Source organism: Dermacentor silvarum, chromosome 3, assembly GCF_013339745.2.
Source record: "Dermacentor silvarum isolate Dsil-2018 chromosome 3, BIME_Dsil_1.4, whole genome shotgun sequence".
Classification (NCBI taxonomy): Eukaryota; Metazoa; Arthropoda; class Arachnida; order Ixodida; family Ixodidae; genus Dermacentor; species Dermacentor silvarum.
The window spans coordinates 77,148,292-77,270,187 of record NC_051156.1 but is presented as its reverse complement, the minus strand read 5'-3'; the positions used below and the strand labels follow the sequence as shown (position 1 = coordinate 77,270,187).

At 47.5% G+C, this 121,896-nt stretch overlaps 1 protein-coding gene across 1 annotated transcript; it reads left to right on the top strand.

The window, feature by feature from the left end:
• Positions 1-23,231: 23,231 nt before the first annotated feature.
• LOC125943827 (uncharacterized) lies at positions 23,232-58,197 on the top strand. Its single transcript, XM_049663357.1, has 2 exons — positions 23,232-23,646; positions 56,968-58,197. Exons 1-2 carry the CDS (start codon positions 23,368-23,370, stop codon positions 57,247-57,249), a joined length of 561 nt encoding a protein of 186 aa, XP_049519314.1. The 5' UTR covers positions 23,232-23,367; the 3' UTR covers positions 57,250-58,197.
• The last annotated feature ends 63,699 nt before the right edge of the window (positions 58,198-121,896 follow it).

The following is a 121,896-nucleotide window of genomic DNA, read 5'->3' as shown; positions in this document are numbered from 1 at the left end:
TTCTTTAACGTGTACCTAAATCTAAATACACGGGTGTTCTCGCATTTCGCCCCCATCGAAATGCGGCCGCCGTGGCCGGTAACGCTGCTGCCGGGGTTCGTCATCGAGCCAGCGTTATGAGACGCCTGCAAACTGCCGGGCCTGTTCGTGATGCGCAGCAGCAGTTATCTCGCGGGTTGTGCCGCACCATGGAGCCTGCGCGTGCTGTCGGGACACCATGCGAGCTCGATCGCAACGCCAAACACTGCGAACGCTTTCAGTGCTCTGTCGTCTGGCGAAACTTCCAATTTTTTCTACAACCGAGTACATTACATGTCTTCTTAGCAATTATCATTAGAATATATGGGGCGGCCTTTGCAAAAGTAACCGCCGTTTTTCTGGAAACTCCAAAAACATGGCATGCACTGGTGTTCCGTCTATCATGCACCGAATTCAAAAAAGCGAATCCTTCTACGTGGATCACACCAAGTGCATCTTGTTCAGAGTTTACAAATCGCCAAGAATTATTACTCCCTCACATGCACTTATTTAAATAAACAAAATTAGTGACCGTTTCAATTGTAGTTCTATATGTCAAGGTCTCCATTAGGTGGTAGTATATACTAATAAGACACTCCAAAATGAGGGGATTACATCAAAGTACACATCGCGTGTTCACTTTTTTTTCACAAATAGAGAAACCCCACGAAATCCCCGCAGGGGCGTCTGCGTAAGCAGGCGTTTGGTGTGTTGCGACTTCACGTACCTGAGCACATGCGCATTGGACCTTCCCGCGTGTAACCGTGCGCGGCTTAGCCGTGTCTGGGGAAAGGGGTATCCTGGGGGTTGAGCCGATACCGGGTGTTTGGACCTTTAAGGCCCCCCGGCGGACACAACACACCTCTTTGGCCTCTGCTTCACATAGACAGCACCTACAGACTTTCCCACCTGGAGGAAATCGGCAGTCGCCTTTTCCTGGCCACCTCTTCCTCTCTCGCCTTTCCATCTCTCCTATCTTCTATTCCCTTCTCGTTCCAGAATTTCCTGGTGGCAAGGGTGAACCTTGTGTGGATAGCCAACCTTGAGAATACCATATTTGGTTATAGTAGTGGCGTACAGCTTGCATTTGCAGGATCGGTCCTTTCCAGGTCCTGCAACGTCCCCTTCTTGGGCTCCATGTTGTTTGGCTGGCATTTCTGCCGAACAATTCACCTTTACATATTGTAAGTTCATTCCCCCCGCTCCCTGATCGCCCTCAGAAACGAGAGTGCACCGAAGTTTTCAAGTTTTTTGGCAGAAATACCAACAGTTTTCCTCGATTTCATTTGATCCACTGTGAAAAAAAAAGGTACCGAGAATGACCTTACCTTTTCTGGTTGCGAAAACACTGACTGAAGCTTTTGGCCCAGGTTATAAAGCTTCCAGGCTGCCAAGCGGTTATCTCCTTCTGGAACTCCGCGATAAGAAACTACACAAAAAACTGCCAAATCTAGTGTAATTCGGGGATCTCCCAGTCACAGTCACACCGCATCGCACTATGAACACCACCCGTGGAATAGTTTCTGATGCTGATCTTATGAAATTGACTTTAGCTGAACTACTAGATGGCTGAAGTGATCAAAATGTGATCAATGTCAAGGGAATTACGATGAAGCCCGATGGCAAAGAGATCGAAACAGAACACCTAATTTTAACTGTAGAAACAAGTACGCTGCCCGAGACCGTTGAGGCTGGGTGCATAAAAATCAGTGTCTAACTATACATCGCAAATCCTCTCTGATGCTTTAATTGCAAAAGATTTAGCCACAGTTCACAGAACTGCCGTGGCCACAAGAATTGCGCTAAATGTAGGTGCCCAAAACACCCATGTGATAATTGTGAGGAATGCTCTACACTGCGTGAGCTGTGATGGAGAGCACGCCGCATACTCGCGGTCCTGCTCATCCTGGAAAAAAGAAAAAGACATCGTGACAATCAAAGTGAAGCTAAACATAGAGTTCAAAGAGGCACGCAGGCGGGTAGTGTACCTGCCTTTGCTGAAGTGGCGCGTCAGGGGGCAGCGCCACAACGGCCTCCGGCGACTGTTTGGTCCACACACAGTGAGCCGGCGGTGACGCCATTCGCCCCCCCCCCCCCCTCCTCCCGGCGGCTGCGGCGAGCACTGCTCCGCCGCCACAGCAGAAGGGGCCATCAACCTGTCGGCTAGGTCTCCTCAAGGGTCTCGTCCATCGAGACGAGGCCTTCACGTCAAACCTTCACGTCAAACGTTCTCTCTGGCTCTCATTTTCTGTTTCTCTCTCCCAAGCATAGCGCGCGCCGCGCGCATGCTCTCCTTCCCTCTCCTTAGCGTCCCATGCCGGGGTCCCATGTCAAGGCAGCATGTGCAAGGCACAGAGAGGAGGTGAAGCACACGCCGCGCCGCAAGGCGATTGCTAAGCAACTCGTGGTGACGTCATTGCCAGGAGTACTTTTTGTTCGTGCTACGTGGCGCAACCAAGAGCCTAAACAGCTCCGCTGTTAAAAAATTGCGAGCTCTGCAGCTTGTCCTGGTCCAACTGCATAAAGAATTGGGCCCGCACCAACATCATTGGCTCTAATATGCAATCAAGTGAGTCTAAATAGCTGCAAGATATCTTCATCACAATCAGTTAAGCACTTCAACTGTGCGGGAGGCTTTCACCTGCTGCCTTCGAAGCCTTGCAATCGTCTTCTGACACTTGGAAATTTTCCCTTGAATATGTATGATGTCCTTTGGCTGTGGAGTGTATTTTGAGGAAGGAGTAGTGGAGATTCCAGAAATGCGCAGAATGACAGAAACAGTAGGTAAGCAATACTGGAGCCTTGAAACCATTCGAATGCAGGTGCTTTTTCGTGTAACGATAGTTTTATGATCTACTGTCTGTAGGAGAACGCATCTACTGTCTCCGGAGAGACGTGCACCACAGACGCTCGCCGAACATTTTCTACACGTGCAGACAGGCAGGAATTCGGCTCTTTTACATCAAACCCTGGGTACCAAAAGGCTCCGTTCTGGCACCGTTAATATATGATATTGCCTTCGTGCCTCTAACGTATAAACTACATGACGTTGATAATATAAGCTTTCTCATTTATGCCGACGGCTTCACACTGTGGCTAACTCACAGAGACATTGAGATACAATGTAAGTAGCAGAAAGGTCTTGATGTGCTTACACGAATACGTGCAGTCTGCTGGACTACAGATATCGACACAGAAATCTCGCTACGTACACGTTGCCATCAAACCGCGCAGAAATTCAGTTTGCGATAGCCACTTCCATCTCAAGATTGGCTCATCGCTAATACCTGAGACTGAAGAGCGGCGGGTTCCTGGCGTGGAAGTTCAACAGTCGGGGTCTAGCAGTGAAGTAAAGCAAGATTGCCGTGTGACTGGCCACTCGATCGAGGCACTAGCGTGTATTTGCGGGCTTCTTTCACGCTCGGAAAAACACATTTATCTAGCATGTATTGAGCAACCGAAAGCTGTATCGGGAGTTTTTGATGTTGGTCTACAATTTTGTCATTGACACTTTTCATATATTGGTAATATTAGAAATGTTGATTAATAAGTTAAGACTAATTATGTATTTAGGCAGAATGCTAAAATAATCTGTAGTTCTAGCCGATGCTGCTCGCACTCCTTGAGTTATTTCTATCCGTATGTGTCTTCGCACATGATGCCACCCGTGCTCACTTAGCCAGATTGTGTTCACTGCAATTCATAATGACACTGACGCTACGAGGCTTACTTCGCGCAATAGTTTACCATGTTGCGATCATATTCATTGTTTCGCCCTATGGAAAAATAGTGATTTCTTAAATAAATAAATCAGTAAAATTGTCCAACTTCGGATTCGAACAGAGGACCTCTAACACAGAAGCTCTAGACTGTAAACATTATGCCACGGACGCTTTTTTCCCTCACGGTGTACCTCACAATCAGATCGTTTAATGTTTATTCCCAGGAATTATTTAAAAACTTGGAGTACTCTTAAGCTTCTCCTTTAAGAATGGAAATCGATAGCGTTATTGGACGCCGTTGACGCCGACACCGACACCGTATTTTCTGCGACATGGGGCCTGATCAAAATTTAGAAAGGCTCAGTTTTCAAGACTGCCCTTAATGTTGCCTAGAATCAAAGTTCAGCGAAACACCATCACAATTGGAGGATGCTCAAGCTTCGCCTTTGGAAATGGAACGCGATATCATTCAAAGATCCCTGGCTCCTTATCAGGCTTTTTTTCTCGTATATTCAAATTACAGTCCGACGCTATGACTCCTGTAGGTTGTGGTCGTACTTTACGATTTTTCTGACAAATGTTACTTTGACAAATTCAATTTTTTTTCACTTACGCCTAGCGCCATGCGAGGGGCCCGCCGGTCGTGGTAGTTCGGGATGATGCGGTTCGGCATGATTATTTCCGCCAGACGCCGATGCTTACGCCGACGCCGGATTTTCTCTGACACTGGGACCCTTAACGCTGTGGCGTTAAAATTAATTAACACATCAGCTTACGTCAAAATCTGAGCCGATATCGTGTATATTGCAATAAAAAATGCATTTTGACGCCCTTCCTTCTGCCCTCACGCGAGGAGTGACGCATAAAGTGCGGTGCGCAGTGACCCCGCCCCTATCTCACCCACAACTCACTCAGGAAGACTTTGTCTTTTATCGACTTCAACTGGAGGTTCCATTGCTTTCCAAGATTTTGAATACATATCGCGATTTGTCGCCGAAGGGGTGCATGGTAAAAAACGAGGGTACCTGCTGGTGACAACCGACCCTAACAGTGCCAGGTGGTGCCGGAGTGGAGTGCGACACATGAATTTTAGCCAAATTCTTAATCATCATATAAAACAAGAAAAGTTAAGTTTGGCTGCCTGATTAACACAGCTAAAAACGCGGAAAAAGGAAAGTTCTGCAAGAGTACGAGAACCATGACAAAAACGAAACGACCTTTATGACAACGCAACAGTATACAAAAAGAATCTGCGAATGAGCTGTCAGGTATAATAAAAAGGTGCTCTGATTTATTTAATGCTGTCTAGTAGCTAGACAAAAGAAACGTCGGGAAATTCGGTTGTCCCGACTGGGTGAATTCGTGGCACGGGACATTTACTGAAATATCGGGACTGTCCCGCTAAATTCGGGATGGTTGCCAACCCTAATTAAGCTGAAGATCATCGATTCACCGAGCCTCAGTCACAATCAAGGGCTACGCTTCGTGGAGGTAGATGACCCAGGCGCGAGCATCGCCGCATTGAGTAACCGCAAACTTCTCCGCAAAGCGTTCTCACGTTATTAGGTTACAACACCGCACGAACACAAGCAAAGATGACCGACAAAGACTTTGAAAAGCAATTGTTTTTTAAGATAAACAACGTGTGAAGGGCGGCAGAGGATCCCCACTGAAAAAGCATGTCAGCTCGTTCGTTCTATTTACTGTATCTGTGCAATGTTAATAAAAAGAAAGTAATCTGGAAATAGTCAAATACTAGTTAGTAATTCCTCACCCAACAAAAAGACTTCCTTACTTTCTTTAGAACTCTTACCAACTTTCTATCAACTTTAGTAACACTCTATGTACTTTTACTTTCTATTAACACATCTTACAAGAAAGTTGGTAGAATCTGTCTTCGGTTTGAAGGAAGTTTGCTTAAAGAAAGTTTAAAGAAAATTGTTAGGCTCTGCTTTTACTTCGGTTGAAAGAAAGTTTCTTTAAAGAAAGTTTTAAAAAAGTTGGTAGGCTGTGTTTAACTTTTGTTTGTACGAAGTTTGTTCAAAGAAAGCTTAAAAAAGTTAGTAGGCTCTGTTTTATTTTCGTTTGAAGAAAGCTTGTTTAAAGCACCATTAAAGAAAGCTGATAGGATCCGTTCTTGTTTTCGCTTGAAGCAAGTTCGTTTGAAGAAAGTTTAAAGAAAGTTTAAGGAAAGTTGGTAGGCTCTGTCTTTACTTTTGTGTAAAGAAAATTATAACAATTGTATTTGTTTCATTCATTTGCTCATTTAACACTGCAATAAAGAAGCATAACATGCAATATCGGTAATACAATAATTAGTACGAATAAACTAAGTGTCATACTGATAATTGCTTCCTGCAGTTTAAGAGAAAGCGAGGAGACAGAATAATTTTTGTTATTAAGCGTGCATATATAATTAGCAGTAGCTAAGGTAAAATATCTTAGCCTGCCCCAGTGAACTTGTATAAAACGTTTTCCTACTTCAAAAAAAAAAGGTAGTTGTGTACCGACTGGTACTCGACCCCGGGACTTCTCCGTGTGAGGCAGAGACGCTACCACTACTCCACGTACTATAGTAGCACCAGCAGTAACTATACAATGCCTAGACTTTCTGACATGTCGTAAGGCCATTTATTTGTTTTCACGACGCTTACCTTTTCTCGGAATTCGGCTTCTTAAGAAACCTTTCCTTTACGATTTTATGCAAACTATACACAAAACTTTCGCAAATGCAGTACCTGCGGTCACTGTTAAAAGAGCCTTTTTCAAAACTGCGGGTGATTGTTGTGTTGATATATTGGCGGGATTCGTACGGCAGCAAGGATTCCGTAAATGCTTGCTTGGGCACACAAGTGAATAATTTACGATTGTCAGTGTACTGAGTAGTCAGTTGTGTACCTGGCATGGCCGTATCTGTTTGCGCTTGCGTGCAAGCAGTACGCCTGTTGCACTTCAGCCGAGGCTTCAGCTGCTGTAGCACGCCAGCCATCGCCACGTTTTGTTACCTTTATTCCTGACGCTAAGAGGAAATATCGTCTCATCAATTCAAGATGAAGGCACATATTCTCGAAAACACTACACTTGACGCCATAATTAACGTGTATATGGGCGGTGACCACGAATATCTGCTCGGTAAGTGTCATATTAGCCCGTAGACCGTCCGTCATTTCAAGCAGACGGAGCCGAACGGGCAGGCGCGTGGATTGGCTCATGCTTCAGCTACGACTTCCCTTGAGTGACAAATGCGAATCTCGAAGGCTATGCTCCTGAAGCGATGCGAATCGGGGAGGCAGGTTCCTTTTAGTTAACCGCAGTGTGACGCTGCTGCAGTGTTTTGTTGTCAATTAATCCAATCCAATCCAAGTTGCTGTAGTGCATGGACCACGTTGGCTGTGCGCGAGTGCTCGTAGCAGTGAGGTGGTAGTTGAATTTTATATTAGAAGTGCCTAGGCAAAATGTGCTTCTTATCGTGTGCATTAACCATCGCACAACCTCTGGACTCGTGAAATGCCATGTGTTAGCCGTGGGTTTCGTGCGATACGCCAGTGTCAACAGTCTTACTGCGCCCGTCCAGCTGCTTTTGTTCCCGCCTGACTGCGCTCTCTCGTGAAAAGCCTGGTACTGGGGCTTCATCTCAGTGTATGGAAGCATTTGTTGTAGGTTGTGCATTCGTGGTGCTGTAGTTCATCGGCAGCTCTACAGTGTTTGAGCCCGAAAGAGAGTTGGTGCCACGGTACCCGTGAGACGAAAGAACGTTTGTTGACTACGTCTTCAAAGGTAAGCAAGTTTGGCGCTATTGTGCGCGTTGTTGTAGCTTATGGTTGATGTAATGAGCTTTGTGTAACAAGAGCAGAGCGAATTCTGAGCGTAAGTTGTCCATGTTTCTGGTGCACATATAGTATGCAATTTTACGAAAGTTTCTGTTGATGTTATCGCGTACTTGAATTTTCCTGTGAAGTAAGCTATGTGAAGGAAGCAATCAGACGGGGGTCTGATTGCTCTGACTGAATGGGAACAGAACTTTTGGAAACACTGCAAGTTACTGCTTGTTATGTAGTTTCCCGGCAGAAAATTATTCCGTATTTAAGCATTTCCGCGAGTACACTGCAGTTGTGTATACGTCGATGTGTCATGGGCTTCACGCGTTGGCACAGGATAGCTATGTTTGACGCTTGCGCACATATTAGCTTGTATGAAGACTTTTTTGTATACAGTTCACTTTCAAAGCCCGCATCGCGAGAACCTGTCTGTATTCTATTTTGAACTATAGAACCTGTTGTGTTCTATATTGCAAGGCAGATGTACGCAGATATTGCAATGACGAGGTTTCTTTTTAATCGAGACATCCCAATCAGACGCTGGCTTTTACTATATATACATATTCATCTAAAGAACAGTATGCCAGCTCTTCCAGTCATAGGTAATGACTGTGCCTTGTAGTAATAAAGCAAGGGGTGCGATTTCGTGACGCTACTTTGCGCTCTATCCTACGTCACTCTTACCACCCACCGTGAACGGCCGGCTATTCCAGTTCACATCACGGGCGGCGCGTCGGTCAAACCACTGACGAAGAGCAAGAAGGAATACCATCGCTATACAAACACGGCCTAGGGTTCAAAAGACTTTTTATGTGCTCAATATTTTTTTTCATAATCCAATGCTCTTTTCCTTTATTACATATTTGAGTTTCGGTGATTTTCCTGGTAGTCTTACGTTTGCTGCATTCCCGCATGGAATCTCACTTGTTACAGCATAACCGTGTAACCTCCTGAGATATAACGGAAAGATTCGTACGAGACGCGCATTAATGTAGCTGCTAGTGTGAGGCTCTTTGCAATTCAGTATTACACTGATATGACAGGTTTCTAGATTCACATTGCAATAAATTATTCATTTCTTGCAGTTGAAGGCTATGCGGATTCTGGAGGCATCCCACAGGAACCTACAGCACTGCTACAAGCTGGAGAGCACTACCACCGTACTTCATCTCCTAAAATTAGCATACAAACAGCAAGATTTTCGTCTTTATTAGGTAGCTGCTGAATCCCTAGCCACAGTATGAGAAGGTAATTCCTCAAGCATATAACTAACCTTTTAATGTGACAAGTTCAATATGCACCCGAAGTGCAGGTTGGCTTCAAGCAGGAAGCTGGTCTTCTTTGTATTTTAGAGAAATTTGAGGTGGTAACGCAAACTGCTAAATCACAACAATCCGCACAGCGCAGTAGTTGCAAGCCACCACGACAGTGCAGCTGAATGCTGAGTGTTCGCCGTTACATTGGCACTTTTTTTCTGCGGGCAGTAGCAAGCCACGACAGTGCAGGCTGAACACTGAGCGTTCGCCTTTACATTGGCATTTTTTTCAGCGTGTCTCTGCCCTTCTCCAGTTGACATTGGATAAAGCTTGTTCTTTGCTGTCACTTATCTGAAATGCAAACAATCATTTTTACCTGTTCTTTCATATTACTTGTCAGCTGCCTAATACACAAGCTTAAGTGACATGGTAACAGTGCTGACTACTGCCCAGAACATGTGTGCATCTGTGGTTTGTGGTACCACATGCTCATTACCTCGGATTTACTGAGATGTCACAAGGAAGCTTGCTTCATGCTCAAGCTGCCCTGCACTTGGTGGAAATATTGAAGTAATCACATTTTATTATAATAATTTGTTGTGGTTTTAGCAAATTGAGTTTTCAAACTGTGAATAATGCGCACTAGAGGGTCTATAAAAATGTTTCTACCACCTAAAGACATGGTTTAGGGCAAAAAGTGCTTTACGCATGTCATCGCATTTATTGAGTTTGGCATATCTCGCTGAAGCCATTCTAAAAACTTTGAGTAACTTTACTGCAACTGATTTACAGCTACTTTATACAAGTGTACGATTCCTACATGTAACACATGCATATTATGTGCAGCAGTTTTGCTTCAGCAATGCTTCAGTCACTTTTTGGGTGGCGTTCCAATACCCACAAGGACGTCGCCCAAAAACAAGCTTTGCACCCCAGAGGTGTGAATGCCATTGTAAGTATGTTTGGCAAGGCAGTCAGTTTAAATCTTCGTTTTGATTGTGGGTCATTCGAAGTCAAATTCTTGTGGATCACTGCATCATGCTATCTCATCTAGATACAATTCATAAGGCTAACTATTATTGCATTTTTCCTCCTTTAGGCTTGCAGCAGAGGGATATCAAGAACACGGGAGATATCCAGACCACATTATAGTCACTGCTTGCTTGTGGCTTCTTAGGGCATGTATGAAAGGGTTGGAAAATAAACATCAGTGTTTGAAAAGATTGGTGTGTTTCGCTAACAGGTACATACTTTTATATGTTCAAGGTTGTATCAGAGCACTACCAGACAATTTTTAAAAAGTGCTGGAAATAGTCGATAAATGTCACCAGGATGTTTCTAGGGCGAGCAACAGAAAGTTGGAAAAAAGTTACAAGAATATTTCTAGAGCAAGCAACAGAAAGTTGAAAGAAAGTTATAAGGATGTTTCTAGGGTAGACAGCAAAAAGTAGGAAAAAAGTTACTAGGATGTTTCTAGGTCAAGCAACAGAAAGTTGGAAAAAAGTTACAAGGATGTTTCTAGGGTGAACGGCAAACAGTAGGAAAAATGTTGCTAGGATGTTTCTAAGAAGTAAAAAGCTGCCCTGCTTTTGAAGTTTGAAGGATGTTCATTCATCGTTACAAGAGAGTTTGTAAATGAAGTTTTAATTGAATATCGGTGGCCAATAGTCGACAGGATGTTGGTATGAAGTATTTAGGAAGTTTTAAAAGGGTTTGAGAACTTTCAGTAGACCGCTCGTAGGTTTTAGTAACATTTGTCTAAAAAATCTAATTGAAAGTTAGTAGAATTTTTTGTAAGGGCTGCAGTTACTTTAGTGGAACAGTAATTGCGATCTCTAACCAATTACATTTTCTTGAAGATTTTAATCGGTCACAAGTCTGCTTCCAACTGATTTTATTATTGGTTATTTATTGATTTTATTATTGGATAGTACGATAAAAGCACCCAAAAGGAAACTTACAAGGACAACGTTTTTCCATGCCTGGTCACGTTGCATGAAACCGCTGTTTTTTGTGTCACGTTAAAGGCACCTACGATTTTCAAAGAACCTAACCCTTAATCGATGAGGACAATCGTTGCAGATAGTGCCACGTGAAGCCATCTCAGCTGCCCCAATTATTTCGCTTTTTGACCTTTCACCATTCCTGCCTTCAATAACGCAGGCTTCAAAATTTCGACTGCAGCCGTGTCTGCAACGGTGTTTTACATTCCTCTTCTTTCCTGGCTTGCCCTGAAATATAAGTCCTGCGTAAAAAGTACTTTTATCCCGCATATCGTGAACACATCTCTCTTCACCCAGCGATTTTTATTAGCCATGAGCCCCTTCTGGTTTTAATACAGTCTGAAAGTTTTTAGCAGACGTAAACAATTTACAAATCACCTGGCCAGGGTATCTGTAACACAGCCTCGTCTTGGAGGTTGCAGCTGCAGTAGAAAAAGTGTTCACAACACGTGCCTCATAGCCCTTGTTTTCAAGGAACCTCTTGAGGCACTAGTGCGATTGTATAAGTTTTACTATATTATTAATTCGTAACGAAACTTTTATAGTCATAAGTCTAATCATTAGGCATTGTCATTAATTTAATACTAATATGTTCTACGCAATTTACAGCGACTTGCTTTTAGGCCTTTTTACAGCCATGTTACATCAACTATTTTTAACTCATAGTCCACACTATTTAAAATACATCGAAAAACCATCACCATATGTCATGGCGCTCTTTGGCCATATCCTTGCGCCAATAAAACCACATATTATTAGTGTTCTTTCCTGGCTATGAGTCCCTACAAATTTTCCCGGCTTTCTGTCGTTATATGCCCGTGATTTGATCTTCGATGCTTTCGGGTAGTCGCAGCTCGCCGGCCTTCGGTTCTGTACGTCGTACTAGAAGACGATGTCTGGCGCCTGATGCTCGCAGTCAAATAAGGGCTATGCGACGATAGGTTTTCGCATGCACAGAATCGGTACTTATTCCTCCCTCACGGGAAATAGGTAAAAAAAGAAAGAAAAGATAAGCCGATGCTTATCTAGAGGCGCATACGCAGCTGGCTCTGCCAACAGAGACCTTGACTGCGTCTCTTCAAATAATGGCAAATTTTTTGCGCGCATACTTTCTGAAGTTCTTTTTTTTCACTCGTTTCATAGGCAATGGCAGTGATTTAAAAGAGGTTGGCATCCATTAAGGATTTTCACTTACAGCAGGTAACCAACTCTGCACCGTCTGAGATACATTCCAATGCAGCTGGCATGTCCACCGTTCGTTCGTGTGTGTTTGTTCGCGTTTTCTTTTCTGTTCTTTTTTTTCAGGAGCCTGGAACACAGTCAGTAGATTTCAGAACATGGGCGTCGTAATATTTACAACGCTAGCTGGTTGTGTATCTCTGAGTGTATGCTTACAACGCGTTAACTTCTTCACTAAATCAAACCGAACAAACAGTTAAATCATGAAATTATCCTACATCTGCAGTGCCCAAGTAGCCCGCGGTTTACGCATGCTAATCTCGCCGATATCTAACTGAGCCCTTCAGCCAAGGTGAACAAATTTTTGCAAGCGACTTGTATTTGCCTGTTCTGTCCAGAGGGGGCAAAGAAACAAAAATCTCTCTGACAGTGCTCTGCGGTTTAATTATCCGCCCTGCGAACTCAAACTGGCTCCACTTGACTTCAACGCGGTGGGTATTCCTACACACGATCACTTTGGTGAAGGCATTAGCATGTTCGACGTGCTGCGCTCAGTTAGTGATGACGAATGAATACAATCTTTATTATGTTAGTGCTTGCAGTCAATGAGCCATTTGCTCAGGTGTTTAGAGCCGGTCAGGCAGTTCTTAGCAGAGAAAGCGACATGATTGATTCTGCATCTTAATCGATATTTACTCGCTGTGTGTTTGTGAGTACTCAGTGAAAAATGCTGACAGAATCACTATACGACAATAAATTTCTTTGAGTGTTGTATGCAGCGCCTTGGAAAGAAATTATGTGACTGCAAGTTTGTCAAAAATGTATCATAATTGCTGGTCCAACGGCCTAGTAGACGATCTTGAGATCGTTTGGAAAAGCAAGTCTGCATTTGAGCATCGGCAGACTAATTGTCTCGTTCGCAGCCTCCCAAAAATTGACTCGCCATCCTGGCCCTGCGAAATTGAATCTCCGGAGAAGCTGTTGAAAAGCACCATTACAACTGCTCAGGGGTGTATGCAGTGATTTATGGCTTTAGAGTAATGGTAGTAATGCTTTTTAGAGTAATGGTAGTAATGGAAATGTTTGCAGCACGTCGCCGCTGGTTGCATTGCCGCTTCTGTTTCTCTTTGCCGCCCCTTCTATTCAAGCTGTTCCTCGGGAGTCCTCACTATGCGATGCATACCCATAGCGGTGCTACAACAATGAAAACAGTTGCTAGGCTGCTTCCTTTATATACGAAAGGCTAGATACGTCACCTCCCAGGTCGCAAGCTGCCGCGGCGACAGTATTCTTTATCGGGAAACGTATGCTGGGAGCGCTACGTGCTTCGCAATGTTATCAGGAGCGCCATATCATCAATGATGGAGTTCAGGTGCTTGTTTTGTGCTGGTTCTTTATTGAAACGAATGCTGATCTGTATGTTGTATGCGTGATTCCGCAGAATGTAAGCACTTTTCCATTCACTTCGATGAATTCATGCTTGAAGCGTCTTCCTTACGGGAAGGGGGGGGGGGGAGGGGTACGAGCCAGTGCTCCTAACCTGCACTCCCGCCGAGATCGGCCCACATTGTTGTCACAAACTCGGACAGGAGAAATGCCGAGCACCGAGAGGCTAACAGCTTCTCTGTAAAAAAAATAGGATGACGATGACAAGCTTTGTTCTTCGTAAGGATCGTAACAGCGCAATTAAGGCACGGACAAAACGAAGGAATATCGACAACACGGCGCTGACTCTCAAGTGATATTTTATTGAAGCATCGTCTCACATATATACCAAAATTCAAAGAACCATGGCATGCGCAAGACACAGTGATACATCGAGGCCGTGGTGACAAACTAGGCATAATCAAGAGTTGCAGAAGTAATGAATTTCCTTGTCATGAAGAGCAATTGAGGGTATGCTGATACATGCCGTGCCCCTAATCGTTATAATATATGCCTCAGCGATTTCTCTTGTCAATTGGTTTGTGTGTTTCAAGATGATAGAAGCCTTGTCAAAAAAGGGGCGACACCCGCAGGATTTGCAATGCTCCGGAGGATGCTCCGTGTTTCGTTTGCGCTGTTACGATCCTAACGCTGAATTCCAACCAACTGGCCCAACTTGCCGTCTTGTTGAAGCTTTGTTCTTCCGTAGATGTGCTAACACCTCGAAACAACCGGACATGATATGGATAAATTCATAATCAAAATACATTTTTATGCGGTATCAAATTAACGATATTAAGTTAAAAATGTCACACTTTATAACCCGTCATGTGCAACTCCTCCAATAATGCAGTCTTTCACATTTTAAAATAAAACAAAATTATGCAGATCCAACACACATCATGGAATATATGAGAAGGGAAGTTTTCCGGGAGCGGTTGCCGCTCTTATTTTTCAGAATTTTGACGAGGTGCGGGGGCTCGTACACGGTATCAAACTTTTTAGTCAAATGGTGCGGTAACTTCTGCACAACGGGATGCACCATTGCATCTGAAGTCAATGCACAGCTCTCTCCATCTAGTAGCAGCATGCGGAGGTACGCAGCGCGCGAAACTTCGCTGGTACGCGCGCGCAGCATCGGACCACCGAACGCGATTGCTACTCCGTTGGAAATTTTTTTTTCAGAATTTCGGGCTGCTAAATCGAGGGTGCGGCCCCTATACGAGCCTATGCAGTAATCAAACGCTATAAATCTGCCCGTTTCATTCGCGCGTCTTTGGCGTAAAAAAAAAAAAAAAAAAACAGACGCGCGCGCATGCGCTTTCGCACAACCGTGCTACGCAGTGTTACAGTCTAGCAAATAGACACACGTAGCGATCACCCCAAACAGCTATTCGCCGCGAGATAGAACTATAGGTGGCTTGACCGTCGCCGCGTTAGTGTGGATAGGCGGTCGACGGTGCCCTTTCGAAATGTGTGCGTCGGCTATCGGCTGTGAACTAATTGATATGATTTCCTTGTAATGAAACGCGCTGACTAGTGAGCTGATCCTATATTAACCTCCAATGCCACATTTTTTCACAATATGCGCACAACGTTTCCATTTACTTGAAAGAAGCGTGAACTGTCCTTCATTGGGAGACGATTGGCACTCACCCACACAGTCTCTGTTACGGCACTTTCTCGGGGCTTTTTGTGTATGTTTCGCTTGCCTTCCGCCAGCTCTGTTAATATTGTTGCATCAGGTAATAATGCCACATTCTCTGCGATTGTTGCACTGGTTTAAGAAAGTGTGTATTCCTGTAAAATGAAAGTAAAGTATGAAGTTAATGCGCACTCTACAGCTCCTTTCCTTGTTATTTTTTGTTTATTCGCTGTGAAATGCAAACGTGTAATGAGTTTAATTAGGAAAGCTAGGCCACTATAACATTACGTTAGTAGGATCATCATTACGTTAGTAGGATCATCAGGTTGTTTCAGACAAGATTATCTTTATCGCCCATGCACGATTACTCGGAAAACAGCGATGTGACAAAGTTGTAACTATTTGAGGAGCTGGCGTCAATAACTAGTTTCATTTCAGCTGATAGTGGCCGCTGTCTTGCATCAAGCTAATCGCACCACAATGAAGAGCGAGATGAAATTATACGTGAGTTATTGAAAAAGTAAGGGCCGTTTGCTATGTTTAAATATTTTCACGTCAGAATAACGTTTTATCTGTGCAACGTCATCTCTTAATTCTTTGCGAACGTAATGAAGTTATTGTTTTGGATCTGTAGTTGTCTGCGTGTCGGGGAATACAGACGACAATGTGCGCGAAAATCGTTGCTCCAACCTGTTGTAAAGTGCGAGCCGATTCTTGCATACAAGAGGATCATCAGCTTCTCAAATTAATAGGAACTTGTGCCTAGTTTATGGACCTGCAGTGATGAGTGAAGGAAAGGCCTAGAAAATGGTTTCGATACTTCAAAAATGGACGCACATATGGGCACGCCGAAGAGCGGAGTGGCAGGCCAAGCATCCAGACCAATGAAACTGTTCAACAAGTGGACCGGGAATTGTGATTAGACCAATGACTGACATTTAGTCTGTCTGGCTGATCAATTTTCTCTAGTTGGACGCACTACAATTTACACGATTGTAACCGAAAAGCTCGGACATCACAAAGCCTGGGTACCAAAAATGCCTACCGATCAACTCAATCAGCAAGGAATGTCAAGTGGACGAGCGTTTTTGGACAGCTACCGAGAGGATGGAGATGAGTTGTTTTCGCACATTGCTACAGGTGACGAGACTTAGATATCCTACGTCACTCCAGAAACAAAACAACATCAATGCAGTGGCACCACTCCTCTTCACAAAACCGAAAAAAAATTCATGCAATCTTCTTACTCGAGTCAGAAAATAACGGCTACAACTTTCTGGGACGAAAAGGAACGTTTTTTGGTTGATTTCATGGAACGTGGGACCATAGTTGCAGCTGACATATACTGCGAAACGCTCACCAAACTGAGACGTGCGATAAAAAAATCAACGGCGTGGGAAACTGTCGTCTGGAATTTATCTCATCCATGACTACGCGTGTCCTCAAACCGATGCCCGACCCGAGAAAATTCAAGGCTTCGATTGGGAACTTTTTGACCACCCACCCTATAGTCCCGACCTTCCACCAAGTGACTATTTGTTCTTCTTCCACTTGTAACAGTGGCTTGGGGGACAACGGTTTAAAGACCACGAGAAACTCAAGACCGCCCTTATCAACTAGTTCAATTCCCAGACAGCGAATTTCTATGCAGAGGGACAAAAGAAACTCGTGCAGGGGTACTAAAAGTGCTTAGAGGTTAACGGTGATTATGTAAAAAAAGTGAAGTATGCTTGTACTAAACAAAAACAGCCAATGAAAGCTTTTACTAACGAATACATCTATATATTAAGGACCAAACGGCCCTTACTTTTTGAATAGCCCTCGTAACGGCCGCCTTTCAACTAAGTGTTGTGATGTCTAGAGACTGCCGTATCGCGCATGATCTTCCTATGGTGCCACATTTTAGCTTCCATTTTGTAGCAGTTATTCAGAGCACAAAAGGGCACGACCTAATTGTGAGGCAACATTTATTCGCCGCAGTGCCATCAGAACCACATAATAAAGCAACATCTCTGGTCGCGGAACCACTAAGCGAGAGTCATGCGTTTATCGCAATTATGATAATACAGTTGGGGTATTATAAAGTGTATGACGCGATATGATACGAGTGAACGCTTACGACTCTTTTTTTTCCACTGCTGAGTGACGTTCACACCACCCCGTTCTTGCTTCGTGGTATCACAGAGTTTTCAGAGTGATTTACACACCGTGACACACCGCGCTTTAGTGACACACACACTGTCACTAAAGCGCGGTGTTCACGTGTCGCTGCTGACAAACATCATTTAAATAAAACAAGATAAAGTGTTTTTTCCGATGTTCTCGGAACCCAAAGCGATAATAGAAGTGATATGATTGCGGCTAGCAGAGGGTGCGACAATCACACATCACGCTCTTGAGACGGGCATTCACTGATCTTACGATAGCGCAAGGACGACAGCGCAACGCTAACTGCTTCTGTACACCGTCATGAAAATGCGGACCAGCATTTATGACTGTTCTACAGCCATGGAAGACGCTGCATTTAAGGCTATTAACAGTGTACACGCACATGTAAACACGTAGTGCCTAACCGACGACGCGCGGCGCAATGAACACTATCTATGGTTCAGCCAGTGCCCGCCAGGTGGCAACTCTGCTCGATCTCGCCGCCAATTTGGCCCTGCCACAATGGAAGTAAACGTGCGAAAGTACCCTAATGGGCAGAATATCGGGCTGCTGTGCTCGGGGTCCAGTCCCGCAATTGGGCACATTATTTTAAGTGTGAGCTATTCGGCGACGGTCAGGAAAGTCTAGGAATGTTCCCAAAGAAAGCGTCCATTTAAATTGAGTACATAAAGCTCTATGCAAACGTTCTATTGATTCGATAGTATTTTTTAATATACTGCTCCGATATTTTTAGCAATATCGTGCGAGTGTCGACCGCACATCATGTCAGCACCTTATATTGACGAGAAGCAGTAAAGCAGTGCCATCGGCGATAGTACGCCGATGCTAGCGTTGTCTGCAACGTTTTTACCTTTACGAATTTTTCTGCTTCTTTCTGGGGTTTCAAGCGGCAAAACCAGTTCTGATTATGAGGCACGCGTTTTCACCTTGAGAATTTACACGTCCGCCTTTGTTATCTGTGCGGCCCCATCATTCACGGGAATTCCCGACAATGCCTCGCGCATGCTGATAACTGTTTTTCTTTTCTTTCGCACTGGTGAATGCGCAGCTTTATTAATTTGAAATAAAAGGGGGACGCTCATGGGGAGATGTCACACCTTATTTCTTCGCGTGTTCGGCTTCACACCCTGTTTTCTAAGCAGGGCCGATCAGCTCATTTTGCCAGAGTATGTGTCATCCAGAAGTGAACGGCGCTGTAGATGCCGCTCGCACTGTAGTGTGTATTGCGCGTAAACAAATGCAAGCATTGGTGCACGTATTCGCATCGAATCGGAGCAAAAACCTCTCATCAGCGACATCTTACACACACTGTCACGCGTAAATCAAAACCACTCAATTTGTTTCTGCTGGGTCCCTAGTCACGTTGGGATCCCTGGAAATGAAAAGGCGGATATGTGTGCTGCTAATGCGAAACACAAAACTGTAACTAAAATAAAGCCACTTTTTAAGGATGGGCTTCGAGCTATTTGATGAGCACTAAATAACAAATGGCAATGTTAGTGGAACATGAACACTAATAACAAATTGCACATCATCAAACCGGTGCTCGGTGAATGGAAAACCTGCTATCAGCAAGAATGCTTCATGGAGGTAATTTTAGCCAGACTCCGAATCGGCCTCTCTGTCCCGACGTGGGAGCGGCCCGCTGTGCGCTAGCGCGCGCCCTAAAGGGCACTCATAAAGTTCTTCATCCATCCATCCATCCGAATAGGGCACAAACACCTCACACACACTAAGGAAGCACAGCCGGTATGCGATAAATGTCAAGAACCACTTACGGTACTACACATTCTAATTACATGCCCACATATCGAAAGACAAAAACAAAAACATTTGCACGAGCTATACGATTTGCACGCGCCACTACACCCCACTATCATTTTGGGAGACGATTGCATTGTCCCTTTTACAGATGTAGTGAATGTCTTGGAAGAAGTAGGCTTTTTAAACAGACTTTAAATAACGCAGGTTTTACTCTTTTCTACCATTGACTTTAACACCCTGTGACTGGCACAGCAAAGCCTAAGTCGCTTTTTGCGCCAATAAACTCAATTTAACTAACTATCTTTTTTGCGAAAGAAACTTCGAAGCTACTGGCAACGCTTGTGGGACGCCTAGACTAATAATAGGCTACACTTGATTAAGTCACAGTTAGGTTTCTGGCCCTCAGCTACGAAAACACGACGAATTGATGTCCTATTCTGTCGTCTCAGAATAGGACACACATATGGCATCCGCAGTTTTTTGGTGACTGGCGATGAACCACCAACCTGTGGTAAATGTGGTGGGAGGTTGACCATCCTCCTCGTCTTCCTGGAGTGTCGGAAAGCCGAAACAGAGAGAAAGAAATATTTTACTCAGGCGTACCGGTATCATGTCCCTCTTCATCCCATCATGTTTCTGGGAGAAGAACCACTTTTTAATGCCAAAGCAGTCCTCGATTTTTTGAATGATGTTGTGATACATGTTATTAGCCCAATAATTTATAAGTTCGTAGCGCATCCTCTCTGTAGAGGATGCCGCTGTCATAGTTTTTTTTTTGTAGCACATGCCTCCAGGCCCGTGTGTTTCAAGGGCTCTGTTTAGGCACTTGTGCTTCTGGGCAATTCTTGCATCTGTCACATTTTGTAAATCCTATCATTACTTCGCAATACATTCTTCATGTTCATAGTACACCTCATTAACCTTTGCCACAATCTTATTACCTATAGATTTTACGCACTTTACAGCGATTACTTTAGACACCTTTACAGCCACGTCTCATCTACGTCGTCAAACTTATTGGCTCCACTCCAAACTTACTAACACTGGCATTGCGCTCTTTGGCCATACCTGGCCCTTGCGCCACTAAACAACATACATTCATTCAAGAGATCTGTTTAGGTAGTAGTGCTTCTTGGCAATTTTTATATCTGACATATCTTGCATATCGTATAATTTTTTTCGCAATGCATTTGTAATGTTCATAGTACGCCTCATTAGTCATTGCCATAATCTTATTACCTGTAGATTTTACGCTCTTCAAAGCGATTATTTTTAGGCCCCTTTACAGCCATGCCACATCTAATGTTTTGTCCACACCTGGTAATTCACTGTTCATGTACCATTGAGAAGCCATTATCATCGCCTTGGCGCTCTTGGCCACATCTGGCCCTTGAGCCAATAAATCACACTGATCATCATCATCATTCTCATTATTTTAACTCCTTTACATCTTAGGCAATTTACAGCGACTAAATTTAAGGCCGCTCTTCAGCCAAGTTACATGTACCATTCACATTTCGATCCTCAACCATTACAGTTGCCACATTCTACCACTGTTAAAGGGAAACGGACACAAAATCTGAAAATTTTACGAAAATTCTAAAAATGAATCCTCAGTGTGTGATTACACCGAAAAGAAGTAGTCACTAACCTCATTTTTGAGCCGATGGCTTTATTTTTGGCGTTTTTGTGAGTGCGCGCCTCGCCGCCCGACCCACGGGAGTTGGAAGGCGTGACGCCACGACACCCTCGTCGGATAGCCAGCCAGCCGGCCGCGGTCATTCGAAGCGCGCCGACGCCGTCATCGCGAGCGTGGATTCGAGTTCTGGTGCCTCTACCAGCGATGATTACACGTCTGAAGACGAGGACTATTCCAACTTGGCAAGAAATACTACCGCTTACGGTTACGAGCCTTCCGCGTCAAGCGACGAAGAAGAGCAGGCAGCCGTTGAAGCGCGGTCAGGTTTTCGCGAACCGTTGCGCGAAGATTTCACTCTGCACCAGACACTTTTGCAAGAATTACTGGTCTTAATTTTTTTTAATTATGGGTTTTACGTGCCAAAACCACGATCTGATTATGAGGCACGCCGTAGTGGGGGACTCCGGAAATTTGGACCACCTGGGGTTCTTTAACGTGCACCTAAATCTAAGTACACGGGTGTTTTCGCATTTCGCCCCCATCGAAATGCGGCCGCCGTGGCCGGGATTCGATCCCGCGAAGAATTATTGGTCAATTCCTGGTGTAAATTTTCGGCAGTGGCGTAATCGTGTTACTGCCGAAGATTTGCACCAGCAGCGAAGTAGAATATACTTGGCTACTGCAATATTAGCTGTTTCGGTATTTTTGAGCTCTGCGCCACCAGGTGGCAGCACCATACAGGCTGCTCACGTTTACGGTTCCGCGCGAACGCCAAAACGCCCGCGTTTGCCCGATTAAACGACAAGCTAACGCTCTCTAATAGGCAGGTATCAAAGTTTACGCACATTCTCGTCTCTGGGAAACGTGTGCGACGGCGTGTCACGAGCGATGATGCTGTGAGAACAGCACCCACCCGATGCTGTTGGCCGCGGGTGAGTGTTAGGACGTCAAATTTTAGCTTCTGCTGGCGGCCGCTTTGAGGCAAGGTGCAACAGAAAACCGAAAAAAAAAATGTTTCTCGTTCTGTTTTTCAAAGCAGCTTGTTGTGTTCGTCATTTTCAACAGTTCAACTTTTGTTCCGACGCAAGAAACCACCCGCCAACTTTTGTGTCGGTATTCCTTTAATTCATTTATTATCCTTTGTTTGGCGCTCTTTCGCCATATCTGGCCTTTCCGCCGATAAAATTCATTGATCGATCATCATCATCATGAACTATATGCTCATGCCTAGCCGTTAGCGGCAGAGTAATTAGACGTCTGAACATGGCTCAACTCATCCGCTTCTCATTCTCCAGGTGTCAATGCTGCGTTGGGCGGCCGTATAACAATGCAGCCTAGCGGACGAGGTGCGCGCTGAGGTTCCCCTGCCTTGCCACGCCATGGTTAGAAGACTCTGATAGCAGCGAATGTCCTTCCTGAATAAACCATCGACATATTGCGTACAGCTGACTCGGTTCGTAATCAAGGGCTGAGTTGACCACGACGGCTGTAATTCACCCACAAATAACGTTTGAATCTGATAGCGCGTAGTCCTGAAGAGGAGTGCAATAAGAAAAATTACGTCATCTCACCCTACGGGCAACCATGGTGGGATGCGAAAGCATCGCGGGGGGTTCGTATCGAGTTTCCGTCTCGTTTCACTTGCCAACACAACCCAATGAAAGTTAGAGTGAGAGAATGTATTGAGAAGAGAGGAAACGTTTGTACGGGATTTCCTGCCGACGCTGACGTTTACGTTCGGCTTCCCGAGCCTTCCTCTGCTCCGCGGTGGTGGCGCTGCCGCTGCAACTAGCGCCGACGTTGACGTTGTTCGTGGCGTTTCGCACATCGTTGCACAGAGAGAGAATGACGGAAGCACAGCGAACACGTGCTTTATACTGCGCCGCGACACATGCGCCGCCTACCAGCGTACCCTTAGAGAGAGAGGGAGAGAGTTATATGCAATGATTTGCTGCGCAGCACCTGTGGCGGAGAGGGGGAGAGGGGAGGAGAGCGCACGCCTGCATAGAAGAGGAGAATGAGGGAGAGTTGCGCATGTGCAGTATGGGTGCGGACGCCGCAGAACGGATACTGCCCTGAGCATAAGATGCTCTCGCATCTAAAATGGGACGTGGAAATGCAGACACTAGCTCCCGTGTTTGCTTTATATGCTGTGAACCTTTCGATGCTTTGTTCTGTAGTTGAATTTATGCCAGCTCGGCTTGGTTTCGGTGCCATAACCACCATACCGTTCGTTGCACATTCCGGCGCAAACAGCGATTCATGCTTAATGACTCCGCAATACATTTCGCTTGAGCTTCAGAAATGCAACCTAAGCACCGAAAGGAAACATTGTGATTTGATTCGAAGCTTTGTAATCACTAATGCTTGGGAGATTGATGGATTTGTTATAGGGGAAAAGCAGAAAAATCGAGCTGAGCTACTGTGTTCTAGCCTTCTATGCTGCGTTGAAGGAAGACGTAAGATAACAAAAGGAGTGGGAGAAAGGGGTGGTTGCTGGTGATAGCACCGCTGCCTAACTGAGTCAGCTCACTCGCTGATAGTGGCGTTGCTACTACGCTATCTAGGCTACGACGCTGTAAGAGATCCGTGCAACGTCGCTCTTGTTTCTGCAGCATAAAACCAGCTGGGGCTTCTTGGTTGCATCTGTATGCAGGTACCCTCCAGCTGCGCTACAGAGTGGTCAGTGAGCTACTGCGGGGAGGACGAAGAAGGCGCCGAAGGCAGACATGTCGGGTTTTGCGTGTTCGGACTGGTGTGAAGTGTACCTCTGCAGTACGCCACTTCAGCAGGGGAACTCCATGAATGGCGCTCTCACCGCCCTTTCCTTGGTTGCTTCGTCCTCTCAGTCTGTTTTCGGGAACTCCTGGGAAAAGCACTGGCTGCTCGTCTTCGACTACGGCGAAGAGGAGGTGCTCATCTGCGACGCCGACATGGACCATTTGGGAGAGCTCACGGGACGGACCTCGTGGAAAAAGAGGTCCGCGCTACAAAACTACGAACACAAGGTAAATGCGACAGCCAAGGATAGTTGAGCTTAAAAGAAAAACTGGCAGAACTTTCAAGACAGACAGTGTCACTTGTTTTCTGTCCTCACGAGGGTTTCGAAAAAAATATTGTCCGAACTGTGGTCTCTCATAATATGGTCATATTTATATTTGCTTGTTTATTAGCACAAATACAATTACTATGCATATAGAGCAATGAACAAGAACCCTTGATTCAAGGTCAGAATTCGGCAATGCCTTCAAACTAAAATTTGGCATTGGAAGCTTTACGCAAGACCGAACACGTCTATAGTTACGGATGTCTGTAGCTTTCGGAATAGGCCACGTAATATCGTTTTTTTTATTGCACCATATTACAGAGGGTAGAATCTAATTTACACTGCGTCTTTTTGCACATTTACCGAAGTGCCGAATTACAGATATGTGCAATATCTCATATAAGCGATGGCGCAAGCAAAACGGCAGTTATGTGCATTTTTGACTTTCACGAGGCTGAAGAACATGGCACTGTGACACAGATAACATTTTTTGCAGCTCTAGCAACGCGATAACGCGTCGCGCTGCATATTGTTTCGAATTTGGCTGTGACTATGGTGCACATAAGTCTCTCGTTGAGCAATAAAATATTTAGCGTGTACAGTTATTCTGTAGGCAGGCAATATTGAAATTCATTTAAGTTCATAGTGTAAAAAGTATGCGTCGCGCAAAACAATTTCCAAATCGGAGGCTTTCGACAGATGAAGCTTCCGCAATACCGCTGATAGAAAAAACAGACCGTAATGTTTCGGATTCGACTTCATGCGAGAACATAAGCCAGTACTGTATGTATTCATGACGCGTTTTTTGTGGCGGTCTACTTGTCATTGCTGATAAATGCTAATACACTTATTTTGCGAAGTAAGGAGTCAACACAGACACTTAATAGTGCGTCAGTATTTACAAAAAATAAAGCGACATGGCAAGCGTTGTGCAAGTGAAATCAGTGCTCTAGTTTCGGTTGCTAGTACCGTTTGAAATAGGGCCCATTACATCCTGGTATTCTATTGCGCGGTACCATATAGCATATAATTATGGTCCAAACTGCCTGTTTTGCATATTTACCAAAAAATTACAGTTTTGTGCATTTTGGGCTATCATAAAGCTCAAGAACATGATACTGTGACACAGATATCATGTTTTGCAGTTGTAGCAACGCGATAATGCGTCGCCCTGCACATAGTTTCAAATTTGACTGTGACTACGGTGCACACAGTCTTTGGTTGAGCAATAACATATCTAGCTTCTACATTTATCCTGTAGGCAGGCAGTATTGAAATTTATTTTAGGTAATAGTGTGAGAAGAATGCGTTGCGAAACACAATTTCCAAATTGGAGGCTGTCTACAGATAAAGCTTCCGCAATACCACTGATAGAAAAACAGACCATAATGTTTCGGATTCGACTTCATGCCAGAACATAAGCTAGTACTGTATGTATTCATGACTTGTTTTTTGTGGGGGTCTACTTGTCATTGCTGGTAAATGCTAATACACTTATTTTTCCAAGTAAGGAGTTAACACAGACACTTATTAGTGCATCAGTATTTACGAAAAAATAAAGCGAAATTGCAAGCGTCGTGCGAGAGCACCCATTACATCCTGGTTTTTTATTGGGCGGTACTATGTAGCATATACTTGTGGTACAAACTGTCTTTTTTGTATATTTACCGAAAAATTACAGTTTTGCGCATTTTGGGCTATCATAAAGCTAAAGAATGTGACACTGTGACACGGATATCAAGTTTTGCAGTTGTAGCAATGCGATAATGCGTCACCCTGCACATAGTTTCAAATTTTACTGTCACTACGGTGCTCACAGTCTCTCGTTAAGGAATAAAATATTAAGCTTCTGCATTTATTCTGTAGGCAGAACGAAAGAGATCCGGAATGAGTACCGCTATACGCTTGACGTTCTGTGCTCGAACCGGGAATGGCTGTACGCATGAGGTTTCAGCGGATAAATACTCAAGACTTCACTCGCTCTTCGTTCATATATCGTGTTATTGTAAAATATCCAACTACCCACGTATCCAGCTGTATCACGGGCGGATCACTATCCGCCAAGGACACTGTGGAAGAACATCGATTTTATATATATTTCGTGCAGGAGACCTGCACATCATTTTGTGATGACGCACCGATGTAAAAAAAAGAGAATTGAACGTATGTGCAACCTGAACGTCAGATAATCCACTTTTTCGAAATTAAACTTTTTAGCCATAGATCTTTTGTTCATTACCTAGTTGTCGCTTTGCACATGAGATTAGAATTTTACGTGATGCCAACAAATCTTGTTTCTGTAATATTCTTGTTTGGCGCACTTAATATCAGAATTTCATTTATTTCGCTCACATTTGAACGACTGGAAGTCATCTTGTGCGTCTCAGGAAAGTTTGAAAGACCTTGTTGTGACATTTAATTTCCTTATAGAGGTCACGGGACACACACGGGTTTCTAGCGTTCAACTTCACAAGTGCAAAACACGTGTTGTGTAAAAACTTGAAAGTAGATAGAACAGCTTCGAGAGCAATGTTTACGTTTGTTCTCGCAGTGACTTCGTCGAACAGATAACCCGAGACAGATTCCACACATTTCTTGACACTTTGTTCTGAATAATTTATTTTTAAGCTTTCACGGCATACTCGGAATCCCTGTTTCAAAGGTAGTCGACAGTATATCGGGAAGTGATCACTTAGGTCACACATCAGAACTCCAGCTCGTATGTATTCAGAAGAAAAACTTGTCACTCGGAGGTCAAGCGTTGTCTGGGTTGTGGGTGTAAAGCGAGTAGGCACATCGATGACATTTGAGCACTGATATGATTCGAACATTTCTGATGCTGAGTTCAAATAACTTCAGTAAATTCTAGAAACTCACACATTGATCCAGATGGCGGGCGGAGCACAAGCGGAATTAGTGTTCACGCACTGAAGACCAATACATTCATAGCATTCGGTAACAATGTTGAGACCTGCAGGGACATCTGCGTGAGCAGGTGTTTGTGTGTTGCGATACCACGGACCCGAGCCCATGAGGGTTGGCCGCTCCCGCGTATAACTGTACGTGGCTTTGCCGTATCCGGAGAAATGCACAACCTGGAGGTTGAGCCGAAGCCAGGTGTTTGGACCATTATGGCCCCCCGGTGGAGGCAACACACCTCTTTGGGCTTCGCTTCACGTAGACGGCACCCCCGGACTGACCCACCCGAGGGAAATCGGTAGTTGCGTTTTCCTACCCTTCTCTCCAATCTTCGTCTTTCTCACTTTTAACCTTTCCGGTCTCCTGCTCTTTTCCATTTACTTCCAACTTCCCCTCGCGGCAAGGGTTACCTATGTATTATATCCTACCTTGGGTATATATATATATATATATATATCTGACGAGCCGCACAAAGACGATGCGGTGCAGTGTGGTGAAGGAAGAAGTTCCGAATAAAGAGAGCTTCGCACGACCGTCATGTCTCCTGCGTTACACTAGTCGACAGCATTTACCGTGCCCTACATCATGACAACATCCAAGAAAGCCATCAACATTCCGAAGTACTCGGGAGCACCCGAGGACGTCCCCTTTGACAAGTGGCTCCGGCTCTTCGAGGTGAAGACTGCGGCCGCTGCATGGACAGAGCAAGACAAGCTGTGCAATTTCTCCGATTACCTTGAAGGTGAGGCCTTCCGATGGTACCTTACCGCGGTTTTTGACACTGACGCATCTTGGGAGTCCCTCACTCAATGCATGACGCAACGCTTTACAAGCACCGTCGCGGATCCTTTCCGTCAGTTCATTCATTGTCAGCTAAAACCGGACCAGAGCCTGAAGGACTATTACAATGAAAAAATGTCTGTGGGACGTCTTGCCGACCTAAAGGACGCGCACCTTATATCAGGGCTCATCGACTGCTTTCCCGCCGATATGGAGATGGCTCTTTCTGGGCTTAACCCGTTACACCAGCGACGTGGCTTTCAGCTGCGCAACGAGTAGAGTCAACTATGCAGCGAGTTAAATCACAGCGCGTTCTACCAGGTCGAAACACGCAGATCAACGCAGGAAGCGGCAGCGCCCCTCAGCGTCCACCTAACACGTGGATACGAGAACCCGCGTCTGAATGCAGACACTGAGCAATGCATGGTTTGCCCCGACAGATGCACTTCATGATGAATGTCCACGACGCGCAAGCATTTCCGCCCTCGCTACCAACCAGGGAAACGACGAGGGCGACCCAAAGCTTTGTTAATTCAATTTGACGCACTCATTAACGGGTACCCTGTCAGCGCTACTCTTGATACGGGAGCCACGATTACCTGTATCAGCGAAGCAGTGTTGGCGGCTCTTCACCTACAAATAATGAGAGATTCACGCATCAATGTTCAACAAGTTACATCATCTACCAAAACTTTGGGTCGCTTCAATCTAAAGATACAGATCGGAAGAATCACAAAGGAAATTCAGGCACACGTTCTACAAGGCATGAAGAGCAACCTACTTCTTGGCTTGGACAGTGCCTGCCTCTTTAACGTGTCTCTCGATCTTGACACCCTGACTCTACGCCAAGGGAGTGACATCCTCCACCCTCGCCCACAAAACCATTCCACGGCTAACATGGGCGCTTGCTTACAGGTAGTTGAAGTTCGTGATTTTGTGCATCTAAATGAAACTCAGAGGATGACATTGAAGCAGCTTGTCCATAAGTACGAGGACATTTTTTTCCAAATCACAGACTGACATTGGGTGCATCACTCGTGAAACGCATTACATTCCTCTCACCAACAATGTTCCCATCCGCAGGGCTCCCTATCGATGCTCAGAAGCCGATAGCGTCGAAATGGACAGACAAATCAACGACGTTCTCACGCAAGGCGTTATAAGACTGTCTACGTCACCGTACGCTGCGCCGGAAATTCTGGCCGTGAAGAAAGGATAAGGACGCACGCGTTTCTGCATAGATTACCGCAAGCTAAACGCAGTGACGGTCCCCGACTATCAACCCATCCCTCGCATCGACGACATTCTTGACTCTCTCGGGAAATCGACGTACTTCTCGACATTGGACATAACGTCAGGTTACTGGCACGTGAGGATGCATCCGGGAGACATCCCGAAAACAGCCTTTGTCACACGTACCGGTCACTACGAATGGCTTGTCATGCCTTTTGGTCTCTGGAACGCTCCATCTACTTTTGAACGGGCTGTCAAGTCCATCTTGACTAAACACCATTTGGCGCACGTCACGAACTACTTCGATGACATTGTCTTCTATTCTGACACGTTCCGAGACCATTTGAAGCATCTAGATGCGGTTCTAAACGCTTTTAGAAGCGAATGCGTTAAACTGGAATTGAAGAAATGTCAGTTCGCACAAACTTCCATTGAGTACCTGGGACACAGAGTTTCAAATGGCACAGTCACTCCGAAACAAAGCAACGTGGAGGCAATCGTGCGGTTCCCCACGCCAACACGCCCTAAAGAGTTACATCATTTTCTCGGCACCGTCAATGTTTACCGTCGGTACATCGCCCGCTTCAGTGAAATCGCTCATCCATTGACACGCCTACTCAGCAAAGACGCCACCTGGAACTGGGACCCTGACTGTGAACTGGCTTTAACTCAGCTTAAAAAATGTGTAACGGAAGAACCCATCCTTGCCATGTACGATGCCACCAAACCTTGTGTGCTCTACTGCGATGCATCCAACAAAGGTATCGGCGCCGTCTTGAAGCAGGCTGATGATGAAGGTCCAGAGCATCCAGTTGCATAGCATTCTCGCAAGCTGTTCAAGCATGAAATCAATTATGCCATCACAGAACTTGAATGTTTAGCAATTATTGATGCCATAGATAAATGGCATTGTTATCTACATGGAAAACCTTTCACTGTGATCACCGATCACGCGGCGTCGCATTGGCTTAAGAACATCAAAAATCCTCGAGGCCGTCTGTTCCGATGGTCCTTAAAGCTCTCCATGTACGACGTAAACATCAAGCATCAAAAGAGCATTAACAACATCGAAGCCGATGCACTGTCTAGAAACCCTATTATTCAGCTCCTATCTGCTGAACAACTGCGAGAGCACCACCCCGACAAACCGCCTTGCAAGCATACCATTGAGAATGGAATGACCATAGTGACACGCAGAGGAATCCGAAAAGTCTACGTTCCTTTTGCTCTCCGGTCTTCTCTTCTTCGGAAGGCTCATGACGCTTTCGGTCATGTCGGATTAAAGAAGACATTGCGACTTCTCTCTCCACAATATTATTGGCCTGAAATCGTCACCGACGTTTCCGAATACGTTCGACACTGCGATATTTGCGAGCGCTGCAAGAAGACGAAAACCAAACGTTTCGGTTCCTTAGAGTCATTACCACCCGCGGAGCAACCATTTGATCTTCTGGCCATGGACACTATCGGAGGTTTTGCCAACTACGGGTCCTCCAAAAGATTGATTCACTTGGCCGTTGACCACGCCACCCGTTATGTGTGGGCTTTTGCACACAGAAATGAGACCTGCGACGCCTACATTACCTGCCTGAAGAGTATTTTCATTGCTGGAAAGCCTCGGAAGTTCCTTTCCGACCGCGGCACAGAATTCACCGCTGGCAAATTCAAGCAATTCATCAAACATAACAACATTCATCAGCTGTATACAAGCTCACAACGCCCACAGTGTAATGGCTTAAATGAGAGCACTAAGCAGTCCATCGTCACTCGCCTTCGCTGCAAGATCAACGACGAACCCCGAAAACCATGGACGCGTCTCCTCTCTGACGTTGTCGACGAGTACAACAAGACACCCCACGAGGTCACGGGCTACCCACCCTGCTTTCTTATGGCACACCATCCTACCCTCAGCTCCTCTCCAACGTTACCGAGAACTTGCAGGAAGCTCTCGCAAACGTGGTCCGCAATTCCCTGGCCTATCACGAGAAGAACAAGCTCATATATGACAAGAAATTTCTTCCCTCCGAGCATCAAGTGGGAGACTGTCTTTTTTGCATATTTACCGAAAAATTACAGTTTTGTGCATTTTGGGCTATCATAAAGCTAAAGAATATGACACTGTGACACCGACATCATGTTTTGCAGTTGTAGCAACGCGATAATGCGTCGCCCTGGGCATAGTTTCAAATTTAACTATGACTACGGCGCACATAAGTCTCTCGTTGAGCAATAAAATATTTAGCGTCTACATTTATTCTGTAGGCAGGCAATATTGAAATTCATTTAGGTTCATAGTGTAAAAAGTATGCGTCGCGCAACACAACTTGCAAATCGGAGGCTTTCTACAGATAAAGCTTCTGCAATACGGCTGATAGAAAAACAGACCGTAATGTTTCGGATTCGACTTCATGCCAGAACATAAATGCGCTCTGTATGTATTCATGACGCGTTTCTTGTGGGGGTCTACTTGTCATTGCTTGTAAATACTAATACAGTTATTCTTCCAAGAAAGGAGTCAACACAGACACTTATTAGTGTGTCAGTATTTACGAAAATGTAAAGCGAAATTGCAAGCATTGCGGGCGGTACACAAGCGGAAGTATTATTCATGCACTGTAAACCGATACATTCATAACATTCGGTGACAATGTTGCGCCCTGCAGGGGCATCTGCATGAGCAGGTGTTTGGTGTGTTGGGACACCACGGGCCGAGCCCATGAGGGTAGGCCGCCCCCGCGTATAACTTTACGTGGCTTAGCCGTCTCCGGGAAAATGCACAACCTGGAGGTTGAGCCGAAGCCAGGTGTTTGGACCATTATGGCCCCACGGTGGAGGCAACACACCTCTTCGGCCTTCGCTTCACGTAGACGGCACCCCCGCACTGACCGAGCGGGGGAAAATTGGTAGTTGCCTTTTCCTATCCTTCTCTCCAATCTTCGTCTTTCTCTCTCACTTTTAACCTTTCCGGTCTCCTCCTCTCTTCCATTTACTTCCAACTTTCCAGGCGGCGAGGGTTAACCTTGTGTGGGCAGCGAACCTTGGATATTCCATATCTGGTTATAGTGGCGGCATACAGCTGGCGTTTGCAGGACCTACCTTTTCCAGGTTCTGCAGTGTCCCCTCGTTGGGCTCCATGGTGGGTGGCTGGTGCTGCTTCCGAAACATTCAGCTTTACTTATGGCAAGTTCCTTCCCCCCCACTCCCTGATCGCCGTCTGAAACGAGGGCGCACCGAAGAAGTTCAAGTTTTTTTGGCCGAAATACTGACAGTTTTCCTCGGTTTCATGTGATCCATTCTGAGAAAGAAGAAAAGGCAGCGAGAATGATCTCACCTTTTCTGGTTGCAAAAACACTGACTGAAGCTTTTGGCCAAGGTAATAAAGTTTCCGGTGCATTCTACCGGTGCTAACATATGGGGCAGAAACTTGGAGGTTAACAAAGAAGCTGGAGAACAAGTTAAGGACCGCACAAAGAGCGATGGAACGAAAAATCTTACAACTAACGTTAAGAGACAGGAAGAGAGCGGTCTGGATCAGAGAACAAACGGGGATAGCTGATATTCTAGTTGACATTAAGCGGAAGAAATGGAGCTAGGCAGGCTATGTAATGCGTAGGATGGATAACCGGTGGACCATTAGGGTTACAGAATGGGTACCAAGAGAAGGGAAGCGCAGTCGAGGTCGGCAGAAAACCAGATGGGATGATGAAGTTGGGAAATTTGCAGGCGCAAGTTGGAATACGCTAGCGCAAGACAGGGGTAATTGGAGATCGCAAGGAGAGGCCTCCGTCCTGCAGTGGACATAACATATAGGCTGATGATGATGATGATGATGATGACGATAAAGTTTGCACTCCGCAGGGGCGTCTGCGTAAGCATGCGTTTGGTGTGTTGCGACACCACGGACCCGAGCACACGAGGGTTGGGACTTCCCACGTGTAGCCGTGCGCGGCTTAGCCGTGTCTGGGGAAAGGGGAATCCTAGGGGTTGAGCCAATGTCGGGTGTTTGGACCTTTTAGGTGTTTGGTGGAGGCAACATACCTCTTCGCCCTCTGCTTCACATAGACGGCACCTCCAGACTGACCCACCTGGAGGAAATCGGCACTCGCCTTTTCCTGTCCCCCTCTTCAATCTTTTGTCTTTCTCTCTCACTTTGAATCTTTCCTGTCTTCTACTCACTTCATTTACTTCTCGTTTTCCCAGGCAGCAAGGTTTAACAGTGTGTATCTACCCAATCTTGGGTACATATATTAAGTTATAGCGGCGTGGCATAGCTATAGCGTCTACATGCATTTTTCTAACCTCGTAGCGTCCCCTTGTTGGGCTCGGTGGTGGGTGGCTACCATCGCCGCCGAATATTCCAAGAATGTCATGCAAATGACATTCTTGGAATATTCGGCGGCGATTCTTGAATATTTGGCAGCGCCCCCCTCCCCCTTTTATATCGCCCTAACAAACGAGGGTGCACCGAAGTAACTTTTGATTTCACTTTTCGAAGCAACTGAGAAACATACCCACGTTACCATGTAATGCACAGTGAAGGAACCACCTTAATAAGAAAACCATCACCATTCTTCGTGGCGAAATGCCTCGTAGAAAAAGTTGTAAAACAATACAAGGCCTCAAAGATGTCAAGTGGGGACCTCCTCCTCGAACTCAAGACCAAAGACCAAGTGGAAAAGCTAACTGGTCTCACCAGTATCGTTGATCATCACAATCTCAGCACACCGCTCTATAAACAAAAGCAGGGGCGTGATATCGGAAGATTTGATACATCTGAGTGATGAAGAACTCCTTGAAGGGTTCCAAGAACAAAATGTAATCAAGGTTCAAAGAATAACTCTCCAAAGAAACGACGAACCAATCCCCACCAAGGACGTCATACTTACCTTTAGTACCAGTAATGTGCTGAGTTCACTCGAAGCAGGGTATGTGAAATTCAACGTGAGACCTTATATCCCCAGCCCGAGGCATTATTTCAACTTCCAGAGGTTCGGACATGCTTCACAATCATGCAGAGGTAAATCGATATTTGCAAAGTGTAGTGCCAATGATCACCAGTCAGACAACTGCAATGCTCCTCCACACTGTACAAACTGCAAAGGAGATCATCCAGCGTATTCACGATCTTGCCCTTGCTGGAAGAAAGAAAAGGAGATAATTGCACTCACGGTGAAAGAGAAGATTTCCTTTTATGAAGCAAGGAAAAAGCTATCGCACTTACCTCAAACAACCTATGCCATTGCGGTCGCCACAGTGGTCTCAGGGTTCTACAGGGATCAAAGTCAGTGGCCCAGTAGTAACTCCCCCCCGCCCCCTTGGTAGCAGCAGCCAGTGCTGCTCCATCATCATCAAAGACGGGCCTGCAGACCCGAGTTTCGCAAGGGCCTAGGCTAAATCGAACTCCAAGGCCTGAGACGCGCGTCTCAGCGCCTGGTTCTCGATCATCCAGCGCCTCCGAGAAGGTTATGGAGATCGACACAAAAGCTCCAGCGTCATCGACGCCAAAAGATCAGCGCTCTCTGGAGCGTGCTAAGAAAGACAAGCTCTTAGTAACTGCGCCAAAAAGGGAGCGGTAACCTGAACGGTTACCGCTCTTGCATTAGTACGATCACTTTAACACATGTCACCTACAACTTTTGAGTTCACACACATAAATTAACATCCTGAATTTCGTCACTATGGCTTTTATCGTAACTGGAATTGTAGAGGCCTGATTCATAATTTAGGTGACATTAAAAACATAACAAATAAGTTCTCGCCAGTCGCATTTTGTCTACAGGAAACGAATTTAGGCCCTAAAAATAGTCATTTGCTCAAAGGATTTACTGTCGTCTGAAGGGACCGCGAACAGGCTAGCAGTTTGTCAGGAGGAGTTGCTATAGTCTTGCAAGGTGGCACTCCTACCCGAAACGTTCAATGAAATACCTCTTTCTAGGCTGTAGCCGCCACCGTTTTATCCTATAAAACTGTTACCATCTGTTCCCTGTACATTCCAACACATACACATTTCACCACTCGAGACCTGGAAAATTTATCAGACCAGTTGCCGGAGTCTTTCGTTTTAGTAGGTGATTTTAATGCGCACTGTACCCTTTGGGGAAGCGCTAAAACTGACTAAAGAGGGCAACTTATTGTAGATTTCATTCTATCAAATAACATTTGTCTTTTAAACTTAGGTGCACCAAACTATTTCTCGCCTACCTCAAGGAACTTTAGTTGTCTCGATTTAGCCTTTTGCGCACCGTGTGTTTTTAATGATTTTAAGTGGGAAGTTCTGGACACTTCATGGGAAGTGATCATTTGCGGGCAGTCATCAAACTATCATCCACATTACCCATCATAAACTCTAAGCCACGTCGCTGGAAGTTACAGCATGCAGACTGGCCGTTATTTATGGAGAACACAAAACTACAAGTCCTTTCACCAGAGCTTAGCATAGACGAAATGAATGAAAAACTCACAGCACTCCTAATAGCAGCGGCAGAAAAGGCAATACCTCAATCATCAAACATTGCGTGAAAGAAACCAAACCCCTGGTGGACACTAGAGTGCACACAAGCAAATAAACAGCAAAATAAGGCTTGGGTCATCATAATAAGCAATCATAATACCTTTCCTGAAAGCCGTAAAACCCCCTACATCTCCCAGAAGCTACCGACCCGTTGCTCTCACAAGCTGCTTAGCAGAATCCTACGAAAACATCGTAAATACAAGGCTGACAATCATTCTTCAAACACAAAGTATACTAGACATTTACCAGCGCTGTTATAAAAAGAACTGCTCAACAACCGATCACCTTGTCCGACTGGAACAAGAAATACGGAATGCTTTTCTGCATAAACAGCACTGCCTTACAGTTTTCTTTGATCTGGAAAAACCTTACGACACCACTTGGAGATTTCGAATACTAAGAGATCTGGCGGCTCTAGCGATCTGCGGAAAAATGCTCCAGTGTCTACCCGACTTTCTGTCTGACCGAACATTTCAAGTCGGTCTATGAACAGCGTTGTCACGCATATTCGTCCAGGAAAATGGCGTGCCACAGGGATGTATACTAAGCATAACTCTGTTCGTGGTGAAAATGAACTCCGTAAATAGAATAATTCCATCTTCTCTAATGCATTCATTATACGTCGATGATCTTCAAATTGCGTGCCGAGGATCAAACATGGTAACCCGCGAACTACAAGTTCAAATCACGCTAAATAAACTAACAATGGGCAACCGAGAACGGCTTCCGTTTCTCCACTGAAAAAACTGTCGCTGTGATCTTTTCCCCAAAAAAAGAGCTTATATCCGGACCCTGTCCTGAAGATGCAACAATGTGTGCTAGCAGTTAAAAAAGAGCACACGTTTCTAGGCGTTATGTTTGATAAGAAGTTTAATTTTATAGCGCCATAAACAGTTTCAAAATAAAAGCCAACAATGCACTGGGGCTCTGACCGGAAATGCACTCCTGATTATATACCGATCTTTTGTACGCAGCAAAGCAGACTACGGTTGTGTAGTCTATAGGTGAGCCAGACAGTCCTTCTTCGGGCGACTAAATCCAGTATATAATCTAGGACTAGGCTTAGCAACTGGCGCTTACAGAACTTCCCCTGTTCCTAGTCTATATGCAGAAACTAACGAGCCATCGCTCGAACGAAGGAGAACACAACTCATGCTAACCTACGTTCTCAGAGTTCGATCATCACCAGAACATATATGCTATGACATTGTCACATACTGTACCACACGAATACACTACATTAATAAACCACATGCCATCAAACCTCTCATACTTCGATTTGAAGAAAAATGTCAAGAGTGTGACATCCCAAAAGAGGCACTTCGTGTTGCAGATAAGCCATCCAGATTATCCCCCTGGTGCGACTTTACACAATTTCTAGATTTTTCACTAACACACCTTAAGAAGCAGGATACCCCACGGGAGCACATAATACAAGAGTTCCGCACAATACAAGAAACATACAGTACTTACAAAAAGTTTTACACAGACGGTTCAAAGACACAAGATTTTGTGGGAAGCAGTGTCATATCAGGAACATGCGAACAGACTGTAAGACTCCCGCTATTCGTTTCTGTTTTCACAGCCGAATGTTATGCCTTGTCACTGAAAGAAGTTGTAAATGGAAAGCACAAGAAAGCAGTCATCTACACCGACTTCCTAAGGGGTCTTAAAGCCCTCAACCTAAAATCGGAGCAAAAACCGCTGATCGGCGATATATTACACAAACTGTCACGCGAAAATCAAAACCACTCATTTCGTCTCTGCTGGGTCCCAAGTCACGTTGCGATCCCGGGAAATGAAAAGGCGGATATGTATGCTGTTCATGCGAAACACAAAGCTGCATCTAAAATAAAGCTACCTTTGAAGGACGGGCTTCGAGCTATTTGCGGAGCACTAAATAACAAATCGCAATGCCAGTTGACCATGAACAATAATAGCAAATTGCACATCATCAAACCGGTGCTAGGTGAATTTAAAACCTGCCATCACCAAGAACGCTTCACAGAGGTAATATTAGCCAGACCCCGAATAGCGCACATACACCTTACAGACAATTATACACTCACAAAAGAAGCACAGCCTGTGTGTGATAAATGTCAAGAACTACTTACTGTACTACACATTTTTATTACATGCCCAAATATCGAAAGACAAAGACTAAAACATTTCCACGATCTACACAATTTGCAGGTACCACTATACCCCACTCTCATTTTGGGAGACGATCCCGTTGTTCCTCTTACAAATGTAGCGAATTGTTTAGATGAAGTAGGCGTTCTGAACAGACTTTAAATAATGCAGGTTTTACCCTGTGTCTGGCGCAGCAAAGCCTAAGTCGCTTTTGCGGAAATAAACCCAATTTAACTAACTAACTAACTATAAAATTTCCAGGCTGGCAAGCGGTAAGAAACACCACGGAAAACTGTCAAATCTGTTGTCATTCTCCCAGTCACATTCACACCGCACCGCGCTATGAACACAACTCGTGGAGTCGTTTCCGATGCTGATCTTATGGAACTTACTGAAGCTGAACTACTAGAGGGCTGGAGTGATCAAATAGTGACCAATGTTAAGAGAATATAGGACAAGTACGCTGCCCGTGACCATTGAGGCCGGGTATATAAAGATCCGGGTCAGACCGTAGATACCCAATCCTCTGCGATGCTTTAATTGCCAAACATTTGGCCACAGTTTACAGAGCTGCCGAGGCCGCAAAACTTGCGCTAAATGTAGTGCCCAAGAACACCCATCTGAAAATTGTAAGAGTACTCCACACTGCGTGAACTGTGATGGGGAGCACGCCGCATACTCGTGATCATGCCCATCCTGGAAAAAATAAAAAATAAATCGTGACAATCAAAGTGATGGAAAACATATCGTTCCAAGACGCACGCAGGCGGGTGGTGTACCTGCCACAGAACACCTATGCCGAAGTGGCGCGTCAGGGGGCAGCGCCACAATGGCCTCTGGCGACTGTTTGGCCCATACACAGTGAGCCGGCGGTGACGCCATCCGCCCCCTTGGCGGCTGCAGCTAGCGCTGCTCCGACATCTCAGAACAAGGGGCCATCGACCTCCGGGCTGGTGGCCTCCCGGGCCTCGTCCCTCGAGACGAGGCTTTCACGTAAAACTAACCGCTCGCATGAGCGCGTGTCCGCAAGAGGCAATGGACACAACCGGCGAGACGGCTCCGCCAGTGCTTAAGAAGCGGCGAGAATCTCTCGACCGCTCCAGACAAGAAAAACACCGCGTCACGGTGCCCAGAAAGGGCCCTGTGAAATAACTCGTATTTCTGAAACACAAAGCACAAAAAGCACATGCAACATGGATAAACAAATATTACAATGTTAGGTCAGGGGTCTCTTCCACAATCTCGATGACATTAAAGAACTCCTACATAAGTATAATCCAAAAGTGCTGTGTGTTCAAGAAACACACCTCAAACACACAAGCAAATTTCCTGCGAAAGTATGCTATTTGTCGTAAAGACCGCGATGACACTGCCGTGTCAACCGGTGGTGTGGCTATCGTAGTCGACAGAGTTATTGCCTGCCGCGAACTAAAACTCCGTACGTCCCTAGTTGTAGTTACTGTCCGCGCGATGATGTTTAAAAAACTAGTTACTATTAGCTCTATATACATCCCTCCGAATTATCAACTCAAGAAATAGGAACTTCAAAACTACATTGATGAACTTCCGGAGCCATACATAGTTGTCGGGGATTTAAACGCGCATAAAACTTTGTGGTGAGACAGCTGTTGTGACGGAAGCGAGTGTTTAATAGAAAATTTTCTTTTTTCCTCGGATGCATGTCTACTGAATAAGAAGGAGCCGACGTATTATAGCGTTGCGCAAAAAACCTACTGCTCAATAGAGTTGAGCATAGTATCCAGTACCCTAATTCCATACCTGGATAGGAACCCCTACGGAAGTGACCACTTCCGGATAGTCATAAATGTAACAAAACAGGCTGAATGCTCTCCACATGTTCTCCGATGGAAGTTTGAATCAGCAAACTGGGTTATCTTCAGAGAAATAACATATTTAGCTTAGGATGACATTGCTGCTTTTAACATAGGCGTTCCTGTGGCTTACTTGACAGGTTTCATATTAGAGGCTGCCACAAAATCCATCCAAAAAACTAACGGGCTAGCCAAAAAGCGTCGCATCTCATGGTGGAACGACGATTGTAGAAAGGCGCGGAAACAAAACTAGGCTTGGGATTGCTTCGCGACTCTCCAACCGCTGAAAACCTCAATTTCAAGCCGACAAAATCCCAAGGCAGAAGAACACGTCGACGTGCTAAGAGAGATAGTTGGGAGCAGTATCTTTGCAGTATCAATTCCTATACAGACGAGAGAAAAGTGTGGAACAGAGTAAACACATTAACAGGACGTCACACAAGATCACTCCCCTTGGTAAACGCAGATGGTGATAGCCTGGAAGATCAAGCTGACTTCCTGGGTGAACATTTTGAACATATCTCCAGTGCATCACACTACACGAAACACTTCTTGAGGTTCAAAAAAGCGCAGAGCGACAGCCCCTCGAACGTACATGTGCGCCAAATGAGACATATAATCGACCATTTTCTCTTGCTCAAGTTAAGGAATCTCTAAACTGTTGCAGCAACTCCGAACCAGGTGGCGATCGTATCATGTACGAAATGTTTAAGTACCTGAAACCCTAAAAACACTATTAAGTCTTTTCAATACCATGTACACAGCTGGTTACATTCTATCTTTGTGGAAGGAAGTGTGATCGTCCCTATACATAAACAAGGCAATGACCCATCCTTAGCCAGTAGTTATAGGCCAATAGCATTGACAAGCTGTATTTGCAAGTTATTTGAAAAAATGATAAACCAGTGCTTGATTTGTGTGCTTGAAAGTGGCAAAATCTTATACCCCTTCCAATGTGGTTTCAGGGAAGGTATGTCCACAACAGACCACCTTGTTCGTATTGAGTCTTATATTAGAGATGCCTTTACACATAAGCAGTTTTGTCTCTCAGTATTTCTGGACCTAGAAAAGGCTTACGATACGACATGGCGCTACGGAATCCTCCGAGATCTTTCGGCGATGGGTGTCCGTGGAAACATGTTGAACACTATCGAAAGTTATCTCTCTAATCGTACATTCCGTGTAAGAGTGGGTAACGCCCTGTCTAGGCCCTTCAACCAAGAGACCGGTGTACCGCAAGGGGTCGTGCTCAGTTGCACGTTGTTTATTGTAAAAATGAACTGCCTGCATACAGTCATTCCACGCACAATGTTTTATTACGTTAATGTCGACGACGTGCAAATAGCCTTCAAGCCATGCAATATTGCCATCTGCGAACGACAAGTGCAGCTAGGAATAAACAAATTGTCCAAATGGGCAGATGAAAATGGTTTTAAAGTAAACGCCCAGAAGAGCACTTGCGTACTCTTTACAAAAAAGACAGGCCTAACGCCAGTCCCAAGTATTGAAATCGAAGGAGATGAGCTCTCTGTGAGCAGTGAGCAGAAGTTTTTAGGAATCATTTTAGAATCTAAACTCACATTTATTCCCCATGTTAAGCATTTGGGGGCAAAATGCTTGGAGACAATGAACCTTTTAAAACTTCTGTCGCGCACAACATGGGACCGTGATCGAAAGTGTTTGCTTAACTTGTATAACAGTCTTGTCCACTCACGCCTTGATTAAAGAGCTATAATTTATAATACAGCAACGCCAAGTGCATTAAAAATCCTAGACCCCGTCCACCATCTGGGTATCCGCCTCGCGACCGGTGCTTACAGGACAAGTCCAATCCAGAGACTCTACGTAGATTCGAATCTGTGGTCGCTTCATCTGCAGCGGTCATATAGCAGTTCTACATATTGTTATGTTCTACATATTGCTACAAATATGTTCTACATATTTTATGAAAGTACAAGCGAACATTGAACATCCTTCTTATTCAACAATAAGCGATGTGACCGCTGCCACCCTCTTCCATAACCGACCTGCAGCGAGAAAGCTGTTCTCTTTGCGTGTAAGAAACCTCAGTGAGGAAATGGGTGTTCCAGTTCTTGAACATTGTCCTATGGCTCCAGCGAAACCTTTACCGCCGTAGCAGTTGCAGCCCATAGATTGTGACACATCATTTATAGAGGTCACGAAAGACGCGCCAGAGGCACATATTAAAATGCATTTCCTAGAACGCCTCTAAATCACATGCCGGGGTGTCTTATGCAGCTGTCGGCCCATACTACTCGGAATCCGGTGTATTCCACCCGGAAACAAGCATCCATACAGGTGAGGCTTATGCAGTTTTGTCAGCTGTAAAGCACATTAAGAAAGCAAAACTTCAAAATACTATCATAATTAGACTCCGAAATTGTCGTGAAAGCATTGAAGTCACTCAGCAAACACAGAAACCCTGTACCCATTGAGCTCTATTCCTCTCTAAGCATAGCGTATGTTACGCGAACGAAGAATTAAGTACAGGAGACTATTTACAAGTATATTTACAAAAGATAGCTGCAGCGCTGGCCAGATCAGCCGATAGCTCGAGAGCCCAGAGCAGTTCGTCTTCTTCGTCTAGGCGCCCGCGCGCCTCGTTCAAACAACCAAATACCACACGCGTGTAGCATAATCCCCCGGCGGCAGAAGCGACGTCCCGGAGCGTCTAAATGTCATCACTGGGAGGGTGATACTGCTTCAGTCGTGTAACGTGCACGATATCACTGGACTGGGAAGCAGATGGGGCGTCAGGGGCGATCTAGTAGGTGACGGGAGTCACGGCACGAATCACTCGGTAGGGGCCTGTGTAACAAGACAGCAGTTTTTCTGACAGGCCGACCTGACGCGACGGAGACCATAGAAGCACCAAAGAACCAGGCGGGAAGTGCACGTCGCGGTGTCGCTGGTCGTACAAACGCCGTTGACTCTCTTGGGAGTTCAGAAGGCGGCCACGAGCAATTTCCCTTGCGTGGGCAGCGCGGGCGACGGCGTCAAGTGCCTATTCACTGGTGGGTGCTGCGTGAACAGGGATGCTTGTGTCGAGGGGCAGTGCTGGTGCTCGGCCGAACAGAAGGAAAAATGGCGAATAACTGGCTGTGTCGTGGCGCGAGGAATTATACGCAAAGGTGACAAACAATAGAGCGAGGGCCCAGTCAGTGCGGTCGGAAGACACATACTTCGCGAGCATGTCTGTGAGAGTGCGATTAAGACGCTCCGTGAGGCCATTCGTTTGCGGATGGTATGACGTGGATAGCTTGTGCCTCGTGGCACAGGACTGCAGGATGTCAGCGATAACTTTTGACAGGAATGTCCGGCCACGGTCTGTGAGAAGTTGTCGCGGAGCTCCATGTAATAAAATCACGTCGCGTAGAAGAAAGTCGGCAACATCTGTGGCGCAGCTTGTAGGGAGCGCTCGGGTGATGGCGTAGCGCGTGGTGTAATCTGTGGCCACAGCGATCCACCTGTTACCAGAGGTAGAAAGAGGAAAAGGACCAAGTAAATCTAAACCAACCCGAAAGAATGGTTCCGCGGGAATGTCAATTGGTTGAAAGTACCCAGCAGGGAGCGTCGACGGTGTCTTGCGTCGCTGGCATTTCTCACACGCAGCTACATATCTTCGAACGGAGCGAGCAAGCCCTGGCCAAAAGAAGCGTCGGCGGATCCGGTCGTATTTACGTGACACACCGAGGTGACCGGCAGTGGGGAGGTCGTGAAGTTCGTGGAGAACAGCCGAGCGAAGGTGTTTAGGGATCACAAGGAGTAATGCTGGGCCGTCGGGGTGAACGTTGTGGTGGTAGAGTACGCCATCTTGAAGTGTGAATAAGCGAAGGGAGCTGTCGGCAAGTGACGATACCAGGCGGTCAATGATGACACGCAAGGACGGGTCACGGCGCTGCTCGTCGGCGACGTGGACCAGTGGAAAAACAGAGAGAACGCAGGCGTTGGTGTCAGTATCAGACGTAGAGGTCGGGTCTTGGACTGGGTAGCGAGAGAGGCAATCTGCGTCCTGGTGTTGGCGTCCCGACTTGTACGTCACTGTGTAGGGATGATATTGTAGTCGGAGAGCCCAACGACCGAGCCTACCAGTAGGATCCTTGAGCGACGAAAGCCAACACAGCTCATGATGGTCTGTGATTACTGAGAAGGGCTTGCCATATAAATATGGGCGGAACTTTGAAACAGCCCAGACGAGAGCAAGACATTCGCGCTCGGTAATCGAATAGTTGCGCTCTGCAGTTGTCAGGAGCCGGCTAGCGTAGGCTATAATGCGGTCGTGTCCGTGTTGTCGTTGCGCTAAGACTGCGCCGATCCCATAACCACTGGCATCGGTTCGGACCTCTGTAGGTGCGGACGGGTCAAAGTGGGCCAAGATCGGTGGATTGGTCAGAATCGTGATAAGGCGTGAAAATGCGGCAGCCTGAAGGGAACCCCACGTAAAAGGCACGTCTTTCTTCAGAAGTTCAGTGAGTGGTCGAGCGATTGCTGCGAAATCTTTCACAAACCGTCTGAAATAAGAGCAGAGCCCCACAAAACTCCGGACGTCTTTGACAGACTGAGGTACAGGAAAAGCTGTTACTGCTCGAACCTTCTCCGGGCCGGGTTGTACTCCGGAAGTATCGACGAGATGGCCTAGCACTGTAATCTGTCGGCGCCCGAAGTGGCACTTCGATGAGTTTAATTGGAGCCCAGCCTTGCGGAAGACGTCAAGGATAGCTGCGACGCGCTCAAGGTGCGTCTCAAACGTAGGAAAAAACACAAGGACGTCGTCGAGGTAACAAAGGCAAGTTGACCATTTGAAACCTTGAAGCAGAGAGTCCATCATCCGTTCGAACGTGGCGGGGGCATTGCATAAACCAAACGGCATAACCTTAAATTGGTAGAGGCCATCTGGAGTGACGAAAGCAGTCTTTTCTTGGTCTTGGTCATCGACGGAAATCTGCCAATAACCAGATAGAAGGTCAATGGACGAAAAGTATTTGGCACCGTGAAGACAATCAAGAGCGTCGTCAATTCGTGGTAACGGGTAAACGTCCTTTTTAGTGTTTCGGTTTAGGTGGCGGTAATCAACACAGAAACGCCACGTGCCATCTTTCTTTTTGACGAGCACCACCGGCGAAGCCCAAGGCTCGACGAGGGCTCAACAATGCCTTTGGCGAGCATCTTGTTGACTTCCTGCTGAATAACTTGCCGCTCTGCCGTGGACACGCGATACGGTCGGCGATGAATGGGAACAGCATCACCAGTGTTTATCCGATGCTTAACAAGGGACGTCTGACCAAGTGGGCGATTGTGAGTATCAAATATGTCGCGATAGGAAAGCAAAAGGCGATATAGGGCGGCTGCTTGGCCAGGGGCAAGGTCCGGAGCGACCATGGGACGTAATGGGCCGTCGAGGTTCAAGGCATCCTGCTGGTTATCAGGAGGATCTGGAGACGCGTCGGCTGCAAAAGCAGTGACGTGGTCGTCTGTCACTGACCGGAGCGTGGCCACCACTATGCCTTCAGGTAACACTTGCTTCGTCAAGCCAAAATTGACAACGGGGAGACACATCCGATTAGCGGCAAGGGTAACGACGGAGTGTGGCACAGAGATGTCGCGCGCCAGGAGGACATCACCAATAGGGGCGACGACATAGTCGCCATCAGGCACGGTTGCCGTTGAGGCCAATTCGACGAAGGTTAGGGCTTTTGGAGGTAACCGAACAAACGCTGTAGTGCATAGGGTGTGCGGTTGTTCGGGGCGAGCGTCGGAAACAAGAGGAAGCTCGAGGCACAGCGTACTGGTGGAACAGTCGATGAGGGCAGAATGCGTCGTCAGAAAGTCGAGCCAGAAGATTAGGTCATGAGGGCAACTGGTCAGCACGGAGAACAGGACGGGAACTTGGCGGCCAGCAATTCCTACGCGAGCAGTGCACATACCCCAGACGGCAACAGTGGCGCCATTGGCGACGCGTGCGGCTCGAGTGACGTCAGGCGTAAGAACTTTTTTGAGGCGACGACATAGGTTAGTGCTCATTATGGACACTGGGGCTCCAGTATCAATCAATGCCGTCAACGGGACACCATCTACATCTACTTCAATTAGGTTCGCGTTCGTGAGGAGCGTCAACGGAGGATTTGGACAGGATGAACGTGATGCAGGACTACCTCCAAGAGCTGCAAGGCCTAGTTTTCCGTCCGGGAGGGTCCATAATTGGTCGGCGACGAATAGCGGCGTGGCTGGGGCGATGGGGACCGACGGCGCTGAGGTGACGGCGAGCGAGTGGGACGACTGTCATCGACGGATACGTGAGAGCTAGAAGGCATACGGCGAGGCGAGTAGGGGCGAGGGTCGGCATATGGGCGAGGAGACGGGGAAAAGTAGCTCGAATACGGCGATGTCCAGGAGGTGCGGCAGTGGCGAGCGACGGGGCCAATGCGGTGGCAACGAAAGCAAATGGGCTTGTCGTCCGGAGTTCTCCACTCTGTAGGGTTGCGGTATCTGGGACTGGAATACAGATCGCTGCGAGGCGCAGCTGTCGGCACCAGTCGGGCGTCAGCTCGGGAGATGGAGCAGGCAGCAGGAAAACCGAGGTTGGCAAACTCTTGCCGCACAACCTCCTGAATGAGGGAGATCGCTGGGGCTGGTTGGTCAATGGTGGGGTCAAGTGGGCGCGGAAGGAACGTGGCAGGACTGGCAGCCTCGAGCTCGCGGTGAACAATACGCGTGACGGTCTCATTGGAGGGGGGTGAAGCGGTAAGGGCGACGCAGGACGACGTCGCAGCCGTGTTAGGGAGCCGGGAGAACTGTGGAATGACGCGGCGGCTTTTGGCGAGCTCAAAGCGGCGGCATTCCTTGACAATGACATCGATGGTAGACACATTGTTGAAGATCAACAAGTTGAACGCGTCGTCCGCGATCCCCTTGAGAACGTGGCCAACCTTGTCAACTTCGACCATGTTCTCGTCGACTTTCCGGCAAAGAGCTAGCACGTCTTGTATGTACGAGACATACGATTCAGTGAAAGACTGTACTCGTGTAGCAAGCTCTTTTCTTGCAGCCTGCTGCCGACCGGTCGGATTGCCAAAGAGGTTGCGGAGCTTCTCCTTGAAAGCGTCCCAGCTAGATCTCTCCTCCTCGTGTGTCCGGAACCAGACACGAGGTGTTCCGCCAAAGTAGAAGAGGACATTAGCTAGCATGATGGTAGGGTCCCAGTAGTTGTTCCGGCTAACAAGCTCATACATGCGGAGCCAGTCATCAACGTCAACGTTATCTTGGCCGGAGAATAAGCCAGGATCTCGGGGAGTGGCAACCGTGACGTACGTTGTGGTTGGAGTTGCAGTAGTAGCAGCAGACTAGTTGTCGTCACCGGGAGCCATGGCGGAAAGCTGGACGGTGCGGCCGCTGCGGAGCTCCGTGGTGAGAACGGGGAACGGCACGCTCCACTAAAAATGTTACGCGAACGAAGAATTAAGTACAGGAGACTATTTACAAGTACATTTACAAAAGATAGCTGCAGCGCTGGCCAGATCAGCCGATAGCTCGAGAGCCCAGAGCAGTTCGTCTTCTTCGTCTAGGCGCCCGCGCGCCTCGTTCAAACAACCAAATACCACACGCGTGTAGCAATATCAAACCAGCATGTCATTATATGCTGGGTGCCTGGCCATAGAGGCATCGAGGGCAATGCGCTAGCAGACCAGTTGGCCACATCAACTATATCGCAAGCTATTAATCCTGCCGCTGCTATTCCCCCCACAGATCTGAAGCCTTTTTGCGAAGGAAACTGCGAGGCCACTGGCAGCGCCTGTGGGACGCTGAAACAAATAATAAGCTTCACTTGATAAAGCCACAGATAGGTTTCTGGCCATCCGCAACAAAAACACGGCGAACTGATGTCCTATTCTGTCTGCTCAGAATAGGACATACGTATTTCACCCGCAGTTCATTGTTGACTGGTGATGAACCACCAAACTGTGATAAATGTGGTGACAGGCTGACCGTCCACCACGTCCTCTTGGAGTGTCGGGAAGCCAAAACAGAGAGAAATATTTTCCACAAGCATGTCGATATCATGTCCCTCTTCGTCCAATTATGTTTCTTGGTGAAGAACCGCTTTTTAATGCCAAAGCAGTCGTCGATTTCTTGAATGATGTGGTCCTGCATGTTATTAGCCCAACAAGTTCGTAGCGCATCTTCTTGCAGAGGATGCCGCTGTGATTGTAGTTTTTATAGCACATGCCTCCTAGCCCTTGTGGTTCAAGGGCTTTGTTTAGGCAGTAGTGCGTCTTGCCAATACTGCATATTAAATATTTTAAATATAGTATCATTCTTACTCAATGCATTCTCTATTTTCATTGTACACCTCATTAGTCATTGCCATGATTTTAGTACATGTATATTTTACGCACACTACAACGACTATTTAGGCTCCTTTACAGCCACGCCTCATCTACTTCTCAGAATTCATCGCTCCACCGCAAACTCACTGTCACGAGTGAAAGCAGACAACGCTCGGTGCGTACGTGTCTCGTGCGTTGGCGCCGAGAAAACAACCAAGATCGGCGCAGAGCTCGCGCTCGCGAGAGGGGCTCGAGCAATAAGGAAGAAGGGTCAGGCAGTGCCTTCCTGGTCTCCACTGTAGATGGATGCGTCTTACGCTGCCCCGGAACCCATAGAAACCGACGGCCAGAACGGCACGTCACACTCACAAACACTGGCATGGCGCTCTTTGGCCATATCTCTTCTTTTCGCCACTAAACAACACACACATTGATTTCGTAAAGTACCATGTGATCCACAGTATAGGAAACACTTCGCGAGTAAGCTTTCCCCATTTTTGATGGCAAAGATCCTAACACAAAAACTCACAACAGCCTACAAGGCTTCAAAGATGTCTAGTGGAGATATATTCCGAGAATTCAAGGACAAACTACAAGTAGAAAAGCTTTCGATTGTCACCAGTATCGGCGATGTAGCAGTAACGATTTCACCCGATCACTCACTAAACACGAGCCTGGGGCGTGATCTCCGAGGAAGACTTCATGAATTTGAGTGATGAGGAACTCCTTGAGGGTTTCCAGGAGCAAGGCGTCACAAAAGTCCACCAAATCGTCCTTCGACGAAACAATCAAGAAATTCCCACGAAGCATGTAATTCTCAAATTTGCCACCAGCACATTGCCCCCTTCCCTTGAGGCTGGCTACGTCAAGCTCAATTTCAGGCCGTATATTCCCAAACCTAGACGATGCTTTAAGTGCCAAAGGTTTAAGTGCCAAAGGTTTGGACTTCTTGCAGAGGCAAAGCAACATGTGCGAAATGCAGCTCCAACGATCGTGAATCCGACAAATGTAATTCTTCTCCACACTGCAAAAACTGCAAAGGTGGTCACCCTGCTTACTCACGGTCATGTCCCGCCTGGAAAAAAAGAAAAAGAAGTCATTGCACTCACAGTGAAAGAAAGAATATAGTTCTAGGAAACTAGAAAGCGCTAATCACTTTTATCGAAACTAAGATTTGCCAAAGTGTTGCATCAGGGGGCAGGGCCACATAGGCCCCGTGAGCCTACAGGGTCTACTGGTAGTAGCCTTGCGGTGGCACGTCCCGCCCCCGTGGTTGCCGCAGCCACTGCTGCCCCATTGCTTTCAAATGCTCCAGAGATCTCGGTCTCGCAGGGCCTTAAAACAACTCGTCCATCAACGCCTGAGGCACGTGCTTCAGCGTCAACACTTCGGTCCTCTAGCGCTTCTCCAATGGAGGTCGATTCCAAAACACCGGTGTTATTGACACCGAAGGACCAGCGCTCACTCGAGTGCGCCAAGAGGGTTACACTCCCAGTAACCGCTCCGAAAAAGGACAGGTAACCTAAGGGTTACCGTTCAAATCCACTGTCGACTATTAAAGCTTCTGTCACCTATAATTTGTATTTTAGGACCAATTATTATTTGAGCATTCTCACTTCTGTTCCATCATGGCTTTTAATATACGATGGAACTGCAGAAACCTAGGTGACATAAGACATCATAAACAGTTTTTCGCCAGTTGCCTTTTGTTTGCAAGAAGCAAATCTAGGCCCCCAAGCCAGGATATTTTAAAAGGCTTTTCCGTCTTTCGAATGACCGGGCAGACACTAGCCGACTGTGCGGAGGAGCTGCCGTTGTCGTGAAATGCGGCATTCCCAGCCGAGAAGCCAAACTGAATACTCCATTCGAAGCGGTTAGCTGTCACTATTCTCTCTTTGGAACGTTAACAGTTTGTTCCATATATATTACACCCCACGAAAGTGTAAATCTTAGAAAGCTTGAAAACCTAATTGAACAGCTACAAGACCCGTTTATACCTGTAGGGGATTCTAATGCTCATTGTACTCTTTGTGGAAATGAGAAGACTGACCAAAGAGGACAACTCATAGACGATTTTATTCTAACAACATCTGTATTTTAAACTCGGAAGCACCTATTACTTTTCATCTACATCACGTATTTTAGCACTCTTGATTTAGCTTTATGTTCACCTTCTCTCTTTATTGATTTTAAATGCGAAGTGTTGGAGAATCCATACGGCAGTGACCACTTACCTGCCATCACAAACCTGTCGTCAACTTTACCCATTATCACCTGCAGGCCGCGTCGTTGGAAACTCCAACTGGTAGACTGAACGCTTTTGACAGGAACTGCCAATCTAGAAGGACAATTTTCAGCCGATCTAAGTGTCGATGAAATTAATGAGACATTTACGAGTTGCATAATGACGGCACGGCAGCTGAAAGAGGCATACCGCAATCTACTGGACAACATGGGAAGAAACTTAACCCCTGGTGGACAGAGGAATGTACCCAAGGAAAAAAAAAGAACAGAATAAGACCTGGGGCAATCTTCATAGATACCCGATATATAACAACTCAACTTCAAACAGAGAAAAGCCCATGCACGATACATCCGTCGACAAGCGGAAAAAGACACTTGACAGGAATACTTCTCCTCAATTACCAGTCTCCTCCAAACGCATGTGGGAACAGGTAAAGAAATTCAAAGGGGATCACTCATCCTACACAGTTCCCTTACCCTCAAATCCTGGTACAGAAACAACAGCCGACGAACAAGCAAACATTCTGGGGGAACTTTTCTACAAAGTATCAAGTTCAGCCAGCTACACGGACACATTTTAACATACAAAAATTCTGCTGAAAAAAAAGATTATCACCAACAGGTGCATCCGATGAGCCGTACTATGCCCCCCTCACACTCCCAGAATAAAATAGTGTACTTTCTGCTGGAAAGAAAACTGCAGTTGGTTTGGACCGTATTCTTTACACCATGCTTGCTCACTTGTCACAAACGTCTATCAAAGCGTTACTGAAATTCTTTAACAAGATCTGGGAAACTGGCGAAATGGCGAAAACATGGAAAAATTTCGTAATCATACCTTTTCTAAAATCTCGAAAACCACCAACATCCCCCAGCAGTTACCGCCCATTGCACTCACCAGCTGTTTAGCGAAGTCATACAAATGTGTTGGGAACACCAGGCATACTTCACCCTCGAAATAGAAAAGTCCTTAAAGATACATCATTGTGGTTATAGAAATGCTTGTTCTACAACTGGTCACCTAGTCCGACTTGAACATGAAATACGCAATGCCTTTTTACACAAACAGCACTGCCTAACTGTCTTTTTTTTCTTGGAGAAGGCATATGATACCACATTGACAGACGGTATAATGAGGGCCTTGGCAGACTTAGGGATTCGGGGCAGAATGCTGAAGTGCCTGTCTGATTTTATGTCCGATCGAACATTTCAGGTGCCTCTTGATAGAGTACTGTCTAGAGCACTGCACGGGCCGAGTTTTTCAGCCCGGGCCCAGTCCGGGCCCGTTTTTACGTTGGGCCACCCGCCCGAGCCCGATCAAAACTTTTATGGCGAGACCCGGGCCCCTCCCGTGCCCGGAATATTCTACGTTACCCGCCCGGCCCGGCCCGCCATCCCTTTACCTTAGGCCCGAGCCCGGCCTGAGCCCGGCTCGAAACCGGCCCGAACCCGGCCCGAGACCAAAAAATACATGTTTTCAGAGTTGAGAAGCCCGAGAATACCTCGCTGCACGTTACATGCACACCACCAGAAAGCCCGAACCCGGCCCGGGCACAGGTCAAAAAGCACACGCCCTGCCCCGAGCCCGGCCTGAGCTCGTGAAAAAACTGCTTTACCCGGCCCGGCCCGGCCCCTGGGCCGGGCCGGACCCGGGCTTTCGGGTAAGCCCGAGCCCGTGCAGTGCTCTAGTTCTGTCACGTGTATTCACCCAATAAAACGGTGTGCGTCAGGGCTGTGTATAAGTAGAACAATGTTTGTTGTCAAAATGAACTCGTTCAACGAAGTCATACTGTCTACCCTTATGCACTCTCTTTACGTTGATGACCTCCACATTGCATTCTGCGCATTTAACATGACAACGTGTGAACGGCAGATTCAAATCACTCTAAACAAATTTACACTATGGGCTAATAAAACGGCTTCCGTTTCTCGTCCGAAAAAATTGTTGCCATGGTGTTTTCTCAGAAGAGGGGCTTGCAACCTGACCCCATTCGAGCACTAAACGGAAGAGTACTGCTAGTTAAACAAGAACAAAAGTTCTTATATAGGGGTCACATTTGATAAAAAGCTAAATTTTCTCTGCCACATTAACAACCTCAAGGTTAAAACAAATACCGCACTTAATGTCCTGAAAGTCTTGTCCCGGAAGCGCTGGGGCTCTGATCGCCAATGCCTCCTTCATATTTATCCTTCATTGGTACGCAGCAAATTGGACTACGGTTGTATAACATATGGTTCAGCCTGACAAACCTTAAGCGGTTAGATCCCGTTCATAATAAAGGGCTACGGTTATCAACCGGTGCCTATACGACCTCACCCATTCCCAGTTTGTATTCCAAGAGTAACGAGCCGTCTTTAGAACCCGGAAGAACGCAACTCATGTTGACATACGTTCTAAGAGTTCGCTCCTCACCAGACCACATTTGCCATAACATTATCACACACTGCGAGTAACGATTATACTACACAAACAAGCCAAAAGCTATAAAACCACTCATACTTAGATTTGAAGAACAAGTCCTTAACTACAATGTCCCTACTGAAACGCTTTCTGCGATGCAAAGACCAACCAGAGTAGCGCCTTGGAAAAATTTCACAAAATTTCTAGATTTTAAATGCGAAGCATTTCTTGGCGATCACTTGGCACGTTCACCGTATCTATGTCTATCTATCTATCTATCTATCTATCTATCTATCTATCTATCTAGCTGCCTACGTCTTGGTGCTCTCAGGGTCGTATCGTTAACATGGTATTTAGCAAAATTGGCATAGTATGACAAGAGTGTATGAGGAATGTATGTGAGTATGTATGTGAGAGTGTATGTATGAGAGTGTATGAGGTCATGACATGAATATCATGAAATGTGTGTCATTGTAGGTCATAAAACAGCTGCTTAGGTCTTGGTGCTCTCATGGTCGTTCCGTTGATTTGGTTGGTACAAAAATTGGCATAGTATGACCACAGTGTAGGACAAACATGAATGATAGGCCATGACATGAATATCATGACATGCGTGTCATGTAGGTTATAAAACAGCCGCCTAAAATGACCATGACAAAGCGAAAAAACATTAACACTCAATAACCACTGAAATGGGTTCGGACATGGGTACTAAGTGATGGAAACACTAAAGGGTAATGGTAGAAGTCATAGTCATGAGCATGACTCAGCAAAAATGACTGACTCATCGAAACGAGATTCACACTCAAAACCACTCAAATGGGTTCTAACGTGGGCAGTAATTGAAGGAAACACTAAAAGATAATGGTAGAAGCCATAGTCATGAGCATGACTCACCAAAAATAATGGTGACACAGCAAAAAAAGATCAACACTCAAAAAATACTGAAATGGGTTCGGACGTGGGTACAAAGTGACGGAAGCCGTAAAGGATAATGGTATGAGTCATACTCATGAGCATGACTCAGCAAAAATGACAATGACTCAGCGAAAAAAGATCGACACTCAAAACCCACTGAAATGGGTTTTGACGTGGGTACAAAGTGAAGGCAACACTTAAGGATGGTGGTAGAAGTCATAGTCATGTATGATTCAGCAAAAATGACAATGACTCAGCAAAAAAAGATTAACACTCAGAAACCAATGAAATGGGTTCGGATGTGGTACGAAGTGAAGGAAAAGGCTAAATTTTAATGATCAAAGTCGTAGTCATGAGCACAGCTAAGGCTCCTAGGCGTTTTGAAAGGGACTCCTGAGGACTCATGACGTGAATGTCATGAAAGAGCCACCTACGTCTTGGTGCTCTCATGGTCGTTTTGTTAACTTGGTATGGTCCCCACATGCTGCTTTGCAAAACATCGATTCCCACAGGGCGTGGGATCTGCCGAATTTTTTTTCATTAACACATCTAATAAAAATATGCCTCCTGAATTTATACTACAGAAATTTCGCACAGTGGAAGACACGTACGGCACTTACGTGAAATTTTACACCGATGGCTTCCATTTATGTCGGAAGCAGCGTGGTTGACGGTATTTGGGAACACACAGTTAGACTACCACACTTTGCATCAGCACCAAACACGAAAAATCAGTTATTGTACAGACTCTTTAAGTGCACCTAAGGCCTTGAATATGCAATCACAATACGAACCCATCATCGGCAATATCGTAAACACACTAACACATCTAAGTGAAGGCCACACTATTCATTTCTGCTAGGTGCCTAGCCATGTTGTGATCTCCGGAAATGAAAAGGCAGATGAATGTGCAGCAACGGCAAAAACATATGAATACCTCAAAAGTTTATATGCCTGCTAGGGACGGGATCCAAGCTGTTCACAAGGCACTCCTTTCTAACTGGCAATGCGAATTAAAACTGAAAGAAAACAACAAACTTCAACTTATTAAACCTATACTTGGGGAGTGGAAGACATGCTATCATTAAGAACGTTTCATCGAATTAATACTTTGTCGACTGCAGATAGGCCACACACACGTCTTATCTTTTGACAGAGGAGCAACAACCAACATGTCATAAATGCCATGAACCGTTAACAGTAATACACATTTTAATCACATGTCCACATCTCGAAATGCTTAGACAAAAATACTTCCGAGTATTGTATAAGTCACACACTCCACTTCACCCGATGTTCCTGTTAGGAGATGATGCACTGATATCTCTGACTGACCTCACAATTTCTTGGACGAAACATAGTTTTTAAGTAAGCTTTTTTACTACAGTGTATGCTCCATTTACGAAAGAAATTTTACCACCCTGTGTCTGGTGCAGCATAGCAGTAGCCGCTTTTGAGCCAATAAATATAATTTAACCATTTAACAACGTTGAGGTCACGGATTATAGTATACGGCAAACCAGGATGGACATAATTGCAATGCCGCCAGCACCTTTCTTCGATCCATCAACAGAGATGCAGTCATATCCAGGAATATAAATACATTCATCCTCTGATGCAAACCACGTTTCGATAAAGCAAACTATCTCTGTCAAACGTATTTCTTAAACTCTGTACATTAAACTGAAAACTGGGAAGGGGACACTGGTTGTTTGATGATTCGACATCACGAGCAAATTGTAATTCTCGTAGACGTTCTTGTAGCCAGGGTCGCCTTCGCGCTTTAGTAAACAGAGTGCATGTATTCCTATCACGTATGCCGCTATCACTTCAAAGCTGCAAGATTGACCAGATCCCCCTCCCCGCGTATGACAAAAGTACGGGATCACCGCTGCTTCTTGGCACCAAAACTTTACCGCATGAGTGCCAGACATGCGTATCCGAAGTCTTGACCATTCCTATGTATTTGATAAAATATTGCGTGATAGCCGTGACATATTTTCAAAGAAAAACACGGTGTCCATGGTCCTTTAGTTGCTTCTTATTTGGAAGCCTGTACGTGTGCCAAGTGGTTCCAGCAGTTTCAGTAACCTCGCCGCTCATCACACTTGTTCAGGACGTTCCGTCCGTCGCACTACTTGCTGGAAATAAAATAAGGAATGGCGTTTGTATATTGAGCTAACAGCTAGCGGCACCTAGTGAGTGAACTTGAACGTGTGAAAGTTGTGACCGCGCTTGGTGCAAGGAGAAGATGAGAAAAAAAACGTGGTTCTTGGTGCGCGTACAAATACGTGCTGATTCAACTATTATAGCACATAATATGTGGTAGGTAGGTATGTATAGGAATGGATATATATATATATATATATGTATATATGTGTGTGTGTGCTTGTGTGTGTGTATACTAAAAAAAGGAAACCAAGGGGCCTGATATTTACTATCATATTATAAGAAGCCAACAAGCGACACCAAGGACAGCATAGGGAAATTTTCTGTAGTTAATTCACATCACTAAATAAATAAATAAATGGATATGAAAGTTGATGAACAGACAACTGGCGGCTTTAGGATACGAGCCCGCGTTTTCGCATTACACGTGTGAAGCTCTTGCCAGTGGAGTTACCGCAGCGCGGTTTCCCCTTCCACTTTCGGGGGAATTTGCTTGTCGGCTAGTACTAACCCCTGGCAGTGTTAGACAGCGCCACCACTCACGGCACTTGGGGACGGATGTCGAACATCCTTTCAGCCGCAGGCGTGTGGTTCACGTGAACTTTTTGGTGCAGGCAAGTGGTACATAAACCAATACATGCTAACTGAAGGCATCAAAGCTACCGGATTCAAGACCCTCGCTATGTAATGAACGAATGAACGGGAAGAAAGGAAACCGAGGGGCACGATTTTTATTAGTCATATCATAAGCCAACAAACAATGACACCAAGGACAGCATAGGGCAAATTACCTGTAGTTCATACTTGATTTTAAAAAGTAATAAATAAATGGAAATGAAATGGGATGGAAAAACACTCACTTAAGAACACCTTGGCGCCGGCGTCACATAGACGTTACGTCTGGCTAAGACTCGCAGGGTTAGTTCTAACAGGTAAACGTAACTACCTGTATATACCTTAAATAGCTATTCGTATTCGATCAGGAACTATTTGCTATACTTGAATATCGGAACTAAGCAATTATTTCGCAACAATTGACTAGTAAAATATGGTTGCTGTTTTGTTCTACGTCATCCGAACAATGACAAAACTTTCCGAAGCAATGGAGAAACAAAATGCGTAACGTAAGTTTTAGGTTTCGTAGTGGAAGCCAACATTCCAACCTGTGAATTTTACTTGTATTTGGTTCTTTAGTGTTTTTGTCCGTCTATTCATGTAGCATTTTCTACAGTTTAAGCTACGACCAGCGATGTGTTTCTTGCAAAGGACTCTTGTACATTTGTTTACGGCACACAAGTCATGCATCATTTTTTTCTTCTTTCTTTTTCAGCAATATCTTACTTTTTGGGGGAAATGAATTGCTTAGTGTTTTTGGAAAGCTCGTCCATTCAACAGCCATTCATTCTTGGAAAGCTTGTATGGAACCATGGTTTAAACATGTTGAAAGGCTATTGAAAGTTTTCTATTGACAATTAGTGATGCTTTGTTTAAAAGTGATCCTTCATCTCGAATTTTTATCTCCACTTGTTGCACTGGTCAGTGAAGGCGTCGTACCCAATTTTACCGAAATAAATATTCCTGCTCTAATGTATGCGTCTACATTTCGCTATTCAATATTCAATACAAAGCATTCATATTCGACTCTTACGTATTCGAAAAAAAATCAATATTCGCCCAACTGTATTTTTACACAGCCTGGCGTTCTTGTTTACGCCCGTCGGGATGTGTTTCATGTCTTTGGGTGCGCAAAACCTAGAACTCGGTAACCATTGACCTCGCGAACTTCTTTCTTTCGCAGAGGTACCTTGCAAAGCGTCGGATTTCAAGAGCGCGCATCGAGCAGTACATGAGAAAGATTTGCGACTCTGGCCGATACCACCTCACGAAAAACAACTGCCAGAAGTGGGCCCAAGATCTTCTGCGCGAACTGGGCATCGAGTTTCCCGATGACGAGCTCGACGCTCACACCGTCGTCAACAACTACGTACAGCCGGCAGCCATTGCTGGTGCCGCGATCTTGGGTGCCGGTCTGCTCGGTGCGCTTATCTTTGGCGGTGGTGACCGTAGGAACAGACGCTAGTAGAAGGAATGCCACGCAGTAGCAATGACCTTTAAAAGCAGTGTGTCAGGACTTAAGGACTAAAAAAATTGCGATCGCACTTGTGTCAATGTATCAGCTTGTCTTTAACGATAATGTCCTACAACGCGAAACAGTGGTTAACAACGACCCAGTGACTTGTACTTTTCCATCTCTCAGATTGGAGTTTGCCGGTAATTGAAACTTTCCCGAGATTGGCCTCAGACTAGCACCTCTTCTAAACTGTGTACCTATGTGCTGGTGTGCCGTCTTTCGTCGCTTAAAGCCACATAACTTCTGTTTTGAAACTCTTACCGATACTCCATGTTGCCTGCTTCGTTACAAGACGCCCACACTGCAAAGGTGCAGTTGTCTGCAAGACACGAATAAATGCTTATTCTGAACACTCGCACAAACGTGGCTGTGTGCTGTTATTGCGATTAGTGATCGTTTCGTTACACTTGAAGAGAAAATGGACACTTACAATCGTCTGTAGAAATATCAACCAGCCGAACTTACTTTTAGTTCAGTTTCAAACAAAACTGGGGGTTGACAGGAAAAGGCAGTCTAGACGACCGTTTGACTTAGCTCTTACCGACAAAACGGCATTGACTGTTTCGAAAATAATAAATCACTAAAAACATAGCACAGCGACTCCGATGTAATAAATACTCTGGACTACACTGAGGAGTGCGGTCCCATGAAATGTATGATTATACAAAAGTATCAATAATTATAATTCAGCACAGAGTAGCACTCAAACAGAAAGAAGAAAATCGAAAAAAATCTAAGCATATAATCGTCATGCACGTGTACAGCATCGTGTTGTCTTCATCAAAAACATTTATTTAAAAAGTAGTTAGAATTTGTATTTGCAACAAGAATGTAGATAATCTGACAAATAAGTGCGTGAGGGCATCAACATACATAGTTTTTAGGTTCTCATACCGTTCACTATTGAAGCATTTAGGCAAAATATCACTCAGCATAGTGAAAGCTGAATTATTTTTAGATTGAGGTAAGAAATACGTGTTGCATTTTGGAGCTTCGTACTGTGTTTTAGTAGTGTCACCATTCCCAAAATAAAAGGTTCTTTTCGTACTATTGCCGTTTTACAGAAGTACACAAGCCTGTACTCAAACGCTTGGTTTACTGGTATTATTGTATATTGCTAACTTATAGGATGAATTGGGGGCATCATAAGGCGTGCTAGCAACTATTCGGAGTGTTTTTGTTTGAGGAATGGGTAAGATTTCGATGTTTGATACAGTGGCGTTACCCCGAAAAAAGTTATTTAGGTAAGATTAAAAGAAAGCGTAGTTGTATTTTTTCTAAATCGTAAAATATTTTTATTGCTGGACAACTTTCAATAAACCCAGAGAGAGTGGTACATGTTTAGACAATATGGGTGTCCCACGTCATAGAAGTAAAAAAAATGCTGGCTGTCCCGTAATTGAGAGTAGATGTAAGCATGAAATGGCTGCCATATGGCGTCTTTTGCTGCTTATGGTGCCGCCGACTTTATCCCATTCTCTTTTTCCAACTATGCAGCGCGCTCAGCGTCTGTCGCTGCGTTTTCTTCCTGTCGCGTTGAAGTGGTCGACGGCAAATGTGCGACCAACTTACGCCCCCCCCCCCCCCCCCCCCTCATGCTCTGGTCGTGCAAACAAACCAACGTATACTTCACCAAGGATGGGGACAGGCTAAAAGCAGCGATTCGCAGCCCGGACCTGACTGATAAATTATGGGCTGTCCAGCAAGCCCACGACGTGGCCAAAAGGCTCTGCCTGCTGGTCCCGACGTGGGAGCAGCCCACTTTGTGAGGCAACTCACAACTTCCAGGACCCAATAAATGTTTTCCTTCCTTCCTTTCTTGACGGTGCGCTGGTGTTCAAAAGAGCACAGAGCCAAAAGAAGACAATTAAGTGCATGTTGCCCTCTATCTGCCTTTTGAACGTCGCTATTGACAATGACAGATAACACTTCAACGTACTAGAAGTTACAGCTTGAGTGATATTTGAACTACGATTAGGAAAAAATAGCAAGCAATATTTTTTTCTAACTTGGGCCGGTATTTTGTAGCAATGCCTATGACTTAATTTATACTAGTGTAATGCGGTTTATTGACGACTCAGAAACGCGACCGTCTCAGTCGAGCGTCGAACACCGAGAGCGCGAGCCCATCTTCGTCGGTGGGCCGATGATGATAGTGCGTCCAAAGGGCGCGCCAGTCTTCTTCGCTACAACTGCCCCCTAGAGAAGAAGGAGCCATCCTGGCGACTCAAGGAGAGGAGAGGACAAGGGGGTCGTAATATAGTTCTCTGTACGTGGACTGTCTCGCGTCCACGACGCCTCAGCTCAGTAGATGGCGTTAGCGGCTCGACGACGTAGTTGACCGGCGTCGTCTGTTGTACGACACGGTAGGGGCCTTGGTATTGAGCGAGGAGTTTAGAGGATAGACCAGGAGTGCTTGAAGGTATCCACAGCCAGACTAGTGAGTCCGGCTGGTAGGTGCAGGGAGGTCGGTCATCATCGCGACGGAATTTTTGGAGACTCTGGTCTTCCGCCGTGAACGAATGGGCCAGCGGACTGCATTCCTCGGCATACTTGGCTGCTTCAGACAGAGGCGTGCCCAATGATGGGTCAGGCCGGTAGGGGAGAATGGTGTCGAGCGTACATGTAGGTACATGGCCATATACGAGAAAGAACGGCGAAAATCCCGTTGTGGCCTGTGAAGCGGTGTTATAGGCATACGTAACATATGGCAAAACGAGGTCCTCGTTGGTATGATCCGATGCCATGTACACGGATAGCACGTCACCCAAAGTACAATTAAACCGTTCTGTTATGCCGTTCGTTTGCGGATGATAAGCTGTACTGGTGCGAGGGACGGTATGGCACGCGGTCAGAAGGGCGTTGAGAACTTCGGAAAGAAACGCACGCCCTCTCTCACTCAGAACGTCCGGCGGTGCCCCATGACGCTGTATGAAGTGATGCAGGAGGGAGGACGCAATGTCGCGGGCTGTCGCTGTTTGCAGTGCCGCAGTTTCTTCATAGCGGGTGAGGTGGTCGACAGCGGCAATAATGCAGCGATTGGCAGCTGATGTGCAGGGAAGAGGGCCGTAGAGATCGATTCCGACGCGGTCGAATGGTCGGGACGGACAAGGAATGGGCTGCAAAGGACCAGAAGGACGAGGAGCAGGAAGCTTGCGTCGCTGGCACGCTGTGCACGAGGGAATGTACTTTCGCACAAAATTATACATGCCACGCCAATAAAAGCGGGAGCGAAGCCTGGTGTAAGTCTTGAAGAGGCCGGCATGGGCGAATTGCGGGTCTGAATGGAGAGCGGAGCATACATCCGTGCACAGGTGGCGGGGAACGACGAACAACCATTTGCGACCGCCGGAACGTAATTTCGACGATAGAGAACACCATCCCGCAACTCGAAATGAGAAGCGTGGCGGCGGATAGCGCGTGAAGGGCGTGTTGTTGAAGTGTCAGAAATGAAATCCATAAGTGCCGCAATTCAGGGATCTTTGCGTTGCTCCACAGCCATGTTGACGGACACAGGCGACGAAAACGCCGATTCGATGGCTGTAATGCAACTCATGTCACTTGGTGTAGCCGACCGAGAGAGGGCATCCGCGTCGGTGTGTTTACGGCCAGACCGGTAAATGACGCGTATGCCGAAGTCTTGTAACCGTAGAGCCCATCGCGCAAGGCGGGCCACACGGATCTTTTAAAGTCGATAACCAACATAGATCATGGTGATCTGTAATGACGTCGAAGGGGCGGTCCGTACAGGTAGGGTAGGAATTTTCCAAGGGTCTAGATGATAGCCAGGCGCTCCTTTTCGGTAACGGAGTAGTTGGATTCCGCTTTCGTTAGTGTTCGGCTGGAGTAGGCTACTACGTACTCATCATGCCCACTTTTTCGCTGTGCAAGCACGGCACCAAGTCCTACGCCACTGGCGTCGGTGTGGACTTCCATGGGGGCCGTGGAGTCTAAATGGCGCAGTACGGGAGGCGAAATGAGCAAACGCCGCATAGTTTCAAACGCATCGTCGCAAGCTGTGGTCCAAGTAGAAAGTCGTGTGTCGCCGCAAAGCAGCTGAGTCAACGGAGCAAGGATGGAAGCGAAATTCCGGATAAAACGACGAAAGTAGGAGCAGAGCCCGATAAAGCTCCGATGTTCTTTCAGGGACGTGGGTTTCGGGAACTCGGCGACGGCGCGAAGTTTCGAATGATCAGGGAGTAGCCATCTTTCGATACGACGTGTCCGAGTATAGCAAGCTACTTGGCTCCAAAGCGACATTTCTTCAAGTTCAGTTGGAGGCCTGCCTCGATGATGCACTGCAGGACTTGTTCGAGACGGTACATATGTGTGGGAAAATCTGGAGCAAAGACGACGACATCATCAAGGTAACATAGGCCTGTTTTCCATTTGAGCCCATGAAGCAGATTGTCCATCAGGCGTTCGAATGTAGCAGGGGCATTGCAAAGCCCAAACGGCATAGCGTTAAATTCATATAGGCCATCTGGGGTCACGAAGGCTGTCTTCGGGCGATCTGCAGGATCCATAGGCACTTGCCAATAGCCTGAGCGTAAAGCGAGCGAAGAAAAATACTCCGCGCCTTGCAAACAATCTATAGCATTGTCGATGCGCGGTAAAGGGTAGACGTCTTTGCGAGTTATCTTATTAAGACGGCGGTAGTCAACGCAAAATCGAATTGAGCCATCTTCTTTCTTAACCAGGACTACAGGCGACGCCCAGGGACTATTAGAAGGTTGAACCACTCCACGCTCAAGCATTTCGCTTACTTGGTTTTCAATAACGTGGCGCTCCGCGGTTGATACACGATAAGGCCTCTAGCGCAGTGGTGCTTGGGTGCCGGTGTCGATCTCGTGACGTACAGTCGATGTGCGGCCTAATGGGGTGTGTTGACAGTCGAACGTAGATTAGTATTTCCGTAGAAGGCTGAGAAGCTGCGAACGCTGCGTAGGGCTCAAGAGGGCATCTACTGAACTATGGAAGACGTCGTGCGTAGGCTGGGAACAAGGCAAGCTATACCTCAACGAGTTCACGTCTGAACAGGTGTCGTCAAGAGGCGCGTCAAAGATGGTTACTGAATCGGCAGACTGAAGACGTCCAAGGCACTCCCCACGACGTAAGACGAGGGGCGTGGCCTTAGCGTTGGAAACGAGCAGTCTCGTGCAGCCACCACTGACAGTTAGGACAGCGAAGGGAAGGGAACATTGTCGGCGAACAAAAATGTCCGAAACAGGGCAGTAGTGTCAATGGCGAAAGTAGAGCAGGCATGCGCAATCACCGAAGAGTGCGGAGGGATCGTAGTGTCTTCTGTAACGGACCAGTTTGTCGCCGAGATCGTCAAGGTCATGTGAGCGGGTATCGGGAAGCGCAGAAAACTGAATTTCAGGGCGAGAACAATCAATGACGGCCTGATGATCGGAAAGGAAGTCCCACCCCAAGATGACGTCGTATGAACAGGATGAGAGAGCGACGAACTCGACTGTATACGTGTATACTTGAATGACGATGCGGGTGGTACATGCGGCAACAGGGGTAATGCACTGGGAACTTGCTGTCCGGAGTGACAGCGCAAATAAGGGCGTCATTACTTTTCGAAGCTTGCGGCAAAGTTCTTCCGTAAGTACTGAAACGGCGGCGCCTGTGTCGACTAATGCCAGTGTGACGACTCCTTCAACAGACACTTCGATTACGTTCGTCGGAAGAGAGCGAGACCTTGTATGGTTCGACTGGAACGCAGTTCTAGCCTCTTGAACTGCGGTCGCAATTTTCCTGCTCCGATGGGGCCGGACGCCGCCGCATGGGGGAAAGTGAGCGGTGACGAGGGTAAGGCGAGCGACGATCACGGGCAGAAGGAATGACGTTGCGCGTAGACGTCAAGCGCGAATCACATGGCGGTGAGGAGGACGAAGCTGGCGAAACGTAGGAGGAGACAGAGTGGTCATGACCTTGAAGCCGACAGAACCGACAGAACCGTGCCACGTGACCAGGGATACCACAGAAGAACCACACGGGCCGATTGTCGGGTGTACGCCAGGGTCCCGTGCTAGCTGGTGATCAGGTGTTGTACACTGGAGGGATTGGACGTGGCGGTGCAGCACAAGGTGGTGCTGAAAAAGTCGATGGAGGTGGCCGTGCTACAACCTCGGCGTAGCTGAGAGGTACAGGCAATGATGACGCTGCACGAGGGAACTGTATGGCTTCGGACACTTGTTCCTGGAGCATTTGACGCAACGGAGGAGCCAAGGACGGCGTGGGTCCGGGGACGGCGGTGAGTAGGGATAGCTGGCGGGCTACTTCGGAGCGTATAAATTCCTTGATTTCGGGGTTTGCAGGGTTTCAGGGTTTGCGAAGTAGAATCCAGCACATCTCCACCAATTATGTAAGGCGGTTTATTGACGACTCAGAAACGCGACCGTCTCAGTCGAGCGTCGAACACCGAGAGCGCGAGCCCATCTTCGTCGGCGGGCCGATGATGATCGTGCGTCCAAAGGGCGCGCCAGTCTTCTTCGCTACACTTGTCTTATCATCCACCGCTCACGAACAGCTGATCTCGTTGACAACGCTAGCGGATCGTCGCTCTGAGCACTGACAAAGCGCGATAAGCGCGAAAAGGCATTAGCACTGGAAAGGCATCGCTACAAAATACCGGACTTGTTTGCGAAGCGACTAGCGTATGTAATGCGGTCCTGTACAACGCGTTAGGGGCCAGAGACAGCATTTTTCTTAACTTTTGTCTGATTGCCCGAATGATCTCGTTTCGTTCTCGTAACGATGCGCAAATATTCTCCTTTGAGTGACCGGATAACGGCTCTGGCTTGTTGCTCAAGGTCACTTGAAGGTCGCCGACAACGGGGGCTAAAAAACATTACATGCTCAAAATGTTACCCCTTGGAATTAAATTGCTCAGCATATTCAATATTGTTGTTATTTAACAGAAGAGGTCGCTAGTCAATACTTCCTTGTTTCTTGGATGAAATATGACTGCCCCTCTTCTATAGTTTATTTGTAATAAATTACGTGACGACCATTCCGTTAAACATGTGATAACCCACCCCCTCAGCTCAGTACGCAGCATCACGCTATCAGAAGAAAAAAAAACAAGGTTGCCATCTGCGTATAAAATTATTTATCCCCCTTACTTATGTTGACTACATAAGTATCGTATAAGAGAATAGGCCCTAACAAGCTGCCTTCCGCCACGCCATCGCAGAACTCCAGGTGAACAATGACTGACACTGACATGCTGAAAGCAAGAATTAAGTTTTGATTTAGTAAAGCTAGTTATGGATCAATTACGTTAGGTGCGTGCCCGCGTACACCACAGTGCTCAAGCTTTGCGAAAGTAATGTCATGGTTCGCCTACCCAAATAAGCCTAGCGCAAGCGACTCAGAGTTAGTAAATATGAATTCTTTCTCATCAAGCAGGGTGTGTTCCCTTGAACTATTTTTGGTAATGCCGTATTGATAGTCAGTATGGACTATCAATACGGCTATTTTACAGAGTGCAAAAGCCTACAATGAAGGTGACAGCGAATCATTTCTTTTAATCCTTTAGGAAAAAAAAAACACGAGAATGAATTTAGGTCTGCAATTGCTCAAAACATTCCTGTATCATTTTTGGACATCGTTGCAACTCTTGCTAACTGCATGTCTGCGAAGAATTGTGCAGTCATCAGTACAGTAATATTTATGTGCATTAGACATGGAAAGATAAGGGATACTACATGATTTACTGGCCCGCTTTGGATATTGAATACGCGCAATGATTAGAACAGTCTCGCAATTCATCAAAGATACGAGTATACGGGACCTCACTTTCCTTGCATGGTTCAAAAAAATATAGAAGGTTTTATTGTGTCACCTAAAAAGCTAAACATTTACGAACTCTACCTACCACCTGTCACCTATCTCGCAAAAAAAATTAGAGCAGTGGTTAAAGATGAACCAGGTAATTTCCGTCCTTCCATAGTTAGGCTTCATAGTGCCTAGGTAGCAATTCTGCTGATTCAGGTATCTCTTATTCCAACGCAGTCCCTATGGGCCCGTTCCTGTGTTGAGCGGCAGCGTTGTCCCTCGGCGTAACCTAGGGAACGATGACAGTGAAAAATGAAAGAGTAAACGCGGAGCGGATGGGTATGAAAGACGTCAGCGCATGTGCGGCAGCGGCGGAGCTGACTGAGCGGGAGAAAGAAAAGAAAACCCAGAAAGCTCGCCTTCTTCGGCGGCGGCGCAGCATAGCGGGGGAAAGAAAAAAAGATCCAGGAAGCACGCCTTCTCGCATAGCGTTCACCGCAAGCGAAGAGCGGTCGCCGCGGCCGGGATTTCATCCCGCGACCTCGTGCTTACCACCGCAATAACATGTCCACCATAGCCGCTAAGCCGCCGCGGTGGGTGGCCAGGGTTTTGCTGTAAGCTTCATTGTTGGCGGGCACGCATCAAATGGAGGCCCGGATCATTCATATTCGCGTGTGGAAGTACGGGACTTTCGAATTTTGGTTCGATCACTCGTTTAGAACACTTGGCGTTGTTCATGGCTGTGATACGCGGGTGTTCTGCCCGGAAGCGTGCCATAGCTAGGCTTATGGGTTTTCGTAGTGGGAGCGCATTTTTTTTTTTTTTTTTACACATTGCGCCACAAACGCATCTGCAGAGAGCTACACAGACGCGCCTTATATATCTAACACTCCTCCGTGTACCCGCGCTCTTGCTCGGGGCGGTGCCGCCGCCTACGAGCAGAAAAGAGAAGTACTGCATTATGACACTAACGCGCACCGACAGTGAACGCTTCGGTGGTCTCAGCACTACGACGCCTCGATGCCAGCATTCGAAGGGACGCTGGCATCAAGAAGCACTACAAACGCGTTCTCGCAGAAGCACTACTAGGTGGCGTTCACCGTACTCAGCACAGCGGAGCGTGGCCTCCGCAATTAGCTCTGAAAATGTTTCTGAAGTTGATCGCGGAGGCTGCAATTACGACGCGCTGTACGCGCTGATTTGACTCGGTGACGATTCAGTTACGTGCTTTGTCTTGCGCGTTGTATTAGTGTGTCAGTTACGTGCTTCGTCTTTCGCGTTGTGCTAGCGTGTGCAGCGTAGTGCAGCTTCCATATGCACGACGGTTGCTCATTTTTTGTACAGCGCGAGGTCATGCACACTCATGGCGTGCGAGCGAGACCACAGGCAAGGGTCTACAGTGAGTTGTCACTTTTTAACAACGGAACTGTTCTTAGTCGACCCTTCGCCGTCCACCGGCGATGTAACGCAGGTCACGTGACCAGCAGAGGAGAGGCGCGGGGGGAGGAGGCGACAATGAGAGGCCGCGCTGGGCGCGAGGAGGAGAGGCGATGGGTATCGGAGAAGATGTTTCTTTGCGGCGCGCCCTTTCGGCCATGCACAACTCGTGGGACTATGGGAAGACCACGAATAGTGCGTGCTCCTGAGGTACAGGTTGCCTACCGTGAGCGTCAGCGAGGGTTTGCTCGTGAACGGTCTCGTCGCTTGCTCTCATTACTGGCGCGCAAAAAAGGGGCGGCGCAACTTGCACGCCAAAACACAGAGAGAAACCTCACGCAAAGACAATCGAAGCCGCTGTCTTAAAAAAGATGGTTGAACGCGAAGCTTTCGCTCATACAAACTGAATTCAAAGTCAAAGTCCAAAGCCAACAACCACGCAACGAACCCAAGAAATGCTGAGCGACCCGATGCGATGCGTATGTGATTCGATTGCTTGTTTAGGATTGTACTTTTTTAACGTTGAAGTTGAATGAAGACACATTTCGTTAAGTTTCAGCCTTTATTCTAGATCATGTAGATGTTCATTACACGCACACTCACACTTTCACGAACTGCATGTCGTTGCCGATACATGGGATCGGCCTTAGGGGCACGATCGCGCTCGTGCTTACGTTAGCATACGGCAGCCTCTTCTTTTGCCGTGCGCTGCACCCGCGGCATACCCATGGTGACGGCCGACAATGCATTGCGTGACGCGCCTAATGCAATGCAGATATATACAGTTCGTCTGGGTAGCGTGGCGTTACAGTTCCCATTATTCTTATCGGTACAACTGCGAATGTAAGCTGTAGTGTTCTACGATTGTGTGCGCAGATAGTTCCATTGTGTAAATTGGCTATCCTGCAGTGCGTCTTCGGTGCTCAAAGACGAATCAGTGAGACATAAAAGCTTCGCTTTAAAAACACCCTGAGAGAACCGCAAAATGTAGCTGCACCAACGAGGCAACGTGCAGAGCTGCTGCCGACGCCGTCCACGTTTCCCCGTGTTCCCGCATAACGCGTGCGGTCTCCGTGACTGCAGCCGATGCCTCTGGCCGCGGCTCGGCAGGTTTCGACCAGAAAAGTGGACACTTGTCGAGTATCGTCGGAAGTCGCTGCCTCTACTCGACTCGAAACGTTTCAGTATAACATAAGTTCCTGTTGTAGATCTTAGTTTACTTGTGTTTACGCAATTGCATCACGTGCAACACATGTAACGCTTGTAACACTTGTTGTAACTAACACAGCTTCGCTGTTCGATCATCTTCACGGTGTGGAAGGGGAATGATTTTTTTAATGCGTTTCAGAAAGTAAATTAAGAACAGAATTGAGTCAGACAACGAATTTTGATCACCCGTCTAAATATTATGCGCCAGCTCAGTACATCAAAGAGCTATTACACTTATAATGCGGGCCTCTTTTTCTGAGCGACGAAGTGAAACTTCGTCGACTATTAACGAAGCAAACCTCACTCTCAAGAGGAAATAATAGTTATCATGCCGCATCGCCTCAACACTTGAGCTCCATACATAGGCGGCGAACACATGATGGAAAGCTGGCAACCTAAGCCGCGAGCAGTGTAATTCTTGCAGGGCATACCTGAGTTGAGCTGCTAGGAATACATTGCAAGTGTCAGCTCGGCTAAATATGGACAACTGGCGCCCCTGCCAGTTGTTAACCTTGCGTTGTACTTCTGCAACTTCCGCTGACCAGAGTGGATTACCATTGTCATATTGAGAGAGGGGTACACCTGAGTACTTGAAGTCTTGCCTCCATTGAATACCTGGGAAGTTGGTTGGCATCATTCACCATAGACCGACAGCAAAACCTCAATTGTTCTCAAAGTTTACTGCTGCACAACAAGCTGAGCAAAACTGTTGCGTTATGGCAAAGCCAGTCTCCGCACTTTTATTGTCACCACAGACGAAGACTATGTCATGCATGGGCAAGTACCCGGAGCTCATTGGATAACAATTTGAACCCATGAAAGGTATGATCCTTCAGAATTCGTGCGCGAAGCGTTTCCAAGGGCGAAGGGAATAATAGATGGCACAAGGGGCAACTTTGATTTACCGTTGCCCTGAGGTAGATAGATTCTGATAGACTAACATGAACTGTAAGCCTTGTTGTGCCATTAGCATAACAGATGGTGATGCCTTTAAAAAGAAGAGACCCACACGAAACAAGAAGTAGGGGGATAACAAGTTGAGGGATATCGCCCCATATAACTTTGCAACGTGGATATTTGCGAAGATATTAGCTAGTCGCCTTCAAGGCGTAATTCGATCAGTGGTGGGAGACCGTCAAACATGTGGCATTAGAGGAAGATCAGAAAAATATCCACGTTGCGCGGTCTGTGCTAGTGTGTAGCAGAAAGTGCAGGACAGGCCGCAATAGTTCAGGTTGATTTCGCAAAACCATTTCCTAAAGTTAATCGCTACGCCGCGGCCTAATGGACCAGCGGAACCACTGCAATTAGCAGCGACTATGCTCTCTTGCTTAATCTTGTTACCATCTGCACTAATGGAAGCAGAAATTTCTTTGCAATTTAGTCCAGTTTAGGTGCAGATAAAGCGTAATTAACGAAGCCACAAGAACGTCTGAAGCCCCAAGCACGAAGATCAGACAAATCCGTGTACTACCGATCATTCCCATGGTGGCTCAACGATAGCAGCGCCAGAGTTCCCCCTAGTGATTATTGCGGAAAACATGGTTTAAGCCACCGGCTGTCGCGATCGCAGCGAGGAATTCGAAAACCAAGATAGCGGTTGCTGTCCGCCTGTTCAAGCGGGTCTCCTGCACACCTTCTTGCCAGCGGCGTCAGCTTAGCCGGCGTCATTCAACTGTATGCCAGCTGGCAAGCGCGCACCGCGGCACAAAAATTGGAGGACGCTTAGGTACGGCCAGGTTAGCGGCAAAAACGCGCCCGTCATGCCGCGAGCGGCAACGCGTCATGCCGCACGGGGTAGCTAGAAGCGGCAGTAATCGGGGGTTGTGCGGCGTGCAGCGAGAAATGGGTCTCGGACCCAATTCTGCGGCAAGTGCCGCGTGCCGCGAGATGAATGACCAGTCAAGAGCAACGAGGTTGACGTCACGGAGCCGTGGCCACCGGACCGCAGCCCGGATTTTCAATCGACGATCGTCATTTCTCGCGGTTCAATGGAGGGATTTCTGGACGCTGTTCGATCCGCTCATGGTGTTTCCGCTCATGGTGTTGCTCGCGCGTTCGGAGAGCGCGGGAGATCTTATTGCGCTGCCGCGCGGCGAGATGCACTTGCCACGCTGGCGCTCAGGCGCGGCAAGTTGCCGCGCGGCAGCGCGATAACACCTCCCCCGCTCTCGGAACGCGCTAGCAACACCGTGAGCGGCAAAGGTGCAACTGTTTTCACAATAAATCCGCGCAGGGGTGGGGCCTCGCCTCGATGACGTATCGCCATTTCCTTTTCTTTTTTATTCCTCTCTGTCAAGCGGCGTTCCGACGCCGGCATTGGACCGGCGCTGGAACGGAGATCGCACTGGGCTGGTGGTGACTAGGCACAACTGTGGCTGCTGTGATGCTATTCTAAATAAACGCACCACTGTTTTTTTTATCCAAAGATTATCTCACTATCAGGGAGGGAGCAGTCTACCTGACTGGACCAATATTTTTTATTTCGGGTGCTGCTACGCTGCGCTCCGCAACACCCCAACGACCGCAGCTTCGTGTGGGCGCCCGGCAGAGCGGCTTCCGCCATGGCACCGGGGTACAACCGATCGCACCGCTAAACGGAGAGGAAAAACATAAAATGTGATACCAAGGAAAAAAATAGTTTCTCAGAGTATACATTCCTGCGAATGTATACTCTGGCCACGCGTGGCTGTGCCAGCCACGCTTCCAGAGTTTTCATCCATGCTTGTTCTCAGGTTTCTTTCTTACCGTGTTCTTTCGTGTTTGCTTGATTGAATTGAATTGACTAATAATGTATTTAATCTGTCGATGTTTGATAATAGCGTTCATTTACTGTGTATAGATATTACCACGTTTTTATTATTTACCAAGGGTCCCACTACAGTTCTCTCACTTAGGGACCCTTGTCTGTATATTATTGATGTTGTAACAACTTTTTGGGAACTAATAAAATTTGAATTTTGAATTTGAACCATATGATTGCGTTCGAGCGTCGTTACGTCATCGAGGCGAGGCCCCGCCCTTGCGCGGATTTGTTGTGAAAACAGTCGCACCCGAGCGGAAAGGGTACGTGGGACAGCGTCCACAAATCACGCCATGGATCCGCGAGAGACGACGATCGTCGATTGATAACTCGGCGCGGAAAGGCGGCGGTCCGGTTGCCATGGCTCCGTGACGTCACTCTCGTCGCTCTTGATTGGTCAGTGACCTCGCGGCACGCGGCACTTGCTGCAGAATTGGGTCCGAGACCCATTTCGCGCGACCCGCCGCAAAACCCCCGATTCTTGACGCTTTTGCCACGCCCGGCATGACGCGCGCCTTTTTGCCGCTAGCGTGGCCGTACCTTACTTCGCCTTGAAAGGCCCGTTTATATACCGACATTATCGGCGCGCGGGCGAGCGTCGTTTGCAGTCAGTCACGCTACGCCGGTTGCCGCTGCGCAAGCCGAAATGCCATCCCCTCGATAATTCAATGGGCGCGCCGTCAGCAGCTATATTGGGAGCACGCGCAGAACGGTCCCTAACCCGCGCGCCGGTTTGAACGGCTGTCTGCAATGTCGGCGAAGCGGCGTAGCCGCCTTTCTTTCTTCCCGCGCAATGCATTCTGGGTCGGCGCAGTCGTTGCGACCAAAGTGCGAGTGGGTCAGGAGCCATTTCAGCGCCGGGCCCGTCGGCGCGTGTCGGAATCCGCCGGTTACGTTGGCTGCGCCGGTGCGCCCGACTATAGAGGGGGTCGTTTTCCCCAACGTGGCGTAGCGTGCGCGCGCTTTACGTCGGACTATAAACGGCCCTTTAGAGTAGAACGCGGTAGCATTATCGGAACCCGTTCGCATCCGGCGAGTAGGCTTCATTCACTGCAACACAGAACGTGGGAAAGCCAGCTTACAAAGACGAAGCTTACACCGATCCCCTTAAAGCCGGCTTCACTTTTAAACAGAAATGCATTGCTAGGAAGACGTTTTTTCAGGGGCAATATAAGTAGTTGTATATTAAAATGTGAAGGCCCTAGGCCCTTTTCTCATTATTTTATTGGTTGCTATTGCCCGACGCGCGCGCGTGTCCAAAACGCATTTGGCCGGCCAAGTCCCAATTCGACCTGCCGAAGATGCCAGTGCCATGTGGATAAGGTGTTCGTAAGTAGGCTACCCGAGTGAGCCGGTGTTTTTATGGTAGAAATGCTGGCAAAAGAGGTTTGTGTTGGAGTTTCCTCGTAACAGAATTATGTTTTCTCGTACATTGAAATAACAGTCCCACGCCACCATGTCTGTAGGTTGTGCTTAAGTTGTACTTTACCATTTTAAATGCGAAGCATTTCTTGGCGAACATTTGCTACTTTGACAGTATCTATCTATCTAGCCGCCTACGTCTTTGTGCTTTCATGGTCGTTTCGTTAACTTGGTATGCACGAAAATTGGCATAATATGAGCATGACTAAGGCTTTCGCCTTAAGGTCTCTTAGGTGTAGCTAAAGGGACTCCTCAGGACTCATGACATGCGTGTCATGCAGGTCATGGAAGAGCCACCTACGTCTTGGTGCTCTCATGGTCGTTTCGTTAACTTGGTGGGCTCCCCGAGCATTGTGCTTCGCATAACATCGATTCGCATAGGGTGTGGGTTTGCCGGCTTTTTTCTAATTCAACAGAAGATTCTTAACGGCCAGAGCGTCTCATCCTGAAGTGGCAACACGGAAAACGCGATATACAATTTTGTTTATCAGGCCATTTTTTTAACCCGACCACGCGATCGCGGTCATGAAATCATACGCAGGAAGCATGATGGCAACAATGACAGGTGAGCCATGTAGCGGTTCTACGCCGGCATTGATTAGAAGCCGTAGAACATGCCAGCAGCACTAGTCATGAATGGTGGGAAGGTCACTTTTGAATTTTATAGTGAACCCTCAGAAAAACATAGTGAACACAGATCCCACGCCCTGTGGGAATCGATGTTATGCGAAGCAGTATGTGGGCAGCCTACCACGTTAACGGAACGACCATGAGAGCACTAAGACGTGGGTGGCTCTTTCATGACTTACATGACACGCATGTCATGACATTCATGTCATGAGTCTTCAGGAGTCCCTTTAGCTACACCTAAGAGACCTTAAGGCGAAAGGACTTAGTCATGCACATGACTATGACTTCGACCATCACCATTTAGTGTTTCCTCCACTTAGTGCCCACGTCCGAACCCATTGCAGTGGTTTTTGAGTGTTAATCTTTTTTTCGCTGAGTCATTGTCATTTATGCTGAGTCATGCTCATGATTACGATTTCTACCATTATCCTTTAGTGTTTCCTTAACTTAGTTCTCACGTCAGAACTTATTTCAGTGGCTTTTGAGTGTTATAATCTTTTTGTCGCTAAGTCATTGTCATTTTTGCTGGGTCATGCTCATGACTATGACTTCTACCACCATCCTTTAGTGTTTCCTTCACCTAGTACCCATATCCAAACCCATTTCAGTAGTTTCTGAGTGTTAATATTTTTTGCTGAGTCATTGTCATTTATGCTGAGTATGTGATTTCTACCATCATCCTTTAGTGTTTCCTTCACTTAGTGCCCACGTCCGAACCTATTCCAGTGGTTTTTGAGTGTTAATCATTTTTCGTAGAGTCATTGGAATATTTCTCGAGTCATTCTCAAGACTATGACTTGTACCAGCATTGTTTAGTGTTTCCTCCACTTAGTACCCACACGGGCCACACCTGAAGCCATTTCAGTGGCTTTTGAATGTGAATCTTTTTTCGCTGAGTTATTGTCATTTTTGCCGAGTCATGCTCATGACTATGATTTCTACCATCATCCTTTTGTGTTTCCTTCACTTAATGTCCACGTCCGAACCCATTCCGGTGGTTTTTGAGCGTTAATCTTTTTTTCGCGCAGTCACTGTCATTTTTGCTGAGTCATTCTCATGACCATGCGTTCTAGCAGCATCCTTTAGTGTTTCCTTCACTTAGTACCCACGTCCGAACCCATTTCAGAGGTTTCCGAGTGCTAAGTTCTTTCGCTGGGTTAATATCATGACCTACATGACACGCATGTCATGACATTTATCTTATGACATCACTTATGTTCGTTATACACTCCTGTCTTACTGTTCCAATTTTGGTACCTACCAAGTTAACGAAACTAGAATGAGTACGCCAACACGTAGGCGGCTGTTTCATGACCTACATGATATGCGTGTCATGAAATTCATATCATGACATATCATTTATGTTTATCATATACTGTTATCATGGTATGCCAAATTTGGTACATACCAAGTTAACGATATGACCATGAGAGCATAAAGACGTAGGCGGCTAGAAAGATAGATAGATAGATAGATAGTTAGATAGATAGATAGATAGATAGATAGATAGATAGATAGATAGATAGATACTGTCACAGTAGCAAATGTTCGCCAAGCAATGCTTCGCATTTAAAATGGGGTCCACAGCATTTGCTTGTCGATCTTTTTAAAGGAAAAATTAAAAAAGACACAAAAAAGATTGCTGCTTTGCGATTTCGTTCTGCGCAACCCACGAATTAAGTTCCATCAAAGTACAATGATTCAGTCCAGCGACTTGCCCTCTTCTCGTCCACCGTCTATTTAGCACTAAGTGACTGATGATGTGTGATATTTTATGGCGCAAGGGCCAGGTATGGCCAAAGAGCACCATTACAAATGGCAGTGCTATCGATGAATTGTGGATGGCGTGAACAATAAAATTCCTCATGGTAGATGTGACATGGCTGTAAAAGGGCCTAAAACTGTCGGTGTAAATGGCATAAAACATTTAAGTGGTAAAATAATGACACTGACTAATTTGTGATGTGGGCTATGGCAATTGGGTTTCGTTAAAAACGTATGATGTAACCAATAGAACAGCGATACTAACGCTTGAAGAGAGCCCTTGAATACAAGGGCTGTTAGCGCTAAGTGACTGTGTATTAACCCTGTAATACACACCAACTAGCAGAGCTTTCTTTTCTAATTATGACTTCTTCGTTTTGCGTTGACATGACTATGTCCTCATGTTATTGTAGTGAAGAAGAGAGACGCGAATGTGTTGAGCGCTACAGGATCAAAACGCTAGTGGGTCGAGCGCTCTTGCTCGGCAACCGCGCTCGTGCTTGGAAGCTGCGACTGCTCTCACAGTTGACGTTGCGCTGCTCCGAGATCTGCCAAATAAACACCTTTAGGTTATGTTTGATTGCACTTAAGGCTATGATACATCGTTTACGTCTGTTTTCTGCTTGCGTAGATTATGTCTCACGGGGATTCAGCAACGAGGTATTTATTTCTAGCGGCTACACAATTCTTTGCCGCATGAAGCGCTCAAAAAGCGGCACGATGACGTCTCTCACAGTCAACCAGTTGTTGGAAGAGAGCGGTTGCTCGACCTTCGCCTCTTTCCTGTGCGGAATACCATGCACATGTTGGCTTTCAGCATGCGACATGAACAACACCACGTGTGCGGGCATTTCTGCAGGTAACAAAATCATTCCATTCTTAGTTTAGTGTTGCCGTTAAACTAAACTGCAAGATTATGCTCGAGTACGCATTCACGTGGAACCTGATGGAGAAAGATTGAGCTTAAGAAATAAGAAAAAAACGAAACATGGATTTTAACAGAGATCGGGATGCCCATTGCAATGCGAGAAAATCTTCGTCGACTTCTGATCCAGGTATGCGAATTCTGTCGCGGCCACCTTTTTTCTCCGTTCACTATCTCCGTTCACTGACTGCCATCGAGCAAACTCGGGTAAAACTCGTGCGAACAAGAAACTCGGCGCATCCTGCATAGCACCCCTGAACCACTTTTTATCGAAGTGGAGGGATACATATGAAGTGAAAATAGGCTATTTCAGAAATACTTCGCCGCAAAAAGTACTTCAATGTGTTCAGCAGAAGCGGAGTTATTGGCAATCAAACGCGGCCTCCGCTGTGCTCGCCTTCCTCCTTCAATGCCTTGCACTGCGAAGACTACAGCGGAGTGGGGCAGGGCCACAACGCTCCGCCTTCAAAATGTCACCGTGGCACACAGTTCAAATTTTGATATTGGATGTTGACGTAGACGCCACGACTTCCGATTTTGGTACCTACGACGCGCTAAACGTAAGCCAAACGCCGTTGTCCACAGAGAGCAGCCAGTAGACGCGTGGCGGCACCCCGCGGCGGCCGCGGTGTAGCCGAGCGCCGTGACCAATAGCAGCCGCGTATTGGAATGTGCTTTATGAGGTTATAAAGCACACATAAGAAAGTGAGGATCATGGCTTCTGTTGAAACAAGAGCATTTGAGAGAGAGGTGCCTTCGCGCTCCGCTTGCGAGCTCCACGCACCGCCTACGACAGAAAAACTTGGTTGAGATGTTCACAGCAGCATATGCTATCCGCGAACTATGTTATTTCACCAAGCGCGAGGGGTGGTTCAGGGCCCCTTTAAGGCCAAACAGGCATTACTGGACTTGCAAAAAGTACGGGCCTGGAGTGTAGGCTTTGAGTATACCAAATTGCTTGCCATATGTTTTACATCCTCCTTCTCTCGTCATCGTCACCCATCATGCGCCTCTTCCCTCTGTCTTTCCCTCTTCCCCTTCCCCCAACGCAGAGTAGCTGGCTAGAGGAATACAGCTCAGGCCGACCTCTCAGCATTTCGTATCATTAAACTTCTCTGTCTCTCTCGTGCGGCTTGCCTGGATCTCTGCAAATGGTGGAAATTACACTGAGAGTATCTGTCATAAATATGTGTGTTGCCTTAATGCAATCTTCTCAAGCGTATGTTGTAATAAACTGAGAACATTCCAGGTTAGTGCTCCATACCTTTTGATTTGATGCAGGGTGATACCACGCGAGTTTCAGAAAGAGTGGAACTGCTAGGAAACTATGCTCGCTTTCTCTGAACAAAAATAATATATATATATATATATATATATATATATATATATTTGTTCTTATGGCTGCCCTTCCACTATTAGGCTAGCAATGAACTTAACAAAACAGCACAGCACAACGCACGATACAGATAAGATAGCAGTTTTCCCGAGAATTTACAGCTTGAATTTGAACAACCAGAAAAACAGATAAGAGAAAGCAGTGGCAGGAAGATGGCCTCTAGAAGAGATATCTAAACTTATTAACGCAACATGACTCCCCTCCACATGTCTCTCGCTGGAAACTAGCCTCAGCTGACTGGACATGTTTTACGGAATCCAGCTGCCTATCACAAGATTTTATAAGTAATTGTAGTATAGATCATGCCCTATCATATTTTGCTGCTTTTATCATTGACTTAGCTGAGAATTTAATTCCTCAAACAAATGGGAGTTCGCTTTGGACGAAGTTATGGTCTCATGAAGTCATGTAGGTGCAGTCCTTATTTCAAGAGGACTGATATTATCACCAAGCACAAAGACAGAATGGCTCGTCAACTTGCTGGAGCTATCCATATAAAGAAGGTTACGCGATATTGTGTATTGTAGCCAGCTATTGTTTTGTTAGATTACGAAACGCACTTGCTTAATAAATATTTTCGCGTTATTTAGAACGCCTGCGCACGGAGGCGTTTGGTTTTTTTTTGTTTTTTTTTAAGCGTTTTGTTCAATAAATTTCAGTTGTTAGACAGCGCTCGTCCTGTGTCCCTCTACCTCTGTGTTTTCAGTTGTTCTCGCGCTGACCAATAAGTACACTTTCACACTGACTATGACTTCGGTACAAACCTGAGAGAAGTGACCTGGTGAGCTTCAATGCATGCACAGCCGATCTCGTGGGAGCCGACTCGCAGCAGTGAATACTTCGCCTCGTGCGGCGAGAGCTCCATTGATTACGCGCCAATTTTTCCGCCTGGGATCTGCACTTACTCGTGCGATAGAAAGGTTCCCAGTGTGAACGCGTCACGATAGTCGGCCTTCGGCGACGAACACGCCCAGCAACTCGGTCGCGCGAGAGTACACGAATTTGGCACCGCCGCTATTGTATGGGTGGTAAAAGCGCGACCACCACCGACCGCCCGGAAAACGGTCGAAAGAGCCAAAAGAAGTTATTCGCTTTAAAAAAAATTGTAACGTTAAATAAGGGTTGCTGCTATTACTAATTTCTGCCTTCGCATCTCCCCCTGCACACTCGTTCATGTGGGCAACAGTGACAACAATAAATACAAAGAGTATATGCCTTTAAACAGCATGCAAAAACGCTGCATGTGGTCTTACCGAGACACGGCAACGAAGTAGCAGTGACCAAATTGGCAATATAACCAAGCACAATGTTCAAACGCCCTTTAGAACGAGCCTCGCATTGTAATGGATGCGCTTCGAGCCATGGCCACAGACGCAGTCGGTCGCAACCTTTTGTTGAGAGGGCTTGCTGCTGCTTTCGTGTGTTTTTAATGTGTTATCCTCTCTTAATTTTTCAACGTAATAAAAATACATTTATTCAGACTTTGTTTCTTGTTCATTTTGAAACCATCTATTAGTACGGCTAGACAGTTTCGCGTCCGGCCGCCGCACGGCTCTAGAGGCCACCCCTATCGTTCACCATATCACTCTATGTATGGAGTAAACTGGGTTGACTCAGCCCGTGTGTTGTCATTGGTACTGCGGCTTTGCTACGGCAAACAGTGCCCTCGACGGCCCGCGAGCAGCATCGATGAACCTCGCGGCACGTTACCGGAAAAGCAGCCCGACTACGGCTCCGCAGCTGGGCTCCACATGCAGCGCGCCTGGGGTTCACTGCACCGGTAAGAGGATTTGCAAGTGTCGGTAGTCTTCGACGCTGTGTGTGCTGTAGCTTGGTATAAGCCGCCTGCGAGTGTCTTGTCGTAAAGTCGAGCCGCGTGGTCTTCCCTTCTGCGTCGCAAATGGTTTGCCGCACACTATTTATTCATTTAATACATAGTGCTAGCCTTAATTCCAGCCCTTGGGCGGGAGTGAGTATACATACTCGCAAAAGTTTCGCTGCATAGTCATGATATTTGTTCAGCAAGAGCTACGAAAGCCGACAGTAACGTGAACGAAAATGAAAGATTAATCGGCATGGGCGTAAGAAAAGCGCTACTCAATAACACTGCCTGTTGACCGAGTAGAAATACAACAAAATAAAATAAAGATAAGAAACATAAACGCAGAAACTCCTCCGCGACTTGTCTAAATATGCGTAAGCATTGTGTCACGTGCTCATCTCCATGCAGCTCGGTGTCATTATCAGTGTTATGCAACCTGATCCGGCGAGTACAAACGACAGCACTTCGGCGAAACGAACTGTTGCGGACGGCGGCGCAAGGCGCGTTGATAACGCAAGCAAAGTACTGCACGTGGCAACGCCAGGCGCTCTGATGATGTTCCGATCATTGTAAGCTGATATCGCTGTTTAACGCCTTATCCATACCCGTCGAACCATTGTGAACCGCGACCGAACGTATACTCCGCCGGCGGCTGCATATGGGACAGCCGCGCGGACCGTAAGTGACCACTTCCCATTAACTCTAATCTTAGTAACGCACCATGACTCCCTTCCGCATGTCTCTCGCTGGAAACTAGGCTCAACTGACTGGACATGTTTTAAGGAATCCAGCTACCTATCACAACATTTTATAAGTAATTGTAGTATAGATCATGCCGTATCATATTTTACTGCTTTTATCATTGACGCAGCTGAGAATTTAATTCATCAAAATGGGAGTTCGCTTCGGACGAAGTCATGATCCCATTAGGTCATGTGGGTGCAGTTTTTACTTCAAGAGAACTGATATTATCACCAAGCACGAGTCATTAAGCTGTCCTGCTTTGCGCAGGACGCGCTGTGAAAATGATGCTAAAGCTCGAGCTCCCTCTCTCCTTAACTAGGTAGTACCAAGCTCGGTCGTCTGCTTCGGAAAGCATGTTTATAATATCAAACCGCCACTTTCGCTTGTGTTGTACCACGGCCTGCAGCGAATATGGGGCGCCGAAGTTCTTTCAGGGGTGGCACGCTGTGTAAAGGCAAGAAATTATGCAACATCGAATACGTGTACGCCGTTCAAGAAATAAGCGGCGAACTTTTAGCTCGGTTCAATCGGAAATCAAGCGAGTCACGTACGAAGTTTAACTTCAGGTAAGGTTTCACGTTGCTAGATTCAGGCGCACAAACGCAATCAAATGCTTGCTATAAGCGAATTCACAGCAGCGATAAGCAGACATCATGTGTACGAAACTATTCGAGCACACGACGGCACGTGCTGCGACGGCAGCGGTCTTTCAGCATGCCGCGAAACGGCGGGCCTCTTGCAATCTTTGTTCGCTGCATGCCGCTAGACAAGCCGGTTATGCCTGCGCTATAGTAGTGGCCATCTGACCCTTTAGCAACTGATAAATAACTGATGCAATGCATATGTGCTCCCAGTAGCGTACTACGAGCGAATTGCACTGCAGCGCGAGCTCGTGCGCTGCTCGATTGATGTAGCTTTGAATGACAGCGCTCGAACATCGATGTGATCTAATCAATACTGGCTTGCTGCGCTGCCTCAACGTGATGGCTTGAGGTCAAGGATGAGCACATTTAACTCTCAAACCTGTGCTGCTCGTAGTGGGGTAGCGAAGTTATCCAACGCGCCCGACGTTCCGCTTCGCGAGGCCTTTAAGAAAAACGGTAGAATCTGATGTTGGGATTCAGGCCTTCTTGCTCGTGGCAGCGCACGACGCAGGCGACGGTGGCGCTTTTTCGAGGCTGAGCTAGGTTTCTCCGGATCGGCGTCGCCGATTCCTTCTGCTTCCAGCATTACATCCCACGGCACACGGAAAGTCTGTTTTCGTTATTCTAGGCTGCGGCCAGCTCGCAGCGTGGTCGGCGTAGTCTGTGAGAAGTGACCAGCCTTTTCGCACTCGCAACAGGGCAGAAAAAATGCGAATCGACGCAAAACTCGAGCTAGAAACGTGCTTCGCCACAGCCAGGGCTCAATACTACCCAAGCTGGTAGTACCCAGATAACTTCTCTCGTCGCCACCAGGCGCCGCTACTATACCTCAAAATCCAGCGCAAGACGCCCATCTTGAAAGCGATCCGCGATGCCGACAGGGAGTGTTCTCGCCACATACTTAGCGTTGAACAGAGACGCGCGGGCCCGTATCTTGAAAGCACTCTGCGAAACGGGCAAAGTGCGGCGTGTGCCCAGACCTCCGTAAGCGCTTGTGTTCTCGCTGCTTCGTTCGCGTTGAAGCGACAGGCAGCACGAAGGTAAAGTCGCTCGCTCCTGCGGGCTCTACTTTGAAAGCGAACTTCTTACATGACGGACGGACGGTTTATTTTTATTGCGATAGCAATTATATGGACACTTCAACCGGATTTCTGCCGTTGGCATCGCCGTCGCCGTCGCCGTGAGGTTCCGTATAGATAAAATCGTCGCCGCGCGCCGTATGTGCGGGGATGCGCGCTATCACGGAGAGCGAACGCACTCAATCTCCCACGCTCAAGCAACGAAGCGCGAAGCCAGCGCCGGAGGGAGCGGGGGGGGGGGGGCGCACTTCTACTCTGCCAACAACCGCGCTCGTCGCTCGCCCGCACCGTCTCTTATCTCCACACGGCTCTGACCTTTGTATGCGCTGTGCATTCGCCGCTCAGTTTCCGTTGAAGCGATAGACCGCACGTACCTTCGCCCGCTGCGGCATATGCGCTTGCTGCCAGCGTTTTGGCAGTCGTATGCAGTTATTCAGTGTGATCTATTCATGTTTGTTTGTGCGCGCTCACACTACGCTTGCTCATTCACTTAGTAATAGTCGGGCCACATTTTCCAACGCACGCTACGCATGCAATGCTGTCCGGATCGGCAGTGCAGCGCTGTAGGTGAGTCCCTTCGCACGCGCTGCCCACGGGAAGCGCTTCTCATCAACACCACCGTTTCACACGCGCCTTCTCGTGGTCATCGAGTCTCTCTATATGTCGGTCTACTTACGCCGCAGCACACCTGCTTACTTAATCAGCTCATGTTTACTACAATTCATATTGCTACCAAAGCCACTCACCTCACTTCGTATGACATTGCTGTGTTGCTATTGCATTCATTGCTTCGCCCTTAGGGCGAAACTGTGACATTTTTTAGGTAAGCATAGAAATGCGTACGCATTTACAATACATTTCAAGTGTACATAAATTACTCGGACTCTGTTAACGCATGGTACCAAGCGCAATCAAAAATGAAGTCAATAAGCTCTCCAAAGTCTCGGCGGTCAGGTCATTACAATTCCAAATGTATATGGGAAGAGCGATGTTTCAAAATTTTGCTCTAAATTAATTGTGTTCATTCGCTAATAGCGTTTCCGCGACGAATAGTGAAATGTAGAAGTGTTGTTAGGCTCGCGCTTTTATTGGCTCATCTTTTATCTAGTCGCTGAGAGTATTTTACCGTAAGTTGATAGCATAGAGCGTGTCGTCAGGCGCTCACCGCAACTTTCTTGCACCCGTTTTGAAGCTTTAAAAGAAATAAACCTATTTTGCTTGTGCCACGGCGTGTAGCTCGTCGGGTTGTTCCTTGCTCAAGAATCCCGTGAATTGAGGCTTGGACCCTTTCCAGCTTATTTACCATTCAATAACGGTGCATTGTGAGCGAAACACAACCTTTTATAGCGCATTTAAAAACGTTTAATCTAGCTATGGAAGACTGGAGAACTCGAAGAAATGTGGGTCTGAGTGAAGTACAGCTTTAGAAAATTCTGTGCACGTATCCAGGAATGAACGTGTGGCTAAATGCTAAAGGCGTTCAGCAGCAAATACAGGAATATTGCTACCGGCAAAATCTCACACTGCAATGCTTGTATTAGTCGGGATGTAAACTATATTGCAGCGTAATCTGTGGAACAAGCGGAAGGAAATATAGAAACAAGTTTTATGGTTGAATGATTTTCGCTAGCTTTGGTGCTGTTTTGTGCAATGTTTTCTGTTGTCCATGAAAGTAAATAACGTTGCCGCGACGATAAGGAAACGAGATTATTTTTTCAGATGCAGTGTGGCTCTCCTTCGCCAGCCCCCCCCCCCTCCCCCAAAATAAAATAAATAAATAAAAATAAAAGCCCGCAAACCTGAATCATAAAATGTGCAGGACAGCGCATACAAATTCTTCATCTACTGGTAATTAAATAGAACGCTAATTAGGATAACGCAGGCTTTCTGTGTGGCCCGAAGAAATCTACCATTTCTAGCATCCAGAAGCAGTTCAAAAATAGCGCAGCTCGATTTCTTTATTCTGATTAGTCCTGTCACGCTAGTGTCTCTCAACTGAAATCGAAAGTAGGAATGCCTAATCTAGATATAAGGGGTCAGGTTTCTTTTACTGTATTTACCGGGTGACTGAAAAGTCCTTGCGCTTCTGTTTTACAAGGTGTAAGCTTTGTCGCACTCGTTGGATAACACTTCAGCGTTGATGTCCTTTCTGTAAATTGTTCGTTTTGAGTTGGTAATGTACGATATTGATTGCTTATGCACTTTTGAGGTAGCAGTTTCGAAATGCTCTCGGCCCAAGATCTCCAGGTCTGGGACCTGGCAGAAGAAAAATGGCACAAATCACAAGTCTTTATTGCAGAAGAGCGCGATTCACTCTCTGATATTTTGAGGAGAGCTTTACAGTCAATTGCATTCAGCCAGGAATGGAAGCGCTCCCACTTAACCAGCTCCTAAGATGGTCAGAATTCTCAGAAAGCAGATCAAACAGAAAATCAAGAGAGCCGAGAACAATTGGCAAAGGAACATTGCAAGAGCCACGTTTCGATTAGAAACATTGCAAAACGTTGTCTAAGTTTGGGCTCGATCACATTCAAGAAGTCGCACGTTTTGAATGACCTTTTGACGTCAGACCACCCTCATAGATGGTGTGCGCTTTTTCAGCGTTTCTTTCAGCAACGCCGTCGTGCACTGCTGTTCATTGACGCGAAACAATTCACCATCGAATGAGTTTCAGCCGTAAAAATGACATAATTTTGGTTCCATTCGTGTTTTAAATTGTTCGTACATTTTTTTCCATATCTTGCTTCTTCACGTTTTCATGATGAAGCTACCAAGCCCGAATGCATTTTAGCCAACCGGTATTACAGCTTTTATATTCTTCTCCTACTACATTTAGCCATTAGCACGATGTACCGTTTATCTTGCCGTATAAGGGACAAAGAAAAAACGTCTGCTCAGACTACTGCGCATCTTCTTTTATTTTTCTTGAGTATGGCCCGGACTACATCGAGCTTTCCACCGACGACACCGTGCTCCACTTTGATCCGCATCGTTTATAGGCTGCCATTGAAAGCACACTTTACTGAAGCAACGGCTCATCCCTCACGTAATACTCACACCTGGAGCTGTTTGCGGTAGTAAGAAACAAATGAAATCCTAACGAAAAATTCTAAGGGAACATCAAGGGTTGCGCTCGTGCGCTGGGAAAGAAAGCGTCTGCTAAGAAATGAAGAAGTGCTTTAAGTGACGGATGTGTAGAATAAGCTCACCGCACCCTACATCCAGCCCTAGGATGACGAGCTTATAATAACTTGAAAGAGAGCTTTAATGATTGGCTATTTGCGGACAGTAAAACCCTTGCGAGGGCATCCAACACATTCATGTTTGTGAAATCAGAAACTATGGGTACGCGCAAATCTTTTGACGAAGTAAATAATCTGCACCGACTTTGTCTGCTATTCTGTATTGAATCTATATAAAACATTTAGATTCAGTTCAGTACTTGGCGCTTCTGTGGAATTTCATACACATAATTGAACTTCCTATATTTTGACATGCTCAGTCCCAGTGTGCTTGTTTTCGCTAGCTGCTGCAAAAAAATCACTAAACCGAAACTGTTATAATGCTAGAGTACCATAGTATGCTTTAGACAGCATACTATAGTACTCTTGTGTACTTTTCTGTGTCAAGCCCAAAATGGCTGGACACAGGAAAGCACGCACATCAATAGAGTTGGCGTATATACGTATAGCTATCTGCACTAACCTCGTAGATTTGCCGGTTGCAGGCTCTGTTGTCTACGACATTGCACATCAAAATAACAAACTCAACATCAATGTCCGTACTAGAAGAAAAGTTGCTATTTCATTAATAAACCGAATTCACTTCTTTGGTTCTTAACGTTTATAGCGAATAACTTTCTTCAGTTACGTAACCACTTTTGTTTCACTGAAACGGCGGCGTTCGTCGCTGAACAACTAGCATGTGAGACACACGTGCTGTCACGCAAGAACCTTGGGCCGTCTGAAAGGCTACATGATATGGTGGCGCTTGTCCTGTTTTACCGCCGCTACACATTTTCTTGCCTTGGGAATGTAGTTCCCATATAATACTTTAGATCCCATATAATACTTGCAAATATATTTGTGACTACTGTCACTGTTCCTATGGCACTCAGCCGGCGCTGCTTCTGCGGCAACCTAGATTCGCTCAGAAATCAAATAGGCCAATTTTGTTTTGTCATTAACATGTTTGCTTTGTTGCCTAGGAAGCGAAAATTTCTATTTCTTTTCTTGTTTTCTTTTCTCATGCAGTGTCACCACCCCAAACGCCTGACTTGGATGAGTTGCAACCAGAGATGCGACGTACGGTCAATGGCCATGCAAACACATCATGGGGTGTTGCAGTGGTTGGCGGCGCTGTCATTATGTTTGCCACAGGCGTGTTTTGCACCTCGGGCCTTTTCTATGTCTACTTCATGGAGATGTTCTGCGTGAGTCGTGAAGCCGCTTCGTGGCCAGCCAGTGTAATGGGCGTGACGCTTACCTGCTCAGGTATGTGCACACGCAGCATTTACCACCACCTGTATTTTCTTGCTGTGACGTTTCCGCAGCAGTAAACTACTTAACCTAATCTGGGGCACAAATTTAGCATGTCTATTTAGTGAAAACACTTAAAAAGATTGTTCAATCCTTTGGCTCAGAGCAAGCACAGTCCTGTCATCCGTGGCTCATTTATTTCATGAGAGCAAGAGTATAAAGTAATGCACTTTTCACATTCAGTCCACATGAGCGCTAGATTATCCTGCGAGTGCCTTAATGGCCCTGACACAGGAATTCGTCGTACAGGTACAGAGGTTAACACTCATGTCTAGAACAATGGAGCGTCGCGCTCGGGACTGCACGAGCGACATCTACAGTTTGAAATAGGCCACATCTGAGCATGCGCGGTGCGAATGACGCGCCTGCCTTGCATTTTCTCTCCTCGTTTATCGCCGCGGCTCCAACAGCTGCTTTGGCCATCAGAAGCGCTGTCAATGGTGTAGCTCCGACAATAAAAAAAAAAAAAAAAAAAAACATGGAATCGCCCGGCTCGGCGCCCTCATACTACAGGCTTATTCTCAGTTCGCGGTATTGTTATACCGCCATTGCGTCGCACATGCGCGTATATCTCTCGCGCATCGTGTCGTGGATTTTGCATAACGCATTGCGTTTATTTCCGTCTGTTAGGAGTGAATTTTACAAACCTAATTTCATAGTTTATTGGTCGTCAACCCGCCAACGTTAATTGCGAATAATTGTAGGTTTCGATCGCAAATACAGGAAAATGCTGCCTAGATATCCCGAACTGATGAGATTTATTGAAATCAACACGTCTAGGTACCTCAGAAACGCTGTCAAATGTAAGCACAGCATACATGATTGGTAACCGGAGGCTTGTGCGTTTCGTGAGCGAACATTGTCAATAACAACATTGTCAATAAACATAAGCTTGCAGCATAGCTTGCAGCGGGCGCCGAGAAAAACTATTCGCTTCGTTTTTTGTTTGTTTGTTTGTCTTTGTTTTTTGCGCTATACCGTTGACAGCGCTTTCGACGGTCAAAGCAGTTGCAGCTGCGGCGATAAACAAGGATAAAAACGCAAGGCCGGCGCATCATTGGCGCCGCGCATGCTCAGATGTGGCCTATTTGAAACTGCATATGTCGCTCGTGCATTCCCGAGCGCGACGTTCCGTCGTTCTAGACATGTGTTTTGACCTCTGTACTTTGTGTGCATGTGCTCTGTCAATTTTAGCAGCAAGCGCTATCATACAGCTGGGGGATCCCACGATTGATCAAAACAGGTTGTATATATCACGTTCTAACTTTTTATTTTTTCATAAGTTCCGCACCATTGACCCAAAAGCTCAATTAAAATTCAATTTATTCAAAAACGTTCCGGTGTAAAAGTATTGAATGGCGCCATGCGGAGGTAACGATTTTATGGAGATATTGTTTTCCTAACAAGTGACGCAGCAAAGGAAATAACAAAGTCGTGACAATTATTTATCTTGTAGCAAAATAACAACTCATAAAACTCGACTATCGTTTAATTGCACTGTAGACTACTCAATTTGGTTGTCTTTTTTCCTTTTGTCGGCTCGTGACAGACGGTCACAAAAAACTGATTATTATTTAAAGTTTCTTTAGCGTTGCAACGCCGGAAGTGTTTTCTTAAGCACTAAAATTGGCACGTGGAAAAAAGTTTCAATTCAATCGCCTTATGTCTTATGTATATTGCAATTATTGTTTCTCTGCAAATGTTTAACTCCTTATATTACTTACCCGCCATGGTGGTGCAGTGGCTTGACGTTGCACTGCTAATCCCGGCCTTGGCAGTCTCATTTTGACGCGAGCGATATGCAAAAACGCCCGTGTACTGTGCATTGGGTGCCCTGTTAAGAACCCCAGATGAAAAAAATCACAGCATATCCACGAAGTGAATGATGATGAGTGGGCGAAGCACCAGGGGATCATTCGGGTAAACCACAGCTACGGACGAGAGATAAAGAGAGCGCGCGTCGGGAACGAGAGAGAAAATTACACCATCTACCCGTAGGGGAACCCAGAGTAGTATGTGAAGCAGCCATGGGGTCGACTCAAGGTAGTTTTATCAGCTGTATAAACTTGGACATGCAGCAGCACCAGCAACGCGCAGAACTGTTGTCGACGCCATCGGCGTTTTGCCCGCGTTCGCACCGAACGCGCGCAAAGTGGAACCGGAACCGGAAGTGGAAGCGGAACCGGAACGCGATCTAGTGAACACTTCATAAAACTACAGGTAGCTACGAACACACAACGACATCTATTGAGCAATTCATAAAGTAGAGGTGGCTACATACTACTACTACTGCTACTACTACTACTACTACAGAGGAGGGAACGACCCACACCCTAAGGAGCTTCGCCCCTAAATAATTATTTCGGGGTCCCTCACTACGGCGTCCTTCATAATGACCTTGTGGTGGTGGCGCGTAAATCCCCCGAATTAAAAGCAAATAACTTACTCGTTATTACATTCTTCAAACAATGCGGGATTCAAGAGTTTTGAAAGTATACGACTTCATCTCGAGCTTTTGCCGATGGGCTGGGCGCCTGCCTCCCTGGTGGTGCGTTGCTGGCTCTCGTAAAGAAAGTGAAACCTACGTAGGTTGGTATACATTTACTTTCAGAACACAGCGCCAACAGACGAAGATAAGCGCCGGTGTTTGTATCCTACAATGTGTCCCTTGTCGGTTAGCGCTTACTTCTGAAGGTCATGCTCGTAGTCGATAAGGTTCGGCGTCTCCTTTCTGCCTCCTCCTTTTCCCCTGCTGTAGACAACAAACACGGCTGAGTGAAGCCGTTCTGTAACTGCCGTCCTTTGTACACAGTCTGATTTTCAAGTAATGGGACTAGCAACGCTGCTCACCAGTTGACAGCAAAGCGGCAATCGAAAAAGGGCGCGTTTCTGTTGGGCACACAGCTCCACGACGCCCACTACTGCGGTATCACAACCAGCATTCTCCCTTCAACAGTTCGCTCTTTTGTTGGGGAAGCCAAGCCACTGAAGCGCAAATAATACAAACACAAAGAAGACCCGACACCACGGGCGCTACAATAACTTCACAAAGTGTCGATCATCTAATCCAAAAACAAGTTATTTTGTGCCTCGACTCTTTCGGTAATTCTGAGCACCAGATTCGCAATTAAAGGATCCGCGAATCTTTCAGGGTAAAGTCTGAAAATGTACTAATAACTATCTGGGTGGTTTGCATATATATGCACACACACATTGTAACGTGCTTTATTGCATGGGGCGCGGCCAGATGCTTTTTCGTGCTCATTTAATTTTGAGGATGCTAACATATCGCGGAGGATCTTACACCGTCGGTACACGACGTAAGATATCGGAAAATTGTTCACTTTGGGCAAGAATACTGTGGTGGCGTTTCAATATCGAAGAAACTTTTGACGCTAACGCGGAGAGTGTTCGCACAAGATTGGTATTGGTTCGTCTTTAGGGTAACCGGTTACTGCTAAGAATATCGGCTTTACTTAATTGGTCTGCTCGGCATATGGCCCGTCAATAAAATTTGATGGATACTGCCGTTTAACGAGAGAACTTTGAAGTTGCTCGCAGTTAGAAATAAAATCTTTGCGATCGGTACACAATAGCTTGAAACTGTGAGCATGACTGTACGGGATACCGGTTTTGCTATGCGCACATGGCTGCTCTGGAAATGTAGAAGCTGGTTTCTATCAGTAGGTTTGCGATAAGTTTTGTGAGCAGCTGAACTTGCGATAGCGTAGCTGTGACGTCGAGAAAGTTGACCGAAAATTTGATTGAAGGGTGAAAGTGATTAAACCCTTCTTTGAACTTTAACAGGCTAGCTTCCACAGGTGTCCAAATCAAGAAGTTATCGACAATAAAGGGCTTATAAAAGAAAGGGCGTAGGTTAGTTTTGGATAGAAATTCATTTTCCACAACACCCATCAAGATATTAGCGTAATTTGGGCTTATTCGAGTTCCCATTGACGTACCATGGATCTGAACGGAATGACAGTTACTAAATTCAAAGTTAATGAGCTCAAGAATAAGCTTCAACTGTGATCCCAGGGTATAGTTATCAACTGGTTTCTTGAAACGAGAATCTTCATAAATCTTAAGGACTACTGCAATTCCATTGGCATGCGGTATGTTAGTTTAAAGAGAGGTGATGTCGAGCGTTACAAGGGTTGCGTTAAGCGGAATGGCAATATTTACTATATATTCAATAAAATTATTCGTATCCTTTACAAATGACGAAAATTTTCTCAGAATCTGGTTGATAAGAGAGTCTACGTAGCGTAATAAATTCTCAGTTGTAGTGTTTATGCCGGAAATAATCGGGCGGCCTGGGTCACCGTGTTTGTGAATCTTCGGGAGCAAGTAAAATCTACAAGCCACAGGCCTGAGCGGTATAAGTAACGGAACGGTTTTTAAAGACGATAGTCTTTCTTGGGCTACCTAAACGCGAAAAACTTAGTCTCTGTGTGTGTACTTTTGTGCGCTATATCTGAAAGTAACTATGTTAGACCAACTAGCCCAACAGGTGGTCCTTCCGGAGACAGAGACTTGGCGAGACGGGATTCGAGCCCGGGTACGCACGGTCCGAAGGTGAGCGTCATAACCACTAGGCTATGCACCCACGCTTGCAGAACATGCATTTATGGGAACCATATGATTGCGTTGCACCGAAGATTGTAACAGAACTTGCTATGGGCGAGAGAAAGAGAAAATGAGAACGAGAGAGACATTTAAAGAGAGAGAGAAAGAAAGAGAAACAAAGAAAGAGACAGAGAGAGAGAGAGGTGGGATTTGAGCCCGGGTACTGACGGTCCGAAGGCGAGCGTTATACCAACTACGCTATACACCCACGCTTGCAGAGCTCCGCTGTTTCATCAGATTTCACAAGCGTGGAACTAGCTTAATTTTTAAAGATGATACTTAAAGACGATAGTCTTTCTTGGGCTACCTAAGCACGAAAAACTTGTCTGTCTCTGCCTGTTACTCGATTCAACCGCCCGGCCAAAACCAAGCAGTTAAAAGCATGCTTGAACACGAAGTATATATACCCTAAACTGTTTCGAGCTAATAGCACTGGTGGCACGGGGTCATACACGTCCACATTATACAGCGCAACGGAAATCTCAGACCTATTGGAGGCAAAATATATGTACATAACCGTGATCCGCAGCGTTAATTTAATTAAGAATACACATTGGTCTGGTTTTTACGTTAGTAAATGAAAAATCAACGTAGTAGAAAGGGTACGACTATTTTCACAACAAATCCGTGCAAGGGCGGGGCCTCGCCTCGATGAAATATCAGCACTTTTTTCCCTCTCTGTTTTGCGGTGCGGTCGGTTGTGCCCCGGTGCCGCGGTGGAAGCCGCGGTGCCGGGCGCCGACGCGAAGCGGCGGTCATTGGGGTGTTGCGGAGCGCAGCATAGCAAACCCCAAATAAAGAAATACTGCTCCAGCCAGGTAGACTGCTCCTTCCCTGACAGTGAGATTATATTTGGATCATCAAAACAGTGATGCGTTTATTTACGAATACCATCGATCCCTTAACAGCAGCGGCAGTTATGCCTAGTCACCACCAGCCCAGCGGGTTTTGCGTTCCAACGCCGGCGGAACGCCGCCCAACAGGGAGAAAAAAAGACAAAGAAAATAGTGATTCCTCATCCAGGCGATGCCCCGCCCCTGCACGGAGTTGTGAAAACAGTCGCACCCTGTTATAAATGGTGTCAAAGAGACGCTACGCGTTAAAAACAAGCCGACTGAAGTCGCGGCTCTGTAGCCGGCTCTAAGCCAACAGCAATAAAAGGTCCCAACACATGGCGCAAGAGCAGGGCGAACGCCGGAAATTCGAATTGAATTCAACAAAACCTCCATTGCATCCATCACGGGAAGAGTGAAAGGGGAGGGCAGATTGTGGGGGGTGGAAGGGGAGAAGAAAGGGTGTTACGTATCAGGGGCGGCAGAAGACTATCGTTTTTCGACGTCATTTGCAGCGAAGCAAGCAGATATGCGGCTTATTTTGTAGCGTTAGCTACACTGGCCTAGCCAAGCCCGTTTCGCGCGGCACATCAAGAGCCGTGCTGCGCATGCGCAAGAATCAGTGATGTCACACGGCTTGAGCACCGGAGCCGGCACCTCTCGCGCACTCCGCCGCCGCCGGTCTGCGTATTCCAGAGGAGTGACGTTGTAGCCGTGGTAGACGCACTGGCGCCGGCGCGCGCTCGCTGTGCAGTTGCCGTCTGACACTGCGCTGGAGCCGCTGCGCTTCTGACTGGCGTTTGCCAGTGGTGAATACCACTGACAGCCGAAGGGAGAGGTCGACCCACCTGCAGCTCCCGCTTTTGTTGTTTTTTCGGCCCGCTCACCTGCACTTGTCCGCCTTCTCCCACGACCGCGCTCTCGAGCGTAGCCCTTTTTAGGGCTCCCAGGGGAGCAGGCATGGGCAAGTGCATTAATTCTCCCGCCTGAGTTCACCCGGAGATGGGTGACTTCCTTGAGGGGATGGCCGAGCTCCGGCCTGGCCCCCCACATGCCCGCTCGCGCGCCCTGGACCTCCTGCTGAAGGAGGCAGCGCGGATGTTCAACCCCCACCAGGGCAACCACGAGGGGACCCCGAAGCGGCTTTCGCCCACCTCCTTCAAGGGCGCCGCCAGGAAAGCCCGTGGTGCTCGCAGGGTAGCGAGACGCGCGCCAAAAAAGGCCGAGCTCGAAAGCCCCGCCGAAGATGACGACGCCGTTTCCTCGTCGCCGTCATCACCCACTAGCTCTGCGAGCGCTTCCTCAGCGACTGGCTGTACCGACTCGGACACAGCCTCATACCTCAGGTCTCCTACCGACTCGCCTATCCATGCGGATGACACCGCGACAAGTTCACCGGCGGCTTTCACCCTGTCCCCCGAGAGCGAGAGCGACGCCACATCGTCTGATGATGCTGCTGTCGACAAGGAGCAGCCATCCACCACCGAAGGGGAACCACGTTCCACCGGTCTCCCCCAACGCCATGACACCCGCCCGCCTTCGTCTCCCCCTGCCCCCCACGTGTTACCAAGCGTCGGCCATGAGCAGAGTGACTCCACCGATTCGGAGAAGCCCGCGGCTGCTGTCGACGGGCAGGCAAGCGCGGAGACGGAGCGGGCAAAAAGCAGCCCGCCAGCCCCGGCATCTTCCCCCTCGGAGCCGTCCAAGGAGGAGAGAGAAAGAGTTCATCTCCCTCCCCACGGCCATGCCGCGCCCGCGCCGACCTCCCTCGCGCAGGAGGTCTCCCCCTCGCAAGCCGCCCCCGTCACCCCTCAGCCGCCGCTCGCTTCTCCGGCTCTGGTATCAGACGACAGCCCCGGGGGCAGCGGCCCGCAGGAGAGCAGGGATACGCATGAGAACGAGGCCTCCTCTCCACGCGCCCCCTCTCTCCCCGAGCCTCGCCTCTCCCCTCTCAGCGGCGCGGCCAGCCAGGAGAAAAAGAAGAAAAAGAAGGGAAAGAACAAGGGCACCCTTCGCAATCGAGAGCAGCCCATCGCATCTGCCGATGATTTGGCGGACCACCCGAAGCCCTCCGAACCTCCTGCCTGTGGCGGGGTACAGGGCGACCACCCTACAGGGCCGAGAAGGGAAAAGCGGCTACGTTTCGTCCCTTTCGTGGCCCCTCTCCAACCGCAAGTCACTGATGACGACCTCCCGCCCCGCGAGTACACAGTACTCTACAGACCAGTGGCCCGGAGGTCGCACTTCCTGGCGGCATCGGGTGACGCCATTGCGGCGTTCCTGTCCGGAGTTCCTGGTGCGCATCGGGTCCGCCCCAACCTTCGGAGGAACGTCGTGGCCGTCGACACGCTCCCGGGCGAGGACCTAACGGCTCTGCTAGCGGTCCGCGTCATATGTGATGTGCGCGTGAGGGCAAAAGCCCTCATATTGAACACGTGCACAGGCACACTGTTTGACGTGGACCCCACCTTCGATGGGGCTACCATCTTCGAGGGCCTCGAGTCTTCGGTGCCGGTGGTCGCCATCGCCAGGAGCGGTGACGTCGTGACGCTGCGGTTTGCCGGCGACGTCGTCCCCGAGGAGGTCCTGCTGTTTCGACGGCGGCGCGCCGTGCGACCACGCCTGCCGCGCCCGCTTCAGTGCGGCCGTTGCGGCCTCTTCGGCCACGCGACCGTGACGTGTTCGCGCGACCCTCGCTGCCTGCAGTGCGCCGGCGGACATCCAACGAACTCCTGCACGGTGGACAGGCGTCGCTGTCTTCACTGCGGGGGCCCGCACGCCGCCACGGAACCGCGCTGTCCCCAGTGGCAGCTTGAGAGGAGGGTCGCTGCCACTCTCGCGAGCTCCAAGCCGCGCATCACGCGTAAACAAGCGCTGGAGCTCGCGCGGAGCAGCGGCACAGCAGTGATTGATTCCTCCAAGCAACGACCCGCCGGCCAGCGGGCCACGGAGTCAAGGCCACTTTCATCGCGCCGGCAGCCGGGGCTCTCCTACTCTGCGGCCCTCACCGGCGGCACACAAGCGGACAGCAGCATCAGCGGCCGCGTGGGTGAACCGCCCGTCACCGACAACAACCCGGTGCAGCCCCCCGGAGCGACGGCGCCGGATACAAGCGTGCTCGTGCTGACGGCGCTTGCCACGGCACTTCGTTCCCTCCTCGAGCTGGCCCCCGCCGACTCGCCAGCGCGTCACATGTGTGTGGCGGCATTGGCAATGCATGACGCCCTGGTTCAGCATGGCTAGTACGCCCAGGGAACAACGGCCGCGCATCGTTCAGTGGAACGTGCGTTCGATGCGCTGCCGTCATCCCGAGCTCGCGGGTGGGGCTCTCATCGACGGGTGCGACGTTCTTGCTCTGCAAGAAACGTACGTGCGCGCGGGGGAGCTCAACCTGCCGGGCTTTGTGGCGTACCACAGTGCCACTAGCTGCCAGCAGGCGTCATGCACGGCCAGCCCGTGTGTTGACCCCTCCCACCCGGCCGGCCGATCGCGTGCCTCTCTTTACGTGCGCGCTGGTCTCGCCCAGGCCGAGGTGAACGTGTGCGACCTGCCTTGCGCGAATGTGGAGTGCGTGGCTGTGACCGTGCGCGTCGGCGCCACCGACACATGTGTTGCCAGCGTCTACGTGCGGTCTGGTAGGCGCTGGGACACTGAGTTCGTGTGCCGCCTGTCTGACCGTGTTGGGGGGGACCTCGTGGTATGCGGGGATTTTAACTCGCACCACACGGCATGGGGCTCCAACCACATCGACTGCAGTGGCCGCGGCTTGTTGGACAGTGTGCTCCGTGCTGGCCTACTCATCGCCAACACCGGAGCGGTGACCTTCGTGCGCAGTGGCTGTGCGGGGAGTGCAATCGACCTCACGCTGGTGTCGGACCGGTGCCACTACGCCTGGCGCCGCAACCCCGACACGGGGGGGTCGGACCACTTCCCCATCTTCCTCGTGCCTCGCGCCACCGCCGATCTCCCGACGAGGTCCTACAGTGTTGTGAATTGGCCGCGTTTCCGGGAACTGTGTGCTGCAGTGCCAGTCTCGGAGTGCGGCCTTTTTCGGCACATCGCCGAGTGTGCGCGCGCGGCCACGACTCGCTGTGTGGTGCCGGCAGGAACACCCGTGCCGGACATCAAGCAGTTAAACCTGCGAGCTGCGCGCCGAAGGGCACAGCGCAAAGCCGTGCGCACCGACAAGCGGGAGCACTGGACTGTTTACAACCGCTTGGACGCCGTCTGCCGCCGCCATGCACGGCAGCGCCGCAGTGCGAGCTGGTCCAGCCTGTGCTGCTCGCTTGACAACCCGCGCGCGCGCTCGCGCCCGTGGCGCATCCTGGGTGCGGTCCTCCGGCCCCGTGTGCCGCGCTGCCCCGCACTCTCCATCGCGGTGGCACGCGGCATCACCAACGCGCAGCTCGCCGAGCTGCTCGCGGCCACCTTCTGCCCTCCAACCGCGGCTTCGACTAGACCGACGGGGATCCTCCAGCCGCACCACCACCCCCGGCGCGAGCTCATGGCCCCCCAGCGCTATTTCCCGGCGGCTGGCACCCTGGAAGAGATCTCCGCACTGTGCACGGCTGATTTCACCATCGGCGAGCTGCGCACGGTGCTGGCGTCACGGAGGCGTCGCGCGGCACCCGGCTCCGACGGCGTCACTTACCAGATGCTGCGGAATTTCGACAGCGAACAGCTCCACCACCTGCTGGACGCTTACAACGCCGTCTGGAGATCGGGCGTCATCCCGAGGGAGTGGAGCGAGGCGGTGGTAGTGCCGTTGCTCAAGAACGGCAAGCCACCGCGCGACCCTGCCTCGTATCGACCGGTGTCGCTGACGTCTGCCGCGGGCAAGGTCCTCGAGGCCATGGCTCTTCGGCGCCTCGAGTGGATCGCAGCGGTTCTCGACATCCTGGCTGCCGAGCAGAGCGGGTTCCGCCGTCTCCGTGCCTCTGCCGACTCCCTGGCTGACGTCGTCACGACGCTCGAGGAGGCCAAGCACCGCGGTGACGCTAGCTACCTCGTCCTCCTCGACGTCATGAGCGCCTTCGATCAGCTGCCGCACGCCACGATTCTCGACGCTCTGTGTGCCATGGGGGTCTCCGGGAGGTTGCTCGCATATGTGGGGGCCTTCCTCAGTGGCCGTACGATGCGTGTGCGCGTGGGGGGAGCGCTCAGTCAGCCGCGCGCCGTCTCGACTGGTGTGCCGCAGGGCAGTGTACTGAGCCCCTTCCTCTTCAATCTCGCGCTCGCGCGCATCGGCGACTACATCCCTCAGCTGCCGGAGTACGAGGTCCGTGTCGCGGTGTACGCGGACGACATCGCGCTGTTCGCCAGTGGTCCCACCGCCAGGGGCAGTGTTGTGCGCGGGTGTGTACAGTCGGCACTCGACGCAGTCGACGAGTACGTGCGCGGCATCGGCCTCACTCTGTCGGCGGCAAAGACCGAGGCGATGCTCGTCCATCCACGCTACGGGGCCCACCGATCGGCGCCGTGTTTCTCCCTTCGCGGTGAGAGCCTCCCGTGGCGGATGAAAGTGCGCTATCTCGGCCTCATCGTGGACCACCGGCTCAAGTGGCAGCCGGCAGTGGCTGCCCTGCGCAAGGGAACCAAACGGGTGGCGAGTGCCGCGCGCACCCTCTTGGCCCGCGGTCAGGGCTGCTCCCCCACCTTGGCACTGCGACTCTACAATTCGGTGGCCTCGGCGAGATTACTGTACGGCCTGCCGCTCGCTGACCTCAGCCCAGCGAAGTGGGAGGCACTGGACATGGATCACCGAGCCGTTGTTCGACAACTCCTGTGCCTCCCACACACGTCACCAGTGGGCGCCACACTCGCCGAGGCTGGCGAGACCCCTATCTCCCTGCGCGCCGTGGGGAGGGCGCTGGGCCACGTTGAGCGACTGCATCGTTCGTCACACGGGCAGCAGCTGATTGACCGGTTTCGTTCCCTGCCCAACTCCGGCATGGGGCGCCGCGTCGTCGAGTTCGCCAGCCTTGTCGGCGCGGGACCGTCGTGTGCGTGGCTGCCGCCCCCTCCGCATCGCCGCCGCCGTCTAGACATTCGCATCACCGTGCCTGGGGTCCGGGGAAAGCGCGACACCGCCGCCTGCGCCCTGCGACAGGAGACGGCCGCGGTGATCGAGGAGCAGCTCGCCGGCCGCGTGCTGGTGTACACTGACGGCTCTGTGCTCCGGGACGGCGCGGCTTCGGCGGCGTGCGTTGCCCCCGAGCTCTCGGCGCAGTTCCAGTGCCGTGTCCTGTGTGCTGTGTCGTCGACGCATGCCGAGCTGGCCGCCATTGACCTGGCTGCCGAGCTGCTGCTCCAGCTTCCTGTTCAGCGAGCGGCCGTCCTGACGGACTCACGAGCGGCGCTCTCCATTCTGGCCGGAGAAGATCACGGCCCCACGCTCGCTCGCCGGCTCCGGTGCAAGCTTGACGGCGTTTGCGAGCGGGGATGCGACCTCGTGCTCCAGTGGGTGCCTTCTCACATTGGCCTGCAGGGAAACGAGGAAGCAGACCGGCTCGCAAAGGAGGCCCATTCCTCGTCGGTCCCGTTGTCGCGGTTCGTGACGCGGTTTGACGTCGCCCGCCACTCCGTGGCCGGCTATGTGAGGACGCAGCACCCCGACCCTCGCGTCGCCGGCGGCATTCCCCCCAGGTTGCTGCCCCGCAGAGGCCTGAGCCGGCGAGACCGCGCTCTCATCCTGCGACTCCGCATCGGCTGCGCCCGGACGGCCGAAAGGTTGCATCGGCTGACGGGTGAGGGCTCGCCGTCCTGTGGGGAGTGCGCCGACGTCGAGACGGTTGAGCACGCCCTCCTCCAGTGCCCCGCGCGTGCATCGGAGCGCGACGCACTTGTCGCGGCATACCATCGCCTCGGGTTGCCCGCGGATACCACACGGCAACTCCTGTTCCCAGCCACACACCCCTCCATTGCCAGACACGCCTTCGCGTCGTTACTTGTTTTCTTGGAGGATGCCGACCTGCGCTCTCGGCTGTGAGTCGAGCCGCCTTCACCTCCTGGCCTTGCTGCTCGTTTTTTTTTGTTTTTTTTTTTTTCTCTCTCTTCTCCCCTCTACCCCACTTTCTCACTAGCCTGTCACTATATGTCCCTCACCCCCTTCCCTGTACAGCGCTGTTGAGGTGCCCTCCCCCGAGAGGCAGTTACGGCGTTGTACTTTTCTCTTCTCTTCCTTTTAAAATCACTCACACACACACACGTTTGCCAGTGTGGTATAGCCATGGAGAAGGAGAGCGCAAATGCTGCTCAACAGCGCAGAAGAACGGAGAAGCTTGACTCATCGGATCCCGAAGTAGTTGCCTGGCGATTAGCGGTTGAGCGTAGGAGGAATGAATACATGTGCCACATAATACGTATACCGCGTGTGTGTCATTGGAACAGCAGTAAGCATGACGCCTACTTGCCGGAGGCGAACAATGTGGTGCAAACGCGTCCCGATAACGCTATCGCGTTCTATTCTTACAGGCGAAGCTTATCCGTCCACCAATTTTTTTCTTCCTTCGTCAGGTTTGGTCGGTGGGGAACACTGGTCTTGTACGCCTCGAGGATATCACGTTGCAAAGCATTGATGTACATATTGTAACGAATGACTCAAGGATTTCTAAGATAACTATTTATTGGGGCTAACTTGTGCCCAGCAAGTAAATAAATTAAATAACTACAGCGTCCAAGCAGGAGATCAACCAGCCTTCTTTTCCTCGAGCGGCGCTTCACTTCCTCTTCTTTTGGCGACGGTGACGTATATCCCAGTGCGTGCGGCGAATGCACGTGCCATTACGTCTTCGTCTTTGTTCTTCTAATACGCCGCTGTCCTCTTCGAGGGCGCACGAACCTGCGCGCGTTATTTAAAGACGGTTTTTGTCTTTTGTCATTATTCCCCCTCCAAGAACGCATCGTCCCGATGCGTAAGGTGGCGAAACTGTTGACAAGCTGTTGTCTACACTAAAGTGGTATATGGCACTGAGTAGAGGTGTTTTGTAGAACATTCACTGCCTGTCATAATATGGCTTCATTCTGACCACATGCACAGTTTCTGTGCGACGTCGGCATCGCGATGAGGTCACTTGTCCTTCCGGCGTAACTTCGTAGTTTAAGGGACTAATGCGGCGAAGTACTCGGTAAGGGCCGAAACAACGGCGCAGAAGCTTTTCGGACAGGCCGCGCGTCCGTACGGGAGTCCACACCCATACTCTGTCACCTGGTGCATACTCGACTTCTCTTCGCCGCAAGTTGTACCGGTCGGCGTCAATGCGCTGTCTTTGTTGAATGCGGTGTCGCGCCAGTTGACGTGCTTCTTCGGCCCTCTGTATAAATTCGCTGATTTCAGGGTTTTGTTCTGCACTGTCGTTTACCGGCAGCATTGCATCTAAGGGTGTGGTAACTGTTCGGCCAAAAACAAGCTGAAATGGCGTCACTTGAGTGGTCTCTTGCAATGCGGTATTGTAGGCGATGTGCGATGTTTTTCGAGGGGAGAATTGTAATCAGAGGTGTATGCACACGGACTTATGACAATAATTGAAATACACGCAATAATTCGGTACTTCTTATGGCATAGTGCCATACACCAGTTTGGCAAGATTTTCCAAGAGTGGTCACCTGTCCCCCGGCACATTCCCAATGAGACAAGAATGAGTGCTCTTATAAAAAATTTAAACAAATAAAAAGCCCGTTAGTTATTGTGCGCGGTTATAACATTTCCGTGTACATTGAAGGTACCTGTCAGCCTATACTGTAAGGTCTTATGTTGCGCATCATTGTTTTATTACTCAGAATAGAGGCGCACTCACTGGCACTACTTTTGCGATATCACGTCAGTGATATTTAATCCGGAGCATCGGGTGGTATACATACAGGTGCTCGACAATGACGTAGGCGAAACTTTAAAATTTTGAAAATAAATGAAAATAACGCCATGAATATCATGTGTTCTTTCACTAAAAGCCAAGTGCAACAAGATTGCACGTTTGATAAAATTCTTACCCATGAGTAGTATCATGACTCGTGTACTCATTACCGTTTCGGGTGACCGTCTTTCACCGCCTAACGAATCTTGAAATTGATCGCCCAGGACAAGACGCGCCTTTCTGTATCTGAAATGTTATCGCTGGTTCTATGCGCTGTCTGTTGTCACTGAACCTTAATAATCAAATGTATGCGACAAGAGAATTGTGTAGTACTCTCTGGTAGGCACGCGCGGGCTCCAGCGATTACGCTGGAACCTTGGACGGGTGATGTACAAAAGCCAACGTGCTTAATTCGCCGATCACCTTTCGGCGATCGCCGACCGCTATCGTTGTGCTTTGAGTGTCTTGATTTTGTGTGGACTAGTTTGCCCAATAAAAGTCACTTTCGTGATACACAATTTTCGCTGCTGTGTTCTTCACCGTCACTAAAACGTGACGACATACCACTAAAGCAATAACGGCAAAGGCGCAGGGCTGGTAATTGCATAGTTCTCCTGTTAGCAGCCATTAAACAGCACCTAAGCAGCCGACGCATTCACCTAGTGGTGGCCGCTATGGCGTAAGTCCCAGCCTCCGAGATTTCTCAACGCGCCGCGAGCATGCGCGGTTGCCATCTTGGAGGTCATGGCGAAAAGGCGAGCGTTCTAGGCCATGCGTCACTTCTGGCGAGTGGTAATGGCGGCATTTCTTCCGTGATGGTATAAAAAATAGCCACTCTTGCAGGCAAGATACTCTATACTTACAGTATCTTACACTGGGCTTTCTACGCAGTTAGAGATTTGATTGCAGTTAGCCCGAAGAGTTCTGTGTGCTTTATAGATTGATATATGCCCAAATTATACGCACAAAGTGTAAGTCGGCAAAAAAATCTTTTATTACAAAGAAAACTAGTACTTTACCTGGCACTATATTGCTAGTCAACATTCGGTGCTACGAAAGCCACTGTTATTGGCTATTGGTGATACAGTGCCGAAGAACGTGATACGCAGGATGCCCGAAAAAAATGCTGTGCCAAAAATGACTTGTAACAATTAGACAGTTACGTCACATTACAATTCTTTATTGATACTTCCCTGCAGGGGCGTCTGCGTCAGCAGGTGTTTGGTGTGTTGCGACACCATATACCCGAGCACATGAACGTTGGAGCCTCCCGCGTGCGCTCGTGCGCGGCTTAGCCGTGTCCGGGGAAAAGCGGATCCTGGGGGTTGAGCCAATGCCGAGTGCTTGGACCTTTATGGCCCCTCGGCGGAGGCAACACACCCATTTGGCCTCAGATTCACGTAGACGGAACCCCCGGACTGACCCACCCGGGGGAAATTGGTAGTCGCCTTTGCCTGTCTCTCTCTCCTCAATATTCGTCTCTCTGTCACACTTTTTTGGTCTTTCCTGTCTTCTACTCTCTTCCATTTTCTTCAATTCTCCCTGGCGGCAAGGGTTAACCGTGTGTGGCTATCCTACCTTGGGTACACCATATTTGGTTATAGTACCGGCGTACGACTGGCGTCATGCAGACTTGTGTACACGCTCTGCCGCGTCCCCTCGTTGGGCTCCGTGGTGGGCAGTCGGCGCTTCTGCCGAACTCGAACATTTTCTTATGGCACCGCAAACCTCTGTTGTCTAGGATTGGCCTCTGAAAAGAGGCCGCACCGAAGCAGCGCCCCAGTATTGCTTTTCAGGCAGGGCCCCAGCATTCCCCAAGTACCATGTAGTTGCATAGCGAAAACAAGGTACCCGTGAGAAAGCTTTCTCCATTCCTGGTGGCCAAGTGCCTGAAAGACAAAATTAGACCGACATACAAAGTCTCAAAAATGTCTAGCGGGGACCTCCTTCTAGAAGCAAATGACAAAGATCAAGTGGAAAAACTCTCCTAACTTACCAGTATTGGCGATGCGACAGTAACAGTTTCAGCCAACAGAACAATAAATACATGCAGGGGTGTGATATCCGAGGAAGACTTTCTTGGCTTGAGCGATGAAGAACTGCTGGAGGGTTTCCAGGAACAAAACGTGACCAAAGTACAAAGAATTGTTATGCGCAGAAACGATCGAGAAATTCCGACAAAACATTTATACTCACCTTTGGAACAAGCCAAATGCCTACCTCTCTCAATGCAGGATCTGTAAAAGTAAATGTCAGACCATACATCCCGAAACACAGACGATGTTTCAAGTGTCAAAGGTTTGGACATGCTTCACACGCATGCCGAGGACAAACAACCTGTGCTAAATTCAGCTCCAATGATCACCAATCTGACAATTGCACTTCTTCTCAACACTGTGTTAACTGAAAAAGGGACCATCCAGCTTACTCGCGGTCCTGCCCCTGCTGGAAAAAAGAGAAGGAAGTAATTGCACTAACTGTGAAAGAAAAAAATATCGTTCTATGAAGGAAGTAAGCGACTGTCTTACCTTTCTAATGAAGTTATGCCGATGTTACACAAGTGCGGGCAGCGTCGCAGAGGCCTCGGGAGTGCTCCGGGCCCACGCACAGTGGTCCCGCAGTGATCAGGGGCGTAGCCAGGGTGGGTGGGGGGGGGGGGGCTTCAGCCCCTCTCCCCCCCCCCGAAATTTATGGTGCTGGCATGCACCGCCGACCAAAACTACCACCGACGCCGGGAATCATTCTGGATTTTGTCTACAATGTCTTTTTCACGCTCGAAAAGACATTTCGGCACGAACATTGCGAACTCGGGCTAGATTTTGTTACGACGCCCTTGGACCTGTCGCCTGGAGTCACGTAACGTAAGGAACCCCATCCGAGCACAAAAAAAACTTTCAAGGGCTTTTCGATAGCCATCGGGCACGTTGCCGCATTTCGTATAGGCCGCGGAATCTACGGAGCGCATGGATTTCAATTACGCAACTTTATGGGTATAAAGTTCTCATAAACTTTTGACGAGAAAGCTGCACTGACATTTCCAAAGGCGAGCTTTAAAAGATTTTCAATTCTGCAACTTTATGCGGTTAATGTTCCTTTTAACTTGGGCCAACATGCGCGCACTGGAGCCCTCGTGTCCAAGCCGTTCCAGAAATGGAAGCACGCGCTCGCAATCTTCCACACGCACAAAAATACGAAATATCACAATGACTGTCAGCTAGCAGCTGATAATTTTCTCCAAACATTTTCAGGAAGCGTGCCCAATGTGGTCGATCAGCTGGACCAGGACAAGCAAAATAAAATACGAGAAAACAGAAGAAGGTAAACGGCCAATTATTGACGATTTTTTAGGGTGACAAGGTCTGCCTCTTCGTGGCCACAGGGACAGTGGCCCTATGGATTTAAGCATAGCCCCGCTATAAATACAGGTATTTTCAGAGCGCTTCTGCTCATGCGAGCTAATTGTGGAGATGCATATCTGAAGAACCATTTGAAAAGTTGCCCCAGTGATGTCCCGTATTTGAGCCCAGATGCACAAAACCAAATTATAGAACTTTGTGGTGACATTATCAAAGAAAGCTTAGATTCAAAAGCAGGCTGCTTCTCCATACTTCCTGACGAAACGACGGACATCCCTGGAATCGAACAGCCTACTGTTTGTGCAAGGTACCTAAACAAGAATGCCAACTACATCGATGCAGTGTTTTTGGTTTTAGCACCGGAATAGATGCCCATCTCTCATTGCGACTGCAGGTTCTATGTAAGTGTTTAAATACTGCTGCAGATGCTGGTCACCCTTCCAGTGACCACTGCCAGCGCAGAGAGAATATTTTTTAACAAGAGTTTACTAACAAACTACTTGCGCTCTACAATGTCTGTGGAACGCACGGTTAGGCTGGTGCTTCTATACACCCACAGAGATGTCGGCATAACGTGTGAGAAGTCATTGATCGCTTCGCTCAACTTCCCGACGAGAGAAGTTTGTCCTTTAGATAGCGAAGCAGCAAAAATCAATGCAAGTAAAAAGGTCTGTTCCTTCAGGTCCATATGCTCTTAATTATGAAAACGTATGACTGTTCGTTAGCTTTTAAAGCCGCAGAAAATTTCGCCGTTTATTCTAGCAGTGAGAATCATGATCAAAATTATCATGCAAATACGAAAATTACGAGGACATCAATAACCAATTTTGACCGACCTTGCTCATTGAAAGCCTGGCCGACGCGGTGTTTGCTAAAAACACACTCGGATATTGGGTAGTTCAACTTGCCGTATCATCTGCGGCTTTCGTTTGTTCTTTTCTTTCCTTTTTAGCTACCTGCTTTTATTTCTTTTTGAAACGAAGCAATACCCTCCTTTAACTTTGGGTGCAGTGTTGGCGTTGTGCAGATGGTTAAATTACACATTTTCATACTGATTTCTGCATTATTCCTCTATTATTCTGCCCATATGGCGCTGTCGCGACCGCCGAATGGCCCGAGTACATATCACGATTTCTGCGATCATAGTTATGTTATTGCCTAGATCACCTGTCTTTCTGTGCGCAAAGTTTACTATCTGTGACTGCGCAACACGTTTATTTGTATTGTTTGACGCATTATATACAGTGACGTTTGCTTAAATATGTAGATTTATTGGAGACTTATATGTATTTTTAAACATCTTTTTGTGTCGTTTTGTGTATACAAGCAGTGAACTTTGTTTCCAGCGACTCTTTTTTGCCCCTTAGCGAGTTGTATCTTCGCATTTCTATATTTTATTCTATCGTCGCATTTATAATGTATATTTGGCTGAACTCCTACTTTTTATTTGTACTCACTGTTGCGAGTATAATCTCGGTGTAATTACAATACACGACCGGTTACAGATGCTCCTGCGCAATCTATTCCAACGAGGGACAGCGACATTGAGGTTTTTTTTCCTGGCCGTTTCATATGTACAAAAGTGTAAACAAAGTTCTTGAATAACAAAATTCATCAAAATATTTGTCCTCAACTTATTCATTTCATGGCCTTTACGTTTTTCATATCATGCATACCCTGCGTTGCTGGTTTCGAACTGATACAGTTCTAAAGTTCGTGTGATAGTTTCTTTACTTATTAAAAACGCGGAAGCAGTGATATCAGTTATTTCTGCCACAATTTTTGGGGCATACGAATATATTCTTGTATGAAAAAATACATATTTTACTTGACAGTGCATAGCGTTCAATAATTTGTGTGCAGCATCTAATATACAATGGCATTGGCAATGGAGCTATTATTTATACATTTGATCCCTCCACAAATTCTATAAGGAGGAGGCCGCGCTGCCACCTGAGCCCCCTCCCCCCCCCCCCCCCCCCCCCGAATAAAATTTCTGGCTACGCCACTGGCAGTGCCCCCCCCCCCGCCCCCGTGGTGGAAGCAGTCAGTCCAGCTGGGCCCTAAAATCAATCGCACCCCAAGGCCTGAGACACGTATCCCGGCGCCCAACTCTCGTTCCTCCAGTGCCTCAGTGAGGTCGACGCAAAAACGCCGGTGCCATCGACGCCGAAGGACAAGCGCTCTCTCGAGCGCGCAAAGACGGACAAAGTCCCAATAACCACACTAATGAAGAAAGTGATAACCTAAAGGTTATCCCTCCTTTGTATTAGATTTCTCTACATCTATGTCACCCAACATCTTATATCTTATTGAACCATAATGACATTTTTTGCCTTTCAGTTTTTAAATGGGTTTTATTATCCACTGGAATTGCAGAGGACTTTTTCGCAATTTAGGTGACATAAGAGATATACTGAGTAATTTCTGCCCTGTGGCTCTTTGCCTACAGGAAACAAACTTATGCGATAAAAACATTAATATCTTAAAAGGCTTCCCTGTTGTGCACCGCGACCGTACTCAGGCTAACCGGCTGTCGGGCCGTGTGGCTGTTGTTGTCAAACACGGTATTCCAGCCAGAGCAGTGACCGTTTTTGTCACATAGAAGCCGCTGCTGTCACCATTTTAGCACATGAAACCATTACCATCTGTTCCCTCTACATTCCTCCGCACAAACAGTTCACTGTAAGAGATGTAGACCTGATTTTAGACCAGCTACCAAAACAATTTCTCATAGCGGGAGATTTTAATGGTCATAATAAATTATGGGGGAGCAAAAAACTTACCATAGGGGAAAAACAATCCAAGATTTAATTCTAAGTAACGAACTATGCGTTTTAAATACTGGCGCTGCCACGTACTGCTCCCCAAGCACATGAGCTATGAGTTGCCTTGATTTGGCAGTGTTCTCCATCTCTGTTCAGTGATCTCCATTGGACTGTAATAGGTAATTCCTACCATAGTGACCACATGCCTGCAGTCGTAAAACTAACGTCCATGCTACCTATACTACCTTCTAGACCACCCCGTCGAAAACTTCACTAAGCAAACTGGCCTCTCTTCACTGAAAGACAGTCTAGATAAAGTGATCTTACATGACCTAAGCATAGACGAGGCGAATGAGAGAATTACTGCTTGCATAGTTGCTGCGGCGGAAGAGGCTATTCCCCAATCTTCTGGATTCTTGAACAAAAAACTAAAACCCTGGTGGACGAACGAATGCACAGAAGTTAAAAAACTTCAAAACAAAGCCTGGGGTATCTTCCAAAGGTACCCAATTAACCCAAGATAATCTCTTGTTATTCAAAAAAGCGAAGGCGAGGTATATCCGTAGTCAAGCAGAAATAAATTCATGAAAAAGTTATATCTCATCGATTAACAGTTCACTAACATCCAAGAGAATGCGGGACCAGGTTCGCAAGTTTAGGGGCGACTATGGTTCCTACACAATCCCCATACTCTAAACTCCAGGCACGCAAACAAGTCTACAGGAACAAGCACACATTAGGTCAGCACTTCCACACAATATCTAGCTCAGCAAACTATTCCGCAAAATTCCTTAAACACAAACACTCCGCTGAAAAACGGAAGCTTCCCACAACGGGAAGTTCAGATAGACCGTTTAATGCCCCTTTAACGCTCCATGAAATAAACACAGTAATCTCTTCGGGTAAGAAAACAGCTCCGGGTCCCGACAAAATACATTAGACTATGCTGGCCCACCTGTCCCAGAAAGTGGTGGAGGTCTTGTTGCGTTTTTTCAACCTGATCTGGCGAACAGGTAAAATGCCTGCAGAGTGGAAAAAGGCGGTTATTGTTCCCTTCCTGAAAGCGGGAAAGACACCAAATACTCATAACAGCTATAGACCTATAGCACTATCCAGTTGCCTCGCTAAATCATACGAAAGCATGATAAATATAACACTAACATACGTTCTCGAAACAGAAAACTTGCTAGATACGCACCAGTGTGGTTACAGGAAAGGCTGCTTAACAAGTGACCATCTTGTTCCTCTTGAACGTACCATAGGTGAAGCGTTCCTTTACAAACAACACTACAAGCGGTCTTTTTCGACCTAGAAAAGGCTTACGGCATCACATGGAGGTATGGCATTCTACAAGATCCAGCAACACTAGGAATACGCGGCAGAATGCTCAACTGTCTAGCCGATTTTCTGTCAAACTGAACATTTTTATTTTTATTTCTTTATTTCATACTGCAGACCAAGAATTGGTCCAAGCAGGACAGGTACAAGCGGTAGGATAAACGTACAAACACAAAAGATAACATAGGAAAATATTACGCAATATGGAAACATCACATCAATTAATAGTACGTATCACCAATTAACAGTACGTAACATGGGAAAAAATAACAAAATAAAAATAAAAATAAAAATAAGTCCGTCTAGGGGCAACGTTGTCCCGAGTCTTTGTTCAAGAAAATGGCGTCGCACAGGGTTGCGTGTTAAGCACTACACTTTTCGTGGTGAAGATGAATTCCATAAATTCAGTTATACCGTCCAACATTATGCACTCTTTATACGTCGACGACCTTCAAATTGCATGCCGTGCCCCGGGTATATCTACATGCGAAAGGCAAATCCAGACAACAATAAACAAGTTGATGCAATTGGCCGATAAAAATGGATTCCGTTTTTCTACACAGAACACTGTGGCAGTCGTATTTTCACAAATAAGGGGGTTACACCCGGACCCAGCTCTCAAATTAAATCAAAGTCCGATAACGGCTAAACACGAACAAAAGTTCTCAGGAATAAAACTAAGGCAAACAAAGCGCTTAACCTCCTCAAGGTCATATCACGTAGGCATTGGGGCGCCGACAGAACGTGCCTGTTACGCATTTACCGCTCTGTCGTGCGCCGCATTCTTGCCTACGGTTGCATAGTTTACGGATCAGCGAGGCAGTCGTAGATCAAACGTCTTGATCCCACACACAACCACGGACTGCGCTTAGCAACTGGTGCGTACAGGACGTCAACATTAGAAAGCCTATATGCCGACAGTAACGATCCGTGGTTGGAGCCCCGAAGAACCTTCCTTACAATTTCATACGTGCTTAGAATCACAGCTCTACCTACCCATATATGCCACACTCTGGTTACTTACACCCCAAACAGAATACACTATACCAACAAACCACACAGAGTTAGACCACTTATCCTTCGATTGTAAGATATGTGCCAAAACTACGATGTTCCGAACGAGGCTCTCAAGGTAGCCGAAAGACGGAACAGACTGCCCCCGTGGTATGATTTCGCACATTTTTGTGATTTTACTCTAACATGCCACAAGAAAAAAGAAACACCGCTTGAACACATAATGCAAGATTTCTCAGAATTACAAGAAAAATACAATGACTACACCGAGTTTTACACGGACGGTTCCAAGACAAATGAACATGTCGGAAGCACAGTCGTATCGAAACACTGGGGACACTGTCTTAGGTTGCCACAGTTTGCTTCGGTTTTTACAGCCGAAGTATACGCCCTGCTTATGGCCAGGAGATTATAAAAAGTATTAAAAGATTAACAAAAAATCAGTTGTGTACACAGATTCCCTCAGTTCACTCAATTCCCTCCATAGAACATCAGAGTGCGAACCTTTGCTCGGCTGTATCCTGAGAATCCCCGGCAAAAGTGAAAAGCACGGTCAAGTAATTCGTCTCTGTTGGGTTCCAAGCCACGTGGGAATCCTGGAAAATGAAAAGGCGGACAAATGCGCAGCAATGACGGGTCGTGAAAAATTAAGAGAAATAAATCTTCCCTTGAAGGACTGTGTCCGGGTGGTCCGTGCTGCGATCACCTCAAAGTGGCAACAGGATTGGGGCTGTCAAGTAAACAACAAGCTATAAACAGTAAAGCCCATACTGCAGGAGTGGAAGACATATCACCAGGAACGTTTCATGGAAGTCATTTTATGTCGCGTTAGCATCGGACACAGACATATCACACATATCTTTTCATTGAAAATTGAAGAACAAGCGGTTTGTGATTATTGCCAAGAATCTCTAACTGTGAATCAAATTATAATAATATGCCCGGCTTTGGAGGGAAAAAAGACAGAAATATTTTAGGAACTTTACAAAACACTAACACAACTTCATCCCTTCCTGATCCTGGGCGTTCTTTGGGCATAGCTGGCCCTTGCACCATTAAACGTCACACATCAATAAATCTCCCTGATCCTAGCTGAAAAGGCACTTGTATCTCTAGACGATGTTTTGAAGTTTTTAGATAAAACAGGTTCCTAAACAAATTTTAAAGTAATGATCTTTGTTGCTTGACGCACTTTCATCCAATTATATATTTTCATCTTGTGCGTGGCGCATCATAATCTTAGTTGCTTTTGCGCCTTAAAACCTTACTTAACTAACTATTGATACTTTCCATTTGTCTTGCAGGTCTCGTTGTTTCGTTGCTCCAGTGCTTCCTGAGCATTTTCCAAATTTCCCTACTTGGCAGCATTCTTCTCTGGACAAGTCTCATGCTGTCAGCATTTGCGCCTAACATGCAGGTCATGACTTCACTTTTTGGAGCTCTTCATGGTACGTGTTTAAACTCGCCTACCTGTATAGTATCTGAAAAAGGCACTCAATTGGCTTGACATCATAAAGTAGGTTCACTTTTGTTCGTTTTGTCTTTTGAACTCGCAAGCGCCCGGCGAACGGTTCTGAGCGAAAGCTCTTGTACAGACGTGAATACTGGCAAGAAAGAGCTGGAGCAGTGTCACTGCGAAATAAAGAAACACATGCACTCAAGTAAATTTGCTATTTTGAATAATATAGCTTGGTGTAGAAAATTTTATAAAAAATTTGGATGACACAAAATATAACTGACGATTACGATACTCCCTAATGCGAGATTGGAGCGCAGCTCTATAAGTGTTTTTATTTCGCGATATATTGGCTGGCACGGACAATATCTCGTGCGGCACGTTGCAAATGGAGCGAAGTGTGGCGCGATTGACTCGCTAATCGGGAGATCACGAGACGCAGTGCGTGGGTGAAGCGTGGGCGCGTTTCACCGCAGCCACCTCAGGCAGACCTCCGCTCATGCGGCGCTTTGTTTCAATATATGGTATCGGTGGTGTCATCGGTGAACAGACGAGGCGCGCTACTCTAGCGTTATCTCGTAGACATCGTCGCCGCAGAGCGCGTCTTGCGTGGCATTACGCTTTTCTTCTCACGCTTTCGCCACACCCTCCTACGCTTTCCTGCACGCTCTCTCTTCGCTATCGCCGTCTTTCATCCTCCAATGCGCTCGTTCACTCGGTTACGAGACACGCCGATGCTCGCCGCAGCAGCGGGAGCCTAAGAGCTGCGCTCTCATAAGGCACAATAAACGAGCTAGGTGGCATGTGCCAGGAGCACGTTTCATTAACGATGCTCACATCACAAACTGCTGCTTTAATTCGGCTGCCACCTTACCATAAATAAATTAAAAATAAATCCTGAGGTTTCAAGTACCGAAACCCGATCTCATTACGAGGCTAAAGGTATAGCGGGGGTCTTCGACGTGCACCTAAATCTAAGTTCACAAGTGTTTCTTTTTTTTTCGCCTCCATCGAAATGCAGCAGCACCGCGGCTACGGTCGGACCCGTAACATCAAGCTTAGCACAACGTCAGAGCCACCGCGATACCGCGGATGATAAGAATTCCTACTGCTTTATAGAGAATAAAGAACAGCGTGAACTCACGAGGACGAAACGAATACCAAGACACACATGGCGCTGACTTAAAACTACTTTTATTTTCGGAAGTAAACGAAATATATAGCATACATATGTTATATGAAAATAAAGAAACAGGCATGACAATCACGTGCATGGGGTCGTCGCTTCATCAGAACTGCTCGTTGCTCTGAACTAGGGTTGCACAACATACGGCCCGCGATAGAATAATCAGCGGTACGCGGCCGCGTTTTTCCCGGAGGATGTTGACACCCGTCACATGTTGGAGGTACAGTGGCTAGAATAGTTAAGTGTGTTGAACGCGCTGTTTCGCGCGTGGCGCTATGGGAGGAAACTGCCAGGTGGCGCTGCCACAGGCTTACACGTCGGCCGCGACGGCGGCTAGCAGCTGCAGTGCAAGGGCGCTGCGTGGAATGCGATCGTCCGCGCGCAGCCCAATACTCAATAACAAAAAAGAAAGCTTCGTTATATATTATAACGTTATAATATTGACTCCAGAGGCAAATAACTGGCATCCGCCACAGTCAGGGTGCGGAACTCGGAGACAGCGGAAGAAGCGGCGATCGCCCTCGCCACCACCACGAGCACGAACGCGGTCGAAGTCTTCACGGACTCCCAATCCGCAGTGCGAAATTACATGAGAGGCCGAATATCGGTGGAATCAGTCAAAATTCTGCAGAAAAGAAGCACTCCGCTCCCTTACACTTGCGTCACGTGGGTACCAGGGCACGAGGGGCTCGAGGGAAACGAAGCGGCACACGCCGCGGCCCGCGATCACGTCAACCGGGCCTCTCTTGCCGCCTCGCGAGACCCCCGACCGCCTGGTGACGCAGCGGAAACGGAGACAATACCCCCCACGTATAACGCCATCCTCCAACACTACCGACTGGGACGCAGGGTGTACCCGCCACCTCATCCAAAACTGACCAAAGAGGAAAGCACCGCATTCCGAAGACTGCAGAGCAATACGTACACCCATGGGATCCTCATGCATCGCATCCACCCGACACTACACACCTACAACTGCCCGATCTGCGCCGTGCCAGACACTCTGGCTCATTTGCTACTCGAGTGCCCGTGGCGCCCCGAAGACGCCGTTACCAAACATACAACGTCCGAAGACGTGAACCTCCTCGCCGAGACGTGGGAGGCCAAGATCTGCACCCCGGCCCTGGACGAACAACGACGTCTTGTCGCCAGAGCCCGGGATGCTATCGCGGCCAGAGGATTCCTGGAATGAGCGACCCTCCCACCTAGAGTGATCCACAGCTCAAACGCTCGGGAATACCGTCTCGAAAATTAAAGTTTATTTCTTCATCATCATCGTTATATATATTCTCGCTCCTGCATGGAGGCAAATTGCGATAGAGTAGCTATGCTAGCCCTTTCGGAATTGAAAGGCCCCGAGGTAACAATCTGATTGAGCGCACGTCGATGGTAGAATTGTAGCTTCCTTTCGCCGATTTACTCCTGCTTACACCTTATCGAACGCAAAGCAAGAAAATTCCCAGTGGTAACTAGGAAGCAAACATTTTATTTTTGACATACTTTTTTTACGCAAACAACTCATGTTTGAAGAGTACCTCAGAATGCGTTTAAAGCAAACCATTCTCAGTCAACGAGGATATTTTGTTACGCGACGCACCTGAGCTGGTGCTTTTATTTTCACGAGAAAACGAAATGTTTAAATAGTTCACAAACAGTTCAAACAGAACATTGTCAGTCTTAGGTTATTTATTCTCTGCTAAGTGACGCGTCTGAGCTTCAGGTGCTTCTTTTCACGGGAAGACGCTCTCTCTTTGTTGAGTGCCTTCGTGTAGATGTGCAAACAGGTTAACAAAAAGAATTTTGTAACCTCGTTGGTAAGGCTGTGGCCATGCGGTGCACAGCCCAGTATGACGTCGTTTTTGTGCAGTCAGAAGACAAGCTCTTCCAAGCTGTCATTGTGCAACTCGTTGTAACTGAACCACGTCGAAAAAAGTGGTTTCAAGGGCTATACAAATGAGAAGAGCTTCTCCGAACTGTAAATGAGGCCGCTATAGTCGCAGAAATTGGCGAAAATCGCCACCTGTTCGTTGGCTTCGTGGGCAGAAACAATTATGGAGCTCGTCAAAGCATTCCTTGCACACAGACTTCTGGATTGTTTTTCGTGCAACATATCCTGTCATGTAGAAGCCGCGAGTCGTTTATCTTTTCAGGGCAATCATGGTCGGGGAGCATTGCGGATACAAAAGTAGAGACTGGTAGGCTAGTTGGTATGGCATTATTTACACAGTATATAGCGCTGAAGCACACGGATGGTGAAAGAAACTGAAGGGACACAGCGCTAACTGAGTGTCGCGGTAGCCGCGTGTGTCAGTTGAACTTGCTGGGTTGATTTGTTTGTGTGTGTTCCTTCACCCTTCTTTTTATGCGGTGATATATATACCTGCTCTCGTGCAATAAACACTCAGTTGTTAGCGCTGTGTTCCGTCTGTTTCTTTCGCCGCCAGTGTACTTCGTCGTTACTGTGTAAATAAAGCATTGCGGACTTCTTTATCAAGTCAGAAGCTTATTCAACTTTGCCACCATCCAGCAGTGCATCCAGTTTATGATTTGCAGCCTCACTGCTGAGGAGAAAGGTCAGATCACCCCCTTCACAGTTGCCACCGCTGGTAGCTTTGGCTAAATTGTAGAAACTAAAGTAGTTCAAGGTGATCAAAAATTGAGCAGCAGTACGATAGTAGCTTCCAGGCACGAAACAATGTTTCGCGCCATGAATACACATACAGACTTGCTGCAGTACAAAAAGAAACGAGCGTAACTTGCCACAGGTCAGGGCGGGCGACATCACTGAAGCAGCAGAGCAGGCGCGACTCGCATCGGGCGACGTGCGTGTAAACGACAGCGCGCGCCCCCTCACGGCTCCCGTCGGAAGGCTTCAATGCGCCTCTACGGTGGCTAGAAGGGGAGGTGGGAGCAACGCAGCCGTTGGAGATCGCGGCGATTCATGATCACGGTGTTCATGATGCCGAGTAGTGGCGCGCGCGTCGACGGTAAGATGCCTCCGCTGTAGCTTGCCTGCTGACGGAGTTAGCGAGTGCGCTCGGTTTACATGGTTCTGTTCTGTTCTTTTAGCTCCACGGCTCGTTTCTGTTCGCATTCACGCTGTGCAGTTGTGCCTCCTTGTGGTGACAATATTTTTACACGTCGCCATGTTTTAAGAAGCCATGTCAAGTCGCATGAAACGACCGACGCACTGTTTTGAGCCGGGCTGCACAACAGGCTATGTTTCTGCTAAAAAAGCAGAAAAAAAACCCATCCCTTTTCTCGGTACCTGATGACGATGAGGCACTTAAAGTGTGGCAGCGGCCCGTGCCCCGTGCATACAAGGCCTTAGACAGGGTTTCGAAGATCCGTGAGCTGCACTTTGAACGCCAGTTGAATCATCTACAGGGTGTCCCAACTATCATGCAACAAGATTTAAAAATATGCAAATGACCCGTAGCTGTACAGAACCAAGGCAATGTTGTTTGCCGTCGCTTCTAGATTCTCACATTATTTTTGCATTCTTCTTAATTACATAAATAGTCCTAATTAATTATTCAACTTCTCAAATATTATAATTAGAGTGTCAATGTGGAAATTGTAGAACAACTTAATAAACTGCCGATACAACTTTCTTTTGCTCAATACGTGCTACATAAAAGTGTTTTTCCGAGCGTGAAAGAAGCCCGCGAATACACGCAAAGTGCCTCGAGCCGCCAGTCGCGTGGCAATTTTGCGTGTATTGTCGGGCTTCTTTCGCGCTCGGAAAAACACTTTTATGTAGCACGTATTGAGCAACAGAAAGCTGTATCGGTAGTTTTTAAAGTTGCTCTACAATTTTCACATTCACACTTTTCATCTAATTATAACATTTGAGAAGTTGATTAATTATTGAAGACTAACTATGTAATTAGGCGGAATGCAAAAATAATGTATCTACAAGTGACAGCAAACAACATTGCCTTGGTTCTGTACAGCTACGAGGAATTTGCATATTTTTAAATGTTGTTGCATCATAGTTGGGACACCCTGTATATTGGATCATATAATGAAGTGCTGTCTGTCGTCCTTTTGAGTATTCTTCATGTCTCCACCCTTCTAGTTCATCACATTAGCGACTAAAATAAGTTTGTTTACTTAACTCCTATGTGGAATGATTTCTAAAGCATCTTATATTCATATTAACCAATTTGACGAGCTGGATGCAGTGCATGGCAGTAATATGACCTAAGGAGCTCTTCACTGCGAACCTAGAAATTGGTGCAGCTTTTTTTACCCACACTACTAGCATAATATTCTTAGCTTTAGCTGAAATCATTTTTTTCACTCCCGAAAATTCCGGAAAGCACGTAGAACGCGTGCGACCGAGACCAGCGAAAAATATTTGTGCCGGCCGTGACGTGCCCGAATCTAATGTATCTTTAACACTTAACCGCTCATCAGAGGATAGCTGCTAGTCATTTATTGTCTCCTCTACTAACAAGGCACGATATGCATTAGCTTAACGCAAGTTATGTCAAATATGCGAGCGCTACTTGCGAACAAAAACGCCCGCTTCGAAACCCGCGGCACCAATCGCCGTGCCTCCGCGCCCGGGGAGCGATCTTGCTGTCGACTGCAGCGCCGCCGCTGCTGTCATGATTGCTTGTAACACTCCGCCGCCGCCGTTGCTCTCACCTCCCCCTTCTGGCCACCGTAGCGCCCCGTAGGCGCTGCGTGCCGGTCGTTATACTTCCCCATTGTAGCCACTGTATTGGCGGCAAGCATTCATTCACGTAGATTTTCGGTTTCTGTAGATGGTAACGACTTGGCTCATTATCCGACAGCCGGCATGGACTATCTTTATACCGTGCTTGTAGTTTCCAAATCGTCATTTTGAATAATGAGCGCGCTTCCCAGGAAGAGAAATATAGACCAGAAATGGCGAAAATTCAACGAAGACCTGAGCGCAGGTACTTCTGTGTCGGATTCTCTTTTCGTACAAAAGGAGTACAACGTAAGACGCCACTATGAGATGAACAATTCGGCGCTCTTTGCGACATTGACAGAAAGACGAGGGTCGCGAATTTGAAACGCAAGTTGCGTGCGGAGCAACGCACTTTTACGGAAGTAAATAATGCATGTGAGACAGCTATGAAGGTGTCATACCGAATATCCCAGGATATTGCAAATTCACGTCGCGCGTTCCCTGATGGCGACGTCATAAAGGAGTGCCTTATAATGAGCTGCGAAAAGAGGTGCCCGGACAAGAAGTTGGCTTTTTAAGCTCTCAGCTTTTCAAGAATGACGGTCCAGCGACTTGTGCTTTATATTCCAGAAGACCTAAATTCAACAACTCCAAGCGTGCTGCAGCAAGTAAGCCTACTACTCTCTAGCTTTGGACCAGAGCAGACATGAAAAACGTAGCCCAGTTGCTTGTTTTTTAGTCGAGGTGTGGATGGAACTTCCAGAGATGGTGTTCTATGTACGGACGCACACCATGGGAAGAGATAAGCAAGGAAGTCAGACACGTCGTGGAGAAACTCAACCTGTCGTGGTAAAAGCTCGCAGATGTCTGCGCATATGCAGCCTAAGCCGTGGTGGGCATGAGAAGTGGAGCCGTCTCGTTGCTGGAGGCCTGCATCCAATGGCGTGGTACTTAAGAAGTACAATTGGTTCGCTGCATTACATAAAAGCGCTCTGTGCGATGAGTATTAAATTTGAGCGGGGCCTTAATGATGATGGTGACGTCACTCGTGAAGCTCGTTCGTTCTCACGCGTTGAATCCCAGAATACTTCAAGAGTGCTTGCGGGAAGTAGAAAGCGATCACGTGTATACATGTTGTGTCACTCTAAAATCCACTGAGTAAGCCGTGGGAATGCCTTGAGTCCCTTCGGGTCGCTTTAAGACGGCGCCATCAGTTTCCGAAGCGACGAAGAGAAAAACACTCCTGAACTCGAATACCAAGAGTCCTTCTGTGACCTTGCATTCTTCACTCATATCACGTGTAATATCAACACACTGAACACAACTTTGCAGGGAAAGGAGCACCTTATTGCGGACACGGTGAGCGCCATATTCGCGTCCTAAGAGAAACTGCGCTTGTTCATGTCGCCACTCAAATGGGGGAAGATAGATCACTTTCCTACCTGCCAGAAGCTATTTCCTGCTGGACAGAAGCAGAGGTCAGTAAGCACCACCTACGTGCCGCATGTGCGGTAGAGTTCCAACAACATCATTTGAAGACGAGAATGCGTGCTACCACCTATTTGGGGAACTGTTCACGGTGACGCCTGAAGACTGCGACTCCACAGTTAAGCTAGAGCTCATCGATCTGCAGTGTCTGCCGCATTTGAACTCCCTGCACCGGGAGCAGCACCTTCTTTGGTTTTAGAAGAATGTTCATAACCACAAATACAGAAATATAGCTAACAATGCATTGAAAGTAGTGTCTTGTCTTCTGAAGCACGTGCATCTGTGAGCACCCGCTCTCTTTGATGACTCTTAATAAGAGGCGCCTTCGGCCTTCAATGACTGATACGACAATAAAAAAACGTGCTGAGGACTACAACAAGTGCGTTTACACCAACTATCGAATGCCTTTCTGCAAACAGAACATCAATGTTTTAAAGTTAAGTGCAGCCCATGTGGTTCCATCGAATGCCTTTCTGCAAACAGAATATCAATGTTTTAAATTTATGTGCAGCCCATGTGGTTCCCAGAATAGTTGGTTTTGCCCTTTCATGGAGTTGTGCAACCCTACTCTAAACATACACAGGAAGAAATGAGAAAGGAGAAACGTCTCCAACTCTCCTATCAATTAACACAAAAAATTGCGATCTGCGAACTTTCGTGCAATTATTGGAGCGAATACATTTATTTCTGTGCATTTAAATACCTTAAACGCTTTTGAAAACGCTGCACGATGTTCCCTTTTCTTCTTCAGCAAACTCAAGTCGCAATGGATGTTAGTCACATCTTTTTTTCTAATTTTATGCCTTACCCGCCGCGATAGTTTAATGGCTATGGCGTTGAGGTGCTCAGCTTGAGTTCACAGATTCAATCCCGGCCGCGGCGGTTGCATTTTGAGGGGGGTGGAATAGAACACTTAGATTAGGCGTACGTTAAAAAAAAACAAGTAGTAAAAACTATTCCGGAACCCACCACTACGCGATGTCTCATTATATGATGGTGGTTGTGGCATGTCAAATTGCAGATTTTTTAAAATTTGTTCACTTCAAGCATGTGTTGTTCGTGCATGCAATGAAATTATATAGTATTCAACAACTTTTCTGTTAAACAGGCGACCACCACGTTTCCGTATGTTCAGGACAATCTGCACAAGTCGCAATGACATTTAACTGATGTCAAAAATGTGCGTTTACCTTCGCAGCGTCTTGCACTAAATTTTTATTTCTATTTTTGTTCTTTTCATAGGCTTGGGAATCGGCTTCATAGAAAATACGATGGCGGTGACTATAGCGACCTCGTTCCTGGAGCAACAGTCTTTCGCAATGGGTTTGAAAGATTGCGGGCGCACCTTGGCTGTTCTTGTTTTCCCTACTATTGTATCCAGTTTAAATTCAGTATACGGCGTCCGCAGCACGCTTGCACTTTGTGGAGCGCTTCTCACACACGTAACATTACTAGTGCTAGTGCTACGGCTGTGTCCAATTATGGGACGTCCGAAATTTGGCCGAACTAACAAAAGTACGTGCGCCATCACACCTACGCCAGTTGAAAGTAGGCTCCATTACAAGAAATCATTCCATGAGAAGACCAACACAATAAAGGTGGCAACTATCGATTATATGTCCTGCAAAAACTTTGAGGAAGCATCCACACGCCGGGACAATAACGTTGTGCTGCTTGGAACGGCTAAGCGAATTCCATGTAGCGAAATAGACATAGACGCAGACAAGAAAGCTGCTCGCGGCGCCGCACCATCATCATCAAGCACTGCCTCCAAAGGCAGCAGCAAAACTCCTGTAGAGCAACTTCGTGCGCGTGGAAGTACTGCCTCCCCGACCTCACAAGCACATGAGTGCGTGACAGGTTTTGCAAAAATTTACCCGCCGCAAACTGCGAGTACGCCTCTGCAGAATAATGAAAGTTCTTCACTGACAAGCAACGTTGAAAGAGCAGCCCGTGATGAGGACGAAAAGGCTCAGTTGCAGTCAGCAAGCAACACCAGACTGTTCCTTTTACTTACTGAACCAAGGTTTTACGTACTCGTGTTCCAAAATACAGTGATGAACTACTCGGCAATTATACTTCGAGCGATAACAGTAGACTATGCAAGGGACAAGGGGGTACCCTTGGCTCATGCCGAGTTGGTGGGCACATATTGCGCGGCCACCGATCTGCTTCTAGGCCACATAGCGTTGCCCTTCCTGGCCGACCGCGGATTTGTGAACCGAACCTTGCTTGCGTCTATAACGTTTGCTCTTCTCTCGGCAGCAATGTTTGTGCTAAGCGTTTCGCAAGGATTAGCATCTTTCATTGGCTTATTTGTACCAATGTCCTTCCTCATTTCGGCGACGTCGTCATTCTCGCCTGTGTTGATCACCGGTTATCTTGGCCCTTGTCGGGTTCCCCTAACCTATGGCGCCTCAGGGCTTGTGACAGGCCCTCTGCTCTTGGCGACACCCCTAATAACTGGTAAGTGCGCTCCTTTTTATCCTTTTTGGCGGTGCCTTGTCTTGCTAGTAGCAGTGCTCTGAATGTTCCAATGTTCCAACTTATGAAACGTGTAGGACTCTTGTGGCATTTTAACCTTTGCTTTTCGTTAATTTCTTAAAAATACTCAAACAGATTATGTCTCAAACGAACGAAACATACTTATGTGGCAATAAGGGGTGAAATTTGCCTGTTCTGGTGCCTACTACGGGCGCTAGTTTCAAATGCAAAGGGATAGAATGCTTCGGGCCCACTTGCGGCAAGGCCAAAACAACCACGCCAAGCTCGGGCCTACACTAGGCCTTGCAGACACCGTAATACACCAGACCCCAACATCACTCTGAAAGAACCCACTCTGGTAGACGAATACGTCACTTTTGCACGAAACAATGAAGGCACAAACTCGTTACACCCTCCACGCAAACGTATGCTGCAGATGCACGCCACCTCGCAACCTATAGCCCCCGTAACACCAGCTGCGCTCGCAACGCTTCATTGTCCGATGATCCGGAGAAACCTCCCACCTTTACGTAACCTCACATTTGCAGTCGCAGCCACATCGTTGTTCCTGCCATTCGCATGGCTGCTCGGCTATTTGCCTCAACCCTCCCTCAGCTCACAGCCCGCATTAGAAAAGAACACAAGCTCGTGGTATACACTGCACCAGGCGAAGATACCTCAGGCGCACTTGAATTGGGCAAGACTCTCATGCTAAGCGATCAGCAACATGAAGTTCAAGCCTTTGTCGATGCCCCCAACGCCTTCAGAAGGGTATTGTTTCCGGCACTGAAAATAATACCACCAATCATCCTACTCGGCATCGTTAAAAAAATTCTGGGAATTTACCTTTTAAACCACGAATGAACTATGAGGCACGCCGTAATGTCAGACCCGTGGTTTATTTTGACGGGCTGGATTCTATAAAATGTACCAAAATATAAGTACACGAGTGGTTCTACATTCCACCCCGCCGCTGATATGAAGCAGCGGCTGATATGAAGCCCGGATTGAACCATGCCAGAAATGCAACAGTTTCACCACCCGGTCGACATATACATGCAACCAGCGCCCTCAAGACACCGAACATAAGGCACTAACTTCGCCAAACTAGATAAACCATAATGGCCGCCCCTGCGAACCTTCTAATACCGATCATGGACTGCCACCTTAAAATAAATCGGCAACCGCATATTCCCTCCATATCTGGAAATGGAACTCTCGAGAGTACCGTTACAAATATACCGGTTTGGGATGCGCATCATAATAATTTGGTACATTCGCTAGAAATGGTGCAAAATAATTCGGTCCGTTTTATACTCTCTAATTACAATCGAATCTCGAGCATCACGGTAATGAAAGCTAACCTTAAACTACCTACGCTTGCTTCTCGGCGTGCGATGCTTCGCTTAAGCCTTTTTCACAAACTGTATCATCATCCTTACCTGCGCGATTTACTAATACTTCCTCCCCATTACGTTTCGCACCGTCTGGATCATGCTCATAAAGTTGGTATTCCGTTGTGTCAAACAGAATCATTCCTACAGTCATACATACCACGCACATAAAATGATTGGAATTGCCTTCCTAAATTGTTAGTAACAATCTCAGATCATGAAAAATTTGTGACTTCATTAACGAATGCATTGTAACATCTTGTTGTATCTTGCCTCTTTATAGCAGTTATTGTATAATTAGAAACACTGGACTGCTTCTTTGTATTTATTGTATTTATAGTATTTTTTGTAACATGTATTCTGCCTCTTCATAACCATTATCGCATAACTAGAAACATTGTGCTGCTTCTTGTAGTTGAAATTTTGTTGTTCTTTATTTTATACCACTCCCCTCTGTAATGTCTGTTGACCCTGAGGGTATCATAAATAAATAAATAAATAAATAAATGAGGTGCGATCATTCAATTTCTCGCCACCGAAGCAGAAGCACCTATCATTGCCCTCCAAGAAACCAACCGCTATCATTCCTGCCAGGCTGCTCAACATACAGCACCACACACGATGGCGCCAACGCTTGGTAGCTACCCTGGTGACCGATTCGATCGCAGTCATCGAGAACACATTTTACCATCCACAGCCCCCTTGTCGCACTTGAACTTTCGTTCATAACACATCCTCAACCACTACAGTTCAGCCCAAACTCGTCGCAATGACATTGATCCTCTCTTTTCGGTGGTCATGGAACTCCTGAACTACGTAATCACTTTCGGTGGCTTCAGCGCTGTCCAACTCGCTTGGGCTTTTAAGCCGGATAATACTAATCACCGAAAGCTGGTCACACCAACTCGCTCTCCTGAACGGAGCAGTC

What these genes read in the sequence shown, in the direction of transcription:
- LOC125943827 (XM_049663357.1), top strand. Translation starts at nt 23,368, where the DNA reads ATGTCGGGTTTTGCGTGTTCGGACTGGTGTGAAGTGTACCTCTGCAGT. An exon ending in TACAAAACTACGAACACAAG is followed by an intron (nt 23,647 to 56,967) that starts GTAAATGCGACA and finishes TTTCTTTCGCAG; the next exon opens with AGGTACCTTGCAAAGCGTCG.